The sequence below is a fragment of the Salvelinus fontinalis genome, chromosome 17 (assembly GCF_029448725.1).
Source record: "Salvelinus fontinalis isolate EN_2023a chromosome 17, ASM2944872v1, whole genome shotgun sequence".
Classification (NCBI taxonomy): domain Eukaryota; kingdom Metazoa; phylum Chordata; class Actinopteri; order Salmoniformes; family Salmonidae; genus Salvelinus; species Salvelinus fontinalis.
The window spans coordinates 28,427,021-28,571,199 of NC_074681.1; the positions used below are offsets into that span (position 1 = coordinate 28,427,021).

A 144,179-nucleotide genomic window follows, 5' to 3' on the forward strand; every position below is an offset into this window, starting at 1 on the left:
GAGCCTTGTTTTCAGATTAGCCTTGTTAAAATCCCCAGCTACAATAAATGCAGCCTCAGGATATGTGGTTTCCAGTTTACATAGAGTCCAATGAAGTTCTTTCAGGGCCGTCGATGTGTCTGCTTGGGGGGGGGGGGGATATACACGATTGTGATTATAATCAAAGAGAATTCTCTTGGTAAATAATGCGGACGGCATTTGATTGCAAGGAATTCTAGGTCAGGTGAACAAAAGGACTTGAGTTCCTGTATGTTGTTATGATCACACCACGTCTCGTTAATCATAAGGCATACACCCCCGCCCTACTTCTTAACAGAGAGATGCTTGTTTCTGTCGGCGCGATGCGTGAAGAAACCAGGTGGCTGTACCGACTCTGATAACCTATCCCGAGTGAGCCATGTTTCCGTGAAACAAAGAACGATACAATCTCTGACGTCTATTTGGAAGGCAACCCTTGCTCGGATTTTGTCAAGAGACTGGACATTAGGGAGTAGTATACTCGGGAGCGGTGCGCGATGTGCCCGTCTACGGAACCTGACCAGAAGACCGCTCCATCTGCCCTCTCTGCGGCGCAGTTGTTTTGGGTCGCCGGCTGGGATCCGATCCATTGCCCTGGGTGGTGGACCAAAAAGAGGATCCCCTCGGGAAAGTCGTATTCCTGGTCGTAATGTTGGTAAGGTGACGTTGCTGTTATATCCAATAGTTCCTCCCGGCTGTATGTAATAAAAATTAAGATTTCCTGGGGTAACAATGTAAGAAATAATACATAAAACAAAACTAAATACTGCATAGTTTCCTAGGAACGCGAAGCGAGGCGGCCATCTCTCTCGGCGCCCGAAGTTTATTAAGGCCTAGGAGGCCTGTAAACAGTAGCTATAAAAAGTGATTGAGTAGGCTGCATAGATTTCATGACTAGAAGCTCAAAAGACGAAAACGCAGTCATTTTGTTTTGTAAATTGACATTTGCTATGGTAAATGTTAGCAACCCCTCCGCCTTTGCGGGATGTGCGGGGTAACCTGGAGGAGAGGCCTCATTGAACAAAGTAAATTCATCAGGCTTAAGCCATGTTTCAGATGCCAATCACATCAAGATTATGATCAGTTAATTGACTATAACTTCCTTGGAAGTGAGGGATCTAACATTAAGTAGTCCTATTTTGAGATGTGAGATATCACAATCTCTTTCAATAATGACAGGAATGGAGGAGGTCTTTATTCCAGTGAGATTGCTAAAGCGAACATCGCCAAAAAAACAAAGTGTGACTTTGAGAACAAAAACCTGAAGCATGTTTTTATCTGTTTCAATAGTAGGCCTACTATTAGCCTACTGCACAGTACAGCTTGGGTTGGCCTGACTGTAAAAGACCAATATGGGATTTATCGTTTTAGGTCATAGAGTATATGTCACTGTTTCTCATAGAATTTTTTTGAAAACTTTTGGCAAAATTAGAGTATACCCACTTCTCCAGGCACCACTACACCACTGACCAGGACCAACCCTGCTTAGCTTCAAAGGCAAGCCAGAAGTGGGATGCGGGGTGGTATGCTGCGGGCATTGTACAGTTCTAAAATAAAATCCTTCTTTATCAAACTTTGTCTGCCCTCTTTTTGTTTCTCAAAATGTTGTGATAAGGATGGCTTCTAAAATAATAATCAATAAAAATTAAATAGAGGCATATATTTAAGATGTGGTGTTTGATGCATTAGAGCTCTTTTTTTTATAAACATGCTATACGGGCGGAGGGTGTGAGTGCACTGCTGTTTGTCTCATAATCTGTCGGCATCATGACACATAAAGAGGCATGTTTGGTTTTACAGCAGGGTTAGATTCATCGGAGCTGTCTAGCCTCCAACACAGTTACATAATGTCAGTTCTGAGGCAGCAGGTTGCGTGTGATTGGATCATCGTTTCCTAATCTTCTTCTCACGCTCTGAGAAAAACCAGGGACAGTTGCCTCTTTGTTGTCATGATATGCAAGATGGGGGCTAGTTTTTATGTCTTAAAGTAGAGTGTTAAAAAGCAACCAAGTACTCTACACATACAGTATGCACTGTATGACTGCTTTGAGATAACAGTTAATATAGCTTACTGTGACAAGACTGTGAACCATGTTAAATTCAAAGCTATTACCTCATGTCCGATACATGATGGATTTCTCACCAAGTAGTACAGTAGTGTAGGAGACCGGCCATGATGAACAGCTAATATACACTGAGGGTAGCTGGGGTGGTTCTTTGAAACTCATCTGAAGATTGAGGGCAGTTTAATTTTATCTCTTGATCTCAGTGACAACACCAGCCATTTCTGTATAATAATAATAATATAGCTAGCGTAACGTTACTGTATTTTAGATAGCAATGATAACATACATCTATTAATAGGGTTGGCTACACTTCCAGGGTTACAAGCCAGCTAGCTAGCTAGTTTCCTTGAAGGTTCCTCGGATGATCTGATGAGAATTTGAGGAAGATATGTAACTTGTTGTAACTTGTCCCTTTGATCATAAAAGTGCATCTCAGCAGACATTTTAATATATATATATATATATATATATATATATATATACATACAGTTGAAGTCGGAAGTTTACATACACTTAGGTTGGAGTCATTAAAACTCGTTTTTCAACCATTCCACAAATGTCATGTTATAAAACTATAGTTTTGACAAGTCGGTTAGAACATCTACTTTGTGCATGACACAAGTAATTTTTCCAAAAATTGTTTACAGACAGATTATTTCACTTATAATTCTGTCACGATCGTCGTAATGATGAAGAGTGGACCAAGGCGCAGCGTGAGAGAAATACATCTTCTTTAATGAAGACAAACAAAACAACCGTGAAGCTAAACAAACTACGTGCACACATGCAACATAGACAATTACCCACGAAAGCCTACTGTCTATGGCTGCCTAAAATATGTCTCCCAATCAGAGACAATGAATGACAGCTGTCTCTGAATGAGAGCCATTCAGGCAACCATAGACTTGCCTAGACAACTATACTAAGCCCAACCCCATACACTCAACAAAACCCCCTATACAATACAAACACCCTAAACTAGACAAAACACACAAACATCCCCCATGTCTCACCCTGACCTAACTACACTAATAAAGAAAATCAATATAACAGAGGCCAGGGTGTGACAAATTCACTGTATCAGTGGGTCAGAAGTTTACATACACTAAGTTGACAGTGCCTTTAAACAGCTTGGAAAATTCCAGAAAATTATGTCATGGCTTTAGAAGCTTCTGATAGGCTAATTGACATCATTTGAGTCAATTGGAGGTGTACCTGTGGAAGTGTACCTGTGGAAGTGCCTCTTTACTTGAAATCAAAAGAAATCAGCCAAGACCTCAGAAAGAAAATTGTAGACCTCCACAAGTCTCGTTCATCCTTGGGAGCAATTTCCAAACGCATGAAGGTACCACGTTCATCTGTACAAACAATAGTACGCAAGTATAAACACCATGGGACCACACAGCCGTTATACCGCTCAGGGAGGAGACGCGTTCTGTCTCCTAGAGATGAACGTACTTTGGTGCGAAAAGTGCAAATCAATCCCAGAACAACAGCAAAGGACGTTGTGAAGATGCTGGAGGAAACCGGTACAAAAGTATCGATATCCACATAAAACGAATCCTATATCGAAATAACCGGAAAGGTCCCTCAGCAAGGAAGAAGCCACTGCTCCAAAACCACCATATAAATGCCAGACTACAGTTTGCAACTGCACATGGGGACAAAGATCATAATTTTGAGAGAAATGTCCTCTGGCCTGATAAAACAAAAATAGAAATGTTTGGCCATAAGGACCATTGTTATGTTTGGAGGAAAAAGGGGATGCTTGCATGCCAAAGAACACCATCCCAACCATGAAGCACAGGGGTGGCCGCATCATGTTGTGGGGGAGCTTTGCTGCAGGAAGGACTGGTGCACTTCACAAAATAGATGGCATCATGAGGTAGGAAAATTATGTGGATATATTGAAGCAACATCTCATGACATCAGTCAGGAAGTTAAAGCTTGGGCGCAAATGGGTCTTCCAAATGGACAATGACCCCAAGCATATTTCCAAAGTTGTGGCAAAATGGCTGAAGGACAAGAAGGTTAAGACTGCCCACAAAGCCCTGACCCTATAGAGAATTTGTGGGCAGAACTGAAAAAGCGTGTGTGAGCAAGGAGGCCTTCAAACCTGACTCAGTTACACCAGCTCTGTCAGGAGGAATGGGCCAAAATTCACCCAACTTATTGTGGGAAGCTTGTGGAAGGCTACCCGAAACGTTTGACCCAAGTTAAACAATTTAAAGGCAATGCTACCAAATACTAATTGAGTGTATGTAAACTTCTGACCCACCGGGAATGTGATGAAAGATATAAAGCTGAAATAAATCATTCTCTCTACTATTGTTCTGACATTTCACATTCTTAAAATAAAGTGGTGATCCTAACTGATCTAAGACAGGGAATTTTTACTCTGATTAAATGTCAGGAATTGTGAAAAACTGAGTTCCAATGTTTTAGCGGCTGTACGCCACTGCTAAATTAATATTGGAGAAACACTGTGTCCGAGGCTACCATAGACAATATGTTTTACAGTGTATCTTGTGTAACAGTATTTTGCACATTTACATCAAAATAAAGTAAATATGAATGGCAACATAACCCTGTATGTAGCAACAACTCAATGTACTGTGTCTCTATTTCTAATAGTTATCCTCACTCACTAGGCAACCACATCTAGTCAGATTTTAAAGTGCCTTTAAAACCTCTTATGGCTGCGGTCCCGATATCGGGACCAATATGACAACAGCCAGTCCAAGTGCAGGGCGCCAAATTCAAAAACCAGAAATCTCATAATTAAAATTCCTCAAACATACATGTGTCTTATATCATTTTAAAGGTAATCTTGTTGTTAAGTGTCCGATTTCAAATAGGCTTTTCAGCGAAAGCACTACAAACGATTATGTTAGGTCACCACAAAACCAAAAATAATCACAGCCATTTTTCCCAGCTAAATATAGCTTCACAAAAACCAGAATAGAGATAAAATGAATCACTAACCTTCGATTATTTTCATCAGATGACACTCATAGGACTTCATGTTACACAATACATGCATGTTTTGTTTGATTAAATTCATATTTATATCAAAAAAATCTGAGTTTACATTGAGGCTACAAGATTCACTAAATGCAAAAACATCAAGTGACTTTGCATAGCCCATCGTTTCAACATGAATACTCATCATAAATATAGATGATAATGCAAGTTATACACATTGAATTATAGATATACCTCTCCTTAATGCAACCGCTGTTAGATTTCAAAAAAACTTTACCGAAACATAATTGCACGCTATAATCTGAGTCGGCGCTCAAAGTAGCATACCACAGCTGCAAAGATAGCGTCACTATAAACAATAAAATACATGATAAATATTCCATTATCTTTGTTGATTAGGATCAGAAAGCACACCAGGAATCCCAGGTCCACAATAAATGTTTGTTTTGTTCGAAAAAATCCGTTATTTATGTCCAAATACCTTCTTTTGTTAGCGCGTCTGGTTTACATATCCAAACCCTAATTCTGGTCAGCGTTATATCAGACAAAAACTTCAAAATGTGATATTACCGGTCGAAGAAACATTTCAAACTAAGTACTGTAAGAAATTGTACTAGAGACTGGAAACTAGTAATAACAACATTTCAACATAAGCCATCTTTTATACAAAATACACATACTCCTCATTTCTCTTGGACATATGCTGGACTTATTAAAATGACAACCACAGACACACACAACTCCCCTCCCCCATGACAACCACAGACACACACAACTCAAGGTTGGAGCACAAAACAAAGAACTATCTCAGGAACCAATGGAACGTTGACACCAGGCCTGATCAGGACTACCCAAGACCCAGATCGACCAATCGGAAGGCCAGACTACCAGATCAACCTACTTTGCTTGTTGCCTATATAAAACTGTACAACTGTTGAAACTACCTCTTTTCCGGACGATTCCATATGAATCAGACAGAAAGAGCCTTGCTGCAAGATTTTACTAAGATATCTTTACATGTGATTAAACGGCCTTATTATAAAATTATCCACCTCGTCCTATGTCTCCTCTTGTTCTCCTGTCTCCAGTAAACGTTTTATCAACAGTACTGAATCAATCATTAGGATGTTTTTAACATATAGCTTCAATAAAGTTCCAACCGGAGTATTCCTTCTTGTTTGCGTGAGCAATGGAACTTCAGTGCCTTGCATGAGGAAAAGGCATGATCAGCGCATGGCTGCTTGATGGACACCTGACTGATTCTGCTCTAATTCGCTCCCACAACATCATAGAAGTCTCATTGGAATTTCTATTGATTGCTGACATCTAGTGGAACCCCTAGGCAGTGCAACATCAGTCATAACTCAATTGGATTTCTTAAAGGACTCTGATGAATACAGACAAGCTTAGATTTCTGATTTCCTGTTTTGATTTCAAATACTAATAATAATATGCAAATATTAGGAACTATGACTGAGGAGCAGGCCATTTGAAATGGGCACCTTTCATCCAAGCTACTCAATACTGCGCCTGCAGCCATAAAAAGTTAAAGAGGCAGTTGATCATCTTTAAAAGTCATACATTTAATGTAGGACATGCACACACACACTTGCATTAAAAGCTCTTCCTTTCATATTCATTCCAAAAAAATGTTGTTCTCCGTTTTCTTCCTTTTCGTCTGTGAAATAGCCTAGTGTCCAACTGATGCTCATAAACCTCAGCCAGTCAGTCATTATGGCAGTCCATAAAAATATAACATATATTCTCATACTATGTCTATGAGTCATCTGAGATAAAGCACCAGAGTTGGATCTGGGCCTGTATCCACAAAGCATCTCAGAGTAGGAGAGCTGATCTAGGATCAGGACCCCACCTGTCCAGATAATCTTAGCAATTATGATCTGAAAGGCCAAACTGATCCTAGATCAGCACTCCTATTCTGAGACGCTTTATGGATACGGACCCTGGCCTCGCTCTTGCCTTTGTCAATCATCAACCACCAGCACATGGGTTAGTCAGCAATAAAGAAGCAATCTGTCTTTGTCTTTAGGGGTTGGAAGGAATCAATCGAACTGTGGAGAAATCCAATAAAACGGAAACAGGAAAGAAAAACTAATATTTTCTGTTAAATGATCAAGTTTGTCTTCAGTCTCATCTTCCGATGGAGTCAGAGAAAAATGTGTACAAGGGATGTGTACAAGAGAGGGTGGTTGGAGGAACTTTCTCTTTTAAAACGTTTCTTTACATAAACATGATCTTGGTACTTGACAGATGCGATTCTCATCTCTAATGCTCTCTTTTTTTGTGTTGATATGTTTGTCACAAGCTTCAAGGCATAGTCCAATGTTTTGTTTATGGACTTCTTGAGCCTAAGTCTTCTTAAAATATTTGATACGATTGAGGTTTGATAGAATTGACAGCAAAAACTTATAGGGATAGAATTTCTCTTGCTTTTTAACTGTAGTACTTCCCCTTTCACTGACTTGAATCTTGTCATTCTCCTCAAGGATATTGTGTTTTACTGATTTTCTCAACCATGTGTGCAACTTTGGTTTTAAAAGTGGGGAGTACAGAATTATTATTATTATATATCATTTTTTCTATCCAGTCGGATAAGCACTCTAAACAGCCTCCCCGACCACTCGTGAGGCGTCCGTATGGTCCTAAAGCACACCGTTGCCTAATTTTGTATCACATTCCAATGATAAAACTGGGGGGCGACAAAAATGCAATTTCAGAATGTGTGTGTGTGCATGTCCCCCCTGTCCCCAGTGAAAGTTGTGCTCCTGTTCTCAACCATCGACTGAAAAATCAGCGAACAATACGTAAATAAAGAATTGCCACTTTGCCAGTACATGGTGTGTTTTAGTGAGTTGGCCCAACTAATCACTGAAGCCACCATTACTTTATGCTTCGTTGTCTGGCAGCTATATAGGCCTCATGCACATTTAGTAAACACAGGACCTCTTTTGATCTATCAGCCCAGCTCCCTCCTCAGTCCTCACACAAGACCGTATTGTAATAAAAGAACAACTGTCGTCTTTCATGGTCACAAAATCCACTAAAAAGATGAGATTAAGATTCATGACATCACAGGCTCTGCTAAAGGCTCTGCTTCGGCAATCATAAGAATCTACCTCTTGTGTGTATTTATGTCAGTGAAAGAACCCTGAGTAGAATCCCTTGAGTTTTTACTGTATTGTGTGCAGAATATTTTATATGGCTTAATTTTGTCATAGGAAGCTGGTTTAGCATTCTGGGCCTAAACCAGTTATAAGACACAGAAGTAAGTACTCAGGTCACACTGGCTGGTTTTGTTCATAGGGTTTTGTAAGGTTCATTCACACCACTTCAGGCATCAGGGTGTCCGATATGGCACCATGTTCCCTATGAAGTGCACTACTTTTGACCAGGGCATGAGCCATAGTCAAAAGTAGTGCACTACATAGGGAATAGAGTGCCATTTGGGACATAACCTTTCTCTCTCCTCATAGGCTCTTCCCAAGAAAACCTATTCCTACCTCAGCAGGAGTGGTGAATCATAAACCCCTTTTTACACTTATAGCCATTCCATGCTACCTCACAGAATAGGCCTACATCACTTGAAGTGGGATAAGGAACTTCCTCACACACTCTTCACCCCAAACAACAATATTTATTTTCTAGCAGTCATTTGAGTATCTGTCATTCTTCTAAGACTGGAATTTAATATATTTTTTTATTTACTTGAAGTACTATTAGAGGAAGTGAAGGGGTCATACAGTATAACTACTGTAGCTTGAAGATTTGAAGGTGACATTTCAATGGGTGTGGTCATTTCTACGGATATCATCCATCTCTGGACTATAAGCTTGACTCAACGGGAAAGTGACTCACACAAACAACACCCCGCCAAGGCCAACGTAGACGCCTACTTCCCATGGCATGATGGGAACAACAGATCCTGCATGTGGCCACACATCACTGCTGTTACTGAGGCTTTCTTTCCGTACTTCACTGAAGTCCTGGCACATCCTGTCAGACTCCATGTGCTTTAAACACAGAAGCAGTGTAAATATTTGCCTGTGACTGAGTAACAGATCACACACGTCTACAGCTCAGACGTAATCTATACACTAATCTACTGTAACGTAAATGCAACCTACCTTATTTAGAGTCATATTCATTAGTTTTATGAACGTCGAGGAGTAAAACAGGGCTTCTTTTGTTGATTATTAGATCCATCATCCTCATGTTATTTCTTTGTGTATTCATTACATTTGGTTTGCAGGAGAGAGCATGTGCTTCAATGATCAGAGCAGTTGAGCATCATACTGAGCTATACTATCCATAAATACATTGCATAAAGTTAATGTTATATGAGCATCATAGGCTGTCTGGGTGCAGCTGCAGACATGGCATTCTGTGGTTTCTGACAATAAAAGTAATACATTAATAAGTTGGGAGGTTGAATGCAATGTTTTTATTAGACACATTTGCAATCACCTTTGCATTCTCCAGATTCATTCAAAAAAGTATTGTTCTCCGTTTTTGTCCTTTTAGTGTAAGGGCTGTCTCTCTCCTCATCCTCGGACGAGGAGAGGAGAGAAGGATCATCAGACCAAAATGCAGCAGTAGGGAAATAGGCCATCTCTTTATTTGAAAAAAACTATGGCAACACGAAAAAACAAAACACTTTCAAAAATACAAAACAAGAAAACAACGTTGACGAAACCTGAACATAAACTTACATAACTAAACGTAAACTCACGGACAGGAAACATCAAAATAAACGAACAGCCAAACAGTCCCGTATGGTACATACATTCGACGACACAGGAGACAATCACCCACAAACAAACAGTGAGAACACCCTACCTAAATATGACTCTTAATTAGAGGAGAACGCAAAACACCTGCCTCTAATTAAGAGCCATACCAGGCAACCAAAACCAACATAGAAACAGATAACATAGACTGCCCACCCAAAACACATGCCCTGACCATAAACACATACAAAAACAACATAAAACAGGTCAGGACCGTTACATTTAGTCTGTGAAATAGCCTAGTGTCCCACTGCTACTAATAAACCTCAGCGAGTCAGTCATTATGGCAGTCCATAAAAATATGACATATATTATCATACTATATCTATGAGTCATCTGGGATGAAGCCCCAGAGTTGGATCTGGGCCTGTATCCACAAAGCATCTCAGAGTAGGAGAGCTGATCAAGGATCAGGACCCACCTGTCCAGATAATCTTATCAATTATGATCTGAAAGGCCAAACTGATCCTAGATCAGCACTCCTATTCTGAGACGCTTTATGGATACGGACCCTGGCCTCGCTCTTGCCTTTGTCAGTCATCAACCACCAGCACATGGGTTAGTCAGCAATAAAGAAGCAATCTGTCTTTGTCTTTAGGGGTTGGAAGGAATCAATCGAACTGTGGAGAAATCCAATAAAACGTAAACAGGAAAGAAAAACTAATATTTTCTGTTGAGTGATCAGGTTTGTCTTCAATGTCTCATCTTCCGATGGTGTCAGAGAAAAATGTGTACAAGAGAGGGTGGTTGGGGGAACTTTGTCTTATAGGCCTCGTGTAGATTTAGTAGAAACATAACCTATTTTGGTCTATCAATACATCTCCCTTCTCAGTCCTCACGCAAGACCGAACTGTAATGAAAGAACAACTGTCGTCTTTCATGGTCACAAAATCCACTAAAAAGACGATTTTTAGATTCATGACATCACAGGCTCTGCTACTGGCTCTGCTTCGGCAATCATAAGAATCTACCTCTTGTGTGTATTTATGTCAGTGAAAGAACCCTGAGTAGAATCCCTTGAGTTTTTACTGTATTGTGTGCAGAATATTTTGTATGGCTTAATTTTGTCATAGAAAGCTGCTTTAGCATTCTGGGCCTAAACCAGTTATAAGACACAGAAGTAAGTACTCAGGTCACACTGGCTGGTTTTGTTCACAGGGTTTTGTAAGGTTCATTCACACCACTTCAGGCATCAGGGTGTCCCAAATGTTACCCTGTTCCCTATGAAGTGCACTACATTTGACCAGGGCATGAGCTATGGTCAAAAGTAGTGCACTACATAGGGATTAGGGTGCCATTTGTGACATATCCTTTCTCCTCATAGACTCTTCCCAAAACAAACCTATTCCCACCTCAGCAGGAGTGGTGAATCATAAACCCCTGGTCAATATCGTTGCCCAACACTTTTTACACTTACAGCCATTCAATGCTACCTCACAGAATAGGCCTACAGCACTTGAAGTGGGAAAAGGAACTTCCTCACACACTCTTCACCCCAAACAACAATATTTATTTCTAGCAGTCATTCGAGTATCTGTCATTCTTCTAAGACTGGAATTTAATATATTTTTTGATCAACTTGAAGTACTATTAGAGGAAGTGAAGGGGTCATACCGTATAACTACTGTAGCTTGAAGATTTGAAGGTGACATTTCAATGGGTGTGGTCATTTCTACGGATATCATCCATCATACAAGGGCTCCTGAGTGGTGCACCGGTCTAAGGCACTGCATCTCAGTGCTTGAGGTGTCACTACAGACACCCTGGTTCAATTACAGGTTGTATCACAACCGGCCATGATTGGGAGTCCCATAGGGTGGTGCACAATTGGCCCAGCATTGTCCAGGTTTGGCTGGTGTAGGCCGCCATTGTAAATAAGAATTTGTTCTTAACTGACTTGCCTGGCTAAATAAAGGCTAAATACATTTAAAAAACAAAACAAGAGAGTGACTCACACACACAACACCCCGCCAAGGCCAATGTAGATGGCTACTTCCCATGGCATGATGGGAACAACAGATCATGCATGTGGCCACACATCACTGCTGTTACTGTACTTCACTGAAGTCCTTGCACATCCTGTCAGACTCCCTGTGCACTCACACACAGAAGCAGTGTAAATATTTGCCTGTGACTGAGTTATAGATCACACACGTCTACAGCTAATCAATCCACTAACTAACTGTAATATAATGCAACCTATTTCATTTAGAGTCATAATCATTAGTTTTATGAACGTCGAGGAGTAAAACAGGGCTTCTTTTGTTGATTATTAGATCCATCCTCGTCATGTTATTTCTTTGTATATTCATTACATTTGGTTTGCAGGAGAGAGCATGTGCTTCAATGACCAGAGCAGTTGAGCATCATGCTGAGCTATACTATCCATAAATACATTGCATAAAGTTAATGCTATATGAGCATCATAGGCTGTCTGGGTGCAGCTGCAGACATGGAATTCTGTGGTTTCCGACAATAAAAGCAATGCATTAATAAATTGGGAGGTTGAATGCAATTATACACTTATTAGACACATTTGCAATCACTAACTCTGTTTACAATATCATCACAGCTCATTGAGCTCAATGAAGTAAACACCCCCCCCCCCCCAATACTGTAACTCATGTCAGCGAGGATTTGACAGGGAAAAACGCAGTCCATCTGTTCCCAATCTTAGCTACAATTTGTCTACTCTGGCCAGGTTCGGTTTTGATAGAGTCTAATCTACCTCTAACCTAGACTCATAAGGTTATCATTCACAGTTAGTTGATCTCAGGGGAAATATGTTTTCATGGTTTGTAACCTGGCCATTCTGTATTGGTAAATAGTTTTTTATAACCACTTTTAAGTATGGATTAGGCTAGTTATTTTTTCAAACCCACCCACAAATAAAGGAGAGAACAAACTGTAGCACTTTAGTTTGCCCATATTGCCCAACAAAATGACTGTATTATCCCAAACAACTGGATAAAATGGCAGATAAAGTAACTACCCTCAATTCACACTGAAAAAGGTAATGATGTCCTCATAAGGCAAATCCCAAAAACATTTGGGGGGGTCAGGCAGGGCTGGGAGTATCAAGCTCAAGACTGTAGGCCGATGCACTTATTACACTAACATAATAAGCAAATAATGAGTGTCTTTGCAATGAGTCAAAGTAACAAATTGTTGATTATTGAGGTTCCAAACAAACATGCCAATTGGTAGCTACAGAGGTTCCAAATTGTATAGTAGCTAGCTACTGCCACACTGTGGTTATGTATGACATTGCATCATATACCTGTATTTAAAACAGGAAATGCAAACAATGTTTCACTATGTCCAAACTATATTCGTTCAAATGTATCGTTATTGGTTATAGTCACTGAGCTTAATAAAAAAAAGCAATAATACCACATAGCTATATGGCTACCGAGCTACTTTTTCTGATAGACAATCTTTGAGAACGCCCTTGCTTCAATCAGCATCGCCCTTTTCTACTTCATCCGCTGACGAGACACGGATTTCAAACATTTGGCGGTTGATTGGGATTTGTTTGGTGCTTGACTGTAGCCAGCTAACGTTAGGTTGTATGTAAATAACTTTTACAAACTCGGCAAGTGAGCTTACGCATTAACATGGATTCAGCTATGGCGAACCTTCTTGTTGGGCTTTCAGTCAACATCCAAAGAAGCGATGGTAAGCTAATTTGGCTAGCTTAAGGAATTGTTAGCTAGGTTTGTTTATTTCGCTTGTTAGTGTTGCAGTTAGCCAGATTTACCTCCCAAATGATAACGTTACCTAGCTAATATGAACAACATTATTTGTTGTAATACACTTTAACGCATGTCAGTAAATTATACGTGAATAATTTACAAAACTCGACGAATTGGCTACTTGAATGCCACTCAAGTTAATCAAAAAACGTATTGGTGCATGTGCGGTTAACGTTACTTGTGTGGTTAAGTTAGCTGCTAGTAGACACAGCTAGCTATAGGATAATAAAGCAATTATTTAAATTGTTTTTACTAGTTATGGCCGGTGTTGTGATAAAGTTAGGTGACCTAACGTTACACTGAACAACATGTAAAGTGTTGGTTTCATGAACTGAAATAAAATATCAGATATTTTCCATATGCACAAAAAGCGTTTTTCTCTTTACATCCCTGTTGGTGGGCATTTCTCCATAGCCAAGATAATCCATCCACCTGGCAGGTGTGGCATATCAAGAAGCTGATTAAAAAGTATGATCATTACACAGGTGAACCTTGTGCTGGGGACAATAAAAGGTTCAGGTCATAACTGACTTCAGTGGGCAAATGCTCACCTTTGATGGCCACTGGCACGCTGGAGAAGTGTGCTCTACAGGATGAATCCAGGTTTCAACTGTACCGGGCAGACTGTGTATGGCGTTGAGTGGGCGAGCGGTTTACTGATGTTGACATCAAATTTTATTTGTCACATACACATGGTTAGCAGATGTTAATGCGAGTGTAGCGAAATGCTTGTGCTTCTAGTTCCGACAACGCTGTCTGTGTGGGTGGACCAATTCAGTTTGTCCGTGATGTGTACGCCAAGGAACTTAACTTTCTACCCTCTCCACTACTGTCCCGCGGATGTGGATAGGGGGGTGCTCCCTCTGCTGTTTCCTGAAGTCCACGATCATCTCCTTTGAGTGTGAGGTTATTTTCCTGACACCACACTCCGAGGGCCCTCACCACCTCCCTGTAGGCCGTCTCGTCGTTGTTGGTAATCAAGCCTACCACTAGTGTCGTCTGCAAACTTGATGATTGAGTTGGAGGCGTGCATGGCCACGCAGTCGTGGGTGAACAGGGAGTACAGGAGAGGGCTCAGAACGCACCCTTGTGGGGCCCCAGTGTTGAGGATCAGCGGGGTGGGGATGTTGTTACCTACCCTCACCACCTGGGGGCGGCCTGTCAGGAAGTCCAGTACCCAGTTGCACAGGGTGGGGTCGATCCAGGGTCTCGAGCTTGATGAAGAGTTTGGAGGGTACTATGGTGTTAAATGCTGAGCTGTAGTCGATAAACAGCATTCTCACATAGGTATTCCTCTTGTCCAGATGGGTTAGGGCAGTGTGGTTGCGATTGCATCGTCTGTGGACCTATTGGGGCGGTAAGCAAATTGGAGTGGGTCTAGGGTGTCAGGTAGGGTGGAGGTGAAATGATCCTTGACTAGTCTCTCAAAGCATTTCATGATGACGGAAGTGAGTGCTACGGGGCGGTAGTCGTTTAGCTCAGTTACCTTAGCTTTCTTGGGAACAGGAACAATGGTGGCCCTCTTGAAGCATGTGGGAACAGCAGACTGGGATAAGGATTGATTGAATATGTCCGTAAACACACCAGCCAGCTGGTCTGAGGACGCGGCTGGGGTTGCCGTCTGGGCCTGCAGTCTTGCGAGGTTTAACACGTTTAAATGTTTTACTCACGTCGGCTGCAGTGAAGGAGAGTCCACAGGTTTTGGTAGCGGGCCTTGTGAGTGGCACTGTATTGTCCTCAAAGCGAGCAAAGAAGTTGTTTAGTCTGTCTGGGAGCAAGACATCCTGGTCCGCGACGGGGAGTGTCCCATGGTGGGGTTATGGTTTGGGAAGGCATATGCTCGGGACAACAAACACAATAGCATTTTATTCGTTGGCAATTTGATTGCACATGGATACCGTGACAAGATCCTGAGTCCCATTGTTGTGCCATTCATCTGCCGCCATCACCTCATGTTTCAGCATGATAATGCACTGCTCCATGTCGCAAGGATCTATACACAATTCCTGGAAGGTGAAAATGTCCCATATCTTCCATGGCCTGCATTCTCTACAGATGTCACTCATTGAGCATGTTTGTGATGCTCTGGATCGATGTGTACTACAGCGTGTTCCAGTTCCCACCAATATCCAGCAACTTCACACAGCCATTGAAGAGGAGTGGGACGATATTCCACAGGCCACAATCTACAGCCTGATCAACTCTATAACGGAGATGTGTCATGCCGCATGAGGCAAATGGTGGTCACATCAGATACGGACTCATCCCAAACAATCTCGATTGTGGAGGCCAGGTCATCTGATGCAGCACCATCACTCTCCTTGGTCAAATGGCCCTAAAATATACACAAGTATAAATAATTTCAAATTCCTTATTAATCAAACCAGACGGCACTATTTTATTTTTTAAATTTACGGATAGCCAGGGGCACGCTCCAACACTCAGACATAATTTACAAAGCATGTGTTTAGTGAGTCTGCCAGATCAGAGCAGTAGGGATGACCAGGGATGTTCTCTTGATAAGTGTGTAAATTAAACCATTTTCCTGTCCTGCTAAGCATTCAAAATGTAACAAGTACTTTTGGGTGTCAGGGAAAATGTATGGAGTAAAAAGTATATCATTTTCTTTAGGAATATAGTGAAGTAAAAGTTGTCAAATGTAAATACCACAAACTACTTAAGTAAAAATACTTGAAACTACTACTTAAATACTTTACGCCTTTGTTAAACACTACACACAGTGAGTTCATGCAACTTATGTGACTTGTTAAGCACTTATTTACTCTTGACTTTACAGGGGTTGAATACTTATTGACTTGAAGTTTAAGCTTTATTTTTGTATTAATTTGTAAAACATAATTACACTTTGACATTATGGGGTATTTTGTGTAGGTCAGTGACAACATATCAATTTAAAATTCTGGCTGTAACACATGTAGAAAACGTCAATGGGTGTGAATACTTTCTGAAAGAACTGTAGCTCTGGTCTAGGGTGTTGGTGTGGCCTAGCAAACGGGGTGTAATTTACATAATATTACTACTTCTAAATGTGTTTTACAGGGCGAGTGCATCCTGCAAATGTCAAATCTGTGGATTCCACAAAGCGTACTGTAACTGTTGAATGGTTTGAGAAATCTGTATGCAGGGGAAAAGAGGTAAGTGGCTCGAGAGCGAGACAAGTGCCTTATCTATGTTACAGATTCAGGGATGCAAACTAGTCACCTTTTGGCGAAATTCACCGTTTTGAATCTGAAATAGGTGACCTACGTCATTTGCTAGCCAGATAAATGTTGAGCGAGAGCCAACTTTACTGATCAAATAATTGAGTTCATGGTGTGAAAATTAGCTGGCTAATGAAGTCAGACAGCTAACGTTAGTAACCTAAACAATTCACTATTATATTAACTGCTAACGTTATACGACTCCTTGCGGTTGTGCCGAAACCCCCCGTTTGCAGAATGTGCACACTCAATTCTTCATTTGATTAATTTGATGATTTCGTCAGGCAAGAAAATGACCTTGCCGACTCCCCCCCCCTTCTAATTTCCTTATTTTTGTCATAACAAACTTGATGTCAGGATAGGCAACCAAAATTAATAATTGTGTGTTGTATTAAACATAGAGGGAGTAAAATGTAGGCAGGCAATAAACATTTCAATTTGGCCAAGAGATTTATTTATAGTGTAGCGACCCGCACAGACAGCTGTGTGTTATGTGTTAGGCTAGTAGGTGGTTGTGTTCGCGGGGTCCGACATGTCAGTCAACCTGCTATCTGTCAATCACGGGAATGCCTGGAATGTTCTGATGCCGGGCATCCTGGTGGTTGGCGGAGTGGCGTGGAGGGGGGTTGGGCAGGGGGATGGAGCATTGGAAGTTAAGACCAGGTTTTGCCTTTGTTCTCTCTCTTACGTCTGGGCTTCACAAGAGAAGGTCACGATTGGCTTGTGGGCTATCTTTCATTTATTTGGCGTGGGCTACGGCCAAACAGTAGCCTGTGTAAAGTTGGTTTAATAAACCGTCCATTCGTAAACTCAATCCTCTGTCTGGACAGTCGTTCTTTTATGATCTAGTCAGGTCATTACATTGGTGTCAGAAGTAAAAACGTTGATAAAAGTTAGCCAGCTAGCTAGCTGACTTCTGTGGATAGCTACCGTAGGTGAGAACGGGGGTTGAAAATGCTTCGAGGGAATCCGAAAGTGAAGGTGGAGGTAGGGGAAGATTATGGCCAAGGAGATACGTGTGAATGGACGTCGGAGGTTCTGGCTGAGGAGATCGCCAGGGCGTCGGAGCGCAGAGGCCGCCTGAGGGAGGACGCTAGAGTGATGGCGGCTGAAGCGGGCATGAGCGCCTCGTCGACTGTGTTTCGCGCGGATTCTGGTGGGCGGGCCGAAGTGGTGACGTCGACGCGGCGGGACGAGGAATCTGGGGCTCAGGATGTAAACAAACATGGCGGCGCCCAGTTCCCGGCTGCGTCCGTATCTGTTAAGACCCCGAAGTATTCCGGTAAGGCGGATTGGGAAGCTTTTCATGCTCAGTTTGAACTGTTAGCTCATTTTAGGGGGTGGTCGGATGAAGAAAGGGCACTGCAGTTGGCTTTATGCCTCACGGATGAAGCTCTGTCCTGTTTGATATTGATTAGCCCCGAGGACAGACATGATTATGGCGCTTTAGTGGGAGCACTGAGGAGGCGCTATGGACAGTGTGTACAGCCCGGGCTACTGCGCTCCGAACTGAGTAATAGACGCAGGCAGCCTGGAGAGCCTCTACGGGTGCTAGCTAATGACATTGAGAGCCTCTCTCGGCGGGCATATGCTCACATGCCCCCCTCCGTGCAGAGCGAGCTAGCACGGGACCAGTTCATACAGGCGCTCTCTCCTACGGAGCTGCGCATACAGACCCAGCTGGCTCGTCCTGAGTCATTGCAGATAGCCTTGGAGATGGCTTTGGAGAGGGAGCTGGTGTGGGCTGGGACTTCAGGTGGGGGTGCAGGGAGACACACCCTCTGTGCGAGCTGGGGGGCAGAGCAGCCCGGAGCCGGAAAAGCCTGCATGGGTGGCTGAAATGACAGAACTCATTCGTGCTGTGTCGCTACAGGCGGCACAAAACACACACCCTGGTCCCAGGGTCTGCTGGGGTTGTGGCCAGCCAGGCCATCTGCGCCGAAATTGCCCCATGTCCCCCAGAGCTCAGGGAAACGGCTCGGGTCCGCATAGACCGGGTAGTGCGGACCCCTGGCTTTCTATCCCAACCACCATCATCTTCAGGAGGAGCCCAGCGGCACAGACGGGGAAGCAAGGCTCCACTTCCCCCAGAAGCAGACGAGAGCAAGCGGATGGAGCCTGTTGTTGTGGTGGGCCGGACCTGTGTTGGGGACTTTTGTCATGTCCCTGTCACTGTGGAGGGTGTGCCCTGCTCCGCCCTGGTGGACACTGGGTCCACAGTAACCCTGGTGAGGCCAGATATTGTGCCAGGTTGGACTCAGTGTGAGCCTACAACTGTGCAGCTCCGCACAGTCACAGGTGAGCTGGCACCCATGAAAGGGAAGGGAATAATGACTCTGACAGTAGGGGGCAGGACTGTGCGTCATCCTGTGTGGGTGGCGGCTGTGCAGGACCCTTGTATCCTGGGGTTGGACTTTCTTAGGAGCACAGGCTGCCAGTTAGACCTAAATAGGGGCACACTGAGCTTCCAGGGAGGGCCGGAAGTCACCATGGCCCCCCCTAATGTCACATTCACTCAACCCAACAAACTCTTTACTCCAACAGTTAAAGCAGCAGAGACTCATGGCTGCCCCCCCTCCCCCACAGCTGTGTGTGACTTTTCCCCAGCCCCCCTGTCACCTACTGCGGTGTGTTACATTCCCCCAGCTACCTCCATGACACAGCCCTCTGTGAGCCGAGGCCGCGCCCCCCCAGCCCAGCTACCCCAGATGGGAGAGGAGAGGACACTGTCTGCAGTGAGGGAGATATGGGGGAGGAACTGTGTTGGTCTTGACCCCGAGCAGCAGGAACGGTTGTGGCAGTTGCTGTTTGAATTCAGAGACAGCTTTGCGCTGAGTGAGGAAGAGGTGGGTCAGACTCATCTGGTGCAGCATGAGATCGACACAGGTGATGCTCGGCCCATCAAGATGCGTCCCCGCCGTATCCCGCTGGCACGCCAGGAGGCGGCAGACAAGGCTGTGTTGGAGATGCAGCGGGCAGACTTCATTGAGCCCTCAGACAGCCCCTGGGCGGCGCCAGTCGTCATGGTTCCGAAGAAGGGGGGGCAAGCTGAGGTTCTGTGCGGACTACAGGCGGCTGAATGAGGTAACCAGGAAGGACTCATACCCCATACCACGTATCGATGAGTCGCTGGACCTGGTTAGGGGGTCCTCCTGGTTCTCCTCACTAGACCTCCGCAGTGGCTACTGGCAGGTGCCCCTCTCCCCAGAGGCCAGAGCCAAAACTGCATTCTCCACTAACAGAGGACACTGGCAGTTCAAGGTCCTGTGCTTTGGCCTGTGCAACGCTCCAGCTACTTTTGAGCGTTTGATGGACAGGGTGCTGGATGGCATCCCCAGACAGCAGTGTCTGGTATACCTCGATGACATCCTGGCCCATGGCAGCTCCTTCCAGTCAGCCCTGGGGGCGCTACGGCGTGTGCTGGGGAGGGTGGCTGCCGCAGGTCTGAAGCTCCACCCCGAGAAGTGCCACTTCATGAGGAGAGAGGTGTCCTTCTTGGGCCACCGAGTGGGGAAGGAGGGGATCAGCACCATGGAGGACAAGGTAGGGGCTGTCAGAGACTGGCCCACCCCCACCGACCAGCGTCAGCTGAAGAGCTTCCTGGGCCTGGCCTCGTACTACAGGAGGTTTGTACGGGGCTTCTCAAGCGTTGCTGCTCCACTGAACCGCCTGCTGCCGAAGGACAAAGCTTTCACTTGGACAGTGGAGTGTGAGGAGGCGTTCAACACCCTCAAACGTGCACTGATCGAGGCCCCCGTGCTCGCCCCCCCTGACCTCACCTTGCCCTTTATCCTGGACACAGACGCGAGCAATGTGGGCATGGGTGGGGTGCTGGCCCAGGTGGGGCCAGCGGGGGAGAGAGTGGTGGCGTACTTCAGCAAAACATTTAACAAACATGAGCGCCGCTACTGTGTCACCCGGCGGGAGCTCTTGGCTGTTGTGACTTCCGTCAAACACTTCAATTACTACCTGGGTGGTCTGCCCTTTACTGTAAGGACTGACCACTCTGCTCTCCAGTGGCTCATGTCTTTCAGAGAGCCAGAGGGCCAGGTGGCACGCTGGTTGGAGGAGCTTCAGCCGTATGACTTCACGGTGGTGCACAGGGCAGGGGCACGCCACTCCAACGCCGACGCCATGTCCCGTCGGCCCTGTACTGCAGACGGCAGCCGCCACTGTGAACGGAGAGAGGGACGGGAGAGAGAGCTGTGTGCAGAGGGGGTCTGTGCCACAGTGTGTCGGGCGAGCGGGCCTGTCTGCTGTGAGCTGCAGACTGTCGACATGGCTGAATGGCGGCAGCAGCAGGGACGGGACACAGACCTACAGCCAGTGCTACAGTGGGTAGAGGCGCAGGTGAGGCCACCATGGGAAGAGGTGACAGCGCTCTCACTCGCGACCAAAGGGTTGTGGTCAAAGTTTGAGAGACTGCGGCTGGCTGATGGCGTGCTACAGCGGGCATGGAAGGAGTCAGCTACGGGAGAGGAGAGGTGGCAGGTGGTGGTCCCAAAAGCATTGCGGGAGGCTGTGCTCCAGAGTACTCATGGCGGGGTGGGGACTGGACACTTTGGGGTCACAAAAACACTGCGCCGTCTCCGTCAGGGCTTCTACTGGGGGCAGCACAAGAGGGATGTGGAGGACTTTTGTCGCCGCTGTGACAACTGCACAGCGAGAAAGGGCCCCCCAGGCCGCTCTCATGCTCAGCTCCAACTGTTCCCAGTGGGGGCTCCCATGGAGAGGGTGGGAGTGGATGTAGTTGGGCCGTTCCCCACCACAGACAGTGGAAACCGCTGGGTGCTCACGGCCATGGACTATTTCACAAAATGGCCCGAGGCCTATGCTCTGCCTGACCAGGAGGCAGAGACCATCGTCGACGCCCTGACAGCGGGAATGTTCAGCAGGTTTGGAGCTGCAGAGTCCATCCACAGCGACCAGGGCAGAAACTTTGAGTCCCGTGTGTTCGCCACCATGTGTGAGAGGCTGGGTATGCACAAGACCCGCACTACTCCTCTCCATCCTCAAAGTGATGGCCTTGTAGAGCGCTTCAATAAAACACTTGGACAGCAGCTGGCCATCGTCTCTTCAACACCAGCGTGACTGGGACAAGCACCTGCCTATGGTCCTCATGGCATGCCGCTCCGCTGTCCAAGACTCCACCTCCTGCACGCCTGCCCTCCTCATGCTGGGGAGAGAGATCCGCACCCCTGCGGAGATGGCGTTTGGTCGGCCCCTGGATAGCCCTCATGTTCCCCCGGGGCCGGAGTATGCCCGGAGACTCCAGGACCGCCTGGAGACAGCCCACACCTTCGCCAGAGAGCAGCTGGTGAATGCAGGTGTGAGGCAGAAGAGGAACTATGACGCGCACACCCGGGGAAGGCACTTTGTGGCTGGGGAGCTGGTCTGGGTCTACAGCCCGCTAAGGAAAAAAGGCAGATGCCCCAAGTTGGACAGTCACTGGGTGGGACCCTGCAGTGTCCTGGAGAGGGTAGGGGAGGTTGTTTACCGGGTGCAGCTTCCTCCCAGGGGGAGAAAGGTGGCACTGCACCGGGACAGGTTAGCCCCATACAGAGGGGCCTCTTCTCCCCGAACCCCCACAATTCCCCTCTCTGGCAATGCCATTCTCCAGGCACCCACCCCCAGGTGCCGCAGACAAGGCTCCAGACAGCCCACTCCCCCTGTCTTCCCCCCTGTGTCACCGCGTGGTTCCCCAGAGCCACGGACTGTATTACCCGTTCCCGCTTCCTTGTCCCCCATATCCCTGCCTTCATCCCCTGGTTCCCAGAGGGGCACTCTGCGACCATCACGGCCACGCAGGCAAAGGAGACCTCCGGGTCGCTTCAGAGACTTTGTTTGTTCCCTCGGGGACGAGGGACTTTGTGGTGGGGGGGCTGTGTAGCGACCCGCACAGACAGCTGTGTGTTATGTGTTAGGCTAGTAGGTGGTTGTGTTCGCGGGGTCTGACATGTCAGTCAACCTGCTATCTGTCAATCACGGGAATGCCTGGAATGTTCTGATGCCGGGCATCCTGGTGGTTGGCGGAGTGGCTTGGAGGGGGGTTGGGCAGGGGGATGGAGCATTGGAAGTTAAGACCAGGTTTTGCCTTTGTTCTCTCTCTTACGTCTGGGCTTCACAAGAGAAGGTCACGATTGGCTTGTGGGCTATCTTTCATTTATTTGGCGTGGGCTACGGCCAAACAGTAGCCTGTGTAAAGTTGGTTTAATAAACCGTCCATTCGTAAACTCAATCCTCTGTCTGGACAGTCGTTCTTTTATGATCTAGTCAGGTCATTACAATAGACTAATAGCCAAACCGAAAACTGCAGACATTACTAGTGCCTCCCCCGCGATCAAACCGGCATAAACAATGAAACGCAGCCTAACGTGATCATTGACGGCTGCATTGAAGGACGCACAAAAAGAGCTTTCTGCTACTAAGATAAGTGAAATGTTGGCTAAACTGACAACAGAGTGAAGGGCAGAAATCTCAACTAGCAAGCAAGTCGCAACAAGGAATTGAGTTTGCGCTTTCACGTGAAAGCGGGGAGAATTCTGGCAGAGGGGAGATTTTCGGCACAACGCCGTTCCTCAAATTATAACGTGTTAGTTGCTTACTGGACCCTGGCAATCTGTGACGTGTTCATTAGCTAACAAAGTAATGTTTTCCCTTTACAGAATGTGGTTAATTTTCAGAATGCGAGAATTAGGTGAAAATATGATGTTGCTTTTTAAACAAGTGGAGCAGGGCCTGGCTTAAACTGGATGTCACTAGATGAAAGGAACACCGCACACTTTCCCTCTTTCTCACGTTTTCAATACAGTGGATTAAAAGAGTTATGCCAGGTGTACTGAAAGAGATCAATTATGCCAACAAAGGGTATCATGCTCTGCTTGCACATTGTAGAACAGATGTCCACAGGCAGAAAGTGTGCAATGCAGTGTAGCCCAAACATATTGCTTTTGTTGGGTTGAATTTGACAGTAACGTGTGTGAGGGGGGATTATTAAATGTTTTTACTCTGTGAATGTTATTTTTGCACACATGTAGCCTTGTGCACTTGATCAATTTCTACTTAAGATGTTTTTTCCCCCAAGTGCCACAAGCGTTCTATTATAAAGGCTGTCATGGCTAACAGCAATTTTAGTGTTGTTTTTTTTCTCACCAGTTTGCATCCCTGTACAGATATTGGACTAAACTCCACTCTGTGGTGAACTTCCTTCACTGTGGAGATTAGCCCGTTATGTTAGAGTGCAATTCAGCAAGTGTCATGATTATGCATTTTGCATCGTCACACTTCTTGCTTTGTACTGAAAATGTTTAATCTTGAAAACTTTACTGCTGACATATCAACAGGGCAATAATTATCAAAATACTAACAGACGTTAGTATCTTTCATTGATCTAGATATGCTATGTGCTGTAAGTCTTGTCAACTGAAACTGATTGTTGACATACTACTATTCCTGCTCTTTAGCTTGAAATGAATGAATTATGGTCCCTGAACGAAGAGCTGTTTGAGCACATGAAACCAACTAGTATACCTGCGCCTCCAGAGAAGGTAAGCGTACTCTAGGGATGGACCTAGGAACTTAAGGTTCAAAGTGCATTCATTTGAAAGTTTGTGGTCCTAACGTCAGGAGCAATGTTTGCCTGTGATTTTTCTCCAGAAATTTGAAAGCCGTCTTCGTTCATCCGGGGTCCCTGCTCCTTCCAGTCGTAAGTGATTTTTGCCTTGTTCTAGTATGTCTTAAGTGTGGATTTCATCGGTGTGTGTTTGTATAATGGTTTAATTATGGATATTTCCTTCATAAGCTTCTACTCCAGCGGGTCCTCCTGAGGAGACAGGTTTGCATGCAATGCATGTTCTTCTCTAAGCAAATCATATGCTAAATCACTTTATATGAGATGGAATCACATCATATCGGCCTATTTCCAAACACACTTAGGCTGTTTACACAGGCAACCAAATTCTGTTCTTCTGACACTAATTGGTATTTTGACCAATCAGATTTTTGTCTAATAATTGGGCAAAATATCCGAATGGGGCTCCCTGTGGGCAGCCTGATACCTTGATTTGAAGATACAGGCCATTATGTGGTTCTATCTTCAGGTGCACAATTTTACTCTTGTCTTTACTTACTAGTGGGGTTGAGTGGACATGCCCTTGTTTCAAAAGTATGTATGTTTTCTGTACATAACTTATTAACTAATGTAGAGTATAATCATGTGGCGTGTACTGTTTCCAACTAGAATGCAAAACACTAAATGATGGTATTTCTCGTGGAAGAATGGTGTTGCATTTATCCAATATAGTTCCAGACACTTATAGAACCTATGCCAAGGGGCATTGAAGCTGTTCTGGCTCGTGGTGGCCCAACGTCTCTAAGACACTATGTTGGTGTTTCATTTATTTTGGCAGTTACCTGTAAACTATACTGAACAAAAATATAAATGCAACGATTTTACTGAGTTACAGTTCATATAAGGAAATCAGTCAATTGACATTCATTAGGCCCTAATCTATGGATTTCACATGACTGGGCAGGGGCACAGCCATGGCCCACCCATTGGGGAGCCAGGCCCGGCCAATCGGAATGTTTTCCCCCACAAAAGGGCTTTATTACAGACAGAAATACTCAGTTTCATGAGCTGTCCGTGTGGCTTGTCTCAGACAATCCCCGCAGGCGAAGAAGCCGAATGTGGAGGTCCTAGGCTGGCATGGTTACACGTGGTCTACAGTTGTGACGCCGGTTGGACGTACAACCAAATTCTCTAAAATGCTGTTAAAGGCAGCTTATGGTAGATAAGTTAACATTACAATTCTCTGGCAACCACTCTGGTAGACATTCCTGCAGTCAGCATGCCTAATGCATGCTCCCTCAACTTGAGACATTGGTGGTATTGTGTTGCGTGACATAACTGCACATTTTAGTGGCCTGTTATTGCCCCCAGCACAAGGTGCACCTGTGTAATGATAAAATGCTGTTTAATTTGCTTCTTGATATGCCACACCTGTCAAGTAGATGGATTATCTTGGCAAATGATAAATGCTCACTAATGGGTATGTAAACACATTTCTGCACAAAATTGTGCATGTGACAAATGTATGGGATATTTTATTTCAGCTCATGAAACATGGGACCAACACTTGTGTTTTTATTTTTGTTCAGTATAGAATGCCATTTTGTGACAAAAGTTTCTTATGTGATGGGTTCCAAAAGACCGTGTAAATATGTCTATAATTCGAATAGTGACCCTAAGCAGTTTGCGTAAGTGTACTATCACTCTTCCTAGTGAAATGCAGACTCAGTGATTTGGATCTTATTTCTTAGCATACTAGTGTTCTTTGTTTCCACAAACTCGCCACAATTTTTTCTAATAAGCACTGAAGTCGTTCCCAAAGCTACTGTCTGCTTTTCTCTTTTTAACACGGCACTGTTTCTGCTTCATCTCTGTTTTACAGCTTATGTTGAAATCAAAAGTAATGCATTTGCTGCAATTCTCATTTGATGATGGCATGCCAGATTCACCCAACTAAAATTGAACCCACTTATTAGTGGTGGTATGAAGGTGGCCATCTCTTTAGTAGGACTACATATAAATCATAATTTTGATGGTTTGGTGTCTAGTGTTGGGATCAGTAGGATGATGAACAGGAGTTATTAATCTACTTCATTTAAATTACTAATTTCCTCTCAGTTCCACTTCCAAGAAAGTCTACACGGCAGACATGCTTGTTCCGGACCCTTGCTCCTGTCTCTGAGCTTGCTGCTAAGACTAAGCATGACTCCCTGTCTTCAGAGTATCCACCCTCTGTCCTCAAAGCTTCAGGTGGGGGGTGCCTCAATGATTTCTGACTTATTGCCTTTCCCCTATAGCCTGGTCCCAGATCTGTTTGTGCTCTTGCCAACTCCATTGCAGTCATTATCAAGCCTTTGTTTGGTGTGACAAGGAGTTGGCATGAAGGCACAAACATACTGGCATAATTTATCCCATTACCCTCTGAATGCTTCACTCAGTGACTCGGAGACCTCTTGATATTCACCTTTGTCATCATGCTTAATTTTCCAGGTGTGCCCAACCGAGAGAGGAAAGGGAACAGTCAGAGACCGACTGCTGTTCTGCCCCCAGTCAACGAGGCCCTGAAGGAGAATGAGGCCAAGAGTGTTTCCTCAGTCACCTCAAGTGAGCTTTGAGTCACACACATCACTGTTTATTTCCCTGGGCCTGTATTTTTATATTGCATCAGAAGAGGAGTGCTGATCTAGGATCAGTTTTGCCTTGTAGATCACAATGAATAAGATTAAATAGACCGGGGGACCTGATCCTAGTATGAGACGCCCTGCTATCTTTTGTGAGCATCTTCATCACATTAGATACTTCACTCTTTCAGGCAGACGGAGATCAGTGCTACCCAAAGACATGAGCAAACCAGTGAACAAAAGATTGTCCCATGCAGTCAAGAGCTTGGACATGGTGCCCAAGAAAGGAAAAGTAAGAGAATTGATCACATGAGACAGTGGCCATGTCCGAATACCCATATTAGTCAAATCAAATTTTATTTTTCACATGCGCCGAATACAACAGTGTAGACCTTACCGTGAAATGTTACTTAAAAGCCCTTAACCAACAATGCAGTTCAAGAAATAGAGTTAAAAAAATATTTTCACAATAAAAGTACATAACAATAACGAGGCAATATACAGGGGCTACCGGTACCAAGTCAATTTTCGGGTACAGGTTAGTCGAGGTCATGACTAAATGGTATGCGAGAAAAGAAAATGTTATACAGTGTGAAATTTTGAAAATGGTACTCCTAATGTGCACTTGCTATGACTTCGTCATTTGTTAATTTGGTACAGTGTGTCAATTTATCTGATTATCAGCTGTTGCCAAACACATGAGTTGGAAAAGACAAGTGGGTTCTACTAGATCAAACACTGAAATTAGTTTGCCGTTTGAGTATGTAGTACTCTAATATGGGTATTCAGACACGGCCCCTGTTTGTCTGTTTACCTGGTATTATTGGCCCATGTCCTGTGTTAATTATTTTTGTAGATGCTAACCAGTAGGTAGATCGGACTTAATGTCAATTTCCTCTTATTTTCATTTGACGTTGTGGACACATTAAAAGCCTTTACTAATGTATTGGCAATATTAAATACTACTACCCATCACTTTCTCCGTTACATGTATTTCTGCTCGCTGTAGTTTGAAGACACAAACCGACCGAACAAGCAGTTTTACCAGATGATTGAAGAGTTCAGAGAGACCTTGGAAGTACTTCCTTTATCTCTGTCTGATTTGGTAAGATGTAGGAGAAGAGTTCAAATGTGGGAGGCCTTTCTTAACTAGTGTTTATCAGCTATGTAATTTTCTTCTTGATTCACAGGTTGAAGCTCATAGAATTTGTGTGTGTGTTCGCAAGCGTCCTCTCAACAATAAAGGTTACTTACTTTTAATTGACCAAACTAAAACTTTTATCTGACTGACCCTTTATCCACCAAGTTGCTTCTCATGTTGACTTTCTATGTGTGGTTGTCTTAGAGGTGACTAAGAACGATATTGATGTGGTTTCTATCCCTGGTAATGGAACGCTGCTCCTTCATGAGCCCAAGCAGAAAGTGGACCTGACAAAGTACCTTGACAACCAGGTCTTCCATTTTGACTACTCCTTTGACGAGTCATCCACCAATGACTTAGTGTACAGGTATTCACATTTTATTGGTTTCTAAACAATGGTGTTCTGTTTTTCTCTATCAGGATTATTTTACAATTTGCTGATTTTTAAAAAAATTATAAAAAATAAAAATATATGTTCAAATACCCTTTGCAAGCATGTTCTCTTGTATGAAGTTTGTATCATCATTACTTGTTTTCGCAAGATGGTTATATACCAATATTTTTCACTGGTAGGTTCACTGCCAAGCCTCTTGTCCAGACCATCTTCGACGGTGGGATGGCAACTTGTTTTGCTTACGGACAAACTGGAAGTGGTAAAACTCATGTAAGTCTTACCGTTTACCTGATAGACTGACACTAGAGCAGTTTTGTCTCAAAGTCCACCAGATTTTTTTTTTTAACGCGTCATGTAAAATTTGTACCTATCTTTTACCCTATCCAGACAATGGGAGGAGATTTTTCAGGGAAAAGCCAGAACAGCGCGAAAGGGATCTATGCCATGGCAGGTAATTCATTATGTCTCCCTGCTATTGGCTTCAACGTTACATTTTTGGCTTAGTTATTAGGGATGTAACAATTCACCGTTACGCATCGGTCCCTGGTTCAAATGTTTAAGACATGAGAGCAGTGATCCGGCTGGGACTCCTAACCAATCCAAATGTAGCATGCAACGGTTAGGAAATAGATTCAAATTTTACGAACCATGGGTTCGCGTAATTGTTTTGCTTAAATTTCTTTCTTACTACTTTCTGTGACAACTAAGCATGTAATTATGTTGACAGTCATTGCATAGCTGTGGGATGTAGGGGTGTTGAGGGTGCTGCATCAAACCATTAAAAAAATATATGTATATTGTTCACAAAAGTAGCGCACTGGGACTATAATAGTCCTATATGAGCAGACCTATATAGCCATCTGCCGCAGGATACTTTTGCCACCCGTACTGCATGGTCCAACCGAGAGAACAAGATGAGCTCTCTCCGAATCTGTCAACTTCCAAAAGGTCTAAACCATTCGATTTTGAGACTGAAATCCAAAGTTGTGCTATACACTGAGTGTACAAAACATTAGGAACACCTGCTCTTTACATGAGACTGACCAGGTGAAAGCTATGATCCGTTATTGATGTCACCTGTTAAATCCACTTCAATCAGTGTAGATTAAGGGGAAGAGACAGGTTAAAGAAGGATTTGAGACAATTAATACATGGATTGTGTACAAAACATTAAGAACACCTTCCTAATAAACCCAGCAGCATTTCCGTTCTTGACACAAACCGGTGCGCCTTGCACCGACTACCATACCCTGTTCAAAGGGTCTTAAATCTTTTGTCTTTCCCATTCACTCTCGATGTTACACACACACAATCCATGTCTCAATTGTCTCGAGGCTTAAAAATCCCTTTAATCTACGCTGATTTCAAGTGGATTTAACAAGTGACATCAATAAGGGATCATGGCATTCAGCTGATCAGTCTCTTGGAAAGAGTGAACGGGCAAGACAGAGGTTTGAGTGTTAAGAACTGCAACGCTGCTGGCTAGATACCCAGTTTCCCTTATGGCTAAGCTCCGGTGCCTACATGCACCATAGACGTATAAATAATTTCCAGACACGGTCAGTTCAGAGGCCTAGCTCATGGGCTCCATCAGGAGCAGATTTGAATTTAGAATGGAAAATGGAAGTTTATGCAACATGTTATTGTATCGAACCGAGTCTTTTTTTTTTTTTTTTTTACTGAAACGTCTTTAAAGGGAAAGATGCACATCCCTATGAGGTATCCTTTGATTCTTAAAAAAAATAAAAATTAATAGATTTTGGTACTTGTCTTACATTTTTACTGCACTGTTAGGAGCTAGAACCACAAGCGTTTTGCTGCACCCGCTATAACATCTGCTAACCTGTTTACGTGAGCAATTAACTTATTTGCTTAGGAAATATTTTGATAGTACTGATCTCAGAAATATCTAGGACTAAGGAATAGATCTGTCCACCTCACATTTTAGATACAAAGAAAAAGGTTTTGTACATGAAGGTTATATGTGAATAAACTTTATTTAGCACATACTTCAATGATGTCTTTCAGTGTCCTGTAACTCCTTGTTCCTCTTATTTGTTCTTCAGCTCAGGATGTGTTCTCCCTCCTGAAGCAGAGGAGATATTCCAGTCTGGACCTGTGTCCCTACGTGACCTTCTTTGAGATCTACAACAGCAAGGTGAGAAGGAAAAGCTCAGTGCTCCTCAAGCAGCTTGGTGGTTTGGATGGTGTTTTTTTTGGTGGTGGAGATTCCATGATAATAGGACAAAGGTGTAGAGAAGACTCATTTGACATTTGGCTAATACACTTGCTTACTCCTCAGGTATTTGATCTGCTGAACAAGAAGGCCAAGCTGAAAGTGCTAGAGGATGAGAAACAACAGGTCCAGGTGGTCGGCCTGCAGGAGATGTACATTTCGTGTGCTGAAGACGTCATCAAGATGATTGAGATGGGCAGTGCATGCAGGTACACACTCGTTTTTTTTTACTCCACCCAGGGTCTATTCAGTGAGGTGAAACACTCAGAACTTTACATATAGAAGCGTAATGAATGTTTTTTTAACTAGGCAAGTCAGTTAAGAACATTCTTATGGTTGACATGATTACCTATTCTGATAGACGATTATATCTGTTCTACATTATACTTTTCTATCTTAACGTTCTGTTACATTGCGCCCTCCTGAACAGGCCCCTTTATCTTTCTCTCTTGACTTTGTCACCCGTGTGTGTGTTTTTGGTTGTTTTTTGACATATGGCACCAATATCTTTCTCAGAAGAGGAAAGAATTGCATCGGAGCACTGCTTATCTTTTCTCTAAGTGTTCCACTCCGCCTACACAGGTGTGCATGTTCCTGTCTCCATTAATTTCTTCTCAGTACGGAACCTCCTGTGTGTGCACTGTTAAAAAATAATAATAAATCTGCGGCATTACGGCCCTGTATGCTCTGCCGCCCTAGAAGAGACAAAAATGCCCACCTCCTATCCCTGCTAAACTAGAGTAGTGTAGGATACAGCAGGGGCTGGCAGTAGGTTTGGTCTTGGGCCAATTGTTTTCTCACCTAATAGGCAGTGGAGCAACATAACAGCAACTCAATTCATATGCCTGTGCTACAAATTTTAAACTACTTTTGACACATCTGGTTAGTAGGCTATTTAAATCACTTCAATATCCATAACATATCCTAATATTTTCAATCTGATTTACATTGACGATTTTCTCAATTATTAAGCATCTTCTCTTTTTAGAAAGTGAAAGAAAAGTGTGCCTTGGGGTCTCTGCCTTGGCAAAATGTCAATGTTCTCGTCAAACCACATCGTATGTTGGAGCGTAAACTATACCACCCGTTCAAGTCTATTCACAAATTTTTAATGCCTCTGACATGTGGAAAATGATAAATAATGGTTTATTAACCTACATTTTTCTTGACATTTTGTGTTCATTATTGTGACAGGCTTATGTTTTACCCCCACTATTTATTTTTGCCGGATTGACGGACCGCACCACTTTACTTTCACCCCTGCCAGTATATTAACTTTAGCGTAGTGAATAACTTGGGAATAATGATCTGACACACCTCTTTCTCAGGACGTCCGGCCAGACGTCAGCCAATGCCAACTCGTCTCGCTCCCACGCTGTCCTGCAGGTGATCCTGCGAAGGAGGAACCAGGTGCACGGGAAGTTCTCCCTGGTGGACCTGGCAGGGAACGAGAGGGGCATTGACGTTCGCAGTAGCGACAGACAGACCCTCGTAGAGACGGCCGAGATCAACCGCAGCCTGCTGGCTCTCAAGGTGAATACAACTACTAGCCTACTGTCCTTTCATTCTCACTCTTTAGACATCCCTTTTACCTGAGTCCTATTCATTAGTGCACACGCGGTAGCAAAACGTTCTGCAACGGAAAATGGAAACTGACAATTTTTTGGGGGGGACATGTTCAGTTAGTCCCTCTGCGGTCAGTTTTCTACCGTTTTGTGCCTAGTGAATATGATCATATAGCAGGCATGCACCACCTGTATGTACAGCAAAACCCTTCAGAAATGTGTTGGCAATGTCACCAGTGGTATCAATGTGTAAAAATAAAAATAAAAATTTAACCCAAAATGAGAGTTTAAATGTGTATAATTTGAGAATATTCAGTGAGGAGCTAATTCGGTGGAGGGTTTCTTTCTAAATATAACCATGCTGTGAGCTGCAGCTCCTTACTCTAAACCAGGGGTGTCAAACTCATTTAGCCTTGCAGGCTGCATTCGATCTTCCCCGAGCTCTGGAGTAGAGCTTGACCAATATTTTTGGTGTCCGGATTTTGGGGGTTAAAACTTACCAATATGATACGTCTGCCGATATACTGTTTTATGCCGAGAAAAGTAAAAGTTAATTACACTGAATTCTCATAAATTGCCATCCAAAAGAGCAATTGTCAAATGTTGATTTCTTACATTGTGAAATTAATGACATGCATCGTGATAATGGCCACAAGTATTCAGATAAGCATGAGATTCCTTTTTCTGTCATTTATTGAATATCGATTGAATTATAGATTCAAACGTTACAAGTCTTCTATTAAAATGTTTTGGTGGTAATGGGCTCAGATTAGGTGCCTACATAGAGTAGTATACGCCATAGACATGCATCATTTATGCACGCAGAGAAGTCAGCTTGGACAGATCCAGCTCAGGAGGGCCAGCAGCAGATTTGGAATGGAAAATGAATTAGATGTTAGTGCATCGAACCAAATCGCATCGACTCATTCTCTAATCAAACCAAATCGCACTGAATCGTTTCAAACCAAAACGTTCATCGTATTGGAGCCTATGTACCTATATGCGTATCGAGTTGTCTTGAATGGGAAAGATGCTCACCCCTAGGTTTTAGTCATTTCGGTGTCAATTGAGATTGTTTTTCTCTTTTTATATAAAAAAATTAACGATTACATTTTTTTGCACAAAGCACCCACGTGCTGGATTTAATATGATCTTTATGTTTGACACCCCTAGTCTAAACCCTGCTTGCTCCTTCCTCTCCTTGTAGGAATGCATTCGCTCCTTGGGGATGGACAGCCACCACATCCCCTTCAGGATGAGCAAGCTGACACAGGTACTCCGAGACTCCTTCATCGGCGAGAACTCCAGGACATGCATGGTAAGGCTTGTCTCCTTTCTTTGGGCTTTAGCTCTAGATGCACATGTGCTTGATAATGAAAGCAATGGAGTTGTCACGAGAACCAACAGATCTGGGACCAGGCTAAGCTGTGGTGGTCCCCCCTCTCTTTTTCTTCTTGAAAAGGAAAATGTGCTCACCATTTTTTTTTTAAAGACATTGTTTTATTTAAGCAAAGTTAAGATTGGCCTTCCCTCTCCCTACATTACTAGACGGGAGACCTAATATTGGCCATGATGTTATTGTTTGTTTATTGGATTTCTTATTTTCCAGATTGCAATGGTGTCTCCTGGAATGTCCTCATGCGATTCCACTGTGAACACACTACGCTATGCAGACAGGTACTGTCAAAACAATTGATCGATCGATATTTCCAGTTGTAGGTCTAAATGTAACTTTTAATTAATTGTTAGAGTGAAGGAACTGAATGGGACGTTAAAGATGAATGATGCGGATCTTCCCAAGAAGATTGATGAGATGGAAGTGGAGGACAGCTCCTCATCAGAAGAGGTGAGCTCAAAAGACCCTGGGCCGCTCATGGTCCCTGGTTGAAATTAGAGCGCTATATAGGGAATAAGATGCAACCCATGTTTAGTTGCTTACCCCTGATTGGTCCTCAGGGGACAGACTGTGCTAATGCGGTTTTTAAAAAGAGATCATACCAGATACTTCCTGTTCTTCAGTGTGTTATAGCAGGGGTTCCCAAACTTTTTCACTGTAGGGGGGGCTCTTCCAGCGTTGGGGAACATCCCGCGCCCACCCCCTGCACATGCCATGTCTATTTCTAAAAGCACAAGCACTGTTCATGACACAAACTGTTCATGCCCTGAGTGGTGCAGTGGTCTAAGTCACTGCATCTCAGTGCTAGAGGCTTCCCTACAGACCCTGGTTCGATTCCAGGCTGTATCACAACCAGCCATGATTGGGAGTCCCATAGGGCGGCGCACAATTGGCCCAGCGTCGTTAGGGTTTGGCCGGGGTAGGTAGTCGTTGTAAATAAGAATTTGTTCTTAACTGACTTGTGTAGTAAAATGTAAAAACACCCCTCTTGTTGTTGGAGAGAACTTTGCAGGTTTAAAGCTAACTTTTTATTGAAAGTTATATACATTTTGCTATGTCTAATGTATACACATTAGACATAGCAAAATGTATATAACTTTCAATAAAAAGTGTCATGTGATATTTTGGTGACAAAAACATTACAAAACAAAAAAAAAAAAAAACGTTAGCTGACATGGCTACTTGATCTGGACATTTCTGACCGGTTATAAATAACGGCTGACATGACAAGAGGAGCTGATGCACTACCCAATTTCGAAATTGCACCTTGTGCGTTCTACTATTACTACTTTCAAGAGTAAGTTTAAAGCCGGTCTGAGTTCCTTTAAAAAAATATATATATTAGTACTAAACTGAGCATGTTATTAACTTATGGTCTTTGCAGGACTCCATTGTACCCATGACCGACGTGTATGAAGCCATATCCCAGGTTTCTGAGCTGGAGGAGAGGTTGCACGAGGAGTTGACGGTATACCTATATCCCTGTCCAAAAGACTCCTTGTTTGACACATCCTGGACCTAGAATTGCAATATAATTTGATGCAACTGCAGGGCTTGACATTAATGCTTGTCCGGGGCAAGTAAAACAAATTGTTGGACAAGCAGATTATAGATTTAAGTTGTCTGAGCGAACATGTAAAAAAACATTTAGGCTACTCCGATCATAATTAGATCAGTGTCCTGCAGATGTGATGTTTTACTCACTATCCTCCCAATCTCTGCAGAATGCATCGGAGTATATTTATTGTAGGCCTGCATTGACAGGCACAAGCTGTCTTTCAATCATGGAGTTGCCAGATGTGTTTTTGAGGTCAAAATGAGCCTAGCTGCATTTGCACATTTGTTGATACTTGCTAGGGAGTTATTTGCCCAGTTATAGCAAAGTTTTGGTTAGCAATGAAACTCCTGGAAAAGTCATAGTGTGTGCATCACTTGCGTTTGAGTCGGTGCGCAGTTGCCAGAGGAGAGCGAGCAAGACATTTGTGCAGCAGGTAAAATAATGGCATACAACAGACTAACTAAATGATAACCAGCCAACCTACACTATGTTTTGAATTGGTTATCTCACTAATTAACTATTTAGCTGTTAGCATGCATTAATGTCATTGTCATGTCCCATGTCATAAAAACACTTTTCACTGGCACTATTGTTTAACTGCAACTGGCCAAAACAGTTGATGAAACCAATGCTGCATACTCCGGTTCTAAAACCGTCTCGCAAGCACTCAAAATTGGCTAGGATTCTCAACTATTCAATACTAGCCATGTAATTCTGACAAAATATTATTAGAATAGCCTAATTGACAAGTAACTCCTATGCTGTCAAGGTCTCCCATGAATACCGAAAAATGTAACCTTACCAATAGATAAATGTTTTGTTAGCTACCTCGTCCAATTTAGCCATTTCATCCCTAGTTCGTTGAATGAGGGAATTATTTTATAAAGACTAAAAGTACTTGATTGTAAAATAATGTTGCAGTGTGACCAACCCTCCTGGAGAATCCACGAGAGATACTGGGGTGCAGGCTTTTGTTCCAGGCCTGACTGAACAATCAGCTACTCAACAGATAAGCTGAGTCTGGTGTGTTTAAGCAGGGTTGGTCAAAAGCCTGCACCCCCAGTAGCTCTCCAGATAAAGGGTTGATGGACTCAATGTGTTTTATACAGTAGCCTGTGTAACAGATGTAACTTTACGTCGTCCCCTCGCCCCGACACGGGCGCGAACTAGGGACCTTCTGCACACATCAACAACGGTTGCCCACGAAGCATCGCTACCCATCGCTCCACAAAGGCCGCGGCCCTTGCAGAGCAAGGGGCAACCCTACTTAATGTCTCAGAGCAAGTGACGTAACTGATTGAAATGCTACTAGCGCGCACCCGCTAACTAGCTAGCCATTTCACATCCGTTACACCTGTCAGTGCTGTTTTTTAGTTTGTGGGGGGTTAAGTGCCTTGCTCAAGGCCTCAACGGCAGGAGACATATAATACTTGGGATCAGAGACCAGCAGCCTACCATTGTCAATACCAGTGATCATAATGAAGGTTATTCTGTGTAGTGGTTCTTGCATCATACATCATTTTCAATCGCCTTTTTGGTCCATGGTGTTAGACCTTTTTTTGGGTGAGGGAGCAAGTGACTTGAGCTTTTGGACAAGTAAAAAATCTGTCCTACTTGTCCAAAGGACAAGTGGCTGAAAAGTTCATGTCAATCACTATAACTGGACTTGAAATAACAAATAGCTGTAGTGTTAAACGTGAATGATACTGTGTAATGACTTTATTTTATTTAAAAAAATATATCACTCAGTTCACTGTCTTATCTGTTGTACAGGGAGCAAGTAACATTATCAAGCTAATGGAGATGCCATCATATGACATTGAGGCTGGGGTGACCGATATTGTGGACTACGCAAGAAAATTACTGGGTGTGTGGATGTGTTAACAAACCAGCTACATTTGTAATTCCATCAACACATTCTCAGCCTAACCTGAGGTCTGAAGCCAAGGTTGATCCCAAGTATCATCTAGCTTTTATAAAACTGGCCTTGGCTGATTTTTATTTATTTATTTCACAGACACAGTCCTGGCATTGCAGTCTGCCATTGATGGAGAGCGACTGGCAAGGATGTCGCCCAAATCAGGTTATTGCTGAGAGGGACATCCCTCAACTTGTTCACTTGGGAATAATGTTCTAATAAGTTTTATCATGCAGTAACTATTCATTGTTCAATTGGGAATAAATTCCCTTCCACTAACTTTCATTTAATTGTACATGAAAGAACCTTACCTCTAACTTGTAAAGCCTCTCACTACATACCATAGATTTCTGTGAAAGTATGTTAACAGTTCATGTTTTAAATGGATTTGTATTCAAACTGGAGATTTGTCCAGCATTTAAATGATTTGTGAATATAATAAAGGTCTTTACCAATATGTTATTTTGTAGCATTTATCAACCAACCTGCCATTTGGCTAATGCTCTTTCATTTCATTCCAAGAAGTTTAAATGTGTTTGTATACATGCCATACCACGGAGCTGCGTTCTAGCCCCATGACATCAACCGAGACCGCTGGTGGATGACCCATGCACATCTGCCTAGCACTCTGTGTGGGGGCTTTGTTTCTACCTCCCTTTATTTCCTCCTTCCTTTCTGCTTCTCGACCCCAACCTCCACTATACACAAGTCCATCTTGTGTATACACATACCCTGCAAGCAAAAGCTGACACATGACATATCAAAGCTCTAATAAACATCTCACACTGAACAATTTTCCCCAAAGAATAAAAATACACAAATTCTGCTGGCGACTGGGTGGGCCCACAGCATGGTGTGAGGCCTTGCATGCAGCACAACTGTTTCCTATGAGCACAACCCCCACCCCCATCTCACTGGGTGGTACTCCCCTCCCTTCTCCCGAACCAACCCTCCCCCAACCAGCAGTCTTGTCTGCCCGTTCTCACAGGCAAGTGCTAAGCGAAACACTTTAATGGCCTAGTATAACACAAATTAACTTTATTTTTTATTTTTAACTCGATGTCTCAATAATGGTTAACGAGCAGTGTTTTTATTATTTGTGGTGATATGTAGCTCTGCTTTAAAAAATAAATGATCGCCTAGAAAACAATTTCAAAACGAACCGCACGTAGCCACATCAAGTTGTTGAAAGTTCTATAGCTTCTTGATGTCCATCATGTTGTGTTGACAATTATTTAGGGTTTCAGAATTTATTTGAAATGTTTCGCTCCCCCTCAGCTGTGTGCTTCAGTTGTCTGGTAGCATATTGTTCACTTATGTAAAATACAGCGATATCAGGAACCGCTCTAATCTCTATAGTGGTGTTGAGTATAATTGGTTTTATAAAGGCACATTTATTCAGTTGTATAGTGGATTAACAAAACCTTAACCTACTGCATTTTCTTCACAATCAGTTATGAGACTAGCAGTTGCAGTACATCGTTTAATATTTCAATTGTTAAAGGTGTTTATAGGCTCATGATTCAGACCTTAATTCACCCTTATCTACTATTTCACAACACTGATCATTTCTGCTTTGAATTGTTTATTACTTTGCCAAATCCCCTTATGTCTCCTTTCAAATTCCTGATTTTTTTGGAGGGTGTAAAAAAAAAAAGCCTCAGATTCTGAGATTTGAATGGAGAGCTGTGTTTCATGTGAGCTGGGGACTGTATCTCTTGGCTCTGAGACTCTTTGGATGCATCCCAAATAGAACTCCATTCCCTTTATAGTGCACTACCTTTTGACCAGTGCCCCATTTTTGACTGCTCCCTGGATTCCAGCTGTCCACATGAATATTTTCTCTGTGCAAAGAAAATTGGCAGTGGCTGCTGCTCGGTTCCCATCACCTCTACAGACTAAATAAACAGACAAACCACCCAGTGAGTTAGTCCATCAGAGGAGAGCGGAGCGCCGGCCAGCCCTTGTTTTTCTTTTCTTCCTGCCTCCTTCCCTTGTTCCCTCTGATTATCTCTTCTTGTAATCCTCTCAGGACTGCTGTCTGTCTATGGTGTTTGTTATCTGAACAAGAGCGTGTATGTGTCTGTCAACATTAGTCCTGTCTGTCTGCAACACCAAGCTGATCTTTTTAATGGACCAAGTTATGGATACATAAGCCAAACATGGGACTGAAAGCATAGTTTTAATTCCTATATGTATTGTCTACATGATGCAATTAAATAATGTTTTATTTGGTTAACACAAGATTGTTTACCTTAGTCACATTCTCTTGACACTTTTAGTAAAACAAATCTGTAGAACTTTTTGTTCTGTTATTGCAATTGCCTGGCTGGAAATATTGTCTCTGTTTTTGGTAAATGAGTGCTGAGTTTCATAATGCATTCTGCAGATTAACCAGCAGAGGTCAGTCTAACTGCAACCAGGGGAGACATACAGGGGCTGCTATGAAGTAGGCTACTCATACAATCTTTCAGTGGGATTAAATAAAGAGAACTGCATGCTAGAAAATCTGTATATACTTGTAAATTGTGGCCTATCCAGAAATGTCCTCTGTTTCTTTACAAAATGTCCAACCTGTCGCCTTTGTAGAATTTTGCCCGAAACTGTTTGAATACATAGATGTTCTTTTCGTTTGATTTATGTCAGTTATCAAGAATGATGCACTGTATGCACATATTACTGAATTTACTGCCTCCATCCATCCACATTTGCTCAACCACACCCCATTTTAGTGTAGTTTGCGCAGCTGGCTGCTAAAAAAAAATGTTTTGTCAGCTTGGTACACATAGGTGCAACCACATACTATTTGTTTGACCAGTAGTTACAAGCACTGCCAAAGATTTCACATTTCAAACACACATTGAATTAGGCCTACACTACTTAATTCAGGAGATATGTTTTCCCTACACACAACAAAGCAACACATTTACTCAAGATCCTATTTACAGTAATGAAGTGATATGTGAGGTCTCTAGTCCTTTATGGGCTGGCAGGTAGCCTAGCGGTTAAGAGCGTTGGGCCAGTAACCGAAAGGTTGCTGGTTCTAATCCCCAAGCCAGCAAGGTAGGCCATTCTGCCCTTGAGCAAGGCTGTTAACTCCCCAACAACACCTACTCCCCGGCACCGACGACATGGACCTCTATTAAGGTTGAATCCATTCAGCTGTGCAACTGTTTAGTTTTCCCCTTTCCCTCAGCTATATCTTTGGGCTTAGGTTGGGTTGTTGTCATGCTCAGAAGGGAAACAAATGTGTCTTGTCCCATTTGAAAGGTAATTCCCTCCATCAATCTTAAATATGGTTAATAGCAAATACATAAACTCAGCAAAAAAAGAAACGTCCTCACTGTCAACTGCATTTGTTTTCAGCAAACTTAACACGTGTAAATATTTGTATGAACATAAGATCCAAACAACTGAGACATAACTGAACAAGTTCCACAGACATGTGACTAAGAGAAATGGAATAATGTGTCCCTGAACAAAGGGGGGGTCAAAATCAAAAGTAACAGTCAGTATCTGGTGTAGCCACACTCATGGACTGCACCAGATTTGCTAGTTCTTGCTGTGAGATGTTAGCCCACTCTTCCACCAAGGCACCTGCAAGTTCCCGGACATTTCTAGGGGGAATGGCCCTAGCCCTCACCCTCCGATCCAACAGGTCCCAGACATGCTCAATTGAGATCCAGGATCTTCGCTGGCCATGGCAGAACATTGACATTTCTGTCTTGCAGGAAATCACACAGAACGAGCAGTATGGCTGGTGACATTGTCATGCTCGTGGCTCATGTCAGGATGAGCCTGCAGGAAGGATATCACATGAGGGAGGAGGATGTCTTCCCTGTAACACACAGCTTTGAGATTCCCTGCAATGACAACAAGCTCAGTCCAATGATGCTGTGACACACCGCCCCAGACCATGACGGACCCTCCACCTCCAAATCGATCCCGCTCCAGAGTACAGGCCTCGGTGTAACGCTCATTGCTTCGACGATAAACGCGAATCCGACCATCACCCCTGGTTTGACAAAACCCCGACTCATCAGTGAAGAGCACTTTTTGCCATTCCTGTTTGGTCCAGTGTCGATGGGTTTGTGCCCATAGGCGACGTTGTTGCCTGTGATGTCTGGTGAGGACCTGCCTTACAACAGACCTACAAGCCCTCAGTCCAGCCTACTCTCAGCCTATTGCGGACAGTCTGAGCACAGATGGAGGGATTGTGTGTTCCTGCTGTGACTCGGGCAGTTGTTGTTGCCATCCTATACCTGTCCCGCAGATGTGATTTTCGAATGTACCGATCCTGTGCAGGTGTTGATACACGTGGTCTGCCACTGTGAGGACGATCAGCTGTCCGTCCTGTCTCCTTGTTGCGCTTTCTTAGGCTTCTCACAGTACGGACATGGCCACATCTGCAGTCCTCATGCCTCCTTGCAGCATGCCTAAGGCACGTTCACGCAGATGAGCAGGGACCCTGGGCATCTTTCTTTTGGTGTTTTTCAGAGTCAGTAGAAAGGCCTCTTTAGTGTCCTAAGTTTTCATAACTGTGACCTTAATTACCTATCAAGGACCTCAGCCACCTGTTAGTATCTTAACGACCGTTCCACAGGTGCATTAATTGTTTATGGTTCATTGAACAATCATGGGAAACAGTGTTAAAACCCTTTACAATGAAGATCTGTGAAGTTATTCAAATTATCAAATTCATTCAAATTATCTTTGAAAGATAGGGTCCTGAAAAAGGGACATTTCTTTTTTTGCTGAGTTTGTGTCTTTGTGAACAGGCCATTGGCCTAGACCCCATGTTTCATGGATTTAGGTGATGAAAGTCATTTGGTTAAGGATTTGTAGCCTCCTCTAGCATGACATACTCATCAACCTAAGACCTAAAACAGTGTCAGCCTTTAGAAATTATGTTTACAGCTTCCAACCTGATTTCCTATGCACTGTAGTGTAGAGTTAAGTATAACAGTCATATAACGTGACCTAATCTAATAACTACAGTTGTAAGACTTGTAGCTTTGATGACCTTCAGTGCTCCACTCAGTATTAGAGTTAGAAGTGTAGGTCCCCACTTGAACAGTCTTTCTCCAGAGGTCTTTCCTGGAGCTGCTGTTATGCTTGAGCAGAGTTTCTCTCCTTTCTACATGTGGTGAGTAGTCCGTAGGGCCACTCTGTCTTTCTCAATTTCCCTATTGGTCCTCAGTCGTTTTGAAGAGGGTGGTACGGTCAGCTCAACACATCATCAGGCACACTGCCTGCCCTCCAGGACATCTACAGCACCTGGTATCACAGGAAGGCCAAGAAGATCATCACGGACCTCAGCCACCTGAGCCACTGTCTGTTCACCCCACTGCCATCTAGAAGTAGGAGACTGTACAGGTGCATCAAAGATGGGACCGAGAGACCTGATAAACAGATTCTGTCTCCAGGCCATCAGACAGTTAAATAGTCACCAGTAGCCACCCAGTACCCTGCCCTGAACCTTAATCACTGTTCTAGCCAGCTACCACCCGGTACTCTAACCTACACATTAGAGACTGCTGCCCTATGTACATAGTCATTGAACACTTCATTTTAATAATGTTTACATACTGTTTTCTAGTCAAAGCTCATCCTATATACTGTAACTACTGCTGTACACACCTTTTCTATTCATATACTGACCATACTATCTATACACACCATTTTATACATTATAGAGTACATATATACTCCGGACACTGACATTGCTCGTTCTGATATTTATTCATTTCTTTCTTTTTGCTTTTTGGTTTGTGTGCTATTGTTTTGTATTGCTAGGTATTATTACTGCACTAGTGCAGCTAGAAACACAAGCATTTCACTCCACGTGCGATAACATCTGCAAATCTGTGTACGCGACCAATAAACTTTGATTTGATACTCCACCCTGTGTAGGACTTCAGTGTAGAGCTGAGAGCAGACGGGCTTCTGGTTTGGAATAGAACAGAACAGCAGGCCAAAGCTCTGGCCTGAAACCCAAATGGCACCCGATTCCCTATTTAGTGCACTACTTTCGACCAGTGCCCATAGGAGTCTGTTCAAAAGTAGTGCACTATATAGGGAATAGGGTGGCATTTGAGACGTATTCCTCAAAATGATTAGTCAAGGTAGTTTTTAGACTATAGAAATCATGGTTAGGATAAAGATATAACATATGCTGTTTTGGCTAATAACATATCCTATTCTATTCACTTGGGATTCAGAACAGAGAAAGAGGTATGTTAGCCTAGGGAGAACATAAAAAGGAACATAAATAGCTAGTGCAGAAACATATCAGTGTGCTGTTAGCATTGGTTTCAAGCATCTTTTTTTATGGACAGAACTGAGATGTTTGCGCAGAGCGAGGGACATATGGTGCAGCTCCCACAGCTATACGCCATGTTGAGCTGGCCACATTAAATGCCTGCCAGTCTGCACTATTCATTAGCTTTTACTGCCACTTGCATGTGTTTAATTATAATCCTCTGCTTCTCTCCCTCTCCAGATCACTGTACAATGCTATGCCACCTTATGATTAGTCATTCCAATTTAGAATTTAGAACCCAGTCTTCTGTTATTTCACAGTCACACTGAGATGTGGTGTGTAATTTGTAAAAGAGTAGCCAGCAGGGATTCGCTAGTCTGTCATCCCAAAACGGAGCCCCAGCCATGGAAACACAATGCAATCAACCCCGATGTGGCTGGCATTCAAATTGTTATTGTTTTAACCAAACAAACCACTTCTAAACACTAGGTTTGCATTACCAGCTCATATTTAGGCCCTTCTGTAAACACGGCGGGCCAGAATGAATCAATTAAAAGGGCATTACGTTGGTTCCTGTTTATTTAAAACATGTTTACACTGCAGGGGCCGGCCTGGAAATTCATATTGTTCATCCAGTCAGAGAGAATGTATAAATTGCAAACACATTTGTTAGCTTGTCGTACATTTTGTAAATATTGATCTCTGCGTGATGGAGTGTAGTCAGACGACTGATTAGAAGAAACAAAATGGAGGAACATTCTATAGGAGCAACATTCCATAGGTGCCTGCCTGCACAAACACAATGCAAATTGCATCAAGTTTTATATTGTGCTAATTTGCCACTACTATTAAGTTAGTAATAAAATATGTAACATACTCTATTTAACATAGTGATTGCCAGTGAAAACTATAGCATTAGTAATTTGTGTTGTACCTCTTTAAAGCGATGTTATTCACTCGGTTAAAAATGTTTCACAATGCTTTAGGGGTATTACTCCAATTGAAGACTTCCTAGAAGGAATGAGATTTGGGAGATATGTTTCAACTAGTACATGTTTTCCTTTCTTCATTGGTCATTCTATTCATCCTACTTTTTTCCACTGTTGCTGCAAATTTGTAAACACAGAACCCCCTCACACACTCAAACAAGTATACACACACACACACACGCGCACACACATACACTTCTTACTAATCAGCCCTATTGAATTCTAACAACAATGGCCGCTCATCCTCAGGCCACCCAAGATGCACAAGCAGATCATGTTAGCTCTTTTGTTCCCCATATGTTTTTTCTCCTCAGCCAATTCTTTACAGAGACTGGTTGGTCCTAATTTTTGCCTTCAAGATCTAGTTATCTGTTGTTAAAGATGTCAGCTGTTATCTCACCCACATATTGCTGGCTATTTAAGGGGGATAAGTTCTTTCAGCTAGTGCCAGCTGCTGTCCCCTGCCTCCACACATCCCCACCTAATGGACACACATACGCACAGCTTCACTCCCCCTCTCCCCACACACACACACATGCTTCTCCCCCACGCTATCCTTCCCTTCCACCCCCTTTTCAAACTTCAACACTAATCTGTCTTGATAAAGTTCATAGAAGCGGGAGGGATAAAGAGAGAGAACTGTTCACAGAATAGAGCTCCCCCATGATTCTGCTGCTGCCCAAAGTGCCACTCAGTCTGATTCTTGGCTTCAGTGCCCATGCAGTCAGAGCTGTGCCAGGCAGGGAGCAGGCATGAATGAGCAGTGCCATATCAACCCCCACCATCAGCCTGATGCTTACTGTTGAAACCATACATTACGTCACGGAGGTCCACAGGAAGAAGCAGTTAAAACTATGTCAGGACCAAACTCTGTGGGCTTCCCAACGGAAGCTGTGAAACGTGTCCCTTAGACCTCCAGTGCCATTAACCCCCCCCCCCCCCCAAAAAAAACCGTGGCTTTCTAGTTGTTTGGTTAAACGTATCTAAATTAACTTGACTGAACCAATGCCATCGAAAACTGGACAAATCTAAACGCTTTGCTTTTATCCCCTAGTATGGAGTGTTACTGCTTCATTCTAAGTGCATCCAGCCATGCATATTGTAAGCATTGTCTCAATTAACTTCTCATGCTTTATTTACCCGTAAGGAAAAACATAATTTTCAACTACCGTGTTTAAAACTGTCGTCACAAACACAGTTACAATATAATCATTCCTGTGGAAAACTCCAGGTTCCCCCATCAACCATTTAGGTGTAAACTACATTTGTGAGGGTGAGAGAGAGTGAATCCTGGGTTGGAGACAGAAGAGCCCTGTAGGTTACAGACTGTCTGGACACTGTTTGGAGGAGAATTGTAAACCACAATTTGAGGTTAACCAGATGGTGCGGTGCAGTCGCACAGTCCTAAGCACTCCATGGAGTTCAGCAAACACAACGCTGACCAATATAGGTCAGCAAGCAACATCTTCTCCCACTTCATGGTCGCCAGCACCTCTGTGCAGCTGTAAATAGTGACTGCTACTTTTTCAACTACTTTTTTAAATAGAAAGTATTATGGGAAATAGAAAATAGACAATACACGTTCTTTGAATAACCACTTTCACATTGATTCGTCTATTTGAAATGATGACTATAACGTATTGGTAATACATATGCTTTGACGTAGACGTTGTAAGAATTTTGGACTTTCCTCTGGAAAAAACTGTGCTTATTATATCCTTCATTTTGACTAAATCCTAGCATTTTGAAGCTCCTTTCACAGTATAATATGTTGAGGAAGGTAATGCACGGTGTGCTAATACTGAAGGAGCCTTCCTCTCACCCACCTTCCCTCTCCCAAGGCTCTAGGGGCACGACAGTAACTTCAGAAGTCCCAGACATATCAGATTCAGACAGGCCCAAGGTAGCTGACAACTGAGATGTTGTTGTGGGAAGTACAGGAATTTACAGCATAGAGCTTTCATCTACACAGGTGGGCCTGTGGGAGACAGTGGTGTTGGAGTCGTAACAATGAAGCAGGAAGTCAGAGGCCTCTAGTCTTCTCTACTCACTAACATGGTTATTGTTTTCCTCCAAACAATAGCTAGCTAGCTATATTTATTATTTTTCTTTTATTTAACTAGGCAAGTCAGTTAAGAACAAATTCTTATTTTCAATGACGGCCTAGGAACAGTGGGTTAACTGTCTTGTTCACGGGCAGAACGACCGATTTTTACTTTGTCAGCTCAGGGATTCAATCTTGCAACCTTTCGTTACTAGTCCAACGCTCTAACCACTTGGCTACCTGCCGCCCCAAGCTTGCAGCAAAGATGGCTAGTTGAAGCTTTAACATTTGTTAGTACTACAGAAGGGGGAAATAGTGTTACTACATGACCAAATCATTATTTGTATGTAAGATATGTTATATTGGCTTGATCTATTGAAAGAGTCCTTAAGTGGACTGTTAAGGAGTTCTGGAAAGAGAATGATTGTCTAAAGATAAGACAGCAGGTCAGGATTGTGTCTACTGCTTCCCAATAAGGTTAATGGAATGAGTTTCCTAGACACAATCTTAAATAATCTCTAAATATCCCAAGTCATGTTGTTAAGTTCAAAAGAATACAATATAAAAATTTCTGACACCATTCAAACCAATGAGGGTTCCAAACTTTAGGCCCTGGAGAACTTGTCGTGGTCAGCAGGGCTATTAAAATGGGCTATGTATTTACCCAACAAACAGATCTGTCACTAACAAATTGTAAGATGATCTAGGGAGGCATTAAGTTGTTGACTGTGCTAATAGAAGCTAACAGAAAAACCATAACAGACTAAGTTGATTGAGAAAAGACACATTGAAACAGACAGGATTTTTTTTTCATTTGAATTTATTTTGTTAGTTAAATTCCTATAGAAGGTGAGGGAAAATAATGGTCACACAAGGGTTTTCTTGAGCATAGTTTTCGGAAGTCACAGTGTTTTAGACATCGACAAAAAGAGTACAACTTCAAATCATTAAATGAAGAAGGAAAGGTAAGGAAACTTAACATGGTGGACAGTGTCTGCCACACCTCTCCTTCATTTTCCAAGTGTACCCTTCTCTCCAAAAAACAAAAACAAAACAGGGTCTGTCTGAAACCCCCTCTACTCATTGTGGACAACTCCCTCCCACTCCCCCCCGCTCTCCCACCCCTCATAAAAATAATAGCAACCAAACAAACAAAAACAACAAAAAACAAATCTGTAACAATAGATATAATTATATATAATATATATTTACTCTTTAAAAATAGAACTTCAGTCTAGTGACTAACATCTGTACAAACTACAAAAATAAAATTTTATATAAATAATTTATATGGCATGACACACATTTGAACGAACCCCCACCCTACCACTCATATAACTTACACACTCAGGTATTTCTGTACTGAAGCAGTGAATGAATGTAGGTTGTTCTCTTATTATTTTGTTGTTTACTTCCAGAATGCACAGTAGCTACTTTATTTTTCTTTCATAACTCTATGTACAAAAGAAACCCAAGCTGCCACTTAAATCTATTACATTTCCCTGCATTTAAACTGGCAGTGATGTGACCAATACTGAACGACTGAACTTTGTCCATGATACAAACATACAAATTAAACAAAAACAAAATCACAGAAATGCTGGCTTGCATGTGAGCTACAACGACGAGAGAGAAAGAGAGAGAGAAAGAGAGAGAGAGACTGCACTAAAGCACAGATTTCCTCCATGACACAGTAAGTGGTTCATTGAGTAGTTCTCTGCTCAAAATGCACTACCTAGTCAACAATTGCACAGGGTTGAAATAATGTCTACCACAAACCTAAAGCAGCCAAAACATTTAAAAGAAAACAAAAACCTCCCTTTGCATTTGATATAAATTCCCTTTCAGAATAAAATTGGGTAAACAACCAGCATTAGTCAGATATTACCCCTTAGACCCCAGTTGAGTTGGAGGACAAGGGGGATGACAAAGTTAGCCTTACCCAATGTACAGCTTAGATAACCCCAGGAAAGAAATAAAACTCTTCTCATAGCTCATTCAAGTAATAAAACATGTAGACTGCAAAATAACAACGAGACAACGATCATAATGCAACATGCCAGTGAGCTGGGACACAATGAACGTAATGCAACATGCCAGTGAGCTGGGACACAATGAACGTAATGCAACATGCCAGTGAGCTGGGACACAATGAACGTAATGCAACATGCCAGTGAGCTGGGACACAATGAACGACACTCAAGAAACTTCAACCCAAAGGGACACCAAGTCAAGTTGCTGACTGCATACAGACATACAGAGCATTACAGAGCTACAGGTGATTGAAATGGACCAATACATGGTAATATATTAATTTACTGCCTGAACACGGGCTTTATTCTGGATGAGCAGCCTGTGTATTATGGAAGAAACCAAAGGAGAATATGCTATTGTTTTGCTAATAGTATTTGCATCATATCACACCAGTAAATGAAGACACGTCTTGTACATATCAGGGGATTCTAAACGCGGGGGGAAAAAGGTATGAAATGATGCTTTCAAACAAACAGGACAGATATCATATTTACATCCAACTTTGAATATATATACTGTGCTTAAGAATTCCAAGAGGGAAGGTGTTGTGAAGGCACAATGGTTGTTATTGGTGGAAGAGGAAGAGAAGATTTACTGAGCTTGTTTGTATTTGTACAGTGCAATCAATGACCAACAATGGATCATCTGAATAGATCATAGTGTGCGTGTGTGTGTGCGTGTGTTACGGAGCTTAATCAATAAGGCACCCTCCACTCTCAGTGTAAGAACATCGAGAATATCTCAAGTTAATTCTCAACTTAGATCGGGGGAGGGGGTACTGCAAATCATTTCCATTTTTTGAAGTGTAGCAGCAAAAAAACAAACACTGACCTTGTATTTTCAATAACCTAATATCTTAATAACCCCTCTGTTTAACATATAGCATCTTCTAGATCTATACAAAGGGAGGAACCCCCCAATCATCTTATTTATCTGACTCTACACAAGAGAATAGCCAAGTTATACAGTGCTCTTTTAAATAGTTGTTTCCCTCTTTTTAGTATTAAAATATATACTCATATATTTATATATTCTTAAAACAAGACCTTTTTTTAATATCTTTACAAATAAATCCTCTTGTCTGTGTGAGGTCTATGTACAGATCAAAGAGAACGGGCTGGGTATCGGAGGCAGCCAGAGAAGGATTCCAGACATAGGGGCAGGGTGGGGTAGCAGGGTGTCTAGCAATCTTTGGCTGCCTGGATCCATGGGCCACCTGGAACACAAGAGCAAGGAAGAAAGAAAACTGTGAGAACCATTGTTGAACACCAGTCATAGCTGCACACACAGACATATTCACAGGCAGCCTACGTACAGAATGTTAATGTGAAAATATTCTAATATAGCCTAATGTTGATCTACCATAAAATGAAAGTCCAAGTATGTAAAAGTGTGTTTAAGTTTCAGTGTTAGACTCACCTTGTGCCTGGTTTGCCTGAAAGTGGTTCTGTACAGATTCCAGGTCTTGAAGCTCCAAGGATTCACGCTTGGAAGATTGGGGAGCTTTCCCACAAGATTGTGAAGTCCTCTTAATGTCCTCAAAACAGTCTGATTCACTGTCCTCGTAGCCCTCATGCATGTAACCCTGGTAGGCCCCCGGCAAGCTGGGGTGCACCGCCACAGTCACCGAGGCCGTGGCCGTAACCATGGTAGTAACAGCACTACCGGACACGGTACCGCCATTATAGCCCGGCATCTTAGTCCTGTTCTGATGAGGCCCTTTGTGTGTCTGAGACCTGGGACCACAGTGATTAGTCCTCCCAGGACCTTGGGTCCTGTCACTGGGTAAATGTTGCCTCCTGGGTCCCTGGTCAGAATTGTAATCATGTTTGTTATCCCACTGCTTGAGTTGAGAGCTGACCGAGTTAACCGCATTCGGAGAAGATTCATTTAAGAGTTCTTTCTGAGGAGTTACAGATTGGTTCCCTTGGAACGGTTTCACCACCTGGAAGAGCAGAACAATAACAGACATGATTAGAATCATGATATTCATTGTTAATAACAATGTATTGCACATCATACTGTATTTGGGCTGTATTATGTATGAAGTAGCAACTAATACTGGGGTGCTTTCATACCGTGAGCTTGGGGAAGCTGGGGTTCTTGCTGGCCTCCAGCAGTATGTGGGAGGTAGGAGGGGTGATGTAAGGACTGCGGTCACAGTACTTGTACTCCTCCCCTATCCCTGATGTGGTAGTCGTCTCAGAGTAGCACTCTGACTCGGAGGACTCTGAGAAGGCCTGTTGTCGCGGGCTGAGTGGGCCATGTCCCGCGTAATAGCCGTGGTGGGTCATGGGAGGGGAGAGGGGCTCCGGCGTCAGGCAGCTGCCGTTGTCGGACGGGGTGACCTCCGGGGGTGGGCCCATGAGGGAGAGCAGCACGGGCAGCAGCACCAGTCCATTCAGGATCCCCAGCACGGTCAGGATAGCCAGCACCGCAAAGAAGTACCTGGAACACAACCAACACAGAGAGAACATTTAGTCACCAAGGCTCCTTCTGAATGGGAATAAGCGGGGCCACCAGCACTCAGCCACATTAGTAAACAGGCGACACGAGGACACACTGGAAGGGAGGACACTGCAGAGCTGGGGGGGTAGAATCAGACCACCCTCTCTCAAGCCCTATGTTTGGCCCCATTTCCTTCTCTTTCCCTCCCTTCCCCTGCATTTCCTCTCTCCCTCTGTCCGTCCCTCTCTACTACTGGCAACTTGACAAGTTGGAAGAAAATTCCTGGGCTCCATCTTCTCCGTCTGGGAGCCCTCATCTATCACCACAGCACTGCCACTTCCTGAAAATATGTGTTTACATTAGCCAGCAGATCCTACACGTCAGAAACGCCAGGGCCCTCCCTCCCTTCCCTGTCTCACTGCAGGCTAGGGGAGAAGAAGTGCCCCCCTTCTGGCCTCCGAGCCGCTGCTGCCGCTAATGTAATTTTCCCTTCAACAACTTAATATCTGAAGTCAATGAGCTCCAATTTCACCGTGGCGAGGGCAAGGCACCTCTGTGTTTATACTGGGCTGGCCAGTGGAGCCTGCCTGCTCTTCCTGCCTGCCTATGTCAGCCACATCACATCACACCTCACAGACACTACATGAGAGAGATAAACAAAGGACTGTTGGGTGGATGAGTCTCACTCAGCGCTACTACTACTACTACTACTACTACTACTACTACTACTATCGTGTTTTGTATTGAACATTACTACTGTTGGTCAGTGTGTGGAGTGGGCCACAATTGGTAGTAGAGATACATGTAGTGTATATACACTCAGTGTCCCTTTGTGATGAGAACAGAGAGGAAACTGTATACTCTGTCTAGTATTTGAAGGGAACCAGAGTGGATGGGAAGCTGCTCTGGAAAAAAATGTGTGTTTGTGTGTTAAGGGCAGGGGGTAAATCAGACTCTCAACATGCTCCAAGTAAAACATCCTTTGATGCTCGTAGTACTGTTAAGCGCCTTCTCTTTGTCTCTCTTGGAGCTGTATGGAGCTGTTGTGGTTCCTAGCTCTGCTCTAAATGATTGCGTGGTGAAGGGTGCTCTGTAATGGGCCACAGAGCTGTGAGGTTGCCTGGATCTCTGTGAGCCTCTCTGTGCTCTGAGGAAGGGCTGAGGTTGCCACAAGAAAGAGTATATGAGAAAATTAGAGAGGACTCCACTTAAACGCTAACAGAAAACAGAGGGCTCAGCTCTTTTAACTGCGGTCCAGACTTAAGTAAGAAAAATAGAGTGGATTATGAAAAACAAGAACAAGGATAATAGCATTCTGGAACTTTCATTCATCCCCGCCTGAATCTACCACTCCGGCTTTGTTGGTGTCACACCTCAGAAGGGAAGGTCACTTTTAAGTTTGGTATCGAGCGTATCTTTATTTTCTCTGCACCTCATGCTCCCCTTGTGCCTTCCCATTTACTCTTCCACTCTCCCTGTGTCTGTCTCTTTAACAAGGCCAATGGAGTTCGCTATGTTTTACTCAGCGAAGTCAACTTCACTTGCTATGACAAAATACTTCACCAAACATTTCAGTTCAGTCTTCTCAGCCATGACCATGCCTCACTTCAAAAAGACACACAAATGTGACTGGTCACTTCTTATGCCCTTGAAAGTAGTTTCAAATGAAAACACACATGCCCTAAGGAAGAGTAGAAAACCAGATGAAACAGAAACCACCATCAGTATTCACCTCTAGTTACCGTTCAACTCGTTAGATACAGCCACTCACTATGACTATCCTGCGTCTGTGAAAAGTCAAGAAAAAAAGTACCGTGTTTATTTTACTACGTCAACATTCCGAAAGTGGCGCTTGATTTATTTACGGGTTAAAAAAGAGACCCTTAACTATCCACGTTCCCTCCAAAGAAGACAGTGTTAGGAATTCTGTTGTTTATAGAAACTGTAATCTTTTCCATTTGGAGTCGGGGGTTGGAAGGGGTGGCTTCTTTGGATAGGGGCAGCTGAGCTTGCTGGCCTATTTATTCAGCGTACCACCGCCAGGAGATGTTTACAACAACGTATTTATGCTACTCCCCAGTGAGAGGGACGGCTCTGCTCTGCTACATCTAAACAGGACCTCCTAGTGTGAATGCTCTCCTCGTGCTGCCTGCTAGCCCACCGCCACAACGCACACAGTTAGCTCTCCAACCAACCTCCCAAGCTCCACCACTCTCCTAGAACCACCTACCCTCCTCATAACAACTCTCTATTCCCAACCCCTCTTTCTTTCCCACCCTGTTGTTCTTGTCCTTCCTCCTCTCCTCTTTTTTCCCTTCTCTCCCTTTTTGGTGGAAAAACGATCCTTTCCAGTTCCTCCATGTCGCTTGACAAAAACAGAATGAGAATGCTTGGAGCGTTTCTGCCAAAAAGCCACCCTGAACGTATTTATATTTTCAATGTGCTGCCCTGCTTTCTCAGTAAGCAATTTTTATGTCATGGGCCTGTTTGAGGCTGCTCTCAAGGCTGTGGTTTGGTTCCAGCTGAGGCCAGATTCAGCTGAAAAACATTGCTATTTGCTTTTTTCCACTGAAGCATTTTAGCAATGAAAAAAGAACCCTCCAACAGAAGCCAGAAGCTGGGGGGTGGTGAGGGTGGTGATGGAGGGTGGTTGGAGGTGGTGGTGGTGACTACTGGTAGGGGTACCACTGACCAGCTCAAACCCAGGCTTTTTTTTATTGTGGTGCCTATTTGGGCAGAAATGTTTTCAGCCGGATGATTGGAAAGTTTACAGATTCCTTATGAGAATGGTATGTGTGTGTATGTTTGCGCTCATGTGTGTGTGTGTGTGTGTGTGTGTGTGTGTGTGTGTGTGTGTGTGTGTGTGTGTGTGTGTGTGTGTGTGTGTGTGTGTGTGTGTGTGTGTGTGTGTGTGTGTGTGTGTGTGTGTGTGTGTGTGTGTGTGTGTGTGTGTGTGTGTGTGTGTGCTCATATGTGTGGTGTGTGCAGGTCACCACCACTCAGTGAGTAGTAGAACATGTCCATGGTTATGAGCAGCTGTTCCACAGCCTTGATGTTTTCTCCATTTGTTGTGCTGGGGCCACTAGGCCGCTGGGCGGTGAGCGAGGCCTGCAGGCAGCAGCACGAAGGACTGACAGACAGTGCCAGGTGGGGGGGAGCGCATTCCCACCTGCATGCACCGCTGTGGCCCCCCACCCACCCTGGCTCCCTCCCCCAGAGGAAAACAGACAACTGTCTCCATGCATCCGCCCCCTCAGCAGCATAAACACAACACTAGCACTTCCTCCATAAGGCGACATATGGAATACTGGAGGGAATCTGCCCAGGAGGAATTGGAGTCTCTCACACTCACCTCAGGATGAAGTCAAACTCGGAGCCAGCCAGCATTAGGACCCCCAGCAAAGTAGAGATGGCCCCGTCAATCACAGGGGCAAACATGTGCTCCAGGGCCACCGCAGAACGCCTGTTCCTATTCCCTACGGCCGTCAGAAATGCCTGGGGACAAGAGAGAGGACAGAGGCAGAGGGTTAGGGTCAGGCTGTCCAGAACAGACTCATGGGGAAAAAGTAGTGGCTCGTGGCGACATTATCATTCCATCCATGGTAGTAGTGTATCTCTACTTCTTATCTTCATTGACTTTCTCCTAGTTTGTCCATAGAGTGAGGGAGGAAAAATCCTTACCAAAATCAAATCAAATCAATGTTTCCCACTAGTCTCATACACACATTTGCAGATGTTATCACAGGTGCAGCGAAATGCTTACCAGTGCAATGTGGACGGTGAATTCGACGCCGATGCCTACAGAGGCGATGAGGATGACCACTGGGATGGCACTGAGTTTGATGCCGATCAGGCCCATGATACCGAAGAGCTCCACCGTCATCATTGCCAGGATGAAGACCTGAGTAGAGGAACACGGGTTGGTTAGACACTGCCTAAATCTCTGGAGTCACAATTAAACACATCCATTAAAGAGTAGGTAAAAATGTTAGAGAGACAGAGAGAAAGTTATCATTTTCACAGCATGTCTTACACCCACAACCTCCAGTGCCTATTTCCACGATTCTATTAGGTAAGAGTTAAGTCTTACCCAACAGAATATTTTACCCTACATTTTCGAGGATCTCACTGTCATCTGCATGACATCGAATTACACTCAGGCCCTAGTCTCACTCTCCCTAGCCCTCTTCCTCACCCTCCCGGGCTGCTCCCTCTCTCGGGGTTATATTCCCCTATTTTTTAACAAGATAGAGAGAGAGGACTTTGAAAATCCTTAGCCTCGTGAACCTTTGATGTTGGCAGGGGTCCCAATTTGGTCACGGTTAAATTGGAAATGATAAAACTCAGTTTTATTGCACGGCCACATATAGGCAGTGAAACTATAGAGGCTCCAGCTTAAAGAGAGACAATGTGACTGTGCACATGTAGGCCTGAAAGGACCTCTCTCTCTCTCTCTCTCTCTCTCTCTCTCTCTCTCTCTCTCTCTCTCTCTCTCTCTCTCTCTCTCTCTCTCTCTCTCTCTCTCTCTCTCTCTCTCTTTCAGTAGGACTGACTACTTAAATAGAGAAGTTAAATACATTCCAATTCCAACTGAAACTTGTGCCACACTGACTGAATTGTGCCACTACAGCCCCAATGGTCGGTCACGAGAGTCACCCTTCAGTGCGGTCTGACCAGGCGGGCGGCCCAGGGACCCTCCCCTCACCACCAGGCTTTGTGAAATGTTTCCCAGCCGCTGAGTTGACAGGCCGTCTCCCTCCCAGGCCTGATGGATGGGTTTAGCAGGCCAAGGTCGCGACTGGGCAGATCCGTCCTGTCCCCAATTTTTGACAAAGGGAGCTGGAGGTAAAGTCTTCAGGAGAGCTCCTTTGCATTTCCTTTTCTAAACCCAGCCAGAACAGATTAGAATGACAAAGGCCTGGGGGGTGTGAGCAGCACCCTCTGGCCAACACGCCAAGGGCCCTCCCCAGAGATGGGGCCTCCGCTCCCTCTGTGGCAGGGTTATTGAGCTGTGCTGAGGGAGGGAGGCCTGGGAGGAGGAGGAGGAGTAGGAGGAGGAAGAGGAGAAAGAGAAGGAGAGGGGGGCTGAGCTGATGGGACTTACAATGATGCCAGCGGTCCAGGGGTTGAGCAGGAGGATGGCACAGACCAGGAAGGTGCAGGCTAGCACCACGCTGACCGCCAGGAGGAACCAGTGTCGCAGGCCGATGTACTGCTCCCAGAACAGGAAGGGGTACCCGTTGGGGTAGTTGAGCACGCCTTTACGGGTGAACTCCTCGCAGATGGTGCGCACGCTCTCAATACCCTCGACGAAGTCGGATGCCTGCCTCAGGCCGTTTAGGTAGAAGGGGAACTGGGCAAACTCCAGGGGCTCTGCGGCAGGGACTGCAATACACCACGAGAGGTTAGACCATATGACCTTGGCTCATGGTAGAAACTTCATTAAAAAATGTGCATTTTCATGTGAATTTAAAGAGAGGCCTAGTGGGAGACTTACTGCGCAGGTTCTCTCCGGTGGTATCGTACTTGTCGTGGATCCACTCACGGGGGTGAGGGTAGAAGTTACCCTGAGAGGCGGCATAGCCCAGAGGGTCGTTGCTCACCCACACAGTCAGGTAGATATAGAAGACGTCTGGGTGAATTAGACCGTCGTCATCCATCAGACGACGCGAAGTCAGCTTTTAGACATATAGAGAGGGACTGGGGTTAGCATTCTCAGTAGCCAGACTGGGACTATACCATCAAATATATTCAAGCTACATTTAAACTTTACTTAACCAGGAAGTCCCATTGAGGTCAGAAGACCTTTTTCCCAAGGGAGACCCGGGGAACAGGGAACATACACACCTGGTTGTAGTTGAAGGGGTCCTTCTTGGAGCCGGTCTGGATGAGCAGCTTGTAGGCCAGAACACCATCCTCGGTGCCGTTACGGTAGTTATCCCAGGTGATCCTGCCTGCCTCCCAGTCTGCATCGAAGGCAGCCTGCAGTCCTAGAGGAGAGAGAACACAGGAGAGCACAGAGTTAGACCGATCTGATCCACCACCACATTCTCATGTTTATTATATTATACAGCTGACAGGGCCACAACATAAGATGAGATGTTTGGAGCACTATGCCAGGAGTTATACTTTAGAGTAGTGAAAACATGATGGTACGTTTAGAATGAGTCATCTAAGTAAAATAAGACGTTTTACAGAGTGTTCTGAACATTAACCTCCTACAAAACCACACACAAACACATCCAAAAACACGCATCTCTGTTCCTAATATGTCTGTGGGCTGAATAAACTAACCAGCAAAGCCTTTCGTGTTTTCTAAATGACAAAGTCTGGCGGCAGTTAAAAACCAGTTTCGACAGCCTTTCTCTAATTACAGGGAGAACCTGACTAGAAAGGAAATAGCATGGAGGGAGGGGTGGAGAGAGAGAGAGTCTTTTATGTCACTCCAGTTCTCAATCGATTGAAGAGTTCTGTTTCTCATGTTTTGGATTGTCGAGCCTGGTTACCCGCGGCCCACCCTCGATTCGCCTCGTAGCTTAATACTTCCTCATGACTAGTCTAGGACCTCCAATATATTTTAGCCAGAGGGAAGAGGCCAAAAGGTGAGGGAGATAACCTCTGGCCTTTCTTCTACATCATCTAGCCTCCAGCCCTGCTGGATGGGGGTGAACTTTCATCGCCCCAGGCTTTCGCTCACCTCCTATTCACCTCCCATCCTCCACCCTCACCCTTACACTGAAGGTAAACATCAAAAACCAACCTCTCCCTCTAAAGACCCTGACATCACTAAAACGCTTTACCGCCAGGTCAAGAATCCACAAACAGAGCTCCTTTTCAAACACACTGACTGACTAGGCCTAATAACAGAATCACTATGGGGCTTCTGGAATGAAATAAAACAAGGTCTCCTTTAGGCAACCTGTATTTACCTCTTAGCCAGTCCTGAAAATAGTGCAGCCACATCCGGGGTAGCTGCTGGTCGCTGTCCCTCACCACGTACTTGACCGAGGTGAAGGAGTTGTGCAGCTGGATGAGGAGACGCTGGGAGCGGGCGTAGTCAAAGCCGTCCATGGTCACCAGGTACATGTTGTAGAAAGAGAAGTACTTGAACTGGGCGTTGATGAAGTCGTACTCCTTGGTGTCGCGGGGCACAATGTCGGTCAGGTAGAGTCCGTCATGGACCATGGTGGTTCCGTACAGGCTGAGCCCCAGCAGAGTCACGAAGAGGACCACGACCACCACCTTGCTCTCTGGCTTTAGGAGGAGAGGAGCGTACTTGTCCCGGGCGAAGCTTGACAGGTTCCAGCGGAAGAAGGGGAGAGGAACACACTCCCTGGCCTCCTTGGACTCATCCATCTGGGCCAGGAGGTCCCGGGTGGAGCTGGAGGGGGTGAAGAGCTGGGAGCCGTAGGGGTCGGTGGGGGTAGGGGGAGCGGGGGAGGTGGCCACCACCACAGATGGAGGGCTGGTGGAGATCTGGGAGGTGGGGGGCAGGATGGTGACTATGTGCTGGCCCGCAGCGTCACACTGGGTGAAGGCCTGGACGGTGGTGGTGATCTGGGTGCTGGTGGTGATGGTGGAGCCTGTGTAGGTCGTTGTAGTCTGGGCGCCAGGCGCGTGGCTATGGGTGGTGTTGTCGTTGGCATCGGAGAACTCCTGGGGTTGGATCTGGATGACCCGGGAAGAGCAGGGGCTGTAGAAACAACACAGGATGTCCAGACGTTTGACCTCCCGACGGTGCAGGTCCAAACTCAGGATGGCCGGGAAGATAAGAAGCACCATGGCGAAGTTGAACACCACAATAATGGCCGCCTAGGGAGAGAGATAGAAAGAGAGGGGGAAGGAGGGGGAGAAAGAAAGGAGAGAGAGAAATAATGTTTAGGAGAGGGGCCAACCCTGTTCATGACATCGCTCCACGCCGCCACCCGACTCCACAGCTGCCGCTTGAGCTCCACAAAAAAGGGCTCTACATTCAAGCTCCCTTGCTGTTTTAGTGCCTCGGATTCAGTCCCAGAAAAAAAAAAAGCGATCCCTAAATCACCAGCGAAAATAGTCAACAAGCCAGGGAACTGAGGTAAAGGAAAGGGGACTCGCAGGGCTGCTGCTGCTGCTCTCTCTGCGAGTCTGTGCAGGATCCCTCCTACCTCCCTACTCTACCGCCCTGGGGCTGACATTATAGTCGGTATGGTTTCAAGGAACCACGGACCACCCAGAGTGTGGCGGGAAGATCACAGAGCTAGAGGCTGACGGCCCAGTGATATACTGATCCACTCCTCCTCTGATTATTTCCCTGCCCTCCCCACTTGAGAGGTAGAAGGGGGGGCTGTCCTGGCACTGTAGGTGCAGTGAGCAATAAAAAGAGGAAGAGAAAAGAACAAAGATCCCCTCTGAATAAATGTCACTTCTGAAAAGTTTTTCTTTCTCTTTGTGGCAGAGGCCTGCGGCCCACTTTTCTTGGTGTGTGTGTGTTTCCCTTGGTGTGTGTGCCTGGCACTACTGGTTCCATGGCAGAGCTAGGCAGTGTAAACACAGTGGGGCATACAGCACAGTCTAGTACCTGCAGAGAGAAGGCACGCAGTGCTGGGATGGGGACCAGGGCTGCCATGAAGAAGGCGATCATGTTGTTGATGGAGGTGAGCGCCACGCTGGTGCCAGTCCTCCTTAGGCAGTCCCCCGTTCTCTCCTGCAGGGACAAAACACAGCCAACAGTTAATACCAGACAAGCCAGAGAATATAAGTAACTGTTGTTGTTCTAACTAACATAACTAAGCATGCATCACAGATGGCACCCTATTCCCTATATACCGCACTACATTTGACCAGAGCCCTGGCTGGTCAAAAGTAGTACACTATATAGGGAATAGGGTGTCTCTCTTTTGGGACAGAGACTAAGTACAAGGTTACAGTGGGTCAACAGGTGATTGAACTAGGGGGCTTGGGGAGGGGAGGTAGCTAGCTTACCTTAAAGGGGATGTTGATGCCAGTCTCAGTGAAGGAGTGGGCCAGAAGGAACATGTCATCCACACCGATCCCCAGAGCCAGGAAGGGAAGAACCTGTGTGGTGGCAGCGTTAAAGGACAGGCCCAGCAGAGAGCACAACCCCAGGCCAGCTGCCACAGACAGAGCCACCAGGAGCACGCCAGCCAGCCCCACGGCCCCCTGGGACTTGGCACAGTCCCAACGGAGCATGGTCGCACAGGCGTAGGCCAGCTAGATTGAGACAAGAGAGAAGAGAGAGGGTGAGAGTTTGAACTTTGAACTCAGCACAGGCAAAAAGGAATCAGTAAAGAACCACTGACATCTATGATGAACAGTAGCGAGAGTAGGCTACTACTACTTACCATGAGCAGGTAGCCTCCAGCCACACGAATGACACTGACATCAGAGAAGGACTTCATGATGTCGTTGAGGGTGGTGGTGGAGAAGGCGTGGATCTCTGAAGTGGAGTTCTGGGGGATACTGCCATGAGCCACCTGGAGGGTAAATAAAATAACTTTATTTAAATACAGGTTAGGGGTCAAAAAGAGAATGTACAGTTGATTTTTTATTTTAGTTACGTACGCCAGTAGTAGTGACCTAGTTTGGGTTGTGGCTCGTGAGGTCATGTCAGTTAGCACTTAAATTCTTCTTGACATTCTTCTCCGATACAAACAATGTATTCTTCAAAGATGACTTCATATTTTAAATCAACAACACACAAACAAGATATGGCTGAGCCCCTGTGAAGCTTGACAACTGAGGAATAATGACCACAGATGCCAGAGAGCAAGGGTCAAGGGGATCAAATGAGATCACATGGTCTCTCAAGCTACTCCATCAGCAACATGAATGGCCGACAACCTTAGGGGAACCCAACACCCTGCACTTTGTTTTTACAGTGACCATCCCCCTCTCCTCATCTCCCAATCTCTCTCTCTCCTTTCCTTCTCTCTCTCCTCTCCCTCTTTCTCCCCTCTTCCTCCCTCTTTCCTTTCTCTCTCTCTCTCCTCTCCCTCTTTCTTCCTCTCCTGCGAGCTGGTATTGCTGGAGGCATGACCCCCCAGCCATTCAGTCAGCATGTTGGGTGTCAGCTATCACAAAAACAGCTTGTTCCTATAACTGGGAGTCTGTCAGTGGCCTCCTCGGAGGACTCCGTTTACTAGGCAGCTGAGGATTGATGGAATTCAGGCAGACGTTGCAGTCCCTGGGCCAAAGCCCCTCCTCTATGCATGTGGCAGGTAAACTGGATGACTCATACTTAACAGGGTAGGGAAAAAACAAGCCAACCCGAGGCCAACTTTAAGGACGCACTATGATTTGCTCTCTGATTTCATATTTGCCGGTATATTACTCAAATGGGTCGAGACAGGTTGGTGAAAGGTGCAGGTGGCAGAGGAGCTAGGGGCCAGAAACATAGGCTCCGTCCCAAATGGAACCCTATGCCCTTGATGTCCACTACTATTGAACAGGTATAGTGCGCTACTTAGTGCACTACTTTTGACCCATACATACCTCCACGAACTTCCTCTGCCAGGTCTCCAGGATGGCGGTGGCCTTGTCCTCGTTCCAGTTGATGTCATGGATCTCATAGTCGTCCTTAAAGTGTTCGTATAGCTGCTTGGGGCTCATCAGGAGAAACATGGTCTGGAGTGCCTCCGCACTGCAGGAGACAGAGAGAGAGACACAGTCAGACGCCTGCGGCCAAGTGAGCTCAAGCCACACACAGGAGTCATGTTCCCCCCATTCAAGACCCCCCCAAATACTACAGAGGAACCTTAGGAGTCCTCTTGTCAAGAGACTCCTGTCTTGGCTGTCATAGATATTACATACTCTGATCTGTGGCATATAAACCAAAAGGTGGTTGTATACAGTGTAAGTGGGTGGAGAAGTCAGCTGTTGGCTAGTGTTCTCAGGCTCTAACTCCTGAACGGGGGAAAGCAGGTGTCCTGCTCCCTTTCCACAGCGAGCACAGATGGCCCTGAAGGCAACTTGGCACCGATGTGGGAGTTCTGGGGTAAAAATGTGATTGAGATTACCGTAAATCAAATCATGGAATAAAGTCTGTGGCTTTAAAGGACTGTATCCCTTCCCTCCAGATTTGCCAGGGTCGTGATCCGGGCAGTGGCCCAACACTGTCACTCCATTCATACTTGTGCTGTGGTTTTAAATTCAATTGAAATGAAAGAAAGTATTCAGAATCCTCAAAAGAACCCAGGAATCATGTCTCACACATACGGCAGTATATCAAGATGTTTTACAAATCCTTAGCACTGGAAATGTGTACTAGTACACCCCTGTATTGTAAATTATTGTTGGTGTCCCCTTTTCCTTTCTCTGACTTAAAAGGACAGGCTACCTTTCTTCCACTTTCCTCCACAACAAATCTGTCCTTAGTTTATGTGGCTGTCCATCATGTTTAATTGGTCTGTCCTATGCAGGGGTCAGAGGAGGAAACTGATCCTGCTTCATGTGAGGCATTCCTCAGATGTGTGAGGCTATTAGGAGTGAGAGGCATTCCTCAGATGTGTGAGGTTATTAGGAGTCAGAGGCATTCCTCAGATGTGTGAGGTTATTAGGAGTCAGAGGCATTCCTTAGATGTGTGAGGTTATTAGGAGTCAGAGGCATTCCTTAGATGTGTGAGGTTATTAGGAGTCAGAGGCATTCCTCAGATGTGTGAGGTTATTAGGAGTCAGAGGCATTCCTCAGATGTGTGAGGTTATTAGGAGTCAGAGGCATTCCTCACATGTGTGAGGTTATTAGGAGTCAGAGGCATTCCTCAGATGTGTGAGGTTATTAGGAGTCAGAGGCATTCCTCAGATGTGTGAGATTATTAGGAGTCAGAGGCATTCCTTAGAGGTGTGAGGTTATTAGGAGTCAGAGGCATTCCTCAGATGTGTGAGGTTATTAGGAGTCAGAGGCATTCCTCAGATGTGTGAGGTTATTAGGAGTCAGAGGCATTCCTCAGATGTGTGAGGTTATTAGGAGTCAGAGACATTCCTCAGATGTGTGAGGTTATTAGGAGTCAGAGGCATTCCTCACATGTGTGAGGTTATTAGGAGTCAGAGGCATTCCTCAGTGCTAGCTAGACCCTCACTACCCTCGCCCTCAATCTTCCCCTGTCCCCGGTGTACACCCCCTCCTGCTCTCACCTCTGCAAAGCATTCTGGGTGTCCTTGACCCGACCGCCCAGGATCAGCTCCTCCTGCCAGTGCATGAACTTTTTGGAGAAGCCGTGGCAACCGTCTTGGAGCTGCCCAGCAATGTCAGGACTCTGTGGAGGGAGGGAGACAGACAGGCAGAGCTAACAGTTAGCTTATTTAACAACCAGGCACATCAGGCTCACAAAAATACCCTCCTCTTTAAAAGGAGGGGAGGGTTGGAACTAGCCTACCTCTCTCAGGTCCTTGTTGGGTGCGCTGGGGGGGCAGTCGGAGTCATTGGGGTCCAGGCAGGGGCGGTTCATGTAGGCGTGGCCCACCTGGGCCTTGTCCAGCATCTCCCTGAAGCCCTCCAGACTGGTGAACTGGCTGAGCTCCTCCATCAGCTTCAAAGGGTCCAGGTTCATCCACTGGATGTCCGGCATCCCCCTGTAGAGGAACACAACAACATACAGGCTCAGTGGGAGTTGCAGGGCACAGCAGAGCGATGCCATGGCTATAGCAATCTACGTCACTTTATATACAGTCCTGTTAAGTACAGTTCAGCTGTGCTCTTTCTGCAGCACGTTCTGCCCCTCCCTTTTTCTTTCCTTTCCTCCTCCAGCTGCACCCATGCCACCGTACCTACACCTCCCCATCTCCCTTCCTGTATGCTTCTGGCTGGTTGTGTCTTGCCCTGCCTCTGCCGGGCTCTCCCTGGTGACGAGGAGCTGCAGATACTGCGTTTATAAAGTAGCGTTTATTATCCTGTTACACGGGGCCACAATGCAGAGGGAAAAACACGGCGGCAGGCTGCTCGCGCCTATTTCTTAACTTTGTGCATCGAGTCATAACAATTACCTCTGCCTCTAAACATCTTGATAAGGCTGCAGTGGAGCAGTGAGAGGGCTGGCTGGTGGGAGAGCTGAGCAGGGAGTCTGTCTGTGTGCTCTCTCTGTTGGGTTGATTGCCTGCCTGCCTCTCACGCTGTTTAGTGGTGTGATGTTCACAGAGCCTTTCAAAATGCCTAATCCTAAGGCTTTTCGCTGCTGCTGCCTCTGGGTCCTCCTCCATGCTACATTTATAATTTTCTCCAAAGAGCAGGCAATTATGTGGCCTGAGGGATAACGCTTTGGTGTCAGTTGACAGCTTTTGCTGTACCAAGTAAACTTAGTACAGTGCGCTAACTCAATGGCTCCCACCAGTACAAAGAGAGTACTTGTCAAGAGGAAGCATCCTCTGCTTTACAGGATTGCCCTTGCAACATCTGTATTCTACCACATTACCCATAATACACCACACAACCAGAAATGGCCTCAGCTCCGTAAGGTCGTAATGTCTCCCGGCTCTCCCGGCTCGTTAATGTTTTTTACTTTTCCCTCCTCCCTGTGTTAAAATTGTACCATTTATTTTTATACATATAACCCACTTGGATTGAATTATTTTATTTTTAATTTACATTCTCACACCTCCAAAAAATCCAATAATCAAACTATCAACAACAAAAAATTTACAAGAAACAAGAACTCAGACCATTACAAGTCATAATTTAATGCTGTACCAATCATATAAATAGTAAATGCTGTAAAGAAATAAATAAAAGAATCTAAAAACTTTGATGCCATTTACTTTAGTTGGTATAGAGAGAAAAAAGAATCCCCAAAGTGTCCTAACTCTGGGCCCAACCTCACTCCAATGATTCATGAAGAGAGTGGCTTCAAATAAAGCTGCTACTCTCCCATTCCCACATACCAAGCGCCTTTGCTCCTGCTTGCAAAGAGAGGCTCCTTTATCTGCTATTTTTTGCTTGAGTGAACCGGCCTAGGCCCTTTTGTTTTTCCATAGATTGCTGCTCTTTGTTCTCTCAAGTTTTTTTCTCTCTCCCTCTCCCTCTCTCCCTCTTTTTGCATTAAAAAACTCGGCTGAACTGAAGCGGAAGCTAGAGGGGACATTAGCCTCAGTGGCCAGGCCACCCCCAGCTCTCTTCAGCACAGCAAAAAGAAATGGCAAATAAATAACAACACAGACATTTTTTAAGAAAATATTTCAACACTGTGATTTAGGGGAATACTTGTGGATCTGTGATCATCAAAGGCCCTTCCCCTCTCTCTCCTCTCACACTACATGAGGAGAAGTAAATACAACCCATACTTATGGTTATTTCATTTCCCTTTTGTACTTCAACTATGTGGACATTTTGACAATACCGTACATAGCCATAATGTACTGTATGTCTCTATTCTTGTGAGTGTAATGTTCACTGTTCATTTATATTTAACATCTATTTCACTTGCTTGGCAATGTAAACATATGTTCCCCATGCCAATAAAGCCCTTAGAATTGAATTGAGAGAGAGAGAGTCAGAGAGAGAGCTCCCTGCCAGGTGAATGGAGAAAACACTGTTTGTTGTTCAATGTGCACGCCTGTGGCTGCAAAAAAACTGTTTTCAAAACCCTCAAACTGAACTATTGGTTTTACCTGAATTTATAATCAATATATTTGATATGCGGAAAGTGAAAACAATTGGAGTTATTGAAATATCAATTTAGAGTGTGATACTTATCTTTTAGGATTTTTTCCCCCACAAGGAATATGGTAAAAAGCATCTTAAAATAACCAAACTCCACTGTTCATTTCTTGTACGCTCTTTGGGGACCAAGACTTGCATAATGCCCATTTTATTTGTTGGACAACTTACAGCTCGGAGCCCGGGCGATTACCATGAGAATGCACAGTGTTACCCATTGCTGACAAAGCTGAGCCCCCCTCCAGGCCCCCCTCACTGATGGACACTCACTCGTAAACTGAAAGAATGCTTACCATTGTCTGACCCAAAGGTTCCCCTCCCCCCCTTTACCAACCCACCCAGTAGCAGCCATCTCCTCCCTCCATCTCTCCCTCCCTCCCTCTCCCTGTCCCCTTTCCATGAGGGCCTTCCCCTGCTCGGCTGGGGGACTGTGTGTGTGTGTGTGTGTGTGTGTGTGTGTGTGTGTGTGTGTGTGTGTGTGTGTGTGTGTGTGTGTGTGTGTGTGTGTGTGTGTGTGTGTGTGTGTGTGTGTGTGTGTGTGTGTGTGTGTGTGTGTGTGTGTTAGCCCACTCAGAGCTACGACGACAGGAGAAGCATAGGTGACAACTGAAGTAGGCCTCTTCCTAACAACAGGGCTAACCGGCTCTTTAGTCACAGCTTGATGTTAGGTTATTACTGCCACCATTGTAGGTTATTACTGCTGCCACTGTATTGGATCCAAACTAAAGCCTCTTGTTAAGAAGAGTGTGTGAGAACCAGGAGGTCAATTGAGATTTTGTAGCCAAGCCACATTCCCTGGCCTCTGCCAAACCCAACGTATAAATAAGGTGAAAGGGGCCAAGCTAGCTGGACATGGGCCCTAACGTAACTCTAATACTGGGATTCAAGATAGCTGATTTGTGAAAACACTAAAAAACATTCTGTATTTCCGAGTAATATGGAAGAAAATAATTTGCACCATTTGAAGGACAAATATTATGGAACTTACGGTAAGTATGCTGACCCCCCCTGGAGCTTTGCACCTTCCCAGAAACAGTCCAGTGGGGTAACAATCATACATGGGAACAGCTTGTCAATCATCTGCAAAACATGGATACAGTCATCAGTTATTATCCATTATCAAAAGTACATAAAACAGATCCATAACCAAAACCATGCATGGTGATAGCAATGGACAAAAAATAACAGGGAAGGATATTTCATTTTTTCAACTTACCCTTTCAATCATGACATTTTCTATGATAGGGACTCCAGATTTGTAGCATATTTTATTAAGATCCCATGATCTGAGGAGAGAAGACATACAGAACGTCAGATATGTGACCACAGACAACCCCCTTTCTTTAGTTGTAGGGTAATCCCCAGTGACCCATGGGTCTACTTACTTTCCAAACAGAGACACTTGGACCTTGCTGGCCGAGAGCGCTGCCTCCAGGTGAAGCAGCAAAGCATCCTGGGTCAGAATGTTAGTTCCTTCCTGTTTGGGAGTTTGTATGAGCATCTGCGACGTGAACACAGACTCCTCTCCCTGCTTCTCCTTGGTGTAGCGCAGCTCCCGACTCACTCGGCTACCAGCTAGAAGAGAGAAGAAGAAGAAGAGAAATGGAGAGGGGGGATTGGGTTAAAGACTAATCTCATCTCCCACATATATAAGAGCTATTGGGTTATTTCTCTTCGTTGTGCTGCGATTTGACAAGACAACTGACCCTCATTACCACTGCAGAGGAAGCATGATGCAAGCTAAAACGTCAATCAACAGAGTGAATGAAGCACAGAAAGGTCCACAGAGTGTACAGTTCTGGGGGCTTTGGGGATAGATATGAAGCTTTTTAAGATTCACAGTTTAATTTAATTGCAGCCAGGGTAGTGGGAAAAAAGCCACTAATTAGGCTGCTTTTCTAATTTTCACATTTCTGTCCAACCCTCCTCCTCCCCAAGACTTGGATTCTAAATAGCTGTGTAGTTGAAACCAGAGTCCTTGGCACAGGTCCAAAGGATACAGAGACCCACAGCAGAGAGGGGGGGGGGGGGGGGGGGGGGGGGCGAGATATACAGGGAGAGAAATCTGCTGGATATGACTATGCACAGCTCATATTATAATCACACTAGTGCAACAAGCATTGCAGACACGCAAACACACACACACACACACAAGTTCCGAGTTGGATCGCTGTATTGAAACGACTGTGGCGTGAGTATAGTGAGTGTAGTATACATATGCACTGCACATACACATGAACACAGATCGGCCAACGCCCTTGCCAGTGTTGGTTTTGAAGGCACTTCAGACACAAAACGTCTAGCCAAGAGAAATTGGTCAAAGCTTCTCATTGGCTCCCTCTGTGAAACAGATGTGTCCTGTTAGGGAATTCCTCCTCACTGTGCCCTGGTGCCCAAAACCCAAACCCCATCACTAACAACACGGCACGCAATGGCAGCACCACCATCCCTAGTTTCACAGTCTATTTCAGCTGGGACCTGATCATGTAAGAAACTGACAACAGTCAAAAACACAGCCTCTAGCCTAGTCAGACTGTTTCAGTACAAAACGAAGGCACAACATACCATCGATCTTTTACAGCAGACTTTCACCATACCAGAACTAACCCATCAGAGAAGGAGAGGGAGATTCTAGTAGAGAGAGAGAGAGAGATAAAGGTGGTACCAGGGTTGGATGGGAGAGAACAACGAGGCAGAAATGCTGTTGATCTGGTATGCAGAGCCGGGATGAAAGCATCAAAGCCCTGAGAGGAAACTCTGGAGTCCAGCCCCGTAATTACCAGAGGCTGCCCTGAAAAGAGTGAGCAGGGTATCTGCGGCCATGCCAAGGGCACATGAAACGCACCGCTCTGGATCAGAGTGGGCCCGTCTGCCCCTCCGTGTTCCACTACATGACAATCCTGCAGAGGCTGGCTCTCACTGTAGCCACCTCGCCTCTCAGCTTCTCTCCCTGGCTTTCTCTCTTCCACTCTTTCCCTCTTTCCCTCTGTCTCCCCTCTCCCTCTCTTCCTGGCACCACCTTACCCAATCCAGACGCAGCTCCTCTAATTGAGGGAGAAGAAAAAAACGATCCTCTCCCAGCTCTCGAAGTGTAAGATTAGATTATAACCGGGTTGGAAAATCTTTCTGGGCTTTCTTCTAGCATTCATAGCCTACGTTGACTTTGTGAATTCACAGAATCAAACCACGCTTAAGAACAGACACTTTTGTTTCCCTTGAGACATTCTGCTCATATTTAATACATTGGGGGTATCTACAGGAACTGATTTTCAATCTTTGGGCCTGTAATTACAGGGCTCCTGAAGTAAATTATAGCTATTTGTGTCTTGTTCCGCCCATCTGGACCACCCAACTAGAGCCACGGCTGGGCCCCGGCCTCGCCACTCAGTCACTGTTCTGCTCCGAGAGAGAGAGAGCTCCGCCACTCACCAGATGGAGGCTGCTCCGCTCTGCTCCTATCCGCTCGGCCTGCAACCAACAGCCCTTAAAGAGACAGTCGCCCAAATACTTCTCACCAAGCAGTCAGAAAAGTTTGAGGAAAGTGTATGGATTTTGGGGCCTGTGATTCTCTGATGTATTGACATTAAAAGTGGAGCGAAATCACATGTGAAGGGTCATGTGAAGCATTAGGCCCAAATCATTGTTCATGAAGAGACAAAACGTAACACGTAGTTATCCTTCAACAATCCCATATTGGACGGGGAAATAAGATAACTGTAAATAATATCAACATAACATGGTAGAAGAGATCAGGAAGCTCATACTTCTTCACAAAGCCACTCAGGATGCTGCGCTCCAAACAAAGCACCTCCATTTGTTCTCCCTCTCTTCCATTTTTCACATCAACCCCCGGAGGTGACATCCCCATACAGCCCAATTATCCACAATTATGGTCCATCTCATCTTCTAAGCATATGCAGGGACACGATCCATCAATCAACCCATTTTATAGCGTAGGCATTTTGGAGTGAGGACTGCCTGCAATAGCCATTCCTATGCTAAAGCTAATCTCCATCCAGATGGAGTTCTCACTGCTTCTCAGTCGGACTAGGCTGGGGCTGGCCAGAGAGACAGACAGGCAATGGTAGCAGGCATGAGGGAGAAGGCCTCCCGCCCAAAGCCCGGACACAGGGCCAGACAGGCCTATCAGGCTGGTGTGGATGTGTGTGTATGTGCGAGTGCTAGTTCCCCTCTCAGTGGGCAGTATAGAAAGTGGCATGTAATTAACCAAGGAGATGGAGCCCCCTGCTCCTTGGTGTCAGACCACTGTTGGACCCTGTCAGCTCTAATCTCCCTCATGTCCAGCCCACCACCACCCAGCCTAGCCCAGCCCCACAGACCTCAGGAGACCACAGGAGACACCAGTACGTTGGGCCAGAAACCGAAAGGTTGCTGGATCAAATCCCCAAGCTGACAAGGTAAAAATCTGACGTTCTGCCCCTGAGGAAGGCAGTTAACCCACTGTTCCCCGGGCGCCAAAGACGTGGATGTCGATTAAAGAAGCCCCCAGCATCTCTCTGAGTCAGAGGGGTTGAGTTAAATGCGGAAGACACATTTCAGTTGAATGCATTTAGTTGTACAACTGACTAGGTATCCCCTTTTCCTTCCCTTACCATACTGCAGTGATTCCCAACCTGTCATCCAAAATTAATAACAGGTGGAGGTATTAATGGTATTATAAGCAATTTAACATTACTTTTCATAACGCTAAACGTTTAGAATAATAATAGGCCTTTAATTTGTTACATTCACTGCTAAAATCTCAAACTCTGTGAATGGTGGTCCTCAAGAGCTTTTGTCTGTGTATGGGATCCGTTGCCATACTGTACTGTATCAATGTATTTCCTCTCCATGTCTGCCTGTATGCTATGTTGTCTGCCTATACTAGTGCACAGGTTTAGTGATTGTAAACGTTTGCCATCAAACTCAAACAGTATCTTCCAAAAGTGTTGGTCACAGACAGCACAATGTATCCAATCAAATGTGGAAGAAGTCCCACACAAGTAGCCTAGCTATTTCTCCAGCTTGGCTCAGAGGCTGTTAGGCACCGTCACTAAAATACAACTGTTGAAACAATTAACAAATAGGATTGAACCAGCAGCAACACCATTCACATGTTAGCTCTAGGTACAAATCCACTCTCCATTAGCAGAGACCACCTTCAAAGTGTTGTGGGCCAGATTAGCTGGATTATGTAGCCACTGAAAGGATCCATGCTGCTTTGGAGGAAGTCCCACAAGGAAGAAACATGCTGAAAGAGACATGCTTTACCATGCTTTAACTGTAATGTAGCACAGATTATAGTACACAAAATCACAAATGTATAAACTCAAATGCACACATAGCCTCGCCACTCACCCACTCCCTCACGTATACATTCACATAGAAAATAGACTTTGCTGGACTGGTCCTGCTTAGGGACTGTCAGTCCCTCATCTTGCCCATTCCCTGCACTTTGTTATCCATTTAACATGGTTTTAAAAAGCATGCAGTATAAAAGCAGAGGGATAGATTTGGTCCTGACTGGCATAGTGAAACAAGTCTTTATTGAAATCAAGCTTCAGTTCTACTGCCATGTTCTTCAATAGGCCATCCTTTACCAAGTGCTGCAGCACCTCCCCATCCCAGTCAAATGTGTTACTTAGCAGATGGAGAAGCTCCTTACACAGAGAAAATCCAGGCAGGGCAGAAGAGATTGAATACAGGCTTTTGTCACTTCCCTCCTGAATTTCTTTCAGATGTTTCCCAACAAACAGGAAAAAATAAAGAGGGAAATTTCACAACAAAAGCAAATGGACCAAGACTTTTTCCCAGCAAATAAAACAATGCGGGAGTGGGGTGCTTGGCTTTCTACCTTACCTATAGAAATACAGTGTGTCTGTGCGTCCGTGTTTGAGGGGGAGAGTGTGTGAATTGGACAGGGTGGGAAAAGGACATTTTGAGGTATTCCTTCAAAAAAAAGTGAGAGGACGACAAATTAAGTTCAATTTGAGAGGGAAAACTGTAAAAATGCCATCAAAAGTAAAAGGCAAAAAAAATCAGCTTCAGTTACAATCTATTCAGATCTTGATACTTCTGTCAGCATTGACATACATTTCCACTGGTGTTGGCAGTTAGGCACTTGCTATTTCCATATGTATAGCCTTGCCTGTACTAATTATGCTAATCATCCCTAGTGTTGGCTGCTGTGAAAAATAGTCACATTAGGCACTCCACTGGCTGCTAATGCAGCTTAATGTGTGGTTGAAACATACATTCATCCAATGGTGAAAGGCAAAAATTTTCCACATTGCTGGTCTCATTCAGCCTAGAAATGAATTTATTGAGCCCAAGCACCATTTATTTCCCCCCAAATACCAAGAAAATGTTTTTCTCCCTTCTTCTTTTTCCAGGGGGGGCAAATGGTGTGAGAGGAAAATAGGCAAACTCTACCCAAAATGGTGACTGGTGTAACTTTATTTACAGTGGACCAAGGAGAACAATCTCCTTTGGCATGATATAAAAACTGTCAAAGTGCAAGAAACACAGAGAGTGTAAAGGAGATGTGTGAGACAGTGCTTCCTATAACAGAGATAGTCCTTCAGCACTCCCAAAAAATGGACCCAGTGTCTACAGTGACTTTCAAGCAACATCAAATACAGGACGCTGAACAGGTATACGGTTACGTATAGTGCTGAAATGTAATGCACTACTGTAAATGTAAAAAAGCCAAGTACCATAAAATCTTGTCTCTATTATATACCATGGAATACTAAACACCACATAACATGGGAAAACGTACACCGCTATATGAGTCACTGCTTTAATACTGTAAATATCCAAAAAGGATATTAGCACTGTGTATTAATTCAGTACACAGTGGACGGTTAATGGCGACTTCAGTAATGGAGGGATCTGGTGAAGTTTAGTATTCAGCTCATGTGTTTGCTCCTTGAGGAGAGGACTGAGGCTGGAGGACTGCAGATTGGTGGGAGGTGGTGGGGGGGATGAATGGAGGGATGGAGAGGGTGGGGAGGGGGGTTGAAATAAACATTTTCAACTGACCCAGGTTGACTCTGGCCTTGTTTGTTCTTTCTACTGGTGAGGTCTGAGGCTCAGCAGTTGGAGTTTATTTATCTAGCTGGGGCACTGTGGCGTTCCATTCACCTCCAATAATGCCTCATAGAGCTTTCTTTCTCTTTTAGCAGGCCCTGAACTGGAAGACTGTATTTTCTGATGAATTATAGCATTTACCTTGCATTTTTGTTTAGATAACTGTTCCAAACATTGAAATGTCCACATGTTCCCCTCCGAAAGGCCTGGCTTGTGCTGCTAGGGCTCTGGAAGGTACCTACTGCTCGCCATGTGGAGTAGCTCATTCATGCTGTGTATATGTTCTTTTCCCCCATTCTACACAGTCTCTTTTTAAAACATATGGCGGCCTGGCACTTTGCAATATTTGCACAGCTTGTCTGTGTGTACATGTCTGTCAAGATCACCAAAACTGTGTCAAGAAGGATGGGTTTAGTTAATGTGGGCTAGCCTACAAGTACATACTTGTAAACCTTTATTTCCCACTCTAAATGCACTATTCAAAACTGTGTGGTGCTCTTTGGTGGTATTAATTCTACCCACTACTAAATATCAAACCTTTTGGGAAATCTACATGACTGTTGCAATAGTAATAACGCTAGCTAAGCTTATATTACTTCCAGAAAAAACAACTCCCTACCCAGCAAATATACATTTTCTTCTACGTCCTGCTTGAACTGGTGAAAGAAATGTGTCCTGAGAAAGAGGCCACACTGTTGTTTTTAGGGAATGGGAAAATGTTAAAGTGTATACCCCTAAAACCTTCGCCCCTAATGCTCCCCCACCCCCATCCTCATCTGCCTGCACTTCACCTCTTTATTACCCCCCTTTCTTCCTCGAGACAATACACTCTAGGTCACATTCTCCCCCTGGTCCCACCCATGAATGCCAGGACATTTTCCTGTGTTATTTCTTGCTCTGCATTGCTTCTGCATTAGAAAACTTAGTGTGAATTTAGTGTGTTTTATCACTCTGCACTCTGTCTGTATTAGCCAACCAGTCTAATGAGTCTACCTACCTAGAGACGGAACAGTTGAACTAGTATCGGTTATAACTACATACAGTATGAACTCCTTTCACAACAGGTACCTTGTTTTTAACTACTACACCTTCTCCCATATGTTTCTGACTGGCACCAACTACTGGTTTAACTACCACCAATATCCTATCAACATTCAGAACAGACAAGCTAGTCCCAGCTAAGGCTGTAGTGACACAGAGTACAGGAGGGTTTGCATCAGGTTGAGAAAACAAATACTCTCCAAAACATTATTTTCCACAGTCCTATGGCCCAAGTGTTAGCACATTATCCTTGGCTAGGTTAGGGCAAACTAGGCTAGGCTAAGCTAGGTAGAGTAGGGTATAGGGTAGGCTAGGTTAGGCGAGAGGAAACAATTAAAAAGAGCCTGGTGGTCTGACATCACACACAGCAGGTCATCTACCCTAGCTAGGTGGCAAACATGACATTTGGGTGGGGGTGGGAGACAGATATGGCCTGTGGATATATGATGGGAAGCATATGCTCCCAGGCACTCCCAGCTGGCCAAGTGTGAGCCCAGGAGGCCTCATATCAGCACCCTCATCCTTCATATGTGGTCAGAATACACCTCCGCATGTGTTGACAAGAAGACCACATAGACTTACGTTCTCTATTGAGAAAATACTAAGCCTGCAACACCTGTTATTTTGAAAGTTTGAGTACCAACTGTTAGCTGTTGATTTATAAAGTAGGTTTAAACATGCCTGTCTTCAAAATAAAAATATACTGCTCTGACTGCTACTAATAAAAAATTATGCTGTCTGGACACTCATCTCATCTTTTCTTAGAGAGCAATAAACTTCTCTGTCCTATTAGGAAATATATCTCCTCTGTTTTGTGAAAGCGTTTATGTGTGCATGTGTATGTGTTTGAGTGCGAGTGTGTGTGAGAGGGAGAGAGAGCGATGTGTGCATGTGTTTCTCTGTGTGTGTGTGTGTGTGTGTGTGTGTGTGTGTGTGTGTGTGTGTGTGTGTGTGTGTGTGTGTGTGTGTGTGTGTGTGTGTGTGTGTGTGTGTGTGTGTGTGTGTGTGTGTGTGTGAGAACCAACCTCTCCTTGTTACCAAACCACTTACTCTCCATTGAGCTCTGAGCAGCTTTGTCAATGGGCTATTGGGGAAACAACGCAGGCAGAAACTTTAGAAACATGGCCACTGCCTCTTAAAGGAACAGCATTCCTTTTCAGCATTTGGGTATTTCACTCTCAGAATGACTCCATGATTAGGCACAACAAACCCTATCTAGCAACCTCCTTTCAGAAGACCAACGGTTAGCTTCTTTAATGTGTATGAAATACACACCAGTACATGAACAAAATACTATGATTATGACAAATTACACTGCGATAATTTCATATCTTGTTTGTGAGTCAAGACTCCACTCAACTACAATCTGACAAGTGAATGAGTCAAATCTGAAAATCTTTGGCTTCACCAATTTTACCAAAACTCAAACAGTGTCAGACCACAAGCATTTAATTGACAACATCTAAGCCCTTCCCAGCAAAAGTATTGGGAAGGAATAAAGGGAGTGTTTATACACTCTTAGAAAAAAGGGTGCTATCTAGAACCCAAAAGGGTTCTTCTGCTGTCTCCAGACCCCTTTGAAGAACCCCTTTTGGTTCCAGGTTGAACCCGTTAGGTTCTAGGTAGAAACCCTTTGGGTTCCATGTAGAACCCTATCCACAAAGAGTTCTACCTGGAACCAAAAAGGGTTATCCTATGTGGGCAACCGCAGAACCCTTTTTTTCTAAGAGTGTACTACAACCGTTGTGACTCTTTTTAGAGTGTGCAAAACAGGTGGGTAAACTTCAGCTGTATTCACTTATTTTTTGTAGGAAAGGGGGTGCCTTTATTGTTGAATGGAATCCAAGAATAGTTAAGGACCACACAGGGAGCTAGGGGGGAGGGTCAGCGCCTCAAAGATGGCTAACGATTCACACAGCCCATCTGCTCTTGGGATCAGGAGTGCGGCAAAAGCCTAGAGGGCTTAAAAGGAATTTGGCAGTGTGAAAACCAAATAAAGCTCCCCAAATATGCACAGATAACCCAGCCTACACACTTTAGAAAGGACGTCAAATAAAAGATGGAACATGGAACCACCATGGCAAACAATACAAGGCTGATGAGAAGAACAAGAGAAGGCTTGCATGTGTAAGGAACAACAACACTAGCTTCTTGTATGCAATAAAGTTGGAATTTCTTGAACTACTCTCCATTCCCATTGTAAAGCAACTTCGCCATCAGCAAACAGAACACACAAAGGTGCAGAGTTTAGAATACATCAAAATAACTTTCAATACAAAAATTACTAAGTTATGGTCAAATTCAAGAAAAACAACAAATTCTTTGTATCCACCACCCAATCATGAATAACAACTAAAGAGCAGCACCCCCAAAAAACTAGAGCAAAAATACTGACGCAACAAGTCAGTCAGACAGCACCCATACAGTTTATTGTGCCCCCCTCCAGTAGCCTGGATGGCAAAATGTCTACAACAAGTTAATTTGGGCAAAAGAATACCCCTCTCTCTCTCCCCTTCCCAGACAACACCTCAAACCATACCGCGAAACTGAACGCCTGACTTACCTTCCACCCATAGTTGCTCAATGTCCGTCTCAATGGCAGCAACCCGCAAACCCACAGACAAGGCACCGAACACAAGCAGTCCAATGAAAAGGACTTTTCCACAATGTCGCTGGATGTGACAGCCCAAAGAAAAGAGAAGAGCCTGGAACCGCGCCCGAATCCACAACGGGGCTTTCTGACCCACAGCCTTCCCCTAAAGAGACAGGAGGACATGGAGAGAGAAAACATTTTTACTACATTGTTATTACACATTAATAACAACATATTGCTATACATGGACTGCATGGATATGGCATGGACAAGTACAACTATTCACTAATGGAAGACGACACTGTATCTAACTGCTCGCAGCGGCGCAGCGGTCTAAGGCACTGCATCTCAGTGCTTGAGGCGTCACTACAGACACCCTGGTTCGAATCCAGGTTGTATCACAACCGGACGTGATTGGGAGTCCCATAGGGCGGAGCACAATTGGCCCAGTGTCGTCCGGGTTTGGCCGGTGTAGGCCGTCATGGTAAATAAGAATTTGTTCTCAACTGACTTGCCTTGTTAAATAAAGGTTACATAAAAATTCTATAAAAGTAATATAAACTATCAATACAGTGGTCTTTCAAGTATTACTAAGAATGACCTACTAGGGTAGAGAATGCTAATAAAATAGATAACCTGAGTATGATGTGATAGCATGGCATACTTAAGGGCATGTTCAACATTACCGTATCTACTATATTAGATTGATACGTGAGTGATATGTCTTCATACCAGATGTCCTGTAAGCAAATATGTGAATTGGATCACCTGATGTCATATATAGATACCACGAGAATATCAGAATACAACCAGTCAGAAGATACCCTAATTGATGGTAGGTAATTGAGGGCCCAACACCAAAGAGAGTAAAGCAATGACCAACCAGTCTTTGGATTGGGCCCTCACAGTTGGCACAAGCCAGGTGAGTCTAACCACTCATCACCAGAGGCATGGGGGTTTGCTATGGAGTCAAAACACAAGACTTCACAGTTATGGTTACATGGGTTCAGATAAAAAAAAAAAAATGCATTCTTGTCAAATGGGATATAAAGTAATCTATGCTGTTCTGGTGTAGCCTATTACACACATATATAATACACTAATAACAACTAGGATTAAATCAGTATCTATGGTCTACTAGGGACTATATATTTGAAAACACTTTTGTGCATTTGGACTAGGACTAACATTTATCCTATATTTAATGTTTAATGCTCAGCCAGCTGCCCTAACAACCTCGTGGTTAAAACTATGAAACCTAATGCTGTTGGGCACTAATGCAACTCCTAGTTTTAAGTGGAAGTTGAAAGATTACAAGATTGCACACATTTGAGTCAGGAGTTATGTAGCCTCCCATACTTTCTTTAATAAGCTACATAGCTTCTAAACGGCTATGCAGGGATTTGACAATAAGCAGTTCCTATATCAAAAAGCCCTACTCCTACAATTAAAAATTCAAACACTGGCTGAAGACCGTCTACTATACCCATTCAAACTTTACAAACAATGTCACCGGTCTAGTACAGACACACTGGACAGATGTTTTGGTTTCACTTAGGAGTTTTGACACATATCCAACCGTTCATGCGGTCCAGTGATGCTTTGTCAGATCAAACTTAATCAGTGAATTCCTCTAAAACCCACCGCATTTTCAAACAAACTAGCCTTAAACAAACGAACCTAGAACGGGGACCCTGAGTCTAACTTCTTACTAATAGAGTTGAACAGATCCCACACACGTAGAAATACTATTATGAGTTGTGTTGCTTCTAAAATTAATGGAGAAAGTTATTTTCATTCATAGTGGGATCGGGATCGAAGGTTAAAATCTGTGCGTGCCAGTGATTCGTAAATGTTACAATGTAACATCGAAATATTATGTCAAAACGGCAGCATATCACATTGTACCACATTTGGACATTAACCTCCCTAAAATATTCCTCGTTTCGAGTGGTAGTAACACCCGTTTCTTCAGAAGTACCAAAACATAGCACTTATTCACAGAGACGATGAATGAAACAGCTAAGTATATTCCATAGAAAGCATTTTGTCACCTTAGAAATCTGTTTTAATGCGAAAGCAGCGTGGCAGTAACTGGGTCTCCGGAGAAGATCTGAGTTTACTTGCGGCGGAGAACGCGTATAACTTGGGGGTAAATCTCCAAAAACACCGGCCCCTGGGACTCTGGGATCCGATGCCATAGTCCAAACAAGAAAACAAAGCACAGAGCGAAGCAAGAGAGAAACAGTGCGAGTTCAGCAAACGCGACAATAATCCAAGATAGAATACTAGCGCATCCACCGGGTAAAAATTAGGAGAATATATACTAGTCTTTCCTTGAGCCAAAGTCTTGCAACTCCATCCCAACATTATGTGCCCAAATCCGTATAGATCCTTGAGTCTTCATCCGTCCTGATAGCTTATAAAACAACGTTTCGAAGTAAAGTCTCGAGCAGATATTTAAGTCTGCCTCTGATCCCGTAGCAGTGACATTTGGAGAAACTAGCCCCTCTGCAAATCGTGAAAAGGGTGGTTTGGTGGAAAAGTGATCTGGTTCTCATTGGCCAAGGAAGAGGCAAATTACTTAGCAAACATCTCCTATTATTAGCTGCTAAGCAACAGCTCACCAAAGTGGAGAGAGAGGGAGACCACCCAGGCAGCCCTTCAAATCGTTGGGAGGGGGGAGAACGAAGGGGCGTCAGAGAGAGGAACTCTTTCAATAAACTCAGCACACTGTTGCCGGCTCTGCTCTGCACATTCCCAATTGCCTTAGCTCGGTTATAAGAAGCAATCACACATGCCATATATTGATACAACAGACACAGTTTTATATTTAATCCAGTCTGACATAAACAAAATTATAAATGAATCCAGAATGGTTTCTCACACAAATAAAAGGGGGGAAAAAGACTGAATAGTCTAAATTGTGTACTTAACTAGCTTTATTCATTGGCTAGAACTTCACAAACAAACGCAGTATTATTAACTGTACTACAATCAAGGTTAATTTTAAAGTAGCTAATCATTCACACTTTCAGCGTTAATTAATTTGCTTGACTTTGCTCATTGATTGGACTAATTTATACCAATCTCACTATTTCATTAAACAATGTAATCCCTTTGTTACTGTATTATCTGTGTAGTTGTCTTGTCTATTTATACTTAATTGCTAAGGACTTACTGACACATGTTTAATTCCACTGTGCAGTTTGCCAAACAGCTGTGATGAGTGTGTGTGGCGTGGGTCTTTAACATTGACAGCTGTAGGTCTACTAGCCCTGGTGTAAGGCATTAAACCAGGTAGTTATTTGTTTCCTCTCTGTCACAGCCTATTGGCAAGTACTTTATTTTGTTTACCTGAGTCTCAAGGCAATATCGTTTATTAAAGAGTGAACAACAAACATGTATACACCAGCTTGGTGCAGGCCTACACAAAAAACAATAAACAGTATAGCTTTGTGCATCAAATACATATTTGTGCTCTACTGTATTTAGATTCACTTTTTTCAAATGTTTGATATTTGAGAAGCATATATGTGCAATAGCAACAATATAATTTACCTACATGTCTAGTCTAGAATACTGTGTGAGCGTGGACAGAGATGAGTGGGAAAGGACACACTCAGCCCAATATTCATTTCATATCATGGTGGCAGGCAGGGGTGGTACTAATGATCAGCTAGTTTCTCAATTTGTTGAATTGGATGAGGGGAAAAGGCAGCTGGAAATTGGAGCTAATGTGGAATGTGAGGAATTGCCCTGTGTGGCCCCTTGAAGCCTAACAAACTGAGGGAGGTCTGGTCCAAGGTCTAGAGGCCTTGGATAAATAAACCCCAGAGATGACCATGCGCTGTCCAGATATCTGCCATCACAAGGCCTCCCAACATAAACTGCTTTCTCTCTGGCCCTGGCCCTGGCCATGCCTGCATAGCCCTGGTTCTGTATGTGCAATTGCAAAGTCCAGAACCACTCTCACACTTACGCATCACATGACAGCTGAGCTGTGCTGCAGTCGACCATGTGTTTATTTATCGTAAACCTAGGCGTGCTTGCATTTCTTTTTCATATGGCCCAGTGGAGACGGGCACACATTTTACTAGGTTAGAGTTCACATGAACTAACAGGGTTAAATCATTTGCAGTTGAAGTTAGCACATACAAAGTAGGAAACAATTTTGAGAAATAGTATATGCAGAGAAGTTCAAGTTTTAAACCCTAAGAAGAGCTGATTTTCTGGACACAGATTAAGCCTAGTCCTGGACTAAAAAGTATGCTCAATGGAAATTCTCCCTGAAAATAGGTTTTTATTCCAGGATTAGGATTAAAGACATGCTCCGAAACTTTGGCGACTACATTCTTTTTAAACCTACCACTTTGGGCTGGATATGATAATGTGTAGTTCATACATGCATAATCTATGAGCAGAATTACTATTTTACCTTAATTAGACATGATCCCTAGTTTGAAAATTACGGTTTTTCTGGAAGCTGTGCTGTGCCATTTTCCCTACATTTCCCCCCAAGTGGGCAGCCCCCTAGCAATACGAGTTCTAGACAATGAGTTTCAGCCCCTCGCCATTTGAGTGACAGCTAGCAAGATGCACCAACAACAGTGAGAGAGCGAGAGCAATGACGTGGTGCACATATCTGCACATATGTCTCGGGGACCACTTTTGGCTCATGAGCACTACTTATAGAACTGCTGGCTAAAAAATATTCCGGAGAAGTACCGGAGAATCTCTTTAATCTGTGTATGGGAAACTGGCCCTCAACGAAGATTCTCCATTGAGTTATCTTTTTAGTCCAGGACTAGGCTTAATCTGTGTCCGTGAAACCACCCCATAAGAGTATTTATTGACATGTTGTGCCTTTTTGGTACATCATTTGAAAGTCAACAAAATAAGTAACTTTAAAGCTCTATAGATACATTATTTTACATTTTCTTAACAATAGTGCAACTAATTATAACTTCCGTTGGCTGATGGGCTATGTGTAAATCTATTGCTGTTACCGTATGTGTGAATACAGGACTTTGGTTGCCAAAGTAATTACAATGTTGCCCGTGGTATAAGGATAACTTATTTTCCTTTACGCATCAGATACATTACACAAATTGTCCACTTTAAAACAATATTTGTCTAAACAGAACCCATAATCTATTACAATCACTATTAACTAAATGGATTTCTGGCTTGATTAAATCAAAAACAAAAAACATATGGCAATCATGTATTTGAATCAACAAGTGATAAGAGTATAACAGTACTCTTACAGTAAATATACAGTAGTATATTTACACACAGTAATAAGCACACAACACAAATATACATGTTTTAATCCATGGAGGGACCTATTTACTCTTAAATCACCTTATTTTAAGTGATGTTTACTTCTACCATTTACTCTTAAGTCATGGTTCTACTGTTGGCCTACTGTTTGAAGCAACAAAAAGACAAACTAAACCAATATTCCGTGAGTGCAGGTTTAATGAATGTTTACAAAAGGCTTTCATAAATATTCGTAAGCCAAACAGTGCATTGTAACAGAATGACATGTACAGATCAGTATTGTAAGGGTTCTGTCAGTCTATAAAAGAAGAGACCTGCCACACAGCCAGAGATAAGATTCATTATGATAATGTATTTCTTTCCCCCTTTGTCATTGTAGTGAATGGTTTCCTTAAAGAAAAGAAAAACACTTTTCTGTTCATCTTTATTTGTGTTTCTCTAACAAAAAGGTATTGTCAGACTTTAGCATGTGGCAACTAAGGCAGAATCAGACTTTGCTTGTTTATGGGGCTCTCATCAACTTATCACTTATGAATCTGAGAACCATTATGTGACTATATTGTGAGGTGGGTTGAACTGAGAGAAAGCAAGGAGAACAGACTATAGATCAAATGCTTTGACATGTGTTGTCAGTGCACTGTGACATATCTTTGTATCATGATCCATTGAAACATAAATCAAATAAAGTTTTATTGGCCGCGTACATATTTTGCAGATGTTATCGCAGAGAAAATGCTTGTGTTTCTAGCTCCAACAGTGCAGTAATACCTAACAATACACACAAATCCCCAACATTTTAAGAAAATAATTAAGAAATATCAGAACAAGCAATGTCAAGAATCTGGAATATAAATATATATGTATATGAGGGTGTGTATAGACATTATGGACAGTATAGGAATAGAAAAGGTGTGTACAGCAGTAGTTATATAGTATGAGCCTTGGTATTTGATGAGGATCCTCATTAGCTGTTGCAAAAGCAGCTACTCTTTCTGGGGTCCACACAAAACATGAAACATAATACAGAATGACATTATACAGAACATCAATAGATAAGCTCAAGGACAGAACTACATACATTTAGTACAATAGAATACAGTATACACCAAGTGTATAAAATATTAAGAACAGCTAATATTTTACATGACAGACTGACTAGGTGAATCCAGGTGAAAGCTATGATCCCATAGATGTCACTTGTTAAATCCACTTCAATCAATGTGGCTGAAGGTGAGGAGACCGGTTAAAGAAGGATTTTTAAGCCTTGAGACATGGATTGTGTATGTGTGCCATTCAGAGGGTGAATGGGCAAGACAAAAGATTTGAGTACCTTTGAACGGGGTATGGTAGTAGGTGCCAGGCGCACCGGTTTGTGATAAGAACTGCAACGCTGCTGGGTTTTCATGCTCAAAAGTTTCCTGTGTGTATCAATAATGGTCCACCACCCAAAGGACATCCAACCAACTTGACACAACTGTGGGAAGCATTGGAGTCAACATGGGCAAGTATCCCATTGGAACGCTTTCGACACCTTGTAGAATCCATGCCCATGCAGCGAAGAATTGAGGCTGTTCTGAGGGCAACTCAATATTAGGAAAGTGTTCTTAATGTTTTGTACACTCAGTGTATGAAGTGGGTAAAACAGTATGTTAACATTAAAGTGACCAGTGTTGAATGACTGTACATAGGGCAGCAGTCTCGAAGGGTTGAGTACCGGGTGGTAGCTGGCTAGTAACACTGACTAAAGTTCAGGGCTGGTACATTTAAGCAAAGAGCATATATCACCTATCACCAGACAGTAACAGTTAAGTAACTCAGAAGACCTTTGCATCCATAAAAGAAAACAACATATCACACTGGGGAATGCATTTGATCTGGTAGCACTAAATAAAAATAGTTATTAACAAAAACAGAGAATGATCCAGACTAGCTGTCTGTCTGGCTCAATTGAAGACATCAGCTGTGCACTGTGGTGTTGATAATGATCAAACCTACTGCCTTGTTTAGTAGCTAGTTGAAAGCCACGGTGGTGTACTACTGAGATATCTGAGTAGGTGTGCCTCACATGTTCCTATAGTTTATTATTATCCCCTACATGAATCTCTTACTTCCTCCACACACAGCCTTTGTAAAAGTAGCATATGCAAGTGTACTTTCTGTTGAGTTGCTTAAAGATACTGTGTGTGTGTGTGTGTGTGTGTCTGTGCGTTGGCGGTGGGCGTGGGGCTGGAGGGAGGCATGGGGGACGCAGCAGTGTCTTAAATGATAGTGCAGCAAAAAGGGAGGAAATTGGTTTGTGCCTCAAGAACACAGAAGACAAACGGAGGAAGTGTTCTGTTAATGTGTAGGGGTCAGCAACAAACACGCAGGTTTTTGCCACTTGGGTGGCCTAACCAGTCTCTCACCCTCCAACACGCTCAGCCCTCCAGCCCCAAAACCACCCACCTACCTTGAACCCACCCTCAAAGTCCCAAACTCCACCCCACCACACACTCCTCCCTTTGAGCAGAGCGGGCGACGGCCTCTTTTGCTCCAAGCTCTGAAACTTCTCTCCCCAAGCTGTCATTTGGTTTTATTGCATTTTATTAGGATCCTCATTAGCCGATGCCAATGGCGACAGCTACTCATATCAAAAAATACATTACAGACAACAGACTTTACAATTTACATACAGCACATTTAAAAACATTAACATGTAGTGTGCGTGTGTGAGTATGCCGCTTTCAGTTACACATGTCAATACATACACACAAAAAGTAGGTCACATGGGGGAGAGGCATTTTTTTTACCAGGTTTGCTGTTAATTTGCGCTTTATGAGATGGAAGGCAGTTCCATGCAATCAGTGATCAGTGTGACCACCACCCAGTAAGCCAGGGCAGGGTACTGCTCCACCAGAGCTGGTGGTAGGTGTGTCCCCAATGCACTACTAAATAGGGAATAGGGTTCCATTTGGGATACAGACTCTTGGACCAGCTCCTGGGCAGTATTTATATCACTGTCTATATCATGTATTCATGATTTATGCCACCATGGGCTTCACAAGTACCACTGCACTTACACTACTTACAGTAACTGCCAAAGGCACATTGAACCACTGCCTGTCTGTTAACATTAGCATCTTCATTTGGATGAGAAAGCCTGCCAACGTTCACACTATGCAGCTGAGCTGACACAGAGGTGCGGAGAGGTGTGGAGAGAGGGAATCAACAAACAAACAATTACAGTGGTAGATCTAGTAAACATATAACATGGACATTTGATTTCATCACTTCAAAAAAGTCCCCCAATTCTGTTGAACGACCACTCTGATCAATTTCACCCTTTTTGTCTGTCCATGGTGGTAGGGCCTGTTATATCATAGTAACAAATAGCCCTATGGAGACTAACCCAGCCTGGGCCTGCAGACTAACCCAGATCTACCCAGAGACAGCTGATATATGATATGTTGGATGACATCTGATCCCGAACCCTGGAAAACACAAGCATCTGTCACATTTGGCCCAGAGGGGTGGGGACTGACAATGAACACAGCGCTGGATAGCCCCTAACCAAACCAGCACAGCCACAGGGACTCAGAGTAGGCTGCTGTATAAATATACAAACCTGGCTTTCCAAAACAATCCATGCCAGATCTCATAAACTTGACTTGATGCTCAGGTCAGAGGCTGCTCAAAGGGTTAAAGTTTAAAGCAGGAAGAAAAATAATCAAAAAATGTTTTGTGATAATTACATTGTTTGTATGGCACTTTTGATCTTTATTTTATGAATAACCATTTATTTATTTATGTCTTTAAATGGCCACAAAACAGGGGTCTTTAAGATTGTGGTTGGCAGTTTCGATTAGAACAGAAATAAAGTTACAATAACTTTTATTTCGGGACTTGAATCCATTTTCTGGATGACAAAATGAAAACGCAACAATGAGTTAAAAGTTAAGTAATTATTCTAGCTTCACCAATGACAAAACCAAAAGAGGAAAGATGAGAAAAGACAAGAGACTTAACTACTCTCCCAATGACACTAAATGACTTCTATTGGTCACAGACACACAATAAAGAAGGCCACTAAACCACACGATGTAGACAGAGCATCTTCCTGGAGATCTGTCGTTCGTCAATAAGGAACTTCAGACCTGTAATTTAAGAAATGAGCTGGCAAAGGAATGCAATAAATCTTTGACAGCAAAGAGTAAGAAGAAAAATTAAAAACAAAGAGAGCAACTCTTATGTTTCTATCAGTTTGTGAAAGTGGGAGGGATTGTGTGTTACTTGATGAGATCTCACTGGGTGGTCCGGCCCACCATTTTTGTGTACAAATAAACTTCACCCCCATTGTGCTTCTCTGGTCCTCTGCTGCACCACACAGCACGAACACACAGACTCCTAGGCTGAATAGTTGTGTGGAGGAATGTATGTATAGATGAGAACACACTGACTGAACAAACACCTAACAAAACTTCATAGAATCACTCAGAAACAACAGACAAGATTCACACAAAGAACACCACTGAAACTGAGCCTAGAGATAAACAAAGTTGCTTTTATTTAGACAATGGACCATCACTGCCTGTTGGTCAGTTAGTTTGCCTCACTGCTGTGGTTTCTGTTGGATCTGTCAGCAATGTGTAGGACTGGTCGTTCGGTCAGTCTCCCCCTGGTCTAGATCTCCATCAGTTGGTCAGTTCCAACAATCACCTCGTTAGTCCTTTCCGCTACAGAGTGAGAAGAAAGCACTCACAATTAGACATTTGAGATAGAAGATTATGACCCCTTGTCCTTCTGTAGAACCTGGTATTTAGCAGGTGTAGCAATAGACTAGTTAATTGGTTTCGAGTTGTTCCATGTCATTTACTCAAGCCAGGACACCCACCATCTCAGATTGTTCTGAAATTGTTTCTGTAGTAAGAAATATAAGCCGGATTAAGAGAAGGTTTGGCTGTGGGGGGGGGCTTTACTTGGCTCATCGTGCTCTAGAGACTCCTTGTGGCGGGCCGGGCGCCTGCAGGCTGACTTCGGTCATTAGTTGAACAGTGTTTCCACACATTGGTGCAGCTGGCTTCCGGGTTAAGCAGGCGGGTGTTAAGGAGCGGATTGGCGGATTATGTTTCGAAGAACTCATGACTCGACCTTCGCCTCTCCTGAGCCCGTTGGGGAGTTTCAGCGAGGAGACAAGAAGTTGGGAGAAAAAGGCGGTACCAAAAAAATAATAATAATAGAAATATAAGAATAGCCTTCCTGCAACATCATTTTGTTGAAATATCATTTAACTGATGGCACCCAAATTGGCAATTGTAATCTATAGGATTTATATAATATTCAATAAATATAGTACCTAACATCTGATTTGGACAAAACGTTTTTATTTTAACAACGAGTAAGTCATGAGGAATCCAAAGAAAGTCAAAAGCCACCCACGGACTCCCACACCCCACACTAATCAAATCCCAACAGTTCTCTCGGTCTGAAAAGTAGTATGGAGCTGAGGCTCAGAGTAATGTTTCTTCATCCTATTTAATTTGTTCTCAGTGAATTTGGTGATATTTTCTCCCCCTGGTAATAAATACCAATACTGTCTTTGTTGTTAGGTTTATTACATCCTGGCATTACCAGGGTCTGACCACTAGATAATTCTGTTCCTGCTATACATTGAAAAAACATTGAATACCCCCCCATGTAAAGGGGATAGTTAACCCAAATTACAATTTGGTTTCCTTACCGTGTATGCAGTCGGCCACTGTTTCAAATGATAACTTTATAGCATTTGTAAAACAATTCCCAATGCAAGTCAATGTGTGTGCATTCAGAAAGTATTCAGTGCATTCGGAAAGTATTCAGACCCCTTTACATTACAGCCTTATTTTAAAATTGATTAAACTGTTCCCCCCCCTTATCAATCTACACACAATACCCCATAATGACAAAGCAAAAACAGGGTTTTAGACATTTTTGCAAATGTATCACAAAAAACCCTGAAATATCTCATTTACATAAGTATTCAGACCCTTTATGTAGTACTTTGTTGAAGCACCTTTGGCAGTGATTACAGCCTCAAGTCTTCTTGGGTATGACGCTACAAGCTTGGCACACCTGTATTTGGTGAGTTTTTCCCAATCTTCTCTGCAGATCCTCTCAAGCACTGTCAGGTTGGATGGGGAGTGTCCCGGCACAGATATTTTCAGGTTTCTCCAGAGATGTTCGATCGGGTTCAAGTCCGGGCTCGGGCTGGGCCACTCAAGGACATTCAGCGACTTGTCCCGAAGCCACTTCTGCGTTGTCTTGGCTGTGTGCTTAGGGTCTTTGCCCTGATGGAAGGTGAACCCACATCCCAGTCTGAGGTCCTGAGTGCTCTGGAGCAGGTTTTTATAAAAGATTTCTCTGTACTTTGTTCTGTTTATTTCTCTTGATCCTGACTAGTCTCTCAGTCGCTGCCGCTGAAAAACATCCCCACAGCATAATGCTGCCACCACCATGCTTCACCGTAGGGATGGTGCCAGATTTCCGCCAGATGTGACACTTGGCATTCAGGCAAAAGATTTCAATCTTGGTTTCATCAGACCAGAGAATCCTATATCCTAATCCTAAATATAGGATCAAATGGGCCATTTGGGTGCAATCAATTAGCTTAATTTCTCAGAAAACTAATTATATTTCAACAAAATAATGTTGCAAGAATGTTAATCTTATCCGTTTCTAACAGAAACGATTTAAAAACAATCTGAGATGATGGGTGTCAAAATCCTATTTCTTGTGCTTTTTAAGGTGGAATGACCTGGTCTTTGAAGTGCTTTTTCAAGCAGAAATTAAATGTCATAAGGTAGTTAACATGCTCAACTCAGACAAAAAGTATATATCTTCATGATGTGCCAAATCTACACTTCAATATGGCAGATGGACTAGGATTTTAGGACAAAAACAAGGTGAAAACAGATAATTCCTTGCTTCACATAAGGACGAAGCATAACAGCCTTTTGAAACACAAACACGAGGCGAGCCTGCTATCCATCCAGACAAAGACAACTAATCCAAACTAAACTGTGGGGAAAGTGATTCATGATCCATATAAAGACATATTTTAGTGTGAAGGAATCCGAAAGGCTCTGTTTTTGCATTCAGAGTTTGAAGGAAAGAGAAATAGAGCATGGAACACTAGGAGAGCAGTGTATTTCCAAGAGACAGTGAGGGAGAGGGCTAGGTGGAGGAGAGAAGAGCGTGTCTGTGTCCCAGAAGCCTGGAGAACAGTCTGGTTTCTTTATGAAGCAGCAGCAACACCTGCAGTCCCACCACCACCAGACTGCCTGCCTGTCTGCGCAGTCAGCAGAAGTAAGTCTGTCTGTGGCTGCCTGACAGGGTGGTCTCTCTCTACAGAAGACAGACACTTCCATCTAACTGCTTCGTGAGTGGAGGCATAATGCATTTACCAGCCACACTCTTCATTTATCCTCTGATGAGAGAGGCGAACCACCTGATACGGATGGTGCTCAGAGGCATACTGAGCCCCTTGAGGAGCATTTGCTTCAGGTGATTTATACACTGCTCAAAAAAATAAAGGGAACACTTAAACAACACAATGTAACTCCAAGTCAATCACACTTCTGTGAAATCAAACTGTCCACTTAGGAAGCAACACTGATTGACAATAAATTTCACATGCTGTTGTGCAAATGGAATAGACAACAGGTGGAAATTATAGGCAATTAGCAAGACACCCCCAATAAAGGAGTGGTTCTGCAGGTGGTGACCACAGACCACTTCTCAGTTCCTATGCTTCCTCGCTGATGTTTTGGTCACTTTTGAATGCTGGCGGTGCTTTCACTCTAGTGGTAGCATGAGACGGAGTCTACAACCCACACAAGTGGCTCAGGTAGTGCAGCTCATCCAGGATGGCACATCAATGCGAGCTGTGGCAAGAAGGTTTGCTGTGTCTGTCAGCGTAGTGTCCAGAGCATGGAGGTGATACCAGGAGACAGGCCAGTACATCAGGAGATGTGGAGGAGGCCGTAGGAGGGCAACAACCCAGCAGCAGAACCGCTACCTCCGCCTTTGAGCAGGAGGAGCACTGCCAGAGCCCTGCAAAATGACCTTCAGCAGGCCACAAATGTGCATGTGTCTGCTCAAACGGTCAGAAACAGACTCCGTGAGGGTGGTATGAGGGCCCGACGTCCACAGGTGGGGGTTGTGCTTACAGCCCAACACCGTGCAGGACGTTTGGCATTTGCCAGAGAACACCAAGATTGGCAAATTCGCCACTGGCGCCCTGTGCTCTATGAAAGCAGGTTCACACTGAGCACATGTGACAGACGTGACAGAGTCTGGAGACGCCGTGGAGAACGTTCTGCTGCCTGCAACATCCTCCAGCATGACCGGTTTGGCGGTGGGTCAGTCATGGTGTGGGGTGGCATTTCTTTGGGGGGCCGCACAGCCCTCCATGTGCTCGCAAGAGGTAGCCTGACTGCCATTAGGTACCGAGATGAGATCCTCAGACCCCTTGTGAGACCATAATGCTGGTGCGGTTGGCCCTGGGTTCCTCCTAATGCAAGACAATGCTAGACCTCATGTGGCTGGAGTGTGTCAGCAGTTCCTGCAAGAGGAAGGCATTTATGCTATGGACTGGCCCGCCCGTTCCCCAGACCTGAATCCAATTGAGCACATCTGGGACATCATGTCTCGCTCCATCCACCAACGCCACGTTGCACCACAGACTGTCCAGGAGTTGGCGGATGCTTTTGTCCAGGTCTGGGAGGAGATGCCTCAGGTCTACAGGCACGTGGAGGCCACACACACTACTGAGCCTCATTTTGACTTATTTTAAGGACATTACATCAAAGTTGGATCAGCCTGTAGTGTGGTTTTCCACTTTAATTTTGAGTGTGACTCCAAATCCAGACCTCCATGGGTTGATAATTTTGATTTCCATTGATCATTTTTGTCTGATTTTGTTGTCAGCACATTCAACTATGTAAAGAAAAAAGTATTTAATAAGAATATTTCATTCATTCAGATCTAGGATGTGCTATTTTAGTGTTCCCTTTATTTTTTTGAGCAGTGTATATAAAGCAACTGCTCTTTGCTTCATATGGATAGCATTTCTGTATAAAATCACTGTTCTCAGGTTGTATATTATATGTACAGTACCAGTCAAACATTTGGACACACCTACTCATTCAAAGATTTGTCTTTATTTTTTACTATTTTCTACATTGTAGAATAATAGTGAAGACATCAAAACTATGAAATAACACATGGAATTATGTAGTAAGCAAAAAAGTGTTAAACAAATCTAAATATATTTTAGATTCTTCAAAGTAGCCACCCTTTGCCTTGATGTCAACTCTTGGCATTCTCTCAACCAGCTTTACCTGAAATGCTTTTCCAACAGTCTTGAAGGAGTTCCCACATATGCCGAGCACTTGTTGGCTGCTTTTCCTTCACTCCGCGGTCCAACGCATCCCAAACCATCTCAATTGGGTTGAGGTCAGGTGATTGCGGAGGCCAGGTCATCTGATGCAGCACTCCATCACTCTCATTCTTGGTCAAATAGCCCTTGCACAGCCTGGAGGTGTGTTGGGTCATTGTCCTGTTGAAAAACAAATAATAGTGGAACTAAGAGCAAACCAGATGGGATGGCGTATTGCTGCAGAATGCTGTGGTAACAATGCTGGTTAAGTGTGCCTTGAATTATAAATAATTCATGGACAGTGTCAACAGCAAAGCACCCCCACACCATCACACCTCCTCCTCCATGCGTCACGGTGGGAACCACACATGCGGAGATAATCCGTTCACCTACTCTGTGTCTCACTAAGACACGGCGGTTGGAACCAAACATCTCAAATTTGGACTCATCAGACCAAAGTACAGATTTCCACAGTCTAATATCGTGTATCTTGGCCCAAGCAAATCTCTTCTTCTTATTGGTGTCCTTTAGTAGTGGTTTCTTTGCAGCAATTTGACCATGAAGGCCTGATTCACGCAGTCTACTCTCAGTTGATGTTGAGATGTGTCTGTTACTTGAACTCTGATGCAATTATTTGGGCTGCAATTTCTGAGGCTGATAACTCTAATGAACTTATCCTCTGCAGCAGAGGTAACTCTGGTTCTTCCTTCCCTGTGGCGGTCCTCATGAGAGCCAGTTTCATCATAGCGCTTGGTTTTTGCGACTACACTTGAAGAAACTTTCAAAGCTCTTGAAATTTTCCATATTGACCTTCATGTCTTAAAGTAATGATAGACTGTCGTTTCTCTTTGCTTATTTGACTTGTTCTTGCCATAATATGGACTTGGTCTTTTACCCGATAGGGCGATCTTCTGTATACCAACCCTACCTTGTCACAACACAACTGATTGGCTCAAACGCATTAAGAAGGAAAGAAATTCCACAAATTAACTTTTAACAAGGCACACCTATTAATTGAAATGCATTCCAGGTGACTACTTTAACATATAAAAATATATTTGAGATTCTTCAAACACTTTTTTGGTTACTACATGATTCCATATGTTATTTCATAGTTTTGATGTCTTCACAATTATCCAAAAATGTAGAAAACAGTCAAAATTAAGAAAAACCCTGGAAATGAGTAGGTGTGTCCAACATTTTCACGGGTACTGTAGGTGTCATAACCAGCCATAAAATAATGCAATAGATGTCACAACAGGTCTAAATATGTGTCATGACAGTGTTATGACCATATTATAAACAGGTTATAAGGTATGTCAGCTGTTATGACATGACGCAGGGTGTCAAGTAAAGTGTTACCAGAAAAAGTAGATAGCCAGGATCATTTTTTGCATTAGCTCTCTTTTAGTGGCCTCTGGTACATTCTAACGCCATGATTCTATCCAAAATACAGTGAAATTATTGAATACTTTATCGACTTCACCACCCAGATTGGCAAAATGTGTTGTTATATTGTGTAGAAAGTCATGACTTTACAATTTATACTGAACAAAAATATAAATGTAAAATGTTGGTCACGTGTTTAATTAGCTGAAATAAAAGATCCCAGACATTTTCCTTACGCAGAAAAAGCTTATTTCTCTCAAATTTTGGGCACAAATTTGTTTACATCCCTTTTAGTGAGCATTTCTCCTTTGCCAAGAAAATCCATACACCTGACAGGTGTGGCATATCAAGAAGCTGATTAAACAGCATGATCATTACACAGGTTCACCTTGTGCTGGGGACAACAAAAGGTGCAGTTTTTTCAAACAACACAATACCACAGATGTCTCATGTTTGAAGGGAGCGTGCAATTGGCATGCTGACTGCAGAAATGCCCACTAAAGCTGTTGAATTTTTATTTATTTCTCTACCAACGTCGTTCTAGAGAATTTGGCAGTACGTCCAACCGGCCTCACAACCGCAGACCACGTGTAACCACGCCAGCCCAGGACCTCCACATCTGGCTTCTTCACCTGCGGGATCGTCTGTGACCAGCCACGCGGACAGCTGATGTAACTGAGGAGTATTTCTGTCTGTAATAAAGCCCTTTTGTGGGGGAAAACTCATTCTGATTGGCTGGGCCTGGCTCCCTATGCCCTCCCAGGCCCACCTATGGGTGCACCCCTGCCCTGTCATGTGAAATCCATAGATTAGGGCCTAGTTTATTTATTTCAATTGACTGATGTATTTTATTAAAACATAAATGTTTTATTTATTTTATTAAAACAGAAAAATTAAGTAAATAGCCCACATTTTCCCAGGTTTCTGTTTTTCCCAGTTATTTTAGGTTTCCACTCTCAAAATTACACAAAAACCACACTAGATGTTCTAAGTGCAAAACTATGTTTAGACCACATCAGGTCACCACTTTTGAGGTCTGGCAAAAGCTGAGAATTTAGATTTTTTTTACCCTTTAATTCAATTGAGCACGAAACAAGAGGCTGTGTTTAGCAGTGTTATTGTAGCACACATGAGTTTACAAACCAAATACCACTGGATTGATAATAATAATCATGATATCATTCTGCCAGTTAAGCATAGGATACGTTATAGCTAACATTTAAGTCAAATAAAATTTAAGGTTTTTGGGAAAGCCTTTCTATCTACCTGAGACTGTTTTCATTAGCTAACGGCTACACAAATTGGTAGACACCGCACATAGACAGACAAGGGGCATTCTCGTTTCCTCTTCAGAAAGTTGTAGGAAACACAAATCACTGATGCTTTCTGTTCATGTCTTATGGTAAACCTTGGAAAATTAAGACATTTTCAATACATTTAGTTGATTTAGTTGGACATGATTTGGAAATGCACACACCTGTCTATATAAGGTCCCAACCATGAGGTCGAAGGAATTGTCCGTAGAACTCCGAGACAGGAGTGTGACGAGGCACAGATCTGGGGAAGGGTACCAAAATATTTCTGCAGCATTGAAGGTCCCCAAGAACACAGTGGCTTCCATCATTCTAAAATGGAAGAAGTTTGGAACCACTAAGACGCTATCTACAGCTGGCCGCCCGGCCAAACTGAGCAATCGGGGGAATGGGGCCTTGGTCAGGGAGGTGACCAAGAACCCGATGGTCACTCTGACAGAGCTCCAGAGTTCCTCTGTGGAGATCGGAGAATCTTTCAGAAGGACAACCATCTCTGCAACACTCCACCATTCAGGCCTTTATGGTAGATTGGCCACTCGGAAGCCACTCCTCAGTAAAAGGCATATGACAGCCTGCTTGGAGTTTGCGAAAAGGCACCTAAAAAATCTTAGACCATGAGAAACAAGATTATCTGTTCTAATGAAACCAAGACTGAACTCTTTGGCCTGAATGCAAAACGTCACGTCTGAAGGAAACCTGGCACCATCCCTACGATGAAGCATGGTGGTGGCAGCATCAAGCTGTGGGGATGTTTCTCAGCGGCAAGGACAGAGATCCTTGATGAAAACCTGCTTCAGAGCGCTCAGGACCTCAGACTGGGGCGAAGGTTCACCTTCCAACAGGACAAGAACCCTAAGCACACAGCCAAGACAATGCAGGAATGGCTTCGGGACAAGTTTCTGAATGTCCATGAGCGGCCCAGCCCGAGCCCGGACTTGAACCTGATCAAAAATCTCTGGAGAGACCTGAAAATAACTGTGCAGCAACGGTCCCCATCCAACCTGACAGAGCTTGAAAGGATTTGCAGAGAAGAAATGGGAGAAACTACCCAAATACAGGTGTGCCAGGCTTGTAGCTTCATACCCAAGAAGACTCAAGGCTGTAATCACTGCCAAAGGTGCTTCAACAAAGTACTGAATAAAGAGTCTGAATATTAATGGGAATGTGATACTCAGTTTTTATTTTTAAGAACTGTCATTATGGGGTACTGTGTGTAAACTGATGAGGGAAAAAATATTTACAACATTTTTGAACACGGCTGTCACGTAACAAAATGTGAAAAAAGTAAAGGGGTCTGCATACTTTCCGAGTGCACTGTATGCATGAATACTGATATATATAAACAAACCAAATACGTCCCTTTTTCAGGACCCTGTCTTTCAAAGATAATTCATAAAAACCCAAATAACTTCACAGATCTTCTTTGTGAAGGGTTTAAACACTGTTTCCCATGCTTGTTCAATGAACCATAAACAATTAATGAACATGCACCTGTGGAACGGTCGTTAAGACACTATTCTCACACACACATCTTACAGACGGTAGGCAATTAAGGTCACAGTTATGAAAACCTAGGACACTAAAGAGGCCTTTCTACTGACTCTGAAAAACACCAAAAGAAAGATGCCCAGGGTCCCTGCTCATCTGCGTGAACGCGCCTTAGGCATGCTGCAAGGAGGCATGAGGATTGCAGATGTGGCCAGGGCAATAAATTGCAATGTCCGTACTGTGAGACGCCTAAGACAGCGCTACGGAGACAGGACGGACAGCTGATCGTCCTCGCAGTGGCAGATCATGTGTAACAACACCTGCACAGGATCGGTACATCCGAACATCACACCTGCGGGACAGGTACAGGATGGCAACAACAACTGCCCGAGTTACACCAGCAACGCACAATGCCTCCATCAGTGCTCAGACTGTCCGCAATAGGCTGAGAGAGGCTGGACTGAGGGCTTGTAGGCCTGTTGTAAGGCAGGTCCTCACCAGACATCACCGGCAACAACGTCACCTATGGGCACAAACCCACCGTCGCTGGACCAGACAGGACTGGCAAAAAGTGCTCTTCACTGACGAGTTGCGGTTTTGTCTCACCAGGGGTGATAGTCAGATTTGCGTTTATCGTCAAAGCAATGAGCGTTACACTGGAGCGGGATTGATTTGGAGGTGGAGGGTCCGTCATGGTCTTGGGCAGTGTGTCACAGCATCATCAGACTGAGCTTGTTGTTGCAGGCAATCTCAATGCTGTGCGTTACAGGGAAGACATCCTCCTCCCTCATGTGGTACCCTTCCTGCAGGCTCATCCTGACATGACCCTCCAGCATGACAATGCCTCCAGCCATACTGCTCATTCTTTGCGTGATTTCCTGCAAGACAGGAATGTCAGTGTTCTGCCATGGCCAGCGAAGAGCCCGGATCTCAATCCCATTGAGCACGTCTGCGACCTGTTGGATCAGAGGGTGAGGGCTAGGGCCATTCCCTCCAGAAATGTTTGGGAACTTGCAGGTGCCTTGGTGGAAGAGTGGGCCAACATCTCACAGCAAGAACTGGCAAATCTGGTGCAGTCCATGAGGAGGAGATGCACTGCAGTACTTAATGCAACTGGTCGCCACACCACATACTGACTGTTACTTTTGATTTTGACCCCCCTTTGTTCAGGGACACATTATTCAATTTCTGTTAGTCACATGTCTGTGGAACTTGTTCAGTTTATGTCTCAGTCGTTGAATCTTGTTATGTTCACACAAATATTTAATGTTAAGTTTGCTGAAAATAAACGCATTTGACAGTGAGAGGACGTTTCTTTTTTTACTGAGTTTATATGTATGCACACAGTAGCAGTCAAAAGGTTGGACACACCTACTCATCCAAGGGTTTTTCTATATCTTTACTATTTTCTACATTGTAGAATAATAGTGAAGACATCAAAACTAAACTAACACATATGGAACATTGTAGTAACCAAAAAAGTGTTAAACAAATCAAAATATATTCTATATTTGAGATTCTTCAAAGTATCCACCCTTTGCCTTGATGACAGCTTGGCACACTCTTGGCATTCTCTCAACAAGCTTCATGAGGTAGTCACCTTTTGACTGGTACTGTATATGAAGGCTGTTGTTACAGATATTGCCATAGCACAAGCAAGACGCAGCCTACACATTGCATTGGGGCAAAACTCCGCCTTCTGTGTGATGTAATCTTTATAGTTATGCTGGCATATAGTCAGAGTTGCTGAAAAAATAACTACAATAGCTAATGTTTGCACTTCAAATCACTATTGACTGCCTGTCTGCGTCTTGCTTGTTGATATGCTGTGTACATATAACTTGCCTAAATAGCTGCATGAAGGCTAACTCCCCTCCTAAAAAAAGAACATGAAATCGCTAGACTGCCTGTTGTGTCGTGCTTATGTCTGCTTTGATTACTGCTACAACAGACAAAGAACTAAGTTTGTTCGTGGAAGCAGCAACGGAGTCACAGAGAAAATGAGCACTAAGCAGTAGCTGAAAGGACTCTGATGGGGAAGCAGCAACGGAGTCACAGAGAAAATGAGCACTAAGCAGTAGCTGAAAGGACTCTGATGGGGAAGCAGCAACGGAGTCACAGAGAAAATGAGCACTAAGCAGTAGCTGAAAGGACTCTGATGGGGAAGCAGCAACGGAGTCACAGAGAAAATGAGCACTAAGCAGTAGCTGAAAGGACTCTGATGGGGAAGCAGCAACGGAGTCACAGAGAAAATGAGCACTAAGCAGTAGCTGAAAGGACTCTGATGGGGAAGCAGCAACGGAGTCACAGAGAAAATGAGCACTAAGCAGTAGCTGAAAGGACTCTGATGGGGAAGCAGCAACGGAGTCACAGAGAAAATGAGCACTAAGCAGTAGCTGAAAGGACTCTGATGGGGAAGCAGCAACGGAGTCACAGAGAAAATGAGCACTAAGCAGTAGCTGAAAGGACTCTGATGGGGAAGCGCGCAGCGGAGTCACAGAGAAAATGAGCACTAAGCAGTAGCTGAAAGGACTCTGATGGGGAAGCAGCAACGGAGTCACAGAGAAAATGAGCACTAAGCAGTAGCTGAAAGGACTCTGATGGGGAAGCAGCAACGGAGTCACAGAGAAAATGAGCACTAAGCAGTAGCTGAAAGGACTCTGATGGGGAAGCAGCAACGGAGTCACAGAGAAAATGAGCACTAAGCAGTAGCTGAAAGGACTCTGATGGGGAAGCAGCAACGGAGTCACAGAGAAAATGAGCACTAAGCAGTAGCTGAAAGGACTCTGATGGGGAAGCAGCAACGGAGTCACAGAGAAAATGAGCACTAAGCAGTAGCTGAAAGGACTCTGATGGGGAAGCAGCAACGGAGTCACAGAGAAAATGAGCACTAAGCAGTAGCTGAAAGGACTCTGATGGGGAAGCAGCAACGGAGTCACAGAGAAAATGAGCACTAAGCAGTAGCTGAAAGGACTCTGATGGGGAAGCAGCAACGGAGTCACAGAGAAAATGAGCACTAAGCAGTAGCTGAAAGGACTCTGATGGGGAAGCAGCAACGGAGTCACAGAGAAAATGAGCACTAAGCAGTAGCTGAAAGGACTCTGATGGGGAAGCAGCAACGGAGTCACAGAGAAAATGAGCACTAAGCAGTAGCTGAAAGGACTCTGATGGGGAAGCAGCAACGGAGTCACAGAGAAAATGAGCACTAAGCAGTAGCTGAAAGGACTCTGATGGGGAAGCAGCAACGGAGTCACAGAGAAAATGAGCACTAAGCAGTAGCTGAAAGGACTCTGATGGGGAAGCAGCAACGGAGTCACAGAGAAAATGAGCACTAAGCAGTAGCTGAAAGGACTCTGATGGGGAAGCAGCAACGGAGTCACAGAGAAAATGAGCACTAAGCAGTAGCTGAAAGGACTCTGATGGGGAAGCAGCAACGGAGTCACAGAGAAAATGAGCACTAAGCAGTAGCTGAAAGGACTCTGATGGGGAAGCAGCAACGGAGTCACAGAGAAAATGAGCACTAAGCAGTAGCTGAAAGGACTCTGATGGGGAAGCAGCAACGGAGTCACAGAGAAAATGAGCACTAAGCAGTAGCTGAAAGGACTCTGATGGGGAAGCAGCAACGGAGTCACAGAGAAAATGAGCACTAAGCAGTAGCTGAAAGGACTCTGATGGGGAAGCAGCAACGGAGTCACAGAGAAAATGAGCACTAAGCAGTAGCTGAAAGGACTCTGATGGGGAAGCAGCAACGGAGTCACAGAGAAAATGAGCACTAAGCAGTAGCTGAAAGGACTCTGATGGGGAAGCAGCAACGGAGTCACAGAGAAAATGAGCACTAAGCAGTAGCTGAAAGGACTCTGATGGGGAAGCAGCAACGGAGTCACAGAGAAAATGAGCACTAAGCAGTAGCTGAAAGGACTCTGATGGGGAAGCAGCAACGGAGTCACAGAGAAAATGAGCACTAAGCAGTAGCTGAAAGGACTCTGATGGGGAAGCAGCAACGGAGTCACAGAGAAAATGAGCACTAAGCAGTAGCTGAAAGGACTCTGATGGGGAAGCAGCAACGGAGTCACAGAGAAAATGAGCACTAAGCAGTAGCTGAAAGGACTCTGATGGGGAAGCAGCAACGGAGTCACAGAGAAAATGAGCACTAAGCAGTAGCTGAAAGGACTCTGATGGGGAAGCAGCAACGGAGTCACAGAGAAAATGAGCACTAAGCAGTAGCTGAAAGGACTCTGATGGGGAAGCAGCAACGGAGTCACAGAGAAAATGAGCACTAAGCAGTAGCTGAAAGGACTCTGATGGGGAAGCAGCAACGGAGTCACAGAGAAAATGAGCACTAAGCAGTAGCTGAAAGGACTCTGATGGGGAAGCAGCAACGGAGTCACAGAGAAAATGAGCACTAAGCAGTAGCTGAAAGGACTCTGATGGGGAAGCAGCAACGGAGTCACAGAGAAAATGAGCACTAAGCAGTAGCTGAAAGGACTCTGATGGGGAAGCAGCAACGGAGTCACAGAGAAAATGAGCACTAAGCAGTAGCTGAAAGGACTCTGATGGGGAAGCAGCAACGGAGTCACAGAGAAAATGAGCACTAAGCAGTAGCTGAAAGGACTCTGATGGGGAAGCAGCAACGGAGTCACAGAGAAAATGAGCACTAAGCAGTAGCTGAAAGGACTCTGATGGGGAAGCAGCAACGGAGTCACAGAGAAAATGAGCACTAAGCAGTAGCTGAAAGGACTCTGATGGGGAAGCAGCAACGGAGTCACAGAGAAAATGAGCACTAAGCAGTAGCTGAAAGGACTCTGATGGGGAAGCAGCAACGGAGTCACAGAGAAAATGAGCACTAAGCAGTAGCTGAAAGGACTCTGATGGGGAAGCAGCAACGGAGTCACAGAGAAAATGAGCACTAAGCAGTAGCTGAAAGGACTCTGATGGGGAAGCAGCAACGGAGTCACAGAGAAAATGAGCACTAAGCAGTAGCTGAAAGGACTCTGATGGGGAAGCAGCAACGGAGTCACAGAGAAAATGAGCACTAAGCAGTAGCTGAAAGGACTCTGATGGGGAAGCAGCAACGGAGTCACAGAGAAAATGAGCACTAAGCAGTAGCTGAAAGGACTCTGATGGGGAAGCAGCAACGGAGTCACAGAGAAAATGAGCACTAAGCAGTAGCTGAAAGGACTCTGATGGGGAAGCAGCAACGGAGTCACAGAGAAAATGAGCACTAAGCAGTAGCTGAAAGGACTCTGATGGGGAAGCAGCAACGGAGTCACAGAGAAAATGAGCACTAAGCAGTAGCTGAAAGGACTCTGATGGGGAAGCAGCAACGGAGTCACAGAGAAAATGAGCACTAAGCAGTAGCTGAAAGGACTCTGATGGGGAAGCAGCAACGGAGTCACAGAGAAAATGAGCACTAAGCAGTAGCTGAAAGGACTCTGATGGGGAAGCAGCAACGGAGTCACAGAGAAAATGAGCACTAAGCAGTAGCTGAAAGGACTCTGATGGGGAAGCAGCAACGGAGTCACAGAGAAAATGAGCACTAAGCAGTAGCTGAAAGGACTCTGATGGGGAAGCAGCAACGGAGTCACAGAGAAAATGAGCACTAAGCAGTAGCTGAAAGGACTCTGATGGGGAAGCAGCAACGGAGTCACAGAGAAAATGAGCACTAAGCAGTAGCTGAAAGGACTCTGATGGGGAAGCGCGCAGCGGATCCCAAACATGCGCAGAAAACTTCCAGGTTTCAGAACATCCGGAATCGCAGCCAGTCCGTAGAAAAAAAGATGTTACTATTTAATTCATTAAGATTAATAACATTCAAATTGAACGGGAAATAAGAGCTTTGATATGATGAAATCAAAGGGCATTTGAGTGTAGAAGTTAAAGACAGCGGTTGTTGTTATCCTCCAGGCTATTTCGAGACATTTATTGCAGTTATTATAAGTAATGCTTTTATAATGATAGGTTACATTAACCTCTGCTCTGTTACAGACTCGGTTAGCCTTTTTTCGGGGATATCTTTGAATTGTGCTCTTTCTGTGCTTTAAACTTAAAAGGAGTTGTGTGGGGGATTTGTGCTGGGCTGTGTTGAGCTGGGCTGTGGGGCTGAATGTGTGGGAAGTACAAGGGTCTAGCTTGTAATTTGGGATTTCTGGGAGCCGCTCCATAAGCCAGTGCTTTCCAGGTTACGGCAGGCTAATCAGGTCCAGTCGCACTCTGATAACTGGGCCGGGCTGAGAACTTGGAACATGGATGGGGAGGGACGGAAGGGGGTTGGTTGGGAGGGGGGTAAATGTTGCAGTATTTGGTGCAGGGGGCCGTGGTGTAGCAACACCCTGTTGTTCAGTCAATTAGGCTGAGCAGGCCCTGGACATTTTAGGGGCGCCTCTGGCAGTGTCATTGATGGAGAGGTTAGAGAACAGGCCAGGACCACCCGGAATTCAACAGCCCCCAGACCCCTCCTCCCCTACACCACCCCCCAATCCCAAAAACACACACTGACTAAAAACACAAGAACACACACACACAACCCCCCCCCCCCAGCTCCATCTAGGGAGTTTGGACAAGGGGATTAGGAATATAAAAAAAGTAAAAGCTCAATTATACACAGAGGGTTCAGTTTTAATGCGATCTAAGAAAGCGTAGAATAAAACGTATCACAGTCACATAAACACTGACCCACACAAGTTCACACATGCTACTTTGGCTAGTAACGTGTTATTTCCTGCTTCTTAGGGTGGCAAAACTCAGGTACCTTTCCCCAAATTCCCAGATTTTTCAGAAATCCCAGTTGGGAAGTTTCCCAGATTTCCTACGTATTCTCTACGTCCTTATTCCAGGAATCTTACAAACAGTATTTTGGGTTACTGGAATTTTGCAACCCTACTGTTGCTGGATAAATTGGAGGTGAGTGGGACTTGAGTGTGTGATGGCAAGGTGAGGCAGTAGTATGCTCACCCTCTGGCTCTATGCGCTGGGCACTCCCTACCAGGCAATATTTGATGTCTGCACCTCGGCCGATCACAGCATTACTGCAGATCACACTGCCCTGGATGTTACACCTGTAGAACAAACACACAGCACCATCAACCAGACTTCCCCTTGACAACTAGTACACTATCACTCTGTGCAGATTGTGGGTACCTGCGAAGACATCGCAGAGGAGTTGATTTCTGGCCATTGGACACTTGCTCTCTGACCTAATGCAAAGTTAAAATTTTGAACATCTACTCGACCAGGCTTCATTTTCAAGGACGACATTTTCTGGATGCAATATTTGAGAAGATGCTTTCAACTGCACAGGCTTTCATTCATGCACGCGCACACACACTCTTTCATGGGATCACTTTGGCACCATAAAACTTTGTAACTTCATGTGCACAGTTTGATGTTTACTTAACATGCCTGGGCCAGGCCAGCTTTTTTTTCTTGGTGCATGAAGAACATATTTACAATGAAATTTCTCTTTCATGTCTTCAGCTAATTGCACAGCAAAGGGAGGGCCTTGTCCTTTCCTGCCTCTAACCCCTCCCTTAAAGGAAACATGACCCCTCAGAGTTTTCAGCTGTCTTGTTTTATTTTCCGCAAGAAACTAGATTAGCATACATATTAAAGAAAAACACCAGCCTCTACCTTGTGTGTGCAAATGATACACTATCATCAACATTTAGAATATTAGGTATTCGATATCGTCAGGTTTATTTTTTATTTTGTTGAGGGCAGGGGGTGACGAAACATTATAGACAGGTGTTCATCAAGGCTGAGACCAAGCACACGCCCCATGTCGAACTAAAAACCCCATTCTGGACCCTATGTTATAATTATTATGGGTACTGAGCTCAGTCTAAATAGTGGGTTTCAGAAATTAGGCTTATGTGATGTGTAGGTAGGCAGTATACTCATTAATTTGAGTGGGGTAAAAATTCTCTATGGTAAGTAGACCGTGATCTTTCAAATTCCTCATTAACTGTTAATATCATGTTTTAAACATCTTAATTGTTCCTTCATTACCTTGATTGTGTCTATTCTACATTTAAACTGAGATGTTAAATGTTTAACTAAAGTTTGGTATGATTTTATTTGATCAATAATAGAGAAAACCCCGAATTAATCAATTAATCTCAATTCAGGATTTAATCTCATTTTACCCCGTGTAACTGTCATAGTGAAACTCCATACCCTGGGTGGCAGGCGAAGGCATGCTAACAATCAGAATATCAACAGATGGAAAGTCTGTGAGGTGGTGGTGCTGTGTTGGGGTTAGTTTAGGATAGCTGGGGAACCGACAACCCTGCCCGGGGATAGTTGATGTTCTGCACCACCTGGGTTGGCAGTCCGGACTAAGGCCACCATAAAGTCTCCTCTGGAGGATAGAAACAGAGTGAGCTCTGTGGGGCGGGTTGGGGAGCAACATGTATGTCTCTCCCTCCTAGAGAGACTGACAAGCTTGGCCCTGCAGCCACTAACACAGGCAGGTTTGTATTGGCTGCTGCTGCACTGGGGCTATTCAGGTGGTGGTGGTGGGGTGGGGTTGGAGGGAGAGGAAGGGGGGTGAGCAGGGAGGGAGGGAACCGGCTGGGGGGTTGATGGCAATGGGAGATTACAAGGATTGGAGTTTTAAACAGAGAGACCACCAAAGAAGCCCAACTGAAACACCACTAATTACTGACACTGTGCTCCTCCTCGCTGTGACCCCCCCACCCCCACCCCCACACCTCAACCACCCACATCCTCCGCCTGCCTCCCCGCGACCTCGACCGCAGCCCCCCCAAATAGCCTCTGCTTTGTAAACAAGCACTCCTACATGCAAACAAAGGGGCCAAAAAATGCAAGTGCCTTCTTTAACATGCCAGGGATTTGCTAATCCCCTTTTACATTTTTTTTATGTTGCGAAATAATTGCCATTTCTTTATTTTCCTATTTTCTCTCTCTTTCTTTCTCTTTATGCGTGCACTAACTCGGACATGAGGGTACCCCCGCTGGCTCAGGCCTCCCTGTCTTTAAGAGGGACAGTGCTAAAGCCCAACTCTGCCAGATAAAGCTCTTCCCCAGGATTTGAGGATGTCTGAATTTAAAATAACAGGGCCCTTTTCTACTTCTCAGTGGCCTCTCTCCTGCGATTCATGTCATGCTTGCAGTTTTCAATCACCAGCCAGGACATCCTTTCAACCAGCCAGCACGAGTGAAAATACTTTCATTAAAAATGTCTCCCAATGCTAGACTGAAGAAGAAAAAAAAACTATTCATAGTAGGTTTACATAGTCAGCAATCCACCCACAATAAATAGTTGAATATGGCACTTTAAAAAAAGGTAGAAAACGGAGGTTAATATTAATCACCTATGTGTTTATGTATGCCATTGTAAGCGTGCTCTGGTTCACTGCACACCAATGAACATTGTCAACATAGTGTTCTCTGTTTCCCCCACATATCACATAAAACAAGCCTCAGGCAGTCAGTCCCCTCCTCGCACTGCAGCCCACCCAAACACAAACACGGTTGTTTTACTATCCTTGTGGGAACCAAACAACTGATTCCCATTCCAAATCCTATTTCCCTAACCCTAACATTTAACCTAACCTAACCCCAAACTCTAACTCCTAATTCTAATCCTAAACCTAAAAAAGCATTTTGCTTGTGGGGACTGGTGAAATGTTCCCACTTGTGCACATTTTCCTTGTTTTACTATCCTTGTGAGAACTTCTGGTCCCCACAAAGATAGTAAAACCAAAACACACACATACTCCGGAGTCATCCATACACTCTGGCCACTAAAACCTAATGGTTCCCCTTTGTGGTTTAAAACTATACTGGGCATAATTGGAGAAGGGAGTTTACTACCCGGTCTTTTCCAAATGGAAATAACAGTGTTGCTTACACTGCTTTCTCTCTACCATAAAGTGTCATCTGTGACTACCTGGTAAAATGTCCTGGGATCACAGCTTCTAAAGTCTAAGGACACAGTGGTAAAAATGGTCCAAATCTGTATACAGTAGGCTCTACTCACCCGTCCTCGATGGTGACTCCGTGCATGATGATGGAGTTGGTTACTTTGACCTTCTCTCTGACGGTGGTGGACGCGCCGATCATTGATCTCTTGATGGATGCCTTGTCTGAGATTTGACAGGATGCTCCTATTATGCTGTCAGCACCAATCTGGCAGACAATAACCAGATGTGGTAGAACGATGTCAGGAAAAAGAGATCATAAGCCGAAAAGACCACACAAGAATGTACACTTCCCTCAGTTCCCTTCCCACACTTTACTATATTAGTCAAATTTCCAGTGTAAAAATCTAATTCTTTATATATATATACACATATACAGTGGGGAGAACAAGTATTTGATACACTGCCGATTTGCAGGTTTTCCTACTTACAAAGCATGTAGAGGTCTGCCATTTTTTATCATAAGTACACTTCAACTGTGAGAGACGGAATCTAAAACAAAAATCCAGAAAATCACATTGTATGATTTTTAAGTAATTAATTTGTATTTTATTGCATGACATAAGTATTTGATCACCTACCAACCATTAAGAATTCCGGCTCTCACAGACCTGTTACTTTTTCTTTAAGAAGCCCTCCTGTTCTCCACTCATTACCTGTATTAACTGCACCTGTTTGAACTCGTTACCTGTATAAAAGACACCTGTCCACACACTCAATCAAACAGACTCCAACCTCTCCACAATGGCCAAGACCAGAGAGCTGTGTAAAGGCTCCATGCAAGATCTCACCTCGTGGGGCATCAATGATCTTGAGGAAGGTGAGGGATCAGCCCAGAACTACACGGCAGGACCTGGTCAATGACCTGAAGAGAGCTGGGACCACAGTCTCAAAGAAAACCATTAGTAACACACTACGCCGTCATGGATTAAAATCCTGCAGCGCACGCAAGGTCCCCCTGCTCAAGCCAGCGCATGTCCAGGCCCGTCTGAAGTTTGCCAATGACCATCTGGATGATCCAGAGGAGGAATGGGAGAAGGTCATGTGGTCTGATGAGACAAAAATAGAGCTTTTTGGTCTAAACTCCACTCGCCGTGTTTGGAGGAAGAAGAAGGATGAGTACAACCCCAAGAACACCATCCCAACCGTGAAGCATGGAGGTGGAAACATCATTCTTTGGGGATGCTTTTCTGCAAAGGGGACAGGACGACTGCACCGTATTGAGGGGAGGATGGATGGGGCCATGTATCGCGAGATCTTGGCCAACAACCTCCTTTCCTCAGTAAGAACATTGAAGATGGGTCGTGGCTGGGTCTTCCAGCATGACAACGACCCGAAACACACAGCCAGGGCAACTAAGGAGTGGCTCTGTAAGAAGCATCTCAAGGTCCTGGAGTGGCCTAGCCAGTCTCCAGACCTGAACCCAATAGAAAATCTTTGGAGGGAGCTGAAAGTCCGTATTGCCCAGCGACAGCCCCGAAACCTGAATGATCTGGAGAAGGTCTGTATGGAGGAGTGGGCCAAAATCCCCGCTGCAGTGTGTGCAAACCTGGGCAAGAACTACAGGAAACGTATGATCTCTGTAATTGCAAACAAAGGTTTCTGTACCAAATATTAAGTTCTGCTTTTCTGATGTATCAAATACTTATGTCATGCAATAAAATGCAAATTAATTACTTAAAAATCATACAATGTGATTTTCTGGATCTTTGTTTTAGATTCCGTCTCTCACAGTTGAAGTGTACCTATGATAAAAATTACAGACCTCTACATGCTTTATAAGTAGGAAAACCTGCAAAATCGGCATTGTATCAAATACTTGTTCTCCCCACTGTGTGTGTATATATATATATATATATACACCCACACTGCTCAAAAAAATAAAGGGAACACTAAAATAACACATCCTAGATCTGAATGAATGAAATATTCTTATTAAATACTTTTTTCTTTACATAGTTGAATGTGCTGACAACAAAATCATCAATGGAAATCAAATTTATCAACCCATGTAGGTCTGGATTTGGAGTCACACTCAAAAAAAAAGTAGAAAACCACACTACAGGCTGATCCAACTTTGATGTAATGTCCTTAAAACAAGTCAAAATGAGGCTCTGTAGTGTGTGTGGCCTCCACGTGCCTGCACGACCTCCCTACAATGCCTGGGCATGCTCCTGATGAGGTAGTGCTCTGGACACTACGCTGACAGACAGAGCAAACCTTCTTGCCACAGCTCGCATTGATGTGCCATCCTGGATGAGCTGCACTACCTGAGCCACTTGTGTGGGTTGTAGACTCCGTCTCATGCTACCACTAGAGCGAAAGCACCGCCAGCATTCAAAAGTGACCAAAACATCAGCCAGGAAGCATAGGAACTGAGAAGTGGTCTGTGGTCACCACCTGCAGAACCACTCCTTTATTGGGGGTGTCTTGCTAATTGCCTATAATTTCCACCTGTTGTCTATTCCATTTGCACAACAGCATGTGAAATTTATTGTCAATCAGTGTTGCTTTCTAAGTGGACAGTTTGATTTCACAGAAGTGTGATTGACTTGGAGTTACATTGTGTTGTTTAAGTGTTCCCTTTATTTGAGCAGTGTATATATATACACACACACACACACACATACATACATACATACATACATACACACTTTTTCAGTAAGTGTGTGTATTCGTAAATATCCAAATAACTTACTTCACAGATCTTCTTTGTGAACATGCACCTGTGGAACGGTCGTTAAGACACTAACATCTTACAGACGGTAGGCAATTAAAGGTCATAATTATGAAAACTTAGGACACTAAATAGGCTACTGACTCTCTTCTACTGACTCTGAAAAACACCAAAAGAAAGATGCCCAGGGTCCCTGCTCATCTGTGTGAACATGCCTAAGGCATGCTGCAATGAGGACTGCAGATGTGGCCAGGGCAATAAATTGCAATGTCCGTACAGTGAGAAGCCTAAGACAGCGCTACAGGGAGACAGGACGGACAGCTGATCGTCCTCGCAGTGGCAGACCACGTGTAACAACACCTGCACAGGATCGGTACATCCAAACATCACACCTGCGGGACAGGTACAGGATGGCAACAGTAACTGCCCGAGTTACACAAGGAACGCACAATCTCTCCATCAGTGCTCAGACTGTCCGCAATAGGCTGAGAGAGGCTGGACTGAGGGCTTGTAGGCCTGTTGTAAGGCAGGTCCTCACCAGACATCACCGGCAACAACGTCGCCTATGGGCACAAACCCATCGTCGCTGGACCAGACAGGACTGGCAAAAAGTGCTCTTCACTGACGAGTTGCGGTTTCGTCAAACCAGGGGTGATGGTCAGATTTGCGTTTATCGTCGAAGCAATGAGCGTTACACCGAGGTCTGTACTCTGGAGCGGGATTGATGGAGGTGGAGGGTCCGTCATGGTCTGGGGCAGTGTGTCACAGCATCATCAGACTGCCTGCAACAACAAGCTCAGTCTCAATGCTGTGCGTTACAGGGAAGACATCCTCCTCCCTCATGTGGTACCCTTCCTGCAGGCTCATCCTGACATGACCCTCCAGCATGACAATGCCTCCAGCCATACTGCTCGTTCTGTGTGTGATTTCCTGCAAGACAGGAATGTCAGTGTTCTGCCATGGCCAGCGAAAAGCCCGGATCTCAATCCCATTGAGCACGTCTGGGACCTGTTGGATCAGAGGGTGAGGGCTAGGGCCATTCCCCCTAGAAATGTCCGGGAACTTGCAGGTGCCTTGGTGGAAGTGTGGGCTAGCATCTCACAGCAAGAACTGGCAAATCTGGTGCAGTCCATGAGGAGGAGATGCACTGCAGTACTTAATGCAGCTGGTCGCCACACCAGCTACGGACTGTTACTTTTGATTTTGACCCCCCTTTGTTCAGGGACACATTATTCAATTTCTGTTAGTCACATGTCTGTGGAACTTGTTCAGTTTATGTCTCAGTTGTTGAATCTTGTTATGTTCACACAAATATTACAAATGTTAAGTTTGCTGAATATAAACGCAGTTGACAGTGAGATGACGTTTCTTTTTTTGAACAACAGTAGGATTATACTTTTAGAACTCAAAGTTTGACAGTTTGGAGAGCAGTTTGATCATAAAGATAGTGGAGAGGCAACCTACAGTTGTAAGATCTTTATTTGATCATCCTGTTGCAGAACTTTTCAGAAATGCAGGAACTTTTAGTGTATTTGAGGTTTAAAAAGTTTGTAATTTACACTTTGATATGGTAATTATAATCCACATAATAAATTCACATTTCCTTTTGCTGCAGGATTATTTTCCTGCTGTAGCAAACTGTCTCAAAATAAGGTCCTACATCTGTAAGAGGTGTAGTGGCCAAAAGTCCCCAACTGTTAAACAGGGCAAGAGGAGCTGAGGGCCTCCGCTAGTGGCCTCCCCTGCCTCTTATGCTCCTTAATCCCCTATGACACACATCTAGAGCATCTACCCTCATAGACAACTAACAAGAATAGCATGTGACTCACCAAAGCACACTCACTCTAATGGCATCCTCATTCACAACGCTCATTCTACTACAACCTGCTAATGACTCAGACACAGACTCATGGATGCAGTCCGAAAATACACATCGTACCAGATATCTAAGAGAACCACCCATCCAGCTACTAGGCTAGCCACTCACCAGACAGCGCACAGATATCGCTGCTGATGGATGGACTGCAGGCTCATCAAACAGCTTAGGAGCCTGGAACACAAGACAATAAGGCATACATGTTCATAGAAGAGGATAAAACAATAATGCCAGTAATGTACAGGGAGCATGTTCCTCACCAGACAAAAGGTCATATTAATCACATCTAAAAGTTGTAAGTTAGGGTTACTAACAGAGCCGGCTATTAGTTTGATGTGGCAGGTAAAGAAAGCAGTGTACGAGAAGAGCATGCTAGCCATGAAGCAGTAAGAAAGTGATTAACACATGTTTAGTACATATAGTTTCACTCTCTCACTTACCAGGCGATTGGCTTCGATGTAGGCTGCTAGCGTGTTGACGCGGTAACACATGCCCTCGTCCATGATGTGCACGTAACAGCGCAGGCGTCCTCCGTGGTAGGCCTCACTCATGTCCCCACGATGGTCATTCCAACAGGACCTCTCCCGGGTTAGCTGCAGCAGCACCTCATCCCTGGACAAGATCTGAATCTCTACACACACAGACAGCAGATACACACAGTTGAGTGTGTATGTGTGTGTGTGTGCATGAAGTGAGTTACAACCTAGCTATGAAAACTCTCTTAAAATGTTCAAGTATAGTTTCATTACCTAAGTTTGCATTGCCATCCTTTTTCTTAAGGTTCTGATCAGCTTCATCATTGACATTCGGAGAGGTCATGGATTTAGAGAACTGTTTGCGGACGAGATACGGGACTAGCTCTCCCCGAATCGAAGAAACAGATCTTTGAGAGAAAAATACAATACTTACACAGTTGTTGAAATAGGTACATTCACTGAAAGTAAAAAATACATTTTACTCTCATGAAGTCTAACATTTGCCCCCAACTCTTTTGAAAAGTAATAGCATAGAATAAGAACGAGGACAACATTTGACCGTGGTAATTGACCTGCATGCGGACCCCCGTTCTACTCATAATATTTCTATTTTGATTCAGGTATTTCCTCATGGCCAATCAAAACGATAGAAGTAGGAAGTAGGGAGAGGGGGGTGAGAAGGGGGGGGAATGCCTTTGAGTGTACATGGCTAATGTACTGAACGCTTTCACAAGTTCTAGGCCATCTCTGCTCATGAGGGTTACCGCTAACCAGAAAAGAAAGAAACAACCACGATCATTTCACAGTGTACACGTTCATGGGTTTCCTAACAGGTTAAAAAAGATTAGGCTGAATCATGGTTTCAAACTACCATGTAAGCCCAGTAGGCAATTTAACTTTCTCCTCCTCCTCTGCTCTCCTGCACTGCACTCAATGTCCCTCTCCATCTCTCACTCTCTTTTTAGTTTCTTTTAAGGGAGATTAGAATTTCCATCTGAATGCAGAGAAAGAAACAACAGTTACTCTGTCCATTTTTCTCCTTGAGCGCTCCACAGCAGAGCAGCTTCAAGAGGGAGAGATAGAGAAAGAGATGGAGAGAGAGAGGAGGGGAGGGAGAAAAAGGGGGGAACATGAAAAAAAGGGGGACAAAAAAAAAGTCCACCTACTTTGATGCGGGAGAGAAAGAAAGAAGTGGTTAGTGCTTTTGAGGTCTCCCGAGTCTGGGTGGCAGATAACATTAAATGATATTTATATCAGGATGACTGGTGAATTCAAATGTTAAAGCAATGGGAAGCAGCAGGAACAAGCGTCTGCAATGCAGAGTATTTATGTAAACCCCCAGTAGAAAATTCCTATTTGGAGGGAAAGTGGGCCGGGCGAGTGAGTGAGTCAATGCACTCCCCAATTAATGCCACCTGCACTTATTTCAACACCACTTAAAGGAGCTGTTGGGTTTCCTCACAATGCCAGTTTAACAAGCACAAAAGGGACGGGGGGACTAACTGGGGTACTGGACTGGGGGGTGGGTGGAGGAAGAGGTTGTGCTGCTGCTTTTGGTCTTGCTGGTGGTGGCGGGAGGGAGGGTAAGAACAGGAGGGCGGGGGCTAGCAATTACTAGACCCATTTCTCATTCAAGCCCTGTTCTGTCCCCCTCCCAGTTCTGAAGTATCCCCTGCCTAGGATGTATGGGCAGGAGAATGTGAGTAGATGAATGCAACACCACTAGAAATATAGGCTACATCAATAGGATGTACATTTATCAAAGTGGGACGCACTTCAACTAAGTGGTCTAAGCATCTAACATTGCCTTCAATTGCTTGGCCTTGATTTTAATGATCCAGTACATATTTTAAATTGTGGACCATTTGATCTGGTGGTGGTGGTGACCACAGAGATCCATTAAATGACTTCAATATGTTGGAAGATACATGTCAGTCTATGGTGGTGGTCCTATTATATACAGTAACCCAAAAAAGTACAATGGACAATAAACAAGACTTTCTGATTGGTCCAAAGTGATTGCAGTTTAAAAGAAAACCAGAAGTATGAGGAAGTGAGATGATCAACACAGTTGTGATTGAGGTGTACCTCTGATACTAACGCACAAGGGGGCTAAAAGCCTAATAAACTGCTCAAGTGGCACATTGTAAAACAAATTAACACCTGACAAGAATACCTACCAGTCTCAAAGCCTCCATAGTCACAGCCTGTTCTCATATTAACTCAAATTCAACACGTATGAACCTTGGCAAGAAAGGTGCTGTTCAATATTTCAACTGTGTATAGCAATACACTGTATTCACATTTATGTGGATGGTTATCGGTACCTTTTAAAAACTAATTTGATATACATTAAACATAAAACACGAGCACATTTGTGAGAAAATGACATGCACAAAGGCTACATCCCAATGGAACCCTATTCCCTACACAGTGCACTACTTTACAGGGAATAGGGTGCCATTTAGGAAGCAAAAAAAGTAAAATGACCTCACTTGTTATCAGCCAGGAAGTCGACCACAGACTTCTTCAGGCAGTACAGGTGGGCGTCCACAAGGCCAGTTTTGATGTGCATCCTTGGATGTCTGAATGAAAGAGAGAGAGACAAAGACGGGGGGGGTAAATCAAATCACATGTTAACTAAAAAGCCAGCGGAGACGGGATGTTTTAGATTGCATTACCTCTATCACTGTGTCGTAACATGGTAGTTGTTATAGAAACATTGTACTAACATGTCTTATCACATACTCTAGCAATTGCTTTGGAGTCGAGAGCAATTCTTGCTATCACCCGAGAGGGCTAAGGGTTATTCCCTATTTCACTTCTGTAGGTCAACTGTTAGAGTAATAACAGTGTTACTACACAGGTTTAAGGGGAACCGTAACTGGCTACTGAGAACCCAGGTGGTGCCAGTACCACAGTTAATGTCACTGTTCATGGCACAACACACTATAAAGTATCCTGTAGCAGACACTGAGGCACCAAGCCTCTTTCTTTACATGAGCAAAACCACTTTTTGTTTTTCTTCTCCAGATGTTTTTTTAATTAGATGACAAAGAGTAAAAATAACTACAGTCTTTAATTTAGCTTTTCATTCTACCTCCTTAATTACTCTGTTGAAAGCCGTATGTGACAGAACAGAACATCTGTTATGATAAAAAAAAAAGAGGTGATATAAAAGTCTTGCATCTGTGTATTGTCCCCTGCCAGCCTCTGTCCACAGGCCCTGCCCCAGAAACATGGCTGTCATGGCAACCGTGTCCAGTCTGAACTGCAGTGAGTGCTGCGTTAACTGGTCAGATGCCAACACCAGCGGACCCCCCAATTGTTTTACAGCATGCAATTGACATGACAATGCTCTGGGTATAGATCCTCTGTGTTCAGGCAGGGCAGGCTGCTATAGAGCCCAGGGCTAAAATGGCAACCTATTTCCTTTATAGCGCACTACAAGTAGTGCACTACAATAGGCAATAGGGTGCCATTTGGGACACATGCCAGAGGCGGCTGCCTGCCTGCCCTGGAGGCCAGTCTAATTCATCTGAGAGCTGCAGCAGCCAGGCTGTCTGAGTGATGTGGGAAGTCTCTGAGTTGCAGCTGAAGGCAAACCAAAGGTTGTTGCACCAGGCAGGAAGAAAGAGATGGGAAAAACTCACAGGATCAGAGATTGTGGTGGTATCGTGTAGAAACGCTTTAATTGAGAATAATTGCTGTTTGGGTTTTATTTTTGAAGTCCTCGGGTAAAATGATCATGATAATATAACGTTCTATACTTGCCGAATGGTGGTTAGTTACAGAATTAAATTTAAGCCTACAGTCGAAAATGCCTACAGAAGCCAACATCAATTCTCTAAGACAGTGATGTCAGTTAGCAAAGCTAGCACTGTATTCACAGTAGATATGACCATGGTGAAAGCAGACCTCATCCTGTGAGAAGGCCTCTGTAAGCACTGCTCACATAAAGTGGCCAGGAGACCCGACTCCATAAACAGTTCCTTGGACAGAACCAAGGCAATGGATCATAAAAGGCCATATCCATACACTCACTAGTCTATATTCTATAAGACCTCTGGATCAGAGCACCAGGTGAAACAAATGAAACCTCCACCTAACACCCACCATGATCAGAGTGGTGAAGCACCACCATAACAAACTGGCTGTCCAGCCTGCCTGGTGGTGTCACATTCAACTGAGCCCCCCATACCCCCCGTCTCCCATTAATGTGACATTTATGAAGCGAAACCATAAGAAAACCATCTCATCTCCGGAGCTTTATGTGAGAGCCTCCCCTCTCCGCCTTTTCTTGGGTGAAGAATGCGATTTAAAACATTGAGAATAAGTCAGGAGGTCTGTTTGGCGATGCAGATTTCAGAACCAGATGCTGGGCCGTATAAATCACATTGTGAGGGGGAGGAGGGTAAACAGGCAAGAGGTAAATTATGACAACTTTGAGCCATTCCATTAACCAGCTCACAGAGGGGCCATGTGTTGAATCCACCAACAAGAGGCTGAAAACAGAGACAGGAATATTCTAGCACATCACACCACCCACATGTGGTCCCAATGTGGTCCTCCGGTCCACACACAGACCAGAGCAAACAGGTTGTCATATCCTGTGTGTGTGTGAACTGTACGCCAAATGCAGATAGAAGGAAACGAGATTTATTGGAACACCCAGCTTCTGACATCCTTGTTTGGCACCTGTGGGGCCGGGCAGACAGGCAGGGAGGGAGGCCAAGCAGGAGAGATACCCAGGGATCAGTGTATGGTGGCTGGGGGTCAGGTGTGATGTGGCGAGGATGGGAGCGGTTGGGGGGAGGGTCGACAAGTGCCCCCCCAACCAAGTGCAGGACACCATGGTTAAACACAAGCAGGAGCGGCTACAGACCTAGTCTGTCCGTCCAATGGGACGGCCTACATGCTGATGGAAGGATCCCGATTTGGGTGATAATTTAGTAGAAATACAATACACATCGTTTGGCCATAAGCCACTGCATTTCCCAAACAAGTCTAATGTGTGATTCCTGGTAGTCTAGGGGGCCTGGCTGACGAGTGAAACAGAACATTGTTGCAAAACTCCTCAGGCTATGGTGATTCACTCCCAAGCGTTATGACTGACTACTAAAAACCTCAGCATGTAGTACCTCTTAAATGAGCACATTCCACATGGCAGCAGTGCTGTGAGGTAATAGTCCTTGTGCTTCTCTCTGAGGGGACAGTGCTAACTGCTGTTCTGGACCTAGTCTGTGTCAACACTAGAGGTCGACCGATTAATCGAAATGGCCGATTAATTAGGGCCGATTTCAAGTTTTCCTAACAATCGGAAATCGGTATTTTTGGACACAGATTTAGCCTTTTTTTTGGTACACCTTTATTTAACTAGGCAAGTTAAGGTCAGTTAAGAACACATTCTTATTTTCAATGATGGCCTAGGAACGGTGGGTTACCTGCCTTGTTCAGGGGCAGAATGACAGATTTTTACCTTGTCAGCTCCGGGATTCAATCTTAAAACCTTAAAGTTAACTAGTCCAACGCTCTAACCACCTGCCTCTCACTGCACTCCACGAGGAGCCTGCCTGTTACGCGACTGCAGTAAGAAGCCAAGGTAAGTTGCTAGCTAGCATTAAACTTATCTTATAAAAAACAATCAATCATCCAAGGTGGCTTAGCAGTTCAGACGTCTTTTCCGTATTGTCTTGTCGTGTCCTGTATATATATATATATATTTACACCTTTTCTTCACATATCTTTTATTTATTTTATTATCCAAGAACTCAACTACAAAAGCTTTCCTGCAAAAGCTTTCCTGCAACCCGCTTCACCAATTACAATAAGTATTATTTATCTCAATCTGAAAATCCATCGTGGAAGATAGCCAGGGGCTAATTCAGAAGCTAGCCTGATAGCTAACCAGAAGCTACTCCGATAGCTAGCCAGAAGCTAATCTGTAGCTGCCCCGAAATTAGCCGGTTTGCTAGCTAGCGTTGGTGTTTCAGCTGCCCACGTTTTGCGGTCATCAGCTATTCCTTTAGCTCGATAATCTACCGGCACTTTTGTGCAACGCGACTCGGACCGGAGCATTCCGGGACTTTTTTTTCTCTCAGTTTCCCCGGATTCCAACCGCAGGCTCTGGACACTTGCACCTTGATTTCGCAGCTAGCTAGCTGCATACCGTGTGACTATTGGCTTACGTCGACCCCGGAGCAAACTCAAATCATGCTGGAGCTAGCCAGCTGAGGAGTTCCATCACCATCCGGACCCGTTTCTTTTGTTGCTGCTGCAGATACGTAACCCCACCGGGCCTTCACGACTGACTGCCGACGTTATCTGCCCGAGGGATTTATCCAACCGGCAAATCCGTCCCGACGTTACCTGAACGCTCACCTGAGGCCCGCTAATCGTTAGCTGTCCTATCGGCTGCTATCTGAACAAAACCCCACTACACGGAACCTACCGACGGAAACGCACGAGGTATCTACAAACAGACCTCCATCCTATGCTGCTACCGATAGCCATATACCCGGCCAGCTGTCTGGATCGCCACGACCCCAACCAACCTCTACTCACTGGACCCTTACTGATCACTCGATTAAGCATGCCTCTCCTTAATGTAAATATGCCTTGTCCATTGCTGTTCTGGTTAGTGTTTATTGGCTTATTTCACTGTAGAGATTTTAGCCCTGCTCTCTATACCATATCCAACCTATCAGTTCCACCACCCACATATGCGATAACATCACCTGGTTTCAATGATGTTTCTAGAGACAAGATCTCTCTCATCATCACTCAATACCTAGGTTTACCTCCACTGTATTCACATCCTACCATACCTTTGTCTGTACATTATTCCTTTAAACTATTTTATCGCCCCCAGAAACTTCCTTTTACTCTCTGCTCTAGTAGCTCTAGGCGACCAATTCTCATAGCTTTTAGCCGTACCATTATCCTACTTCTCCTCTGTTCCTCTGGTGATGTAGAGGTGAATCCAGGCCCTGCAGTACCTGGCTCCACTCCTATTCCCCAGGCGCTCTCTTTTGATGACTTCTGTAACCGTAATAGCCTTGGCTTCATGCATGTTAACATTAGAAGCCTCCTCCCTAAGTTTGTTTTGTTCACTGCTTTAGCACACTCTACCAACCCGGATGTTTTAGCCGTGTCTGAATCCTGGCTTAGAAAGACCACCAAAAATTCAGACATTTTTATCCCCAATTACAATATTTTCAGACAAGATAGAACGGCCAAAGGGGGCGGTGTTGCAATCTACTGCAAAGACTGCCTGCAGAGTTCTGTTATACTATCCAGGTCTGTTCCCAAAAAATTTGAACTTCTACTTTTAAAAATCCACCTCTCTAAAAACAAGTCTCTCACCGTTGCCACCTGCTATAGACCACCCTCTGCCCCCAGCTGTGCTCTGGACACTATATGTGAACTGATTGCCCCCCATCTATCTTCAGAGCTCGTGCTGCTAGGCAACCTAAATTTGAACATGCTCAACACCCCAGCCACCCTACAATCTAAGCTTGATGCCCTCAATCTCACACAAATTATCAATGAACCTACCAGGTACCACCCCAATTCCGTAAACACGGGTACCCTCATAGATATCATCCTAACAAACTTGCCCTCCAAATACACCTCTGCTGTTTTCAACCAAGATCTCAGCGATCACTGCCTCATTGCCTGCATCCGTAATGGGTCAGCGGTCAAACGACCTCCACTCATCACTGTCAAACGCTCCCTGAAACACTTCAGCGAGCAGGCCTTCCTAATCGACCTGGCCGGGATATCCTGGAAGGATATTGATCTCATCCCGTCAGTAGAGGATGCCTGGTCATTTTTTAAAAATGCCTTCCTCACCATCTTGAATAAGCATGCCCCATTCAAGAAATTTAGAACCAGGAACAGATATAGCCCTTGGTTCTCTCCTGACCTGACTGCCCTTAACCATCAGAAAAACATCCTATGGCGTTCTGCATTAGCATCGAACAGCCCCCGTGATATGCAACTTTTCAGGGAAGCCAGAAACCAATATACACAGGCAGTTAGAACAGCCAAGGCTAGCTTTTTCAAGCAGAAATTTGCTTCCTGCAACACAAATTCAAAAAAGTTCTGGGACACCGTAAAGTCCATGGAGAATAAGAACACCTCCTCCCAGCTTCCAACCGCTCTGAAGATAGGAAACACTGTCACCACCGACAAATCCACTATAATTGAGAATTTCAATAAGCATTTTTCTACGGCTGGCCATGCTTTCCACCTGGCTACCCCTACCCCGGACAACAGCACTGCCCTCCCCTCTGCTACTCGCCCAAGCCTTCCCCATTTCTCTTTCTCCCAAATTCAGTCAGCTGATGTTCTTAATGAGCTGCAAACTCTGGACCCTTACAAATCAGCCGGGCTAGATAATCTGGACCCTTTCTTTCTAAAACTATCTGCTGAAATTGTTGCCACCCCTATTACTAGCCTCTTCAACCTCTCTTTCGTGTCGTCTGAGATCCCCAAAGATTGGAAAGCAGCTGCGGTTATCCCCCTCTTCAAAGGGGGGGACACCCTTGACCCTAACTGCTACAGACCTATATCTATCCTACCCTGCCTTTCTAAGGTCTTCGAAAGCCAAGTCAACAAACAGATTACCGACCATTTCGAATCACACCACACCTTCTCCGCTATGCAATCTGGTTTCAGAGCTGGTCATGGGTGCACCTCAGCCACGCTCAAGGTCATAAACGATATCGTAACCGCCATCGATAGGAAACAATACTGTGCAGCCGTATTCATTGACCTGGCCAAGGCTTTTGACTCTGTCAATCACCACATCCTCATTGGCAGACTCGACAGCCTTGGTTTCTCTAATGATTGCCTCGCCTGGTTCACCAACTACTTCTCTGATAGAGTTCAGTGTGTCAAATCGGAGGGTCTGTTGTCCGGGCCTCTGGCAGTCTCTATGGGGGTGCCACAGGGTTCAATTCTTGGACCGACTCTCTTCTCTGTTTACATCAATGATGTCGCTCTTGCTGCTGGTGATTCTCTGATCCACCTCTACGCAGACGACACTATTCTGTATACTTCTGGCCCTTCTTTTGACACTGTGTTAACAACCCTCCAGGCGAGCTTCAATGCCATACAACTCTCCTTCCGTGGCCTCCAACTGCTCTTAAATACAAGTAAAACCAAATGCATGCTCTTCAACCGATCGCTGCCTGCTCCTGCCCGCCTGTCCAACATCACTACTTTGGACGGCTCTGACTTAGAATATGTGGACAACTACAAATACCTAGGTGTCTGGTTAGACTGTAAACTCTCCTTCCAGACCCACATCAAACATCTCCAATCCAAAGTCAAATCTAGAATTGGCTTCCTATTCCGCAACAAAGCATCCTTTACTCATGCTGCCAAACATACCCTTGTAAAACTGACCATCCTACCAATCCTCGACTTCGGTGATGTCATTTACAAAATAGCCTCCAAAACCCTACTCAATAAATTGGATGCAGTCTATCACAGTGCCATCCGTTTTGTCACCAAAGCCCCATATACTACCCACCACTGCGACCTGTACACTCTCGTTGGCTGGCCCTCGCTTCATACTCGTCGCCAAACCCACTGGTTCCAGGTCATCTACAAGACCCTGCTAGGTAAAGTCCCCCCTTATCTCAGCTCGCTGGTCACCATAGCAGCACCTACCTGTAGCACGCGCTCCAGCAGGTATATCTCTCTAGTCACCCCCAAAACCAATTCTTCCTTTGGACGCCTCTCCTTCCAGTTCTCTGCTGCCAATGACTGGAACGAACTACAAAAATCTCTGAAACTGGAAACACCTATCTCCCTCACTAGCTTTAAGCACCAGCTGTCAGAGCAGCTCATAGATTACTGCACCTGTACATAACCCATCTACAATTTAGCCCAAACAACTACCTCTTTACCTACTGTATTTATTTATTAATTTATTTTGCTCCTTTGCACCCCATTATTTCTGTCTCTACTTTGCACTTTCTTCCAATGCAAACCAACCATTCCAGTGTTTTTTTAGTTTTTATTTTACTTGCTCTGTTGTACTCACTTCGCCTCCATGGCCTTTTTATATTTTATTTATTTATACATATATCTGTTTGCCTTCACCTCCCTTATCTCACCTCACTTGCTCACATTGTATATAGACTTATTTTTTTTCACTGTATTATTGACTATATGTTTGTTTTTACTCCATGTGTAACTATGTGTTGTTGTATGTGTCGAACTGCTTTGCTTTATCTTGGCCAGGTCGCAATTGTAAATGAGAACGTGTTCTCAATTTGCCTACCTGGTTAAATAAAGGTTAAATAAAAAAAATAAAATAAATAAAATAAAAAAAACAATCATAATCACTAGTTATAACTACACATGGTTGATGATATTACTAGTTTATCTAGCGTGTCCTGCGTTGCATATAATCGATGCAACGCAGGGGGATGATTTAACAAAAGCGCATTTGCGGAAAAAAGCACAATCGTTGCACGACTGTACCTAACCATAAACATCAATGTCTTTCTTAAAATCAATACACAGAAGTATATATTTTTAAACCTGCATATTTAGCGAAAATAAATCCAGGTTAGCAGGCAATATTAACCAGGTGAAATTGTGTCACTTCTCTTGCGTTCATTGCAAGCAGAGTCGGGGTATATGCAACAGTTTGGGCAGCCTGGCTCGTTGCGAACTAATTTGCGAACTAGACTTTTACGTACTTATGACATAACATTGAAGGTTGTGCAATGTAACAGGAATATTTAGACTTATGAATGCTACCCGTTAGATAAAATACGGAACGGTTCCGTATTTCACTGAAATAATAAACGTTTTGTTTTCGAAATGATAGTTTCCGAATTTGACCATATTAACGACCAAAGGCTCGTATTTCTGTGTGTTATTATGTTATAATTAAGTCTATGATTTGATATTTGATAGAGCAGTCTGACTGAGCGGTGGTAGGCAGCAGCAGGCTCGTAAGCATTCATTCAAACAGCACTTTTGTGCGTTTTGCCAGCACCTCTTCCCTGAGCTTCAAGCATTGCTTCAAGTTTATGACTTCAAGCCTATCAACTCCCGAGATTAGGCTGGTGTAACCGATGTGAAATGGCTAGCTAGTTAGCGGGGTGCGCGCTAATAGCGTTTCAAACGTCACTCGCTCTGAGACTTGGAGTAGTTGTTCCCCTTGCTCTGCATGGGTAACGCTGCTTCGAGGGTGGCTGTTGTCGATGTGTTCCTGGTTCGAGCCCAGGTAGAGGTGAGGACAGAGACGGAAGCTATAATGTTACACTGGCAATAAGAACATCCAATAGTCAAAGGTATATGAAATACAAATGGTACAGAGAGAAATAGTCCTATAAATACGATATTAACTACAACCTAAAACCTCTTACCTTGGAATATTGAAGTCTCATGTTAAAAGGAACCACCAACTTTCATATGTTCTCATGTTCTGAGCAAGGAACTTAAACGTTAGCTTTCTTACATGGCACATATTGGACTTTTACTTTCTTCTCCAAAACTTTGTTTTTGCATTATTTAAACCAAATTGAACATGTTTCATTATTTATTTGAGGCTAAATAGATTTTTATTGATGGATTATATTAAGTTAAAATAAGTGTTCATTCAGTATTGTTGTAATTGTCATTATTACACTTTTTATTTAATTTTTGTATTTATTTTTTAAAAATCGGCCAATTAATCGGTATCGGCTTTTTTTGGCCCTCCAATAATCGGTATCGGTATTGATAAATCATAATTGGTCGACCTCTAGTCAACACCACTGCAAGGCCCAGACAAATTTGCTCACGCATCCAGCTACATTTCGCTTTACTATAAAGACCTTGGCTCTTTGTCCTCTCTCGTGTCTGAGCACAGAAGGTAAATACAAACGGCCCCAAAATGTCCAGACTTGGGTAGTTAGCTGGGAAAATGTGCAGTTAAATGTATAGATTCCTTGCCATCGGACAATACATTGACGCTATTTAAAGAGAGGAATGTTTGAGGAGTGTGCTTCATGGCACACAGGGGACAAGACACATACTGTATTACTAGTTTCGCAATGGTACTACATTCTTCAAATATATTTAGTGTTGCGGGAACCAGGTACTGTAGACCTCAAGTGACTGACTAAATCCATGGTTTCATCCGGAAAGAGAATTAAACTATGGTAGCAGTAGCGTAGCTTAATCATGATGGGCCCAGGTTCCCCCAAAAAATTAAGGGACCCTATCACCATCCATATTTCTCTTAAAATGTAAATAATTTTGTTGGTAATGCTGTGTGTTAATATTGTTAAGCATTGTAACAGCAGAGCAGATCCTAATCTATGGGCACAATTAAAGCTGTTACCAAAGAAGCCGCAATATAGCCAATACATTCAACACCATGGACGGCGGTCAGAAATTAACCCGTATAAGTCGATCAGCACCAAGGAAAGCACAAAGCGGTCAAAAAACACCCTATTTTATCTGCAAATAATAGGCAATAGCCTATATTATAAAACCTAAACATATAGATCAATCTCTTGACAGAAACACCGAAAAACAGCTAATGACCCAGTACATCTGGTCTTCTGGTCAGGCTCCGTAGACGGGCATATCGCGCACTGCTCCCGAGCATACTACTCGCCAATGTCCAGTCTCTTGACAACAAGGTAGACGAAATCCGAGCAAGGGTAGCATTCCAGAGAGACATCCGAGACTGTAACGTTCTTTTGTTTCACGGAAACATGGCTCACTCGAGACACGCTATCTGATTCGGTACAGCCACCTGGTTTCTTCACGCATCGCGCCGACAGAAACAAGCATCTCTCTGGTAAGAAGGGCGGGGGTGTATGCCTTATGATCAACGAGACGTCCTTTTGTTCACCTGATAAGGGAATTATATGCTCAAAAAGGTAATGATTAGAATATTCCACCCTGAAACCATATAATTGTATGACATCTATTAGAATCATAAAACTATAATCTGATGATGTGTGTAGTTTTAGTCAGAATTAGAACAAGGACCGTTTGTTCATTTTTAGTACGTAAGCAGGGTGCAAGTGTGAAACAAATGATAAGAGGAGCTATCAACAGACAAGCTGGACTACTGTGTTCCTTACAGGACATTCTGTCTCCACTCTGCGAAGTCGTTGACTATGGCATTCAAATCCATGGTTCTGGCCCTGGTGTTTTCAATGGACAGAATGGCCAACTCACTCAGTCTCTCCTGTCACATGCTTCTCCTCAGGTATGATTTAATTATTTTCAGTTTGGAAAAGGAGTACTTGGCACTGGCTAGCGTTTTACAGGCAGAGTCATAAAAAGGAGCGTCGCTGTAACTACTTCCCCAAATGTAGCAGTGACTGAATTGTAATCCACAATGAGCATCTTGGCCTGGTCTCTCACTGTAGTGTGCTTTGCAATTTCCTTCTTAAAACAGGCCATCAAAGAGATGAATTAGCCATGTAAGCTTGCTGATACACCTTTGCTGTAATGTTCAGCCAACCGCCTGGCGGTCTTGTAGAGCGCATCATCATCATCTGCGTTGGCCAGGGTAGTGGGATGGATGGAGTTAAACAGACTCGATGTTGCCCGCAGACTTTTAAATCCGTTTGACAGCTGGTGGATAACGATGTCAAGGTTTGCATTAAAGACGTTGACTCTAAAACTACTCTCCCCATCACACAGTCACTCATCCTCGCATAGCTCATCAAAATGACGCCTCACCTTCCTTCTCCGAGTGTCTTCAAATGCGTTCTGATCTCCCCATTTATCGGCAAGGGTCTTTGCAGTGACTTTGGCCTTCTCAAACCCTGTCGGAATCTGGACAGGACCTCTATCATGTCCTTGAGTAGGCTAACCGCTCTGTACAGGTCTGCGTCTTTGGCCTGTAGTATTTTGAAGACAACGTTCACATTTTCTAAAACCTTAGTCTGCAGAACGACGAAATGCTGCATCATCCCTCTCATCCTTCTTGTCACGTCTTATGGCTTGGGGGCAGTATTTTGACATCTGGATGAGAAGCGTGCCCAAAGTAAACTGCCTGTTACTCAGGCCCAGAAGCTAGGATATGCATATAATTGGCCGATTTGGATAGAAAACACTCTAAAGTTTCCAAAACTGTTAAAAGAATGCCTGTGAGTATAACAGAACTGATATGGCAGGCAAAAACCTGAGGAAAATCCATCCAGGAAGTGGATTCTTTTTGATGTGGGTATTTTCAATTGCCTATAGAGTATCTAATGGGTTTGGACCCAGATTGCAGTTCCTATGCTTCCACTAGATGTCAACAGTCTTTAGACATTGCTTCAGGCTTGTTTTCTGAAAAATGAAGAAGAATGAGACCTTTCTGTCAGTGGACTGAGGAAGAATGCAGAGCTGGTTTGCGCGTGTGACCGAGTGTGCGCCCTTCATTGTTTTTCCTTTTTATTGAATACGCTATTGTCCGGTTGAAATATTATCGATTATTTAGACAATTGACAACCTGAGGATTAATTCTAAACATCGTTTGACATGTTTCGACGAACTTTACCGGTACTATTAGGATGTATTCGTCTGCATGTTTTGACTGCCTTTGAGCCAGTGGATTACTGAACAAAACACGCCAACAAAACAGAGGTTTTGGGATATAAAGAGGGACTTTATCAAACAAAACAAACATTTATTGTGTAGCTGGGACTCTTGTGACTGCAACCATATGAAGATCTTCAAAGGTAAGTGATACATTTTATCGCTATTTCTGACTTTTATAATTCCTTTACTTGGTTGTAAAATGTTTGTATGCTTTTGTAAGCGGGGCGCTGTCCTCAGATAATCACATGGAATGCTTTCACCGCAAAGCCTTTTTGAAATCTGACAAAGCGGCTGGATTAACAAGAAGTTCATCTTTAAGATGTATAACACTTGTATTTTTTTATGAATGTTTATTATGACTATTTCTGTATTTTGAATTTGTCGCTCTGCAATTTCACCGGATGTTGTCGAGGTGGGTCGCTCGCGGAACGCCTGCGCCAGAAAGGTTAAAAGCACAATCTTGGTGAGGACCTTCAAAAATCAAATATACCACTCAACATTGACCATCTCTTTATGCTATGCCCGAAGGCATATAACAGTATCATAAAACTGTTTAATCTCTGGCACATTTTTAAGTCGTTGAAGCCAGGTTAAGATTGTGCGCATAATGCATAATGCAATGCACATAAACAGCAAGCGGCTCTTTTTAGGATATTCTGGCCTGCACACCCGAATAGACCCCGCTCATGTTAGTAGCTCCATCATACTCATTTACATTTACATTTTAGTCATTTAGCAGACGCTCTTATCTAGAGCGACTTACAGTAGAGTGCATACATTTTATTACATTTTACATACTGAGACAAGGATATCCCTACCGGCCAAACCCTCCCTAACCCGGACGACGCTATGCCAATTGTGCGTCTCCCCAATTGTGCGTCGCCCCATACTCCTGCCCACAACATTTTGAAATATCCAGCCCATTATCCTCTATGCTGCCCAGGATTTTATGTTGAAGCTCAGCTGCTGATGTGTCAGCAGTGTCCAGAAATCCCAAAAACGACTCTGTGATGGTCAGCTCTGTGGCGACATTATTTGCATCCCTTATCACTTTCACATAGCGATACACTTGGCTTAACTGGTCTACTTTGGATACATCCGGTGTTGTGTCCATAATAATAGAAAGAAGAAAACAAGTGGGGCTTCCTGCATCTCTCTCTGAATGTCACACTTCACTCGCTCGGTTAAGGACTGAGATAGTTAACAGATCTTGCGGGGCGTTCTAAAAGTTCTTTCAGAACTGGGTAAAATGACAGCAGTTCAATTATACTGAGAACATTCCCACTGTTGGCCTGCCCCAGCTTTTCACGGTGCCCTCTGAACGCCAAATTACATGATGCATGTGTGAGTTACATTAACTATGCACTCCAACACCTGTCGGCAGAAATGTGCTGCGTTACGCACGCCTCTCTCCATTTCTGTGTCAACAGTGCCATTGAGCTTCCATTGCTCATATACCAAACAGGCACCCATGTGAATCTGGGATGTCTCATGACATGCCATTTTGGATGTTAGATGGCGCCAATCTCTCACCCCATTCGACCCACGCGTCAGAGAAGGGGCACTCCGATCTCTGAACAGACAGCAAGGCTCACAATATGCACAATCTAGCTTGGCCGAATAACATAGCCATGTACGTGGTAATTTGATTCCAGCCTTGGTTGTAGTGGTGTAATACGACACGGAAAAAGACTGCCTTTTGTCATCTCTTGGGAATGGGCCAGTAGGCTTACATGAGCCGAATGCAATAACGTGCCATTTAATTTTGCATCCACATTTGTTGCATAATGCCCCGTCAGTTGAATAGGTAAAAAGGTTGTCTGTCCCACTTCCACCTGTTTCCTCAGCCGCCACAATTCTAGCCTCGCCCTGCTCCTCTTCCTCCCCGCCCAGGGATAGCTTGTCTGGCCTGGCTTGTGCTCAGGGTCGTATCCGCCGATACCTGACAGCCTGTATCCTCTGTCAAAGTTGCATCTCTGGCACGATGGAACAGCTTGGCCTTGGCTCACTTGACCCGCTAAAAGCTGCTGTGGCGATGATAAACCTACATCCTCTTCTGGTCCTGCTACATTGCATGTGCTAGCAATGGCTGCACATGAACTGCACTTGAAAAAAGGAATCTAATTAAACAAATTGTGATACTGTACCTCCTTTGCGTTCTCATTTTTGGCCTTCCTCTTTTGGACTCCACTTTTGTGTTGATACATTACGGATTTAAAAATCAGCAATCTTCTATTCTCGACTTTCTTTCTTTCTTCTGTCCGTTATATCTTGATAGCTATCTCAACTGTTGCTTAAAACAATGACATAAACAACAACGCTTTGGAGAGTATTTGCATAATGAATCCCAGAATGCATTTCATTATCTTAAGATGGTATTGAAACTATCGAATAATATGATTTATTTCGCAATTTTTTTTTTTATTGTCATCAATACACTAAAATATCATGCTGACTTATGTAGTGGCAAAAAAACATTTGTGGTGGGGAAACCATTAGAGGGTTCATTTATCATACTCTAGGTTAAAGACAGATCTTCTCGTCAAATTTTAGACGTGATGGACCGGCGTCAACAATTAATACATGGGCATGGTGGGGCGCTATTCAAATTACATAGGGGGACCGCAGATCCGGGTCCATGTACGTCGTGGGTCCTGGTGCAACCGCACCGGCTGAAGCTACGCCACTGTATGGTAGTACATACTGCATAAAGACTATGACTTCACCTCTGCAGAGTTTACAGTGGAGCAACATTGTATGAGAGGAATCTGCAGGAGCCTTCACACTGTCAAATCAATCCAGGGGCCAACTCATATCACAGGTGTAGAAGGTTTTCAGCTTCCATTTCAGCTCACATGTGGAAATGGGTAGTGATAGGTGTCACCACTCAGACAACTAGCATGGGAAAAATGTGGTGGTAATCTAGGACAGGGGTCAAGAACATGCAGTTTGAGGACTGCAAAAAAACAAATATCGGTAAGATAACTGAAGAGATTGTTATATTTAAGGGCTGGATACTAACTTAAGATCCTAACACAAGATCAGTGTTTGTAACTTGCCCATTCACATAACTCATGCATTGATATCAAAGGTCCCAGGTTAGCAGTACCACAGGACAGGACAGCAGCATGTGTGACAGCAGCCTAGCGTTCCCATTCCATACGTCACGCGGCCCATGTCTGTATAAATACAACGGCAGACAAGTAAAGACTCTGGAGACAGCTTAGACAAACAGCCAGGGAACGACTGGAGACTTTCAGACGTCTAACACCGTGTTCAAACTTCCTACTCTCAGGAAAAAGAGGGTTAATGGGGGAAACGGAGTCAAAACAGAGACTTTTGACATCTTAGGCTGAAATAAGCGACAAAGCGTCGACACTTAGGTTAGCTTAAGAGTTAGGCTAGCCGACAGCTTTGAGATATCATAAAACTCACTACACCTCAGTCTCTCAATAAGTGGTCTAGCGCTCATTGACAACTTCTCTTTTAAAGCTCAACTTGGGTAGGTTTCAAATGTTTAAAAAAAATGCAAATAAAATTGCAGTCCTATAAAAGATTTTTGAAGTTGTGCATGTTTGTGCCTGTTTATGTGTGGATACAATTTATGTCTTGGGTAGGCCTTGATGTTCAAATGTTTCCTATATACACGAGTATTTCAGCATGTAACGTCCTGGTGTGTGTCAATACATGTGTGTTTATTTACTAGAGCTGGGCGATATGGACAAAAAACATATTTCGATAAAATAGCCTGAATTGGTGTGATAATGATAAATAGAACGATACGTTTATAACAACATGCACAACAGTTTTAATTTCATTATCCTTTAAACTACTAATTTGATGGTAGTAGCCATCAATGGTCCCAATAATGGTCCAATGTGCCGTTTTTATCTCAATATCAAATAATTGTTGGGTAACAATTAAGTACCTTACTGTCTAGGAGTGTCTGAGTGGGGAAGGGAAAACTAAAAAATAACTTATTAGCAGAGAGGTTTGGAACTCTTTCTTACTGGTCTATTAACTCATTTACCGCCTGGTGATGCAGACCAAAAAACTCCATCCCACCAAAACAGGCTGAAATTTCAGGTGGTCTTTTCAAACAGCTCTTACACTAAAAAGTGCATGAAAATCATGTTCACAATTTCACAGTATTATTCCAACTAGTGTGGAAATACAGTGCATTTGGAAAGTATTCAGACGCGTTTACTTTTTTCCACATTTTGTTACGTTATAGCCTCATTCTAAAATGGATACTCTTTTCTTTTTTTTTACTCATTAAATCGACACACAATACCAGATAATGACAAAGCGAAAACAGGTTTTTATGAATTGACAAATGTATTACAAATTTAAAACAGAAATACCTTAAGTATTCAGATAATTTGCTATGAGACTCGAAATTGAGCTCAGGTGCATCCTGTTTCCATTAATCATCTTGAGATGTTTCTACAACATGATTGGAGTCCACCTGTGGTAAATTCAATTGATTGGACATCATTTGTAAAGGCACAAACCTGTCTATATGAAGGTCACAGAGTTGACAAGCCGTGAGGTGGAAGGAATTGTCCGTAGAGCGCCGAGACAGGATGGTGTCGAGGCACAAAAATTTCTGCAGCATTGAAGTTCCCCAAGAACACTGTGGCCTCCATCATTCTTAAATGAAAGACGTATGGAACCACCAAGACGCAGTCTAAAGCTGGCCGCCCGGCCAAACTGAGCAATCTGGGGAGAAGGGCCTTGGTCAGGGAGGTGACCAAGAACCCGATGGTCACTCTGACAGAGCTCCAGAGTTCCTCTGTGGAGATCGGAGAACCATCCAGAAGGACAACCATCTCTGCAGCACTCCACCAATCAGGACTTTATGGTAGAGTGGCCAGACGGAAGCCACTCCTCAGTAAAAGGCACATGACAGCACGCTTGGAGTTTGCCAAAAGGCACCTAAAGACTCTCAGACCATGAGAAACAAGATTCTCTGGTCTGATGAAACCAACATTGAACTCTTTGTTCAGAATGCCAAGCATCACATCTGGAATAAACTTGGCACCACCCATACAATGAAGCATGGTGGTGGCAGAAAGATGAACGGAGCAAAGTACGAGAGATCCTTGATGAAAACCTGCTCCAGAGTGCTCAGGACCCCAGACTGGGACGAAGGTTCACGTTCCAACAGGAAAACAACCCTATGCTTCGGGACAAGTCTCTGAATGTCCTTGAGTGGCCCAGCCAGAGCCCAGACTTGAACCCAATTGAACATCTCTGGAAAGACCTGAAAATAGCTGTGCAGCGACGCTCCCCATCCAACCTGACAGAGCTTGAGAGGATCTGCAGAGAAGAATTGGAAAAACTCCCCGAATACAGGTGTACAACGTTTGTAGTGTCATATCCAAGAAGACTCGAGGCTGTAATCGCTGCCAAAGTGGTTCAACAAAGTACTGAGTAAATGGTCTGAATACTTATTTAAATGTGATATTTCTGGAGGGGGGTGGGGGGGGGGGGGGGGTTGTACATTTGCAAACATTCCTAAAAAACTGTTTTTGATTTGTCATTATGGGGTATTTTTAAAAGATTGATGAGGGGGAAAAAAAACTATTTAATCAATTTTATAATAAGGCTGTAACGTAACAAAATGTGGAAATAGACATGGGGTCTGAATACTTCCGAAGGCATTGTATATATAAAACACAGGAAAATCACCTTTTTGACTGCACAATCACCCATATTAGCAAAATATTAACTTCAAACTTGACATTTCTCTAGTATAGGCTACTTATCGTAATGAACAATATCAGAAAAGTGCTTGATATGGTTGGTGTTGATAATTTTTGGTTTATTGTCCCAGCTCTAGTATGTACATACATGCTTGCATGTGTGTGTGTGTGTGTGTGTGTGTGTGTGTGTGTGTGTGTGTGTGTGTGTGCGTGTGTGTGTGTGTGTGGATCTCCACATTAGCGTGTGTGTGTGTGTGTGTGTGTGTGTGTGTGTGTGTGTGTGTGTGTGTGTGTGTGTGTGTGTGTGTGTGTGTGTGTGTGTGTGTGTGTGTATCTCCACATTAGCGTGTGTGTGTGTGTGTGTGGCTGATTTCCTTTTGCAGGGAAGCGTGCTTGCAGCTGCTGCGGCCCCTCTCTTATTGGGCAGGATTTACAGTGGCTCTGGCTCCCTGAAGTATTTACGAGCTCCCAACAGACCAGCTCCCACAGCCCAGCCAAGAGCCCAGGACCTGAGTCCACAGCCCAATACCAGCACCCCAAGACCAAAGCACAGACCATAACCCAGAACCAAAGCCTAAGACCAGAGCCCATATTTACAGTGTCTCAGAGTAGGAGTGCTGATCTAGGACCAGGGGCCGTATCTATAGTGTCAGAGTAGGAGTACTGATCTAGGATCTGGGGCCGTATCTATAGTATAGTGTCAGAGTAGGAGTACTGATCTAGGATCTGGGGCTGTATCTATAGTATAGTGTCAGAGTAGGAGCTCTGTTCTAGGATCAAGTCCCCACCTGTCCACGTAAACTTATTACGATCTAGAAGGTAAAAGCGATCCTATATCACTACTCTGAGATGCTGTGTGAATCCAGGCCCAGGGCTGCAGTCCAGGACCAGGTAGGGTGCTGACAGCTTTCACAGCCTCTTCCTATTGCAGCCCAGACATCATACACACATGCCACACTGAGGACGCAACATAATGCTAAAAAGGGGTTCATGATACGTTTTGCGCACACTAGTTCGCACCAGTATTTGATGATTATTGAGATAAGCTATTTATTTAAAAAAAAATAATGACTATGGTGTTCTATCAGCTCTAAACAGCCTAATCCCAAGATGTATTTCATGGTGGGCAGCACATCTACAAGTATTTTACATCAATATGTCATTTTATCCATCTGGCCAGGTATACATGTAGGATTTAGGCTATACCTTTGGCAATTGAACAAACATTAATTCTGCTTGAAATCTTTTAAGACTTAGGGTGGTGATGGAATAAGACCTTAACTAGAAGGCTTAGGAACAGCCAAATGCAAGAAAGCACACACCTCAACGCTAAAGCCTCTTGAAAAAACACACCTAAATGGATGTTGGAAAAAGAGAGAGAACAAGTGAAAGAAAAGAAAAAGGGCCACAGCATGCGCTCAGCTGGAACAGGGGGTCTGCCGTGGAAAAACAGCAGAACACAGCCAAAGCAGAAGCAAATCCCTGTATAGCTGGAGTAATTGGCAAGTCTCATGACAGTCAAGACTGGGGAGTGCTGTGTTTTTATTAGCAATCCCACACAAATGAAGGGTCAGAGCTGAGCAAGTTTGCATTGTTCCTTCCAACACTCCTCCACTCCCACGTCTTACCTTGTACACACACACACACACACACACACACACACACACACACACACACACACACACACACACACACACACACACACACACACACACACACACACACACACACACACAACCTGGTGGCTTGATACGGATTGGGAGAAAAATAGCAAGCTAGCAGTCAGAAGAGGAGTAGCTATAAAATATGTATCCCTGAATTGCTAAACCAGAGAGGTGTTAGTTGTTGTGCTTCCCAGTTCCAGGTCGCATTATTTAAAAATGATCTGAAACGTCATTCATCGTGTGAAAAGTACTTGATTCAACACAGCAACGACAAGATTTGAATGAAAATCCTACAAGGCATCCAATAACATCTCATTAGAGTAAATAGATCACCTGGTAGATAATGAGCAGTATCAGAGCCATACGCAATATAGCCTATGGAGTCTACATTATGGCTCTGAGCAATGCATTTGAGTAATAACCAATGTTAACCATTGGTTGTGCTGCTCAAGTAATACTCACTTTCGCATGATGGACTTCCTGATGACTAGACCTTCGTCCAGGTCGGCCTCGTTGGCCATAAAGAGGAGCCTCTTCCCTGTTCCGTCCACCCCAACAAAGTCCCTCTGCTCCCCTGGGAGAAGGAAGACACCAGATGAACAATCACACAGCAATGGCTAAGATCTCACCACACGGCTAACAGGCTTGGTATCTGCCCGGCTTGTAAACTAACATCTAGGCCTATGGATGTTCACTGGGTTTAATACGACAGATTTACTAAAAAACGTTCAAGATTTTGATTGTAGAATATTACAAGCAAATGAACAGTTAACCGAGGAATAGCCTTATTTGGAAATGCAACTTCAAAAGTTACGATGTCATCCATAAAACTACTGCCAGATTATATGACGAGGTAGTGCAGTGTCACTTTTTTGTGCAGACCTGGTGTAATACTGGCAGTTGTGTAATTTTGTGAATCTTGTGTACCCGTTTTTTTTTTGCCCTTCTGTCCGGGGACAGTCTCCGTGAACTCGTGGGCTTTGCTCATCAGCATTGAGAGGGTGGCATTGTGAGCCCGGAACAGGTCAACCACCTCGTGGAGAGCAGCGTCCGTTATCAGGTCACAGCTCACCACCAAGATGTCCGTCTGGAGGGAGACATGGAGGAGGACCACAGAGATTCATAAGCATCATGTCTTTACCTTTATTTTTATTTTTTTACGCACAAAACAATTTAGGCAACAGGGATCTTGATACAGGAGGAGATTAAATGTCTCTGCTGTAACTAAGAAGCTTGGTTGGCTAGCAAGTTAGCAAATCAAATGCATAGCTGGAGCGCTGAGCTGGATAACATTTATTTATAATATATTTTTACAAAATTACGGTATTGAAAATCATACCGCCGGTATTTTGAAATATACCGTTTATACTGTATACTGGGGTATCGCCCAAGCCTAAACAACACTAATGTTAAGACAGTTAGTGGCTTGAGAAGAGGAGGATGGGTTTTCACTCAAGACAGTCAGGCCCCACTAAACAGTTGTATTGGATCACAGATACAACAGAGAACTCAGAACTCTTGAACTCTTGAAATACACTTTATTCTGCCCAGCTTTACGTTTATGCTCAAAACACCCGAGCTTCTTCGCTGCTGTGACATTCATCTCAAACGACGTGCATATATGCATGAACATATGAGCCAACGATGCTCAAAAAGTCCTTAGTGCATGAAAAGTTTGGCCATGTTTTTCTTAACGACAGTCACAATAAAAATGGGTTCATAAGAGGGGTGGGCAAAGTGGAGAGAGCGGTGGAGGGAGAGAGAGAGGAGAGTGGAGAGAGATGGAGGGAGGGAGGGTGGAGAGAGAGAGAGAGGGAGGTGGAGAGAGAGAGGAGAGTGGAGAGAGATGGAGGGAGGGAGGGTGGAGAGAGAGAGAGAGGGAGGTGGAGAGAGAGAGGAGAGTGGAGAGAGATGGAGAGAGGGAGGTGGAGAGAGAGAGAAGGAGCGTTAAAGGAGGGTGAACCTCCTTGATAAACATTGTGCTCTCCTAACTCCCAGGCAGCCTAGCATAGTGTAGCAAGGGGCACAGGGGAATCCAGCGATAAATCTTGCGCTGCATTTGCCATTGTTTCTGTTTGAGATGTCTGGTTCCCATCTGCACTGGCCATCTTGGGCCTGTGGATAAATAAACAGGGAAGGCAAGTGAGGAGTGAGGCCTGTTAAAGCATGCCTGGCTCTATAAAGGCTGCATGCCTCATTGGGGAGGCCTGGGGAGAGGCCCTGCCGTGACGTTCTGCACAAGGGGCACGCAGCTCAGCAGTCAGGCTCTGTGAGGCTCTGCCCTGCTCCACAGTCCACAGCACACATGGTCAACAGATAACAACCAGGCCAGAGCCAGGGGCCCCAATCCCACTGTCTGTCTCTGTGCTACTGGAGAAAGACTACCGGAGCATCTTCTCCTATTGTTAATCCCAACACTAAGGTTTTCAGACCGGTTTTAATTGTTAGAACAGACATGTGTGGGGGTGAGGGTTTGGTTTCAACATATATTGTCAAGAAAGACTTTGAAGCACTGTAAAACTTTTCACAGTAAATTGTGACAAAATAACATTTGCTTGAAATATATCCTGTTGAGTGTCTCTTTGAGGCATAAGTTACATTTCCACGATGAAAATAGAAATAGGCTACACTTACTATATTCAGGTCAGGTCACATAACTACATATGCATCTAATACATCTGGCTGTACAATGTTGTATACTGTCAACAGCGGGGATAAACCCCATTAGGTGAAGTCACAATATCAGAGTAAACTGATTGCTAGACAGCTCCTAATGGTTAAACACACAGCACTCATTTCTATTTCTGAGTCCCAAGTTAACCAACCACCAAAAGTGGCAAAAAGCCCTTTGTTACTGCCGGTCAATAGGGAGCGGTCTGTCTGTCGCCCCACACGCTGTCCGGTCGGGCGGTCGGATGGTGGGTTGGAGGCGGACTGAGGGCTGAGAGTTGTCAGACAGTCAGTAGGCAACTCTGTGGCTGTCCCAAATGGCACCCTATTCCCTATATAGTGCACTACTTTTGACCTGAGCCCTATGGGCCCTAGTCAACAGTAGTGCGCTAGATAGTGAGTAGTGTGCCCTTTGGGACGTAAAATGTGACACTGGAATGGTGTCAGCTGGAGGATTATCTGACAGGGTTTGTGGCCTTTCAGCAGGCCTGATCTCTGGTGGTTAGGTCAGGGCCACCCACACTGCCTGCCTCCCCTGCCTGGTTCTGCCTGGCTGCCCCAAGGCCCTGTTCCCCCTCCCAGGCTCCCTCCACTCTCAGCCAGGTGAGACCACCCTGCACGCAGCACTTTAGAGAGGAGAGAGGGTGTGCTCTCTCTATCCATCTATCTGTCAGGAGTGCCTGCCCGCTCGATTCCTGCTGTCTCTACACAGTCCATAGACGGACACACACACACGGCACGCACAAACACACACATTGAGCACATACACGGAGCACGCACACACAACACGCACGCATGCTCATTGAGCGGACTAATCAATCAGCCAGACACCTCTGGTTTCATAAGGCTAAGTCTCTGCTGAGCACTCTTAACTTGGCATTTACAGTTGAGACATTCCAGTGACAACTGATCTCGATTTAACAGTTATGTGTGCATGAACAATAACGCGGAGGGATGCCTTTTTCAATATGCATTTTGTCCAGTAGTTAAGGCTAATGATATCCCACAATAGTTACAATACAATTACTTTCTAATCATTCTTATTCATACCTCATCACCAACACTTGCCCAAAAATGAAATATCAGAAAAATATAGACTGGTTCAAACTTGTTTTAGTCTTATTCAAGAGTAGTCTATTTTATTGTATGCACTTATGACAGAGGGGGGAGCTCTACCAAAAGCTCTGTGTGTGTGTGTGTGTGTGTGTGTGTATGTATGGGAGGGAATAGCAAGAACTCCTGACCTCCCGCTCTCATTCCACCATGTCTCCTGTGTCCCCACTCACATACACTCACCTACTGCCCAAATCACAGACATCAATGTGGCTTAATGCTTAATCACTGCACTGAACACAAAGTCCTTGTACACTAATCTTTTTCTCAATATGTGACTTTAGGCAAATGGAATTTACAGTATTTAGTCAGATACACCCATCATTCCCCAGGTGCAGTGTCTTCGTGTTGATGGGATGGTCTGGGAGTGGAGAGACAACAGAGTGATTCCTATGCGGGGATTTGTAGCACCATTGCCGGGTTTCCTCTCTCATCACCCCAGGGTCGGTTTGTGTGCTGGGGGACTGTGCAATTCAATGCTTTTAATCTACGTGACTGTGCTGGATTAGGTATAAAAGCATGTGGAGGCACTGAGGGAGGGAGCATGCTGGAGCCAGCCCCCTTCTCTCCCTGGAGGCCAGCTGAACCCGCTTGGTTCTGTTTGCACCCAGACAGTCAATGGATATGTCTGTGTTTTTGTAATGTGGCTTTACTGTAAGTTTAATGCAAACAGAGTCTGAATAGGGGCTCATGAGTCTGAACTTGTCTTAATACTTTATACAGTTACAATACAACATCTCTGGTTTACTTACTCCTTACTAGAATAAATCAATGTGTATAAAACCATAACGAAAATCATTGAATATGATCTAATTTGGACAACAAAAAAATTACAAAATATAGAAAGATAGGCCATCCAGTCAACAGTCCATATCCCTCCCCTCTGTACCCCAGCGATCCCAGACCCCTCAACATGTCTCCTTGTCCTGGCTCCAGAATGCTACAGACCAGGGTGGGTTTCAGTGATCCACTCCGTGCGTTGGACAGCACCGGGCTGCTTCTGACATCATCTGTTTGAAGAGCAGCAAGGGGAGGGGGAGAGAGGGGAACGGCTGTAGGGAGAGAGTGGGGGAGGCAGGTTTGCAGCAGGTGAAATGAGGCCCTTCGCTTAGCCGGGGCCAGGAACGCACGGGTCAGTGGTCACCCAGAGGCACACATGATCTCCTGCTTTAATAGCCTCGCTGACCTCACTTTCCATACCGTGTCCAGGTGAAACATGGGGCGCCTGTCTTCTATAGGCTCATTCTAGTAGTACCCTCGCTCCCTCACTGGATGAACCACCTTCACCAGCTACAGCCCTACCCACACTGACACACTCTGAGAACATTTGTCCAGGCATTTTCTCCCATTTTCTCATTCTTTCAAATGATCAGCCATTATCAGCTGACTCTGTGCCCCCCAAATACCAAAGCAATGAATCATTGATTCCACCTTATCAACAAGGTGCTGTACTATGAGACCATGTTGTCTTGGACATACAGTACACTCATGTGGTCTGCATTGATAGGCCTGCACAGTATATTGATAGTTATATCACATTCAAAATGACATTAAACAAATTAAAATATCCAGTTTACAATAGGGATGATACATTAAACAGTATTTACTGCTGAAAGTCGAATCTCAACCTGAAATCAGTTTATTCAACTCCACATAATTTTTTGGGCAAATCTCCCATTGACTTCATTGGATGATTTACGTCAACTTCCTAGTAATACACCCATAAGTCAAGGTTAGGATTTAACCCCCAGGAGCTCACACATTAGATCCAGCCAATGCATCGGCAGAGAGAGCAGCCAATCTGGCTATGAGGTCAACTGTCTGTGTATGTGTCAAAAATGGCATCTAATCTTCCTTATGGGCCCTTGTCAAAAGGAGTGCACTACATAGGAAATAGGGTGCCATTTGAGATGCAATTTATGAGATCAACTGTCTGAGTCTGTGACCCACCTTGATTTTCTGTTGAATGTGTCTGAGGGCGTCTGCGGTGCCCATGTCAGCATCCTCCTGGATACACACTATGTCTAACTTCATCTTCACATCCAGCTTCGTCTTGGGGTCTGTGCTAATCATCTTCTGCACCTCTTTGGTTGTGATCACAATTACCTCTATAGAGGACCAACAAAGACGTTTAGGAATACTAAACCCAGTCACTCATATGGGACAGATGGCAGAATATATTACTTACTTGCAGAATATATGTATTAAAAAAAAATCATTCAAAACACTTAAAACGTAATACTTGCTTCTTTACACATCGAAAACATTGTAAGGGTTGTCTTGACTGCAGAAATTTTCCTTCCAAAGTAGTTTGCTTACTGTTGCTGTATTTAGCCTTGTAAAAGCTAATTGCAGGGCTTTGCTAGTTGGCTGCTCACAGTAAATACTGCCACACATGAAGTTACTATAGGGACGGGGAGGGCTCTGACTAGACTACGTCTTTCAGGTGGGATAGTATGCATTTGTGTGCTACATACCCAAATCAACTACAGTGCCTTCAGAAAGTATTCACACCTCTTGACTTTTTCCACATTTTGTTGTGTTACAGCCTGAATTTAAAATGTATTAAAATAAAGAATGCTTGTCACTGACTTACACACAATACACCATCTCTAAGAAAAATAATATATTAAAAAAGAAAAGCTGAAATGTCTTGAGTCAATTAGAATTCAACCCGTTTGTTATGGCAAGCCTAAATAAGTTCAGGAGCAAAAATGTGCTTAACAAGTCACAAACAGTTAGAGTTTAATGGCTGTGATAGAAGACTGATGGATCAACAACATTGTAGTTACTCCAGAATACTAACCTAATTGACAGAGTGAAAAGAAGGAAGCCTGTACAGAATACAAATTTACCCAAACATGCATTGTGTTTGCAGCAAGGCACTAAAGTAAGACAGCAAAAATTGTTGCAAAGCAATTCATTTTATGTCCTGAATATAAAAAAGTGTTATGTTTCGGGCTAATCCAATACAACACATTACGGAGTACCCCGCTCCATATTTTCAAGCATAGTGGTGGCTGCTTCATGTTATGGTTATGCTTGTAATTGTTAAGGACTGGGGAGTTTTTCAGGACAAAAAGAAGAAGAAAAGGAATAGAGCTAAGCACAGGCAATATCCTAGAGGAAAACCTGGATCAATCTGCTTTCCGCCAGACACTGGAAGACAAATTCACCTTTCAGCATGCCAATAACCTAAAATGCCAAATCTACTCTTGAGGTGCTTACCAAGACAGTGAATGTTCCTGAGTGGCCGAGTTACAGTTTTTACTTAAATCTACTTGAAAATCTATGGAAAGACATGAAAATGATTGTCTAGCAAAGATCAAAAACTAATTTGACAGAGCTCGAAGAATATCTTAAAGAATAGAGGGTAAATGTTGCACAATCCAGGTGTGTAACGCTCTTAGAGACTTAACGAGAAAGACTGTAATCGCTGCTAAATGTGCTTCTACAAAGTATTGACTCAGGGGTGTGAATACTTACAGTTGAAGTCGGAAGTTTACATACACCTTAGCCAAATACATTTAAACTCAGTTTTTCACAATTCCTGACATTTTATCCTAGTAAGAATTCCATGTCTTAGGTCATTTAGGATCACCACTTTATTTTAAGAATGTGAAATCAGAATAATAATAGAGAGAATTTTATTTTATTTTATTTATTTCACCTTTATTTAACCAGGTAGGCAAATTGAGAACACGTTCTCATTTACAATTGCGACCTGGCCAAGATAAAGCAAAGCAGTTCGACACATACAACAACACATAGTTACACATGGAGTAAAACAAACATACAGTCAATAATACAGTGAAAATAAGTCTATATACAATATGAGCAAGTGAGGTGAAATAAGGGAGGTGAAGGCAAACAAAATATATATATAAATAAATAAATAAAATATATAAAAAGGCCATGGTGGCGAAGTAAATACAATATAGCAAATAAAAAAATAACACTGGAATGGTTGGTTTGCAGTGGAAGAAGGTGCAAAGTAGAGATAGAAATAATGGGGTGCAAAGAAGCAAAATAAATAAATACAGTAGGTAAAGAGGTAGTTGTTTGGGCTAAATTATAGATGGGCTATGTACAGGTGCAGTAATCTATGAGCTGCTCTGACAGCTGGTGCTTAAAGCTAGTGAGGGAGATAAGTGTTTCCAGTTTCAGAGATTTTTGTAGTTCGTTCCAGTCATTGGCAGCAGAGAACTGGAAGGAGAGGCGGCCAAAGGAAGAATTGGTTTTGGGGGTGACCAGAGAGATATACCTGCTGGAGCGCGTGCTACGGGTGTGCGTTGCTATGGTGACCAGCGAGCTGAGATAAGGGGGGACTTTACCTAGCAGGGTCTTGTAGATGACCTGGAGCCAGTGGGTTTGGCGACGAGTGTGAAGCGAGGGCCAGCCAACGAGAGCGTACAGGTCGCAGTGGTGGGTAGTATATGGGGCTTTGGTGACAAAACGGATGGCACTGTGATAGACTGCATCCAATTTATTGAGTAGGGTTTTGGAGGCTATTTTGTAAATGACATCACCGAAGTCGAGGATTGGTAGGATGGTCAGTTTTACAAGGGTATGTTTGGCAGCATGAGTGAAGGATGCTTTGTTGCGGAATAGGAAGCTGATTCTAGATTTAACTTTGGATTGGAGATGCTTGATGTGAGTCTGGAAGGAGAGTTTACAGTCTAACCAGACACCTAGGTATTTGTAGTTGTCCACATATTCTAAGTCAGAGCCGTCCAGAGTAGTGATGCTGGACAGGCGGGCAGGTGCAGGCAGCGATCGGTTGAAGAGCATGCATTTAGTTTTACTTGTATTTAAGAGCAATTGGAGGCCACGGAAGGAGAGTTGTATGGCATTGAAGCTCGCCTGGAGGGTTGTTAACACAGTGTCAAGAGAAGGGCCAGAAGTATACAGAATAGTGTCGTCTGCGTAGAGGTGGATCAGAGACTCACCAGCAGCAAGAGCGACATCATTGATGTATACAGAGAAGAGAGTCGGTCCAAGAATTGAACCCTGTGGCACCCCCATAGAGACTGCCAGAGGTCCGGACAACAGACCCTCCGATTTGACACACTGAACTCTATCAGAGAAGTAGTTGGTGAACCAGGCGAGGCAATCATTAGAGAAACCAAGGCTGTCGAGTCTGCCGATGAGGATGTGGTGATTGACAGAGTCAAAAGCCTTGGCCAGGTCAATGAATATGGCTGCACAGTACTGTTTCCTATCGATAGCGGTTAAGATATCGTTTATGACCTTGAGCGTGGCTGAGGTGCACCCATGACCAGCTCTGAAACCAGATTGCATAGCGGAGAAGGTATGGTGGGATTCGAAATGGTCGGTAATCTGTTTGTTGACTTGGCTTTCGAAGACCTTAGAAAGGCAGGGTAGGATAGATATAGGTCTGTAGCAGATTGGGTCTAGAGTGTCTCCCCCTTTGAAGAGGGGGATAACCGCAGCTGCTTTCCAATCTTTGGGAATCTCAGACGACACGAAAGAGAGGTTGAAAAGGCTGGTAATAGGGGTGGCAACAATTTCAGCAGATAGTTTTAGAAAGAAAGGGTCCAGATTATCTAGCCCGGCTGATTTGTAAGGGCCCAGATTTTGCAGCTCTTTCAGAACATCAGCTGGCTGTATTTGGGAGAAAGAGAAATGGGGAAGGCTTGGGCGAGTAGCAGAGGGGAGGGCAGTGCTGTTGACCGGGGTAGGGGTAGCCAGGTGGAAAGCATGGCCAGCCGTAGAAAAATGCTTATTGAAATTCTCAATTATAATGGATTTGTCGGTGGTGACAGTATTTCCTATCTTCAGTGCAGTTGGAAGCTGGGAGGAGGTGTTCTTATTCTCCATGGACTTTACAGTGTCCCAGAACTTTTTTGAGTTTGTGTTGCAGGAAGCAAATTTCTGCTTGAAAAAGCTAGCCTTGGCTTTTCTAACTGCCTGTGTATACTGGTTTCTAGCTTCCCTGAAAAGTTGCATATCACGGGGGCTGTTCGATGCTAATGCAGAACGCCATAGGATGTTTTTCTGTTGGTTAAGGGCAGTCAGGTCAGGAGAGAACCAAGGGCTATATCTGTTCCTGGTTCTAAATTTCTTGAATGGGGCATGCTTATTCAAGATGGTGAGGAAGGCATTTAAAAAAAATATCCAGGCATCCTCTACTGACGGGATGAGATCAATATCCTTCCAGGATACCTCGGCCAGGTCGATAAGAAAGGCCTGCTCGCTGAAGTGTTTCAGGGAGCGTTTGACAGTGATGAGTGGAGGTCGTTTGATCGCTGACCCATTACGGATACAGGCAATGAGGCAGTGATCGCTGAGATCTTGGTTGAAAACAGCAGAGGAGTATTTGGAGGGCAAGTTGGTTAGGATGATGTCTATGAGGGTACCCGTGTTTACCGAATTGGGGTGATACCTGGTAGGTTCATTGATAATTTGTGTGAGATTGAGGGCATCAAGCTTAGATTGTAGGATGGCTGGGGTGTTAAGCATGTTCCAATTTAGGTCGCCTAGCAGCACAAGCTCTGAAGATAGATGGGGGGCAATCAGTTCACATATGGTGTCCAGAGCACAGCTGGGGGCAGAGGGTGGTCTATAGCAGGCGGCAACAGTGAGAGACTTGTTTTTAGAGAGGTGGATTTTTAAAAGTAGGAGTTCAAATTGTTTCGGAACAGACCTTAATAGTAAAACAGAACTCTGCAGGCAATCCTTGCAGTAGATTGCAACACCGCCCCCCTTGGCCGTTCTATCTTGTCTGAAAATCTTGTAGTTAGGGATGAAAATGTCAGAATTTTTGGTGGTCTTCCTAAGCCAGGATTCAGACACGGCTAAAACATCTGGGTTGGCAGAGTGTGCTAAAGCAGTGAACAAAACAAACTTAGGGAGGAGGCTTCTAATGTTAACATGCATGAAACCAAGGCTATTACGGTTACAGAAGTCATCAAAAGAGAGCGCCTGGGGAATAGGAGTGGAGCTAGGTACTGCAGGGCCTGGATTCACCTCTACATCACCAGAGGAACAGAGGAGGAGTAGGATAAGGGTACGGCTAAAAGCTATGAGAATTGGTCGTTTGGAACGTCTATAACAGAGAGTAAAAGGAAGTTTCTGGGGGCGATAAAATAGCTTCAAGGAATAATGTACAGACAAACGTATGGTAGGATGTGAATACAGTGGAGGTAAACCTAGGTAATGGGTGATGATGAGAGAGATATAGTCTCTAGGAACATCATTGAAACCAGGTGATGTCATCGCATATGTGGGTGGTGGAACTGAGAGGTTGGATATATAGTGAGCAGTGCTAGAGGCTCTACAGTGAAATAAGCCAATAAACACAGAATGATTTATTTCATCTTTTATTTATTTCCTCACATTCCCAGTGGGTCAGAAGTTTACATACACTCAATTAGTATTTGGTAGCATTGCCTTTAAATAGTTTAGCTTGGGTCAAACGTTTCAGGCAGCCTTCCACAAGCTTCCCACAATAAGTTGGGTGAATTTTGGACCATTCCTCCTGACAGAGCTGGTGTAACTGAGTCAGGTTTGTAGGCCTCCTTGCTCGCACACGATTTTTATGTTCTGCCCACAAATTTTCGATGGGATTGAGGTCAGGGCGTTGTGATGGTCACTCATTTTGCCAAAACTTTGGAAGTACGCGTCGGGTCATTGTCCATTTTGAAGACTCATTTGCAACCAAGCTTTAACTTCTCGACTGATGTCTTGGATGTTGTTTCAATATAGCCACATCATTTTTCTGCCTCATGATGCCATCTATTTTGTGAAGTGCACCAGTCCCTCCTGCAGCAAAGCACCCCCACAACATGATCCTGCCACCCCCGTGCTTCACGGTTGGGATGGTGTTCTTTGGCTTGCAAGCCTCCCCCTTTTTCCTCCAAACATAACGATGTTCAATATTGCCAAACGGTTCTATTTTTGTTTCTTCAGACCAGAGGACATTTCTCCAAAAAGTACGATCTTTGTCCCCATGTGCAGTTGTAAACCGTAGTCTGGCTTTTTTATGGCAGTTTTAGAGCAGTGGCTTCTTCCTTGCTAAGTGGTCTTTCAGGTTATGTCGATAGAATACTCGTTTTACTGTGGACATAGATACTTTTGTACCCGTTTCCTCCAGCATCTTCACAAGGTCCTTTGCTGTTGTTCTGGGATTGATTTGCACTTTTCGCACCAAAGTACATTCTCTAGGAGACAGAATGCGTCTCTTTCCTGAGCGGTATGACG

The 144,179-nt window shown here is 44.1% G+C and overlaps 3 protein-coding genes across 6 annotated transcripts in view; 1 reads left to right on the forward strand and 2 right to left on the reverse strand.

The window, feature by feature from the left end:
- Window positions 1–13,163: 13,163 nt before the first annotated feature.
- LOC129814109 (kinesin-like protein KIF2C) lies at window positions 13,164–37,709 on the forward strand. Of its 2 annotated transcripts, XM_055866914.1 has the most exons (22): window positions 13,164–13,555; window positions 16,693–16,787; window positions 24,317–24,400; window positions 24,510–24,558; window positions 24,655–24,687; window positions 26,542–26,673; window positions 26,914–27,027; window positions 27,236–27,336; window positions 28,054–28,149; window positions 28,235–28,289; window positions 28,390–28,552; window positions 28,759–28,849; window positions 28,967–29,030; window positions 30,646–30,737; window positions 30,882–31,024; window positions 32,144–32,348; window positions 33,588–33,698; window positions 33,990–34,057; window positions 34,130–34,226; window positions 35,161–35,244; window positions 37,108–37,201; window positions 37,352–37,709. In XM_055866914.1, exons 1-22 carry the CDS (start codon window positions 13,495–13,497, stop codon window positions 37,426–37,428), a joined length of 2,109 nt encoding a protein of 702 aa, XP_055722889.1. In that variant the 5' UTR covers window positions 13,164–13,494; the 3' UTR covers window positions 37,429–37,709. The 2 variants fall into 2 exon arrangements, with proteins under 2 accessions (XP_055722889.1, XP_055722891.1); XM_055866916.1 differs by lacking the exon at window positions 24,655–24,687.
- A 9,646-nt stretch (window positions 37,710–47,355) lies between these two features.
- Window positions 47,356–79,058, reverse strand: LOC129814111 (protein patched homolog 1-like). Its single transcript, XM_055866918.1, has 20 exons — window positions 78,454–79,058; window positions 76,370–76,562; window positions 67,059–67,248; window positions 66,890–66,959; window positions 66,662–66,753; window positions 63,401–63,596; window positions 63,159–63,280; window positions 61,521–61,668; window positions 60,371–60,502; window positions 59,991–60,239; window positions 59,587–59,712; window positions 57,959–58,841; window positions 56,877–57,019; window positions 56,527–56,707; window positions 56,134–56,414; window positions 54,793–54,930; window positions 54,382–54,524; window positions 50,660–51,029; window positions 50,001–50,526; window positions 47,356–49,797 (listed from the first exon to the last, which is right to left on the reverse strand). The coding sequence occupies exons 1-20, from the start codon at window positions 78,598–78,600 to the stop codon at window positions 49,763–49,765; spliced, it is 4,365 nt and encodes a 1,454-aa protein (XP_055722893.1). The 5' UTR covers window positions 78,601–79,058; the 3' UTR covers window positions 47,356–49,762.
- Window positions 79,059–86,211: 7,153 nt separating this feature from the next.
- LOC129814112 (translation initiation factor eIF-2B subunit gamma-like) overlaps window positions 86,212–144,179 on the reverse strand; it is a 62,334-nt gene continuing 4,366 nt past the window's right edge. For 2 of the 3 annotated variants that reach the window (XM_055866919.1, XM_055866920.1), the window contains exons 3-12: window positions 137,907–138,064; window positions 133,101–133,260; window positions 132,636–132,747; window positions 112,735–112,824; window positions 110,513–110,646; window positions 110,204–110,394; window positions 109,875–109,937; window positions 105,270–105,418; window positions 102,221–102,324; window positions 86,212–86,397 (exon numbers count right to left, since the gene is read on the reverse strand). In XM_055866919.1, coding sequence (XP_055722894.1) covers window positions 86,345–86,397; window positions 102,221–102,324; window positions 105,270–105,418; window positions 109,875–109,937; window positions 110,204–110,394; window positions 110,513–110,646; window positions 112,735–112,824; window positions 132,636–132,747; window positions 133,101–133,260; window positions 137,907–138,064 — 1,214 coding nt within the window. In that variant the 3' untranslated portion in view covers window positions 86,212–86,344. Of the gene's footprint in view, window positions 86,398–91,041; window positions 91,260–102,220; window positions 102,325–105,269; window positions 105,419–109,874; window positions 109,938–110,203; window positions 110,395–110,512; window positions 110,647–112,734; window positions 112,825–132,635; window positions 132,748–133,100; window positions 133,261–137,906; window positions 138,065–144,179 lie in introns of all 3 variants that reach the window. The other variant, XR_008753230.1, reaches the window with a different exon arrangement.

Coding starts and splice junctions, on each gene's coding strand:
- LOC129814109 (XM_055866914.1), top strand. CDS start 13,495: ATGGATTCAGCTATGGCGAACCTTCTTGTTGGGCTTTCAGTCAACATC. Junction 24,401..24,509: donor TACCTGCGCCTCCAGAGAAG/GTAAGCGTACTC, acceptor ATTTTTCTCCAG/AAATTTGAAAGCCGTCTTCG. Junction 34,227..35,160: donor ACAGCTCCTCATCAGAAGAG/GTGAGCTCAAAA, acceptor TGGTCTTTGCAG/GACTCCATTGTACCCATGAC.
- LOC129814111 (XM_055866918.1), bottom strand. CDS start 78,600: ATGGCATCGGATCCCAGAGTCCCAGGGGCCGGTGTTTTTGGAGATTTA. Junction 66,754..66,889: donor AAAATGTCATGATTGAAAGG/GTAAGTTGAAAA, acceptor CATGTTTTGCAG/ATGATTGACAAGCTGTTCCC. Junction 58,842..59,586: donor TGCGTGCCTTCTCTCTGCAG/GTACTAGACTGT, acceptor CTCTCTCCCTAG/GCGGCCATTATTGTGGTGTT.